Below are 144,179 nucleotides of genomic sequence, written 5' to 3' on the forward strand. Positions count from 1 at the left end.
AAACTTGAAAATGTGGACAGTATGTAAGAGAACTCCATTTAAATATATTCTATTTTATAACAAGTTTACTGTTTTAAGGCATTTTATTCATGTAGAATATGTAGTATGATTTTAATGTAAAACCATCTACAGCATTAGAAAATGATCACAGAATCCTAGCATTGGAAGGGACCACCAGGGTCATCTAGTCCAACCCCTTGCACAATGCAGGAAATTCATAACTACCTCCCCCCACACCCCCAGTGACCCCTACTCCACGCCCAGAAGATGGCAAAACAAACAAAAAAACCTCCAGGATCCCTGGCCGATTTGGCCTGGAAGAAAAAATTTCCCGACCCCAAAGTGGTGATCAGCACTACCCTGGGCATGCAAGAAAGGGCCACGAGGGCCAAACACTGACGCAACCCTTCCTGCCCTCCCTCTCAGGATCTGCCTAAGGTCATAGAATCAGCATTGCTCTCAGATGGCCAGCTAGCCTCTGCTTAAAAACCTCCAGGGTAGGATAGCTTACCAGCTCCCAAGGAAGCCTGTTCCACTGAGGAACCGCTCTAACTGTTAGAAAATTCTTCCTAATGTCAAGATGGAAACTGTTTTGATTTAATTTCAACCTGTTGGTTCTGGGCCGACCTTCTGGGGAACAGAAAACAACTCAGCACTATCCTCTATACGACAGTCCTTCAAGTACTTGAAGATGGTTATAATTCCTGTGTACACTGTAGACATTAAACATATCCTCAAAAATATCTTATTGTTTAAATGTGACTAACTCTGTCCATAAATATGCTGCAATGTGCATTATACACGACTGATGAGTTCAGTGTTTTCAATTTTTAACTACAAAGATGCTGCCAGTCCTATGGGGACTGCAGGGTCCTGTCCAAATTCACTTTCTTTACAGTAAAATCTCAATTTTCAGCTTTTACCTTTCCTAACTCTCAGGTGGCAAAAACACAGATTATGCCTAAAGAGGCATGAATTTCAGCAATTTGCTGCTCTCTTTAATATTAGGAACACGCACTATATTGACCACAAAGGCATTTCTACAGTTCAGTTTCATAAATATGCCACACAGTACAATTTAGATGCTAAACAAGGCTAAAATATTAAACCTTGAGCTGTTTTACTGATTTAACAAGAAAGCATCAAGTTCCATACGAAAGAAAGGCAACTAATAAATGTATTAAATAATACACGAAATTTCTCCAAAAACTCCCCCCCCTCCCGAAGCAGTAAAGGGAAGAATATGGTCGTTCTCCATGGCGTCAAAAGCCCTGGAAATTTTTTTAGAGGAGGAAGCTCTCTGGGTCCAGTTGCCAGGGTGTCGGTGAAGCTCAAGCGAACAGTGTTCAATTGCTGAGGGGCAACTGCTCACACTCTCAAAGTGGCAAACAAACAAGCCTCAGGCTCACAATACAGCAAACGCGCAACATTTGTGTTAACTGAGCCTTATGGGGACGTCATGGAATCCAAGCAGGCCCTCAGGGTCCTCCCCTCTCTGCTTGCGCTCCATGGTGGAGAAGACTCCTCCACAGCTATGAGACCTGGCTGGTTCGTGCTTGGCTTCAGCTTCCTCTCCTCCCTGACTCTGGGTCTGCTGCCCACCAACACCAGCCTCAACTTCGGCGAGGTCACAGCTCTAATGCCACCTCTTCCCATGACGTGGTTTCCTGTTACGAGCTAGCAATTCAGTGCACCCCACTGCACTGTGCCACACTTTTCCTTACAAGGTGTACAGATACAGCCATCGCTGTTCCAGCAGAAAGGCTGGGGGCGCAGTCATTGGACCACTGCGACCTTAACATTTTGTATCCCATACGAATGCCCCCTCTTTTTACACAACTGGAGAGCAGTAGAAATATTTAAAATACATCAAATTATAAGACCTACGTCCAACTGAAGAGCGAATCTGTGATGCCCACCTGAACTGCTTGCTTCTATGGGTTGTGGTTGTGAACCGGCTGCAGAAAAGGCACTGCTGATGTAACCTGAACTTACAGGTATTCTCTGACATTCAAATTTAAAAAAAAAACAGAGATGGAAAGAGATATTGTTAACAACATAACTGTAAAGGCACACTTAAGAAACTAAACGTTGCTTCTGAAATGTAGGCACCTACACAGAATGTGGGCTAGGGTTGCCATCCTCCAGGTACTAGCTGGAGATCTCCTGCTATTACAGCTGATCTCCAGCCGATAGAGATCAGTTCCCCTGGAGAAAATGGCCACTTTGGCAATTGGACTCTATGGCATTGAAGTCCCTCCTCTCTCCAAACCCCGCCATTCTCAGGGTCCACCCCAAAAATCTCCAGTTATTTCCTAACCTGGAGCTGGAAACCCTAATGTGGGCTGCGATCATGCTAAGGGCTGGCTCAGAAAAGACTTGGTTTTCCCACAGAGATCTTTTTTGTCCTGGGAAAATGCAAAAGCGCTTCATGCGTAAGTGCAGCGCAAGTACCAATCTGCAGCTGTGCACATCATAGCATGCACACAGTGAACTTGGCTAGCGGAGGGTGCCCTTGAGGATAGAGTTTTATTCAAAACAGCTTTGGTCATGCATGGCATCTGGAGGAGTTTTTCCCTTCAACTAAAACATGCATTATGGGTTCTGTTCCCAGGATCCCTCTGCAGTAATCTGCACAAGGGGCAGCTATCCAGAGCTCCCACTGGCACAGGCCATTGTGGCAAGTGATTGGCACAAAGCTGGTGCGGGGATTCTTTAACAAACTGCAGCATCAGAAGACAGTAGTATCTTTTGAGTATTTCCCATGACCTGGAAGTTCATATCTATTCCTTAATTTCTGTGCGGTGCCTCAGAAGCAGCTGAGCACACTTTGAGCAACTGAGCAAGCCAAAGGAGTCTTCAGAGCACAAAGACCAGTCCCATACCCTCCTTACGGGTGTGCTATGCTCAGCCCGAGGTCTCATCCTTGGTGACAATGCAACATCTGCGTGTGTGTGGGCGGGGGGTGGGGGGTACAGCTTCCCATTTCACAAGAAAGGAGGGGCTGTTTATGTATTCCTTGAGTGAGGTTACTCGATACACACGCATGATGACTCACTCCTCTGCTGATCAACAGAAATGGCTCACCTTCTCACTTGGAAGCGGAAACTGATCTTGGGTCATATCAGGGGATGAACAACTAGATGTGCTGAGGAATGGACTTGATATTGGGTGCTCCTTGGCAGCAGCTGAAGAAAGAGAGTTACGTTGTGTTAAGGGGGGAGCCTAATATACATCATCTTTTGAATAGATCAGGTATAACTCCTCCTCCTCCTCAATATGTCCTTCTGCTCTACCAAAGGAATCCCAGTGTTTTACACTGCACCGTAAGGTACACATAAAATAACAAACTTACCATCAAAGATATCTCGTATATATTTCACAACATTTTCTCCTGGTTGTATGTCAACCACCGGCCTTTGAGGGGGGGGAAAAAATAATGAAATGAGCCACTTAGAAAATGCTTCCGACCAGTAAATATCAGTTGGAGATCTAGCAATATAGAAAATATAGCAAGTAATACTACCTTAACAAACAATGGATGTGTGTGGGGGTGGGGGGAGGTAGTTGTGAATTTCCTGCATTGTGTAGGGGGTTGGACTAGATGACCCTGGTGGTCCCTTCCAACTCTATGGTTCTATGAATGCAACCGAACACACTACCTGATCCATTATCTCCTCTACAGGCTACACGCCCTACACGGCTTGGGGCCAGGATAGCTGAAGGACCACCTTCTCCCATATGTTCCTGCCCAGGAATCAAGATGGCAAAGAGATGCCCTCCTGACTGCCTCACCAACTAAAGGGGTTCGTTTGCTGGTTGTGTGATTTAGCTTTTATTATTGGCAGTCCTAATTGGGAGGTATTAAACTATGACTATTATGGGTTCTGTAATAGTTGTCTTCATTTTTTAAAATAAAGTTTTATTTATATTATTGGGCTTTCTTATCCCTATAACACCCATCCAAGGACAGGGAGGGGCTGTGGCTCAGTGGCAGAGCCTCTGCTTGGCATGCAGAAGGTCCCAGGTTCAAACTCCAGTGGCATCTCCAGTTAAAGAGCCTAGGCAAGTAGGTGATGTGAAAGACCTCTGCCTGAGACCCTGAAGAGTCATGGAGGCCATAGCTCAGTGGTAGAGCATCTGCTTGGAATGCAGAAGGTCTCAGGTTCAAACCCCGGCATCTCCAGTTAAAGGGAGTAGGCAGGTAGGTAATGTGAAAGACCTCAGCCTAAGACCCTGGAGAGCCACTGCCAGTTTGAGTAGACAATACTGAACTTGATGGACCAAGAGTCTGATTCAGTATAATGCAGCTTCATGTGTGTTCATGTGTGACAGAAGGTTATCGGAGTGACAGAGAAAAGTGATAGAATACAACTGGCTTTGAACTGCATCTCCCAATTAAAGATGCTTTAGTACAGCCTCCAAACTCTAAATCCCATTGCGCACAACAGTATTTCCCATTTCTCCAAGGCCTTGTGCGATAGGCCTCCAATTGCCTACAGAAATCCCCTGACAACCTGATGGAGACCAGAGATTGTTCCCGGGGGGTGGGGAGCGAGGAGCTAGGACCATGAAAGCATGAGTCACACAACAGAGTTCCAACTTAAGGTGCTGCTTATGAGGCGGTTCATCGCCCAGCAGCATCTAGAAACTGAACCCGCTTTGAGAACTTGCCGCAGGCTCAGACGATGATGGCATGGAAGCTGCCAAAGTGCTGACGCATGCATCCAGACCACCCAAAACATCCATCAATCTCAAGGTATCAGAAGATGTGTTGATCTAAGCTGCCCTTGCATAAACTGGCACACTGTGGAGTCACGTGGCCATTAATTAAAACTCTAGCTGTTCCCAAAACTAAAGATAATTGTGGAGAAGCACCAAGCAGGAAACTCTGGTGGCCAGAGATGCTGCAGTTTCATCAGGGACATTATCTCTTGGGGTAAAGAGGAGCCTTGACATCCATAGTAACCTGAATGGACTTCTTTGAAGGTTGCCAATTGACTGTAGTTTCCACAGGGAGCCAACAGTGTTCCACGAATAATGGTGGGCATTCCCGGCTGTTCCAGGCTAGCCTGATCTTGTCAGATCTCAGAAGCTAAGCAGGGTTGGCCCTGGTTAGTAACTGGATGGGGCATCAACAAGGAAACCCATGGTTGCTACACAGAGGAAGGCAATGGCAAAACACCTGTTTGTCTCCTGACTTAAAAATCCTATGGGATTGCCAGAAGTTGGCTGTGCCTTGACAGCACCTTCCACCACCACCATTCATGGCTGAAGGATAAAAGCCTTATAAAATGGTACTATGACGCTGCCAATGACAGAAAATCAATAGGACATGCAGGGTTTTCTGGAAAAACTGAATTTTAAAGTTTCTCAATCAGAATTAAGACTTTATTATTATTATTCTCATTTAGACTCGCCCCTGTACATCTATATCCTGTACATCTAAATTGATCATTAGTTGATTTAATTCCTCCTGGTATTGTTGGCCTCCTGTATGCAGAAGTTGCTCATAATCACCCCACCTTTATTGACCTCTCTGCCAGTCCCCTATAATCTAGCTGGGGATTTGTACCACTGCTCTCAATATAACTGAAGCAAGACCCATCCAGGGAACGTGCCCTCCTTCTTCACACCCTGAAAACCTGGTTATCCTGTGATCCTGATTAATAGCATTTTTTTTTACATCCCATATCAAGGTCTTTTTCGAGAACTGCATAAAGTTCACTGGCAAGCCCCTCAGTATACAGATGCAACTTCATAAGTTCAAAAGCAAGCAAAAAAACAAGAACATCTCTAGCCATGGAATTTTGGGACAGAGGCCCCAAGCATCTCTTTAACTTATCTTAATTTTTTACAATTTAATTACCTTTCTGTATTGAAGTATCTTGGCCGGTAGTTGCAATTTAACTGGCGCTGTTGATAAAGAAACTATTAATATGAGGATGCTTGTGCACATTTCTACTTGAACAGCTCACTTCCTTTCCTTGACACAAAAGATTTTCGCAAGAATTGCATCATGCTTACACTGGGAATTACACTGGAGGTTCTGGCAATAAATGGATTATTTCCAAAGGGAACGTGTCTGGATTGTCAATGTTCATTTTCAAAGTTTTTAGCATCTTGAATGGACACCTCTGAGAATGTGTTGAATCCTCTCCTTTTCAAGAAGAGCCAAGTTTTTCCAAGGACATTATGATACTCAAAAGGGTTCTCACGGAAACCAAATAGGAATTATTTTGATCACTGTCTGGTCAAAAACGGCCCAGCACAGCGATTGCCTTGAGTTCCAAGTGTAAAGGTGAAATGGTCCCAAGGAGGGAACAATGCCTGCTGTAGACAGGAGTGGAGGATCTAATCTGGAGAACCGGGTCGGTTTCCCCACTCCTCCACATGAAGCCAGTTGGGAGACCTTGGGGTAGTCACAATCTCCCAGCCCCACCTACCTCATTGTGGGGAGGGGAAGGTGATTATAAGCCGGTTTGATTCTTTCTTAAGTGGTACAGAAAGTCGTCATATAAAACTCAACTTTTCTTCTTCTTCTAGACAGAGGCTGTCTTGATGTGACTGAGATGTTCTGCCAGGGAACTCCATGTGGGGAAACGACAAACCTTTGTGGCATTGCTAGGGAGATAAAATTTCTGGAAATGTTGAAACCGTGGGAGCATCTTCCCCCTCCCACAGAAAAAAACTAAAATTTGGAGGGGCGTGTTTTGAAATACAGGCAATGCTACTTTCCTAGAAAACCTAATCCTATTTTGCTGCTTTAAGAAGAAGAGTTGGTTTTTATACCCTCCTTTTTCTCTACCTTTTTAAGGAGTCACAAAGTGGCTTACAATTGCCTTCCCTTCCTCTCCCCACAACAGACACCTTGTGAGAGAGTTCGGAGAGAACTGTGACTGGCCCAAGGTCACCCAACAGGCTTCATGTGGAGGAGCAGGGAATCAAACCTGGTTCTCCAGATTAGAGTCCACTGCTCTCAACCACTACACCATGCCAGCTTTATCATTTACAACTTAGTTGGCACACAAAGTTGTATTAACTTGGCATATATTTGAAATTTAAAAGGAGTCATTGTTCAGGGCCAAATTGGCCATATGAACAGTATCATTAAAATAAAAGTAGCTTTCTAGATGGAATTATGCCATCTTGTTTTAAAATATGTGGTATGGATATAAGGTATGTTTTAATATAGATGTTTTAATATAGTTTTTAAATTGATGTTTTATATTGTGTTCTGAGCCGCCCCGAGCCCGACTTGCCAGGAATGAGGGCGGGATATAAATGTAATAAATAAAAGCTGCAAACATATTCAATACTAAGGCCAGAGAATAAGTCAACTCCAGCCCCTTATCTTGGCGCAGTTAGCTCAGTAGCCGGAAAACCTTTCCCCAGAGGCTCAACCCCCTCCAGTGCTCCCAAATTGCCAAAAAAAACCCAAACCGTCATGCTTTTGCATATGATGATTTGGAGTGAGGAAGCCCTGGTCCTAAAAAGCTTTTCACCGAGCCCTGACCTGGATGGCCCAGGCTAGCCTGATCTCGTCAGATCTCAGAAGCTAAGCAGGGTCAGGCCAGGTTAGTATTTGGATGGGAGACCACCAAGGAAGACCAGGGCTGCTGTGCAGAGGAAGGCAATGGCCAACCACCTCTGTTAGTCTCTTGCCTTGAAAACCCCATAAAGGGGTCGCCATAAGTCGGCTGCGACTTGACGGCACTTTACACTCCCACACAATTCGGGTTGGGGGGGGGCGGGGGGAGAGAATCACAGCAATTCCCCAGATTCGCCCTAACATTTCCTGGTTGTGGGGAGGGGGGCGTGAAAAGGCCTCTCTGGGGCCGCCCCCGTGCAGGGAGGGCCGATCTGCGGGGGCCCCTCAGAGGCGGGGGGAGAACTCCGAGGAGTTTCACCGGCGCTGCCCAAAGCGGCAGAGCTCGTGCGGAGGAACAAGCACCACCCACCCCCCCACCAACCCCCCCCCCAACCCCCCCCCCAGGAGGCGGGCTCTCGCCGTCCCCGGCCTTCTCCCCACCTCAGTTAGTTGGGTGGGAGGGGGGGTCTCGAGCTGAGCTCAACCTCCCCCCTCCTGCCCAGACCCCCGCCCCCCTCACGTGGGGTGCCCCCCAGAGAGGAGGAGGCGAAGGGGCTGCTCCGCGGGGCCGCCCCCCGCGCCCAACGCGCCACCCACCTTCCGCTCCATCCCGCCGCAGCCGCCCCTCTTTGAAGCGCCCGCGCGCCGCGCCCCGCCCCCTCGGAGGGCGCTCGTTGGCCGGGCGCGGGGCGATGACGCAGACGCGGCCGCGCGCTCCCATTGGCTCCCCCGCCCGCGCCGCGCCTGGCCGTCCCGCATTGGAGGAGTCCGGGGGAGGGGGGAAGAGTCCTCGGAACCGGAAGCCCCGCCCTTACCCGACGAGGGGGCGGGTCTTTGCCCCCTCCCCCCTTCCCCTCCCCCTCTCTCCCTTCCTTTCTTTTTCCTTCCTTCTCTTGCTCCCTTCTGGGACAGCCGGATAGATTTCCCCCGAATATGGAAGATCCATTTAAGCAGTCTGATTTAATAAGTTTGTAACCACCTCTTTTCCTTTCCGTAAATGTATTGAAAATGTATTAGGACAGCAAGGGATTAGCTTGTTGCTGGGCAGGATAAGAGAGAGAGAGAGAGAGAGAGAGAGTGTGTGTGTGTGTGTGTGGAGTTAGCAGGGGAAGAATTGAAAATGTATTAGGACAGCAAAGGATTAGCTTGTTGCTGGGCAGGATAACTCTGTGTGTGTGTGTGTGTGTGGAGTTAGCAGGGGAAGAATTGAAAATGTATTAGGACAGCAAAGGATTAGCTTGTTGCTGGGCAGGATAAGAGAGAGAGAGAGAGAGAGAGAGTGTGTGTGTGTGTGTGTGGAGTTAGCAGGGGAAGAATTGAAAATGTATTAGGACAGCAAAGGATTAGCTTGTTGCTGGGCAGGATAACTCTGTGTGTGTGGAGTTAGCAGGGGAAGAATGTCTGCCTGGATACTAGCTAGCGGGGTGTGTGTGTGCTAAGTTAGTAGGGTAAATGTCAGGGGAAGGTTACTGTGCACAAGAACAAGAACTGGAACTAAGTGCCTGAGCTCTAGGGGCTCCAGTCTTTGTAAACAACCGGATAGGCGTGGAGTGTCGACCCCTCCTCTCAAGGCATCGGTTCTGGTTAAAAGTGCGCGCCCCAGTATAATCGGGGCCCAGTGATTTTGCTTGCTAGAGGGACTGGGTGACCAGCTGGAATAAACTGGTTTTCTTGATAACGATCTCGGGTCTCTCTCTCTTTCCCCCCCCCCACGAACCCCCGTTGACCACACCATTTCCCCCTTCTTTCTTTCTTTCCTTCCTTCTTTATGTTTTTTTTTCCTTTTTCCTTCCTTTCTGGGCCTTCCATCTGGAGCCTGGAGGGAATGATACGCTTTTACCGGATTTTGGGGTGGGTGGGTAGAGATGACGGGGGGGCCCTCCTGACTCAACGGGTGTGTGTGTGTGTGGGGGGGGGTCACTTTGCTCCTGACTTGGACGGGTTTTGAAGCAGCAGCTCCTTTCGCCTCCCAAGGAAAAGGGCAGCTGTGGAGGTCATATGAACATCAGAAAGGCCCTGCTGGATCAGACCCAGGCTCATCAAGTCCAGCAGTCTGTTCACACAGTGGCCCAACCAGGTGCCTCTAGGAAGCCCACAAGCCAAGACGACTGCAGCAGCAGCATCCTGCCCGTGTTTCACCGCACCCAGGGGTGCAGAGGAACTCCTGCAGCTCAAAATCCTCCTTTCCTCCCAGGGGCATTACTGCCTGGGGGTGGAAAACAAGGACCACTTACCCCCCCCCCCCGGCTCCCTCCTCACTGCCAGCCCAAACATGGCCAGGCCCTCCTGGCATTTCCCTCATGGCCAGCCAGGGATGCCAGCCTCCAAGTGGGATCCCCTGGAATTGCTTCTCATCTCCAGGTGAGGGAGATCAGCTCCCCTGGAGAAAATGGATGCCTTGGACCCTATGGCAGGGGTGTCCAACTCATTTGTTAGGAGGGCCGGATATGACATAAATGTCACTTGGTCAGGCTGGGCCATGTGCACATAAATAAATACAAAAGAAAGAAAAAGGAGGGAGAGGAGGGAAAGAAAGGGAGTTGGAGACAGACACACAGGGAGAAAGAGGGAGAGAAAGGAAAGGAGAGTGACAGAAAAAGAGGAAGAAAAAAGCCTTTACCTCCCACACACGGCCCTGTAGCCCAGTGCAACAGGCCAAAGCCTCCCCCACATGTGCGCGGCCACACGCGGCTGGGCAGAAGCCTTTCTCACTCCCTCCCCGGCCACGCAAGGTCCCCGGGAAGCCCAGAAAAGGCCAGGGGAAAGGGGGACTAGGTGCCTCGGCTCCATGGGCCAGATAAAAGCCCTTGGGGGGCAGATCCGGCCTGCAGACCGCATATTTGACACCCCTGCTCTATGGCATTATGCCCCACTGAGGTCCCTGCCCTCCCCAGCCTCCACCCCCAAATCCCCAGGAGTTTCCCAATCTGGAGCTGGCAACCCTTCCCCCCCCCTATCTCCTGCCAGGGATCAGGGGGGTAAGGTTGCCAACCTCTAGGTACTGTACAAAGAGGCAGCACGTGGCTCAAAATAATAAACATCAATATCAAAAAACAACAATTGTGTTTATCTTACTGTCAAATGTATTGAAAATAGACCACCAAAACAAATGAAAAGTGTGTCAAAAACACACACACAATAGCCTCGCAGGGCTAGCCTCGCAGGGCTTAAGGCAGTGCCAATAGGCTGAAAATGTAGGAAAGCCGAACAGCTAAACAAAAATAAAGCCTCCCGGGCTGAATATAAACCAAAAAAGATATGGTTATAAGCAGTACACAACAATAGTGGTGGTTGTAAGCAATACACAACAATGGTGGTATTACAAACAATAGTAACAAAACAAAAATGCGGTCCAAGGTGGGTCCGTCGCAAAGACGCGTTTCGAATCTTCTTCAGTTTGCCGACCCTGAGGATTTAAAGGGACCATGCCTTTCTTAGGAAACAGACATTTCATGCAATGTTATGAAACAACACTGTTAACAACAATGTTTATCTAAGCAATTTTAAGAAATTGAAGGCTTTAAAGGCTTACCAACCACTTTTAGAGAAGGAATGAGAACTTAGTAGAATAGTTCATCACATGTATAACCTGCAATACAATAAAGCCATTTAAGAATGAAAAATAAATGGGAAGAAGCTATCTTGAAAATTTATAAGAATGGTGGATGTTAAAGAGGGAAGAAAGGTAATACATCTTACCCCATCTGATACTACAAGATGTTAAAGTTTTTTCATAATTTTCAATCCAGCCTCGGCCTTCGCTGCTTGTGGAGTGATAGAGAAAGAACAATTCCTAAAGTATCCACAGCTGAGGCTTGAGATAAGGATGTTAAGACCTAGTTAAAGGGACAGTTGCTTACAAGCAGCAGGATAAGCCAAACTCTGTGTTCAAACCACTAGGGGTCATTGTTTTGAAAAGAAAGATGAAGCGTCTTTCTTGACAGTTAAGAATCTTCCCAATATCCTGGGTATGACAGGATCGAGGCTGATATTGCCAGATGACAAAAAAATTTAGATCCTTGCCAGTATGGCCATGGCTTACAAAATGGCTAACTACAGGGGCCTCCAAAGTTTTCATTCTTATTCTTGTGCGATGTTCTCCAATATGGAGTCTGATTTAGCGTAATGTACAGCCAATGTACATTTTTGGCACTGGACAAGAACAAAGGAGGGCATAGACCACACCAGTGGAAGCACAGTTAGAAAATTGCCTAAGAGTATAGGTGAACTTGCCGTCCATGGCTGTGACTTTTTTAACTGGCATGCTAAAAGGACAAGCTGCACAGCCATGGCATTTGAAATGTCCAACTGTGGAAATATGAGATTTCTTAGGCAACAGATCAGTTTTGATGAGTTGATCTTTTAAGGAGAAAGTCTTTCTCAATCCTAAGAGAGGTGGCAAGGCACAACCAGGTATGTGTTCTATAATACTCCAATGTCGTTGTAGAATCTTCTTAATGTCATATGACAGATGGTTGTAAGTGAATGATGCTGTTACTCTCTGATGTAATTGCTTGGGTTTGGGGTTGAGCAGATCATCGCGATTAGAGATTGCTGCCTTCGAATAAGCAATGGAAAGAACAGAATCGGGATAAGATCTTGAACGAAGGTCCTGTGTAAGACTCTTAGCAGCAGGTATGAAGTCATCAAAAGTAGTAGAATTGCGCATTAAGCGTAAGAACTGACTGTAGGGTAAGTTTTTCCGTAAATGTAGAGGGTGGTGCGATGTGAAATGTAGGCCCCCACCCTTATCAGTGGGCTTTCGGTAGGGTTTAATAGAAATAGTGTTGTGGATAGACCTGGTTGTCAAGATGTCCAAAAAGGGAATCGAAGTTTCATGAAATTGACCAGTGAATCTGAGATGTGGATTCAAGGTATTGATCCAATCAAGAATGAAATGAAATGATTCCTGAGATTTGCATAGTAGATATAAATCATCAACATATCTGTGGTAAAAAACTACATGAGTATGAAAGGGAGAGGTTGGAGGAAAAAGATGTTCTTTTCCAAACTGCACCATATATAGGTTTGCTACTGAAGGGGCACATGCTGCGCCCATTGAAACCCCTTTTACCTGCAGAAAAAACTGACGACCATACCTAAAGAAATTATGCTCAAAAATGATATCAAGTAAAGAAAGCAGAAAGTGAGTAGGTGGAATGGTGGAAGAGCGGGTGGAAAGGCAAGTTTGAATAATTGTGCGAACTTCGTCTAGAGGAATGTTTGTATATAGTGCAGAAACATCCAAGGTGGCAAAGACCTCAGTAGGAGCAATGTCACGTCCTTCCACTTTGTTGATAAAGTCCCTGGTGTCTGCAACATAAGAAGGAGTGTTAGTGGAATAGGAATGCAAAAAGGATTCAAGATACTTTGAAGTGGGTTCCAAAATAGAGCCCACTGCACTGATGACTGGTCTTCCCGGGGGAGCCGTGAGAGATTTGTGAATCTTGGGAAGTGAATGAAAAATAGGCACTCTATATTGAGTGGGAACCAAAAAAATCAGCTGTTCTTTTATCAATGTAATCCAAAGCTAAGGCATCGGACACGGTTGTTTGCAAGAGGGATAGGATATGAGAAGTGGGATCATTTTTTATTTTTTTATAGAAAGACAAATCAGAAAGTTGCTTAAGATTTTCCTGATGGTAAGAAAAGCGATCCAAAATAACCAAACTGCCACCCTTATCAGCTGGCCTGAAGACTATAGAATCATCATTAGAAAGATTGTGAAGAATTTGTTGTTGTGAGACTGTAAAGTTGATATTGGAAAGAGGTCTATTGGCTTTTCTTTTTTCCAATCTATCAATGTCCTTTAATACTAAAGATTGAAAGGTTGGATTATGATGGCTTGGATTCTTGGGAGAAAAGGTTGAACGGGGTTTAAAGGGAGTGTAAGTCAGAGGAGAATTAGAAAAAAATTCCTTAAGTTTGAGAATCCTAAAGAATTTAAAAAGGTCCACACGAGTTTGGAATTTGGAATACTTGGGAGTAGAATCAAAACCTATTCCAAGATTTAAGACTTGAGTTTCTTCCAGTGTGAGGTTGCGACTAGAGAGATTAACAACTATGTTTGCTTCTTTTGGCGGCCCCGTGGATGTGGGGCATGTTGAAAATCCTTCCTACCAGAACGTAGGGAATAAGATGAGCCATAGGACCCAGAAGAAGCATTAGAGGAATCCCTTTCCGAAGCAGATGTATTACCTTTCTTCCCTCTTTAACATCCACCATTCTTATAAATTTTCAAGATAGCGTCTTCCCATTTATTATTCATTCTTAAATGGCTTTATTGTATTGCAGGTTATACATGTGATGAACTATTCTACTAAGTTCTCATTCCTTCTCTAAAAGTGGTTGGTAAGCCTTTAAAGCCTTCAATTTCTTAAAATTGCTTAGATAAACATTGTTGTTAACAGTGTTGTTTCATAACATTGCGTGAAATGTCTGTTTCCTAAGAAAGGCATGGTCCCTTTAAATCCTCAGGGTCGGCAAACTGAAGAAGATTCGAAACGCGTCTTTGCGACGGACCCACCTTGGACCGCATTTTTGTTTTGTTACTATTGTGTTTGTAATACCACCATTGTTGTGTACTGCTTACAACCACCACTATTGTTGTGTACTGCTTATAACCATATCTTTTTTGGTTTATATTCAGCCCGGGAGGCTTTATTTTTGTTTAGCTGTTTGGCTTTCCTATATTTTCAGTCTATTGGCACTGCCTTAAGCCCTGCGAGGCTATTGTGTGTGTTTTTGACACACTTTTCATTTGTTTTGGTGGTCTATTTTCAATACATTTGACAGTAAGATAAACACAATTGTTGTTTTTTGATATTGATGTTTATTATTTTGAGCCACGTGCTGCCTCTTTGTACAGTTACCACTATTTTCAGCATAGGTTCCTTCTTTCTCCAACCTCCAGGTACTAGTTGGAGATCTCCTGCTATTACAACTGATCTCCAGCCAATAGAGATCAGTTCACCTGGAGAAAATGGCCGCTTTGGCCGTTGGACTCTATGGCATTGAAGTCCCGCCCCTCCTCAAACGCCTCCCTCCTCAGGCTCTGCCCCAAAAACCTGCCTGTGGCGAAGAGGGACCTGGCAACCCTAGCCCAGCTCTGCAATGGCGGCGGTGAGAGCAAGAGACACCGCCATGCCTAGTTTGGCAGCCCTTAGTGAAAGGGACCAAAATGTTATTTTATATCAAAATTATTTTCGTTTGCACAGGAATTTCTACTTGCAGATAAAAGGGGCTGTCATGGGCAGCCTGGTGGCACCCAAGATCACTTTTTATATATATATATATATATATATATATATATATATATATATATATATATATATATATATATATATATATGGTGGAATTGGAAACCAATTATTGACCAAAGCCATCTGTCAATCCTTTTTTCCCATCACATTAAATATTATAGTGACATTCAATTTTCTCATCCATTTAGTACCACCAATATTCCTTTTTTAGATGTGATGGTTTACAAATTGAATTCCTGCATGTATGTTAGAGAATACTCAAAACCCACAGACAGAAAATCTAGTTTACATTATAACATCTGCCGTCCTGAACTTCTTAAGGCCAATCTCCCTAAAGGGCAATTTTTACTTTTAAGAGGAGCGCTGACAATAGTCTGGCTAATTCTTTTGCGTGTGTTTTTTATAAAGTTTTCTTTTTAACAAACACAAAAACCACAATATAACAATATACACGGAGCTTACCATTCAAAATTACAACTCAATTATCAATTTCTTTGAATTATATTACTCTTTGTTCTCAACATATTTTTCCATATCTAATAACATACTTATTACTTGTTTTAGACATATATTACCTACATCTTTATTATTCTAATTTAGTTTAATTCTGATCCAGATTTTTAGCTATTTTTTAATTCCATTTTCCTGAAATTGATCTATTATGTATAAAAGGTGTCAGTTTTGCCATATTTGTATACTCTGATAGTTTATTAATTCATCTAAATCTGGGTATTTCTCTACTTTCCATTTTGCCACATATATCACTTTTGCTGCCATCACCATGTACCTCAATAGATTATATGTTCCTGATATGTTGCTTCCCAAACATGCTTTTCAGATCTAACACAAACTTGATTTTTAATATCTTTTGCATTTTATCATGTGTAATTCATTCTCCTATGCTTTTTTGTTTTCCTACACGTCCACCGTGTATGCTAAAATGTTGCATCTGTGTTGTAATATTCCAACATTTCCCACTGAAGTCTTTTTTTGGCTTTTGCCATGTCTTTGGACGTGATGTACCATCTGAAAAACATACCAGTTCTCTCTCAATGTTTGACATTCTGTTAACTTGATTTCTATAGTCCAAAGATTCTCCCACTGATTCATAAGTATATTTCCTCCAAAGTTTTGCATCCATTTTATCATGCAGACTTGCTGTTTCAGTATTGTATTGTAATAAAAATTTATAATTTTCCCTAGTAAATGTCTTAGTTCTCCCATAATTAGTTGTTCAAAAGTCTTTCTTAAATATCCACCTTCTTTTTTATTTGTTCTCTCAATTTAAAAACCACTTGATATAACAACCATGGGATATTCTTTCCTTCTTTAATTCTTTCCCAAGTTTTTATGCTCCCTTGTTTGTCAATCATGTTCTCATAAGTTATATAGTCCGTTTTCAGACAGTGTTACTGTCACAGGAAGCATCAACTGGAGATGCCAATGGTGAAGTTGAGGGACTTACAGCCCATTCCTGAAGGGGAGGCAGATCCTCACAGGAGCCAGTGTGACCTGCATTGAGCAGGGGGTTGGACTAGATGGCCTATATGGCCCCTTCCAAATCTGATTCCATGACTACTCAGCACAGACCCCCTCACACATTTTTACTTCAGTATTTGTGAACTCGGGGTGGTCTCACCACTATTATGTTTTGATGCTGCGTTTAAATCCTCACTCCCCACCCCAAGAATCTTTGCATCAACTATAACCTCATTACTCACCCGTGACAAAGCGTATGAGGAACCTTACAGCTGATGGAGAAGAGTTGGTTTTTATATGCCGACTTTCTCTACCTTTAAGGAGAATCAAACCGGCTTCCCATCACCTTCCCCTCCCCACAGCAGACAACCTGTGAGGTAGGTGAGGCTGAGAGAGCTTGAAGAGAGCTGTGACTAGCCCAAGGTCACCCAGCTGGCTTCATGTCTAGGAGAGGGGAAACCAACCTGGATCACCAGATTAGCGTCCACCACTCATTTGGAGGAGTGGGGAATCAAACCCAGCTCTCCAGATTAGAGTCCACCGCTCTTAACCACTACACCACACTGGCTGTCACAAATTTATGGGTGGTAAGAGTGTTAGAAGTATTTCCCACACATCAGCTTTCTTGGTGTATGCAAAGTTGCAGCTGACACTAACGAATTTACGACTGCCCAAAGATTTGGTTTCACAGGCCAGGCAAAGCCCGCTACTGCAGGAAGACTGAATGACACCTTTGCACCTCAGAATGGCTGAGCTATGCCAAGTTTCTTGTCAGCACAGGCAGAATACCCCCACCACAGAAATGCTGCCAGTATTGCCGCTGGCCTGTGGACACCAAGAATCAGCAGACGGGCTTCCAACTTCAGAGGTCTCAAGCCTGAGTGCAAAGTGACCCACGACTATCAGAAGGCTTGGGAAATAAGCTCCCCCCCCCCCCCAACAACTATGCTCAACTAAGACCAACAATATATGGCTGAGAAGCAACTCCACATAACAGATGCAAGAAGTCACTGCAGAGTTCTCTTTGGTTTTCTAAAAATCTGTACCAATGAAAACCACGGGGACAGATGTCAACTTGCCTGCAACATGAGACAGCCACTTCTCCAGAGGAACCAAGTTTTTCCAGGAAGAAAACTGATATTCTGTATTGCAATAGATGCCATTCTGAACTACTGACAAAGCCATTCCCATTTTCATAGTATGTTTTTGAATTATTGAATACAGAAAGGGGATGGAAGGCAGTTGTCAAAAGTCCTTTGGCTGAAGCAGATCTGACTTCTTCCCTAGCAAAGAGATAAAATTACACAAAGGCAGTAATGCACCTATTCAGTGACCCACACCAAGGATGCTTCTGCCCTGCACCACCAGGGCATACAAACTGCCACAGCCAGGAATGTTTATTGCTTTCTCTTTTCAGCATCGGGAACACCGGACTCTATTTAAAATAAAGAGGCTTCAGCTGTGCCAATTTTAGGTCAAATATAGTATGCTGCAGCAAAAGGGATTTTTTTTTTTGCCTTCAGAAAATATGCACTACAAAAAGGCACCACACACCCAGCACTCCAGTAGAGGGAAGCATCCCTGACCAGAGTTGTGTGCGCTTAGTTTAGATTGTTATGGGTCTGAAAAGCCTTTCAGGGCTGTGCTCTCGAGGAAGAAGAAGAGTTGGTTTTTATGTGCCGACTTTCTCTGCTACTTAAGGAAGACTCAAACCGGCTTACAATCATCTTCCCTTCCCCACAACAGATACCCTGTGAGGTAGGTGGGGCTGAGAGAGCTGTGACTAGCCCAAGGTCGCCCAGCTGGCTTCATGTGTCGGAGTGGAGAAACAAATCCAGTTCACCAGATTAGCCTCTGCTGCTCATGTGGAGGAGAGGGGAGTCAAACCCGGTTCTCCAGATCAGAGTCCACCGCCCCAAACCACTGTTCTTAACCACTACACCACACCGGCTCTCATCTGAAGGTATCTGATCAGTTCCACTGATGACATTTTGGTCGTGGGAGCAGAAATGTTTATTACATTTGTACTCACTCCTCCCCCTCCCCCGATAACCAAGGCAGTCAGCAAGGTGTTTCTCAAAACCGATCCCATTTTTCGCTTTCTGACTACTGAGGTAGTACAACACTTCTCACAGGAATCAGCACCATTGGTGAAAGGCTTAATGTGAGTGAAAAGGGGTTGGCGCACCTATTCTTAAGCTGACCTCCATGGGCCTGTCCTGAGTCTCAAAAGATGCAAAAGTGTTCTCAGAGTGTGGGCCAAACTAGACACCTGCCCCTGTGTGTAGAGCACATCCAGGTTTCATCATGGGACACACACACACAAATACACAGAGGGACCCCTGCATTTGCTCACTCCAAAAGACCCTCTGACTTGACTGCCAGAGGCCTGGATAAAATATCCAGTTTGAAATCTCAGCATGGCTCCCCCTCATTTCACGCTGCTCCAAAGCAGTGGTGACTTTGCATCGGCTGTGCTGCAAATCACAGTTGATCCGGAGCCGAAGGGACCAAAACCCTCCACAAAACCAAGGAAAGCTCATGCTATTTTAACAGAACACCACTGGCATAAACTGCCTCGCTAAGATGCAGAGGAACACAGTGGTAAAAGAAATACGTTTCTCTGAATCTTGATTGCTTCCTCATTTAATGTTCCGCTTGTGCAACACAGGTAACGCCGCAATTCTTGGCTTCCTGAAGAGGTTCTCCAAAGAGAGTGATATTTTCCAACAAGTTGTAAGTCCTTCTTAGGAAGAGACAGGATAAACTATGAATCCCGTTTCCTATACAGCTCCTCACCGCAATTAACTGACTGCCACTGTTTACTTCTGAATTAAGGGTTCAACCAAGTATGTAGTACCACATTTTTAATGGACAGGCACCATATGCCATTCATATGGTCCTGTTACACTATGAAGAGTACATCTACATCAGTTGTCTTCATGGGCAAAATAGTATCTAACGGGGGGGCCCGGCAAGTCTTCTTCACCGTCTGTTTCTGGAGCAAAGGACACAGTGAGGTCCACGTACTTCTTATCCACGGATGGTTTCATAAGTTTTTGCATCCTACAAGACAGGAATAAAAAAATATGAAGAAATAAGCACTGGAAAAGAAGTGTCAGCCTTTCCTGAATCTCTAGATACAAGCTTTAATGTGTATTTGTAAGAGATCCATTACAAACACACAGCAAGGCCACCAACTACAAGAGACTACCTAAGCAGAGTAAAATTTGACAGTTAGTAAAAGAAATAAGTCAACAGAGAAATCAGTTTCTAAACAAACAGATTTAGGATGCTATGGAAACATTACACTGCTGCTGCAGGGAGTCGTTGTGTTGGTCTGCAGTCGAACAACACGCTCCCATCCCCCGCTGCCTTGCTTGGAAAATCCAGATCACATTTTGCACATGCTCACACCCAACTATTCAGTTCTATGGAAGAAAGGCAAGGGGAAGAAGCAAAAGCCTGCCAGGGAAGAGATGCCAAAATGCTGCAAAACCCTGCAGCAAAGTTTCCAAAAATCCCCCCCCCCAGTCTACCATTCTGGGGACAACAGTATTTGATGATCCTTTTAGGTGGTCTACAGCATTTAATGTTCCCTCAAGACCACTTCAACACAGGCCCAAGACAAAAGGGCTAAGTGGAGAAAATCCCAGGGGCTCCGGTCACAGACAACTGGGCAAGCAATAAAGACTGTTCTCCTTACTTAATAACCATACCTAGGCTGGGGGAACTTCTTGGAAAAAACAATTAAAAAGGGGAGGGGCTGTGGCTCAGCGGTAGAGCATCTGCTTGGCATGCAGAAGGTCCCAGGTTCAATTCCCGCCATCTCCAGTTGAAGCGACCAGGCAAGTAGGTGATGGGAAAGACCTCTACCCGAGACCCTGGAGAGCCGCTGCTGGTCTGAGTAGACAATACTGACTTTGGTGGACCGAGGGTCTGATTCAGTATAAGTCAGCTTCGTGTGTTCATGTATGTCCAAGTTCTGTGCTTGGGATTCCTAGGGAGTTTGTCTTGGGTGTTGGGACACGATGGTTTTTGTCTTGGGTGTTGGGACACGATGGTTTTTGTCTTGGGTGTTGGGACACGATGGTTTATCTAGGGGCCAGTGGAGGATTACAGCAGCCTTTCTTGCAGATTTCCAATCCTATATCACTAGGTATTCGAATTACAGACTTAGCTGACATCATAATAAAAAGGCCCACTGCTCTTATAACTTTTACTAAAAAAAAAAAAAAAAACCCTTTCCAAAGATTTAGTTTACCACCACCTATGGGCTTCAGTTTCACACAAAACCTCGAATTCATGAATTTAAAACATGGGTTCAGGACTGCCCCTGGCCACAAAAAAAGGCCTCTGTCATTAACCAAACAACCCTTGCAGTTTTGGGCTACATCCTGCATCCTGTTATTCTATCAGCTGCAGCTGATTCGCCAACTCTCTCACTATCTAGACTCGGCTGACTGGAAGGGCCTTCTCGCGAGCCAGATGTTCTGCCTTCCCCTCAGCACTCCTACAGGGCGGATATAAAAAAATCCCCATCTCAAGAGAGATTATAAGAACATAAGAAAGGCCCTGCTGGATCAGACCAAGGCCCATCAAGTCCAGAAGTCTGTTCATACAGTGGCCAACCAGGTGCCTCCAGGAAGCCACAAACGAGTGCAGCAGCACCATCCTGCCTGTGTTCCACCGCACCCAAAATAATAGGCATGCTCCTCTGATACTAGAGAGAATAGGTATGCAGCATGACTAGTATCCATTCTAACTAATATCCATGAATACCCCTCTCCTCTATGAATATGTCCACTCTCCTCTTAAAGCCCTCCAAGCTGGCAGCCATCACCACATCCTGGGGCAGGGAGTTCCACAATTTAACTATGCGTTGTGTGAAAAAATACTTCCTTTTATCTGTTTTGAATCTCTCACCCTCCAGCTTTAGCAGATGACTCCAGCTTTTAGCAGATTATGCCAGTGTGGGGCATAGGGGACGCAGAAACCATGGAGCGTATTCTCATCCGCTGCCCTTACTGTGAAGAGATTTGTGACAAATTTATTTGGCCTTGGACTAACGGGCTCTCAGATAACTCGGAGTCGAAGAGGGCAAGGAAGCTGCTCTCAGATGAAAATCCAAGAGTTTCCGTTGATACTGCTAAATTTTGTGCCGCCTTGTCCAAAATTAGGCGCAAATTGTTGGGATAACCTGCCTTATTATCTAGGTATATAGTAGTACCCTCTTAGGATTTTCTGTAGCCTCCAGTGTATCTTATACTTGGAATTCCTGGTTCTAATGTTTTAACGTTTTTTGTATATGCCTGGCTACGTGCCGTATCAATAAATGACTGACTGACTCGGCCAATTTGGCCAGGCTGTTCCATGCTTCTGCAACCACTGTATTCTGTTGGCTACTGTTTGAACAGACTGCTGGACTTGATGGGCCTTAGTCTGATCCAGCATGGCTTTTCTTATGTTCTTAACCTCCAGCTGGATTACTGCAATGCACTCTACGTGGAGCTGCCCTTGAAGACCACCCAGAAACTACAACTGGTGCAGAATACAGCAGCCCAACTATTGTCAGGGGCTAACTGCCAACATATGTTGACCATTTTGAAACAGCCACATTAGCTGCCAGTCTGTTTCCAAGTCCAATTCAAGGTGCTGGTCATGTACTTGAAAGTTCTCCACAAACTGGGACGCATGTATTTTAACGACCGTTTCCTTCCATATGTCCTCTGTGTGGCGACCACAGTCACCAGGCAGCCACCTGTTGGTCACCCCACCACTTAGGGTGGCCCGTCTGGCATTGACCAGAGCCCGGGCCTTCTCCATCGTGACTACAGCTCTGTGGAAGAGGCTCCCTGAAGAGGTGAGATGGGCCGCTCCTTGGAGATCTTCAGGAGGCACTGCAAGGCCTGCCTGTTTGCCGGGGCTTTGGAGGGGCTTTGGGTGGCAGGCATCTTCTAAGGAGGGGGGGGAGGTAGATTCGAGATTTGTTATTTCATTTTTGGTTTTACACTGAAATGCTATAACTATTATCTTAAGCCACCTTGAAACATGAAGATAGACGGGATATAAATGTTCAAATAAATAAATAATAAATTTATTAACAAAGACGATGTATACTGTTTTCCGCTTTAAGAATAAACTGCCTTTATGCTCCAGGAGAACAACGGGACTTTTTACCAGATCTTCGGGTTAATACTTACGTCAGCTTCAATCTCTTTACGTGCCCAGGCATTACAGGGACATACAGCATTTTGACCCCCTGAACCACCATGGTTGGCTCAATCCCGTATTTCTCCTGAAACACACAAGTGCAACAACATTTTGTGCTGCCAGGAAGCCACATGGCACAGCCAATTACAGATTGAACAGGACAACAACAAATGTTCTACCCAAACAAATGTATTTAACCTTTTTTGTACAGAAAAGCAGAATGTGATTTTTTTTAAAAATTGAACATTTCCCATTGGTATGTGCTCTTTTAATGCCTTATTTGTCATGAAATCTGAACAACAGGACTGACAGCGACTTGAGAAGTGGTAAACAATCATGCAATCACTACACCAGATAGACTTTGCAGCTGTGAAACAGGCAACCTTGGCACCTTGCTCCATTGTCTATTGGGTTGTCCATAGTTTAGAACTATGTTTGTCTCTCCCTTTCTAAAGGATCTGGTTCACATTCCAGCCCATTGTAAACTGCAGACCCTTTTGGCTGGAAGTGATCATAATATCACCCTAATACAAAAAAAACCCTCTATACTAACTATAACAATAAAAAAATCAGTATAGGCAGCCACACAAATTTCCACTAATACTGATATATACTTTATCAGTGGTAGCCATATAGTTCCAACAACAATACACAATAACCCCAATCAAAGGAGTCTAATTCACCATAAAGTAATCACAATATTCCTCTCCATACAGTCCTTAAATTGAACTTGCTGTTCAGCAGTGTAGTGGTCAGCTGCAGGAAAATCTTGATAAGCTCATGATGGCAGTTTTCAAAAGCACAGACAGCTCACCATGTAGGTAAATGCTACTGTGCAGGCTCTTTTGAATAAGCTGTACGTCTACATGATGAGCTGGTGTGAAATACACTGAAGAAGAGAGGAGCCTGGCCTTTTTTTTTTTTTCCTCTCCCGAAGCGCATGCAGGGATGTTTCAACCCCCGAGCCAGGAGGTGCGGCCCTGCTAGGGGAGGGGCTGTGGCTCAGTGGCAGAGCATCTGCTTGGCATGCAGAAGGTTCCAGGTTCAATCCCCGACATCTCCAGTTAAAGGGACTAGGCAAGTAGGTGATGTGAAAGACCCCTGCCTGAGACCCTGGAGAGCCGCTGCCAGCCAGAGCAGACAATACTGACTCTGATGGACCGAGGGTCTGATTCATTTTGAGGCAGCTTCATACATTCATGTGTTCAAGTTTGCTTATGACCACTACACTGCTGAACAACAAGTTCAATTTAAGGACTGTATGGAGAGGAATATTGTGATTACTTTATGGTGAATTAAGACTCCTTTGATTGGGATTATTGTGTATTATTGTTGGAACTATATGGCTACCATTGATAAAGTGTATATCAGTATTAGTGGAAATTTGTGTGGCCGCCTATACTGATTTTTTTATCATAATACCACCCTAGCAGTTGCCAAGTTCCCCCCCTCCCCCATGCAATCAAATCTAACAGTTAGATAGATCTGAGCAACCTTAGGCCCTAGTTGTCACAGGTGTATTTATTGTTGTTATTGTTGTTACTTTTTGTTGTTGTTGTTGAAACTGTTTGTGTTCAAGACTGTTGTCCTAAGAGCAGAGAATAAATGAGAATGGCAATCGCTACACCACAATGCAACCAGACAATTCGGGAAAACCCTCTTTTCCAGAACAGTTTCTATAGCATATTTAAAACGGACGTCTTACTTTGACGGCATTTATGAAATCCAAGAGTGTGAAATCGTCTTTTCCGTAAATTGTCCATCTGTCCCAGATTGTAAATGATATCCCATTTCTGTCACAAAACACAAATGGAAAGCACAAGATTTGTTGCTGTAATGTATTTTCCAATAATTGTTGATAGCACTAATTAACTTTAGAGGTTTAAAGGGGAGCTGCAGGTGACTTCCCTGTTTTAATCCCTGGGGTATTCTGCATTCCTGGGGGGGCAGGGCCCAAAAAATGATGCCTTGGGTAACTAGCTATCGAGGGACACGCAGTACTGCTTTGGCGCTCACAGGATTATGGTGAGGTTTCTCCTTAATCTGTTAGCAGTTTGGGGTGGGGGGAGACAGAAGAAATTAATATTGTATTTTAAGATGCTGAGGATTAGATTATTATATCTAATTCTGGAGTGCAATTGAAAAATCCACCCAGAGGAGCTACAGACAAATTGGGGGGGATCTACAACCCTGGGGAAAGCCCCAAATTTGCAGAAAAATATGAAATGTAAAATTATACACTGGGATTAGAAAAACCTTTAAAAAAATCACAGAAGCAATGTCTACTTCTTAAAGAAAAGCATGCTGCTGCAATCTCACAAAATTACAACCCATAACCAAGTCTGCTGAGGGTTCCACGTCTCAGTGTGGGGGAGGGCTGGAGAGAGACTGACTAAATGAAGATGATAGAAGGGAGAGATGATAAAGCTGGAGGGTGCGGGAGCAAAAAACCTGACGAGGGGAGCAAGTGAAAGGGGGGCAGAAGCTGCCAGAAAGGAAAACACAAAAGGGTACGTTGGTTTCTGGGAGAGAAGGAAAGGGAAGAGTCTGGAGGCACTGCCAGTGGGTGGCAAAGAGGGAGTGTGAAAGTTAAGACACCCCCACCCCCGTAAATCTTCCTGGGTCCCTCACTTGTAAAAATATATTTTTTAAATGTACTAGATGATAATGGAAAGGGCTGAGGTGCATCTTTCAAGCATGAAATACATGAAAAGATGAGCCAGGCTTTCAAAGAGCTAAACAGAACATTATGTTAACAGAACAATGAGATGTCAATAATATTCATGCTGCTCCTTTCAACATATATGGAGGCTTTGGATTTCCTGATCTGAGAGTAATTATTGAGGTGATCCAAAGGACAGTAACTATCCCATTCTTTCACTTGATTTGTCCTGTTTACCTTATGGTGGTTTTTCTCACTTCCGCAGTTTCTGTAAAGACAATTACTGGAATGGCCAAGTTGAAAAAACAGTTCTTATACGCTTGGAAAGGATAACCACCCACAACTTTGATCAATTCCAAAGCAACCTATGAGAGAAAATGTTGAGATTATTCATTGTGTCAATGAACACTGATATACCCTGTAAGTAACACAGAGCAAAATGAACTGCACATAAGTGGATCAGTACCCTACTTAAGTAGGATTTACTAAGTGTAAACAGAAGTGTCCAGTTACACACACATTCACAATATGTAATGCACTGGTATCCCATTCTTTCTAGAAGCTCATGGAGTTATAAGGGAGCAATCCAGGTATGTGGCCATTATTAAGGCAGCCTTGATTGAATTTTATCAATTGAGATATTAAAAAAAACCTCTTACAGACTCTGAGATTCGCCCATAATACACTTTAACATGACCTCATTTGGGGGGGGGGGTGTCGTCCGTCAACTCTGCTACAGATGACCTATTTCCAACAAGATTTAAAACACGACCGCCTCCGAGCCTAGTGGTGATTTGGGCCTTTTAAGAACAGCAACATTTTCTGCTTAATTGAGGCTGACCCAGAAGTACAAATGCAATAATGCAATAATAAAAGAGCACTCACCAGGCCAGCGACAGCAGCTGTAGAAGTCGCGATGGCGGGGATGATCTTCCCAGCGATCTGCTTTGTTTTCAGCCGGTCTGCTGGTTCGATGTTATACATTCTGGCTCGCAGATTAGACGCAGCTGTTATAAAATCTATGTGCCCGTTACTGTCGTCGTCCTTTTCAAAGGCAAGTTCTTTCATTTGCAGATCACCTGTTCAGACACAAAATCACTATTCAGAATTCTTGGTTATTTAGCTTCATTTTTCCACATATGTTTCATTTAACCAGCAGGAGAGATGTAGGATCCTTACTGCCCGGGTCCTCATTATGATCTACTGGCACAAGGGACTTAAGGCAGGGTAATGCCAATGATGCACTTAATGGCATGCTGGCTTCAGCACTGGCACAAGGACCAGAAGATGGCAGTGCCAAAGGAAAGGATGGATTTAGTCAGTATCCTCTGTGGCCCCAAATCAGGGATCCGCTCCTGGTGATGGTGCCGAACAGGAGCTCCCGTTAACACAGAGCAAAAAACGCCCCCCCCCGCCAGAACTACGAAGCATAGGAGGCTAATGCTCATGCTGCAGCCCGTCACAGCACACCAACAGCAGCAGCAAATCAACCCCAGACAGAAAACCCCCGGCCTCAGATAACAGGTTTGCAGCTGAATGTTATATATGGTTCTGACCTCATATCTGGAGAAGAGTAGTGTGTTAAGTGCCATCAAGTCGCTTCCGACTCATGGCGATCCTATGAATCAATGTCCTCCAAAACGTCCAATCTTTAACAGCCTTATTCAGGTCTTGCAAACTGAGGACTGTGGCTTCCTTTATAGAGCCAACCCATCTCTTGTTGGGTCTTCCTCGTCTCCTGCTGCCCTCAACCTTTCCTAGCATGACTGTCTTTTCCAGTCACTCTTGTCTTCTCATAATGTGACCATAATGTGACCTCAGTTTAGTCATTTTAGCTACTAGGGTCAGTTCAGGCTTGATTTGATCTATAACCCACTGATTTGTTTGGCAGTCCACGGTATCCATAACACTCTCCTCCAACACCACATTTCAAAGGAATCTACTTTCTTCCTATCAGCTTTCTTCATTGTCCAGCTTTCACACCCATACATAGTAATGGGGAATATGATGGCATGAATTAACTTGACATTGGTGGCCAGTGACACATCCTTACCCTTCAGAATCTTTTCTAGCTCCTTCATGGCTGCCCTTCCCAGTCTCAATCTCCTTCTGATTTCTTGGCTGCAGTCTCCCTTTCGGTTGATGATGGAGCCAAGGAATAGAAAGTCTTGAACATTTTCAATTTCCTCATTGTCAACCTTAAAGTTTAGTAATTCTCCTGTAGTCATTACTTTTGTCTTCTTGATGTTCAGCCCTTGTCCTGCTTTGGCACTTTTTCTTTTAACTTTCAGCAGTAGTCATTTCAAGTCTTTGTTATTTTCTGCCAGTAATGTAGTATGGTTGGCATATCTCAAATTGTTAATGTTCCTCCCCCAAATTTCCACTCTGCCTTCATCTAAATCTAATCCAGCTTTCCTAATTATATGTTCTGCATTCAGATCGAAGAGATAGACAAGGATGTATTTTATCTCCCTGACACCTTTTCCAATTGGAAGCATAAGAGTACATTACAATTGGAGAACATAAGAGTACATTATTGGGCACTTTGATGACGGGAGCTATGCTAAATTCGCTAAACAGAAAATCTACCACCTGGGTCCACACCACAGACTACTGTAATGCATTCTACACAGAAGTCCCATCGAAGTCAATTCAGAGACTCCAGTTGGTACCGAATGCTGCAGCTTAGTTATTTCCGGAAGCTGGGCGGAGTGCGCCTGTCGCCCCGCTCTGCAGTCACTCCATTGGCTGCTCAGCAGTTACTGGGTTCAGTTCAAGGTATGGGCTTTAACATACAAAGACATAAGAACATAAGAAACGCCCTGCTGGATCAGACCAAGGTCCATCAAGTCCAGCAGTCTGTTCACACAGTGGCCAACCAGGTGCCTCCGGGAAGCCCACAAACAAGACGACTGCAGCAGCATTGTCCTGCCTGTGTTCCACTGCACCTAATATAATAGGCATGCTCCTCTGGTACTGGAGAGAATACGGTAAGTATGCATCATAACTAGTATTCATTTTAACTAGTAGCCATGAATAGCCCTCTCCTCCATGAACATGTCCACTCCCCTCTTCAACCCTTCCAAGCTGGCAGCCGTCACCACATCCTGGGGCAGGGAGTTCCACCCTTTAACTATGCATTGTGTGAAGAAATACTTCCTTTGATCTGTTTTGAATCTCCCACCCTCCAGCTTCAGCAGATGACCCAGCGTTCTAGTATCATGAGAGAGGAAGAAATGCTTCTCCCTGCCCACTCTCTCCACACCATGCATAATTTTATAGACCTCTATCATGTCACTCCTTAACAGCCTTCTTTCTGAGCTAAACAGCCCTAAGCGTTTTAAGGGACAGGGACTGGGGACTATAATACTACTATACTACTATGAGCTGTCTGTTCTGCACATATGCTCCTACAATGCTAAAATTACATCGTGCCATGTTTAAATGCTTATGCTGTTATCAGGTTTGTTTCAGCTCAGCTTCCATATTTCTCTCATCCAAACCCTACTGCACTGTTTCTTGGATGCCCCGCCCTTCCAACCCACTAATGAGAAGAAACCCTCACAGTAAGTCCTCTCCACTGATGGAGAACAATATGGGGGAGAATTTAGCATGGAGTCCCAGAAGAAGCCAGGACACAGCTGGGATTTTCAAAACACAACATGCGAAGGAAGAGAAACGGACCTCGGAAGAGAAAGAAAGCCCTTCCCCGTTGTTGTTTGCTTCTTCTCCCTCCGGAAGGTGGCACAAAGGGCCCTCATGGGCCACACTACTCTTCTCTTAGCCCTCCTCCTGCCTCCCCTCAAAGTACCTCAACCTCTACTCACTCCTGGCAGCTTGGCTGGCCAAGATGGCGTTCTCCAGCTGAAGGACAGCATTCCTCTCATCCTCACTGCTTACTGGGATAGGATCCGGCTTCCTTAGCGTTTCATCCGTTTGCACCACCTGCAATCATGGGAGGGAAATTAAGGAAGCGCCGCTGCAGGAGCCCTTCTCGGGATGAGTCTTCTTTCCTCCCACACTGCCCTGCATCACCACCCACATGAGCATCCTAGGTGCAACTCAGAAACCAAACAGAGAGAGCAACTGTGCGTTTATCCCAGGCAATTTAATCTGCTTTGCTCTCCAAGACTTGCACATTTAACTTTGGCATCGGGCACCATATGCACTGAAAGTGTACACCTACAATAATTTTGAGAAAAAAGCTTCTAAAGAACACTCTGCCACAGGAGAAGCTAAACGCTGCATTTGTGCCGAACACCTTGCAATGTTGTAAATAAGAGGATCTAAATACTTCATGAATAAGAAGATGAAAAAGAAGAGTTGGTTTTTATATGCTGACTCTCTCTACCACCTAAGGAAGAATCGAACTGGCTCACAATCGCCTTCCCTTCCCCTCCCCACAACAGACACCTTGTGAGGTAGGTGGGGCTGAGAGAGCTGTGACTAGCCCAAGGTCGCCCAGCTGGCTTCATGTGTAGGAGTGGGGAAACAAATCCAGTTCAACAGATTAGCCTCTGCTGCTCATGTGAAGGAGTGGGGAATCAAACCCGGTTCTCCAGATCAGAGTCCTCCGCTCCAAACCACTGCTCTTAACTACTACACCACACTGGCTCTCAATAAGAGCATAAGAGTATGACCACTGGATCAGACTGATAACCCATCTAACAGACCCTCTGCTCACAGTAGCCAACCGGACTGCCTGGAAGGTCTGCAACTGTGAGCACAGAAGCCAGAGTCATTGCCCTCCAGACATTGGCACACAGGGACGGGTTTCCTCTGGGCACAGAGGCTCCCTTCTCTCAGCTGTGGATGGACTTCTCCTCCGTGAACTAGCATGGTCCCCTCTGAAAGCCACTGAAAGTAGCGGCCACCAGTCTGACTGCTGCAACGAGTCCCAGCAGGCATCGGGGTGCTGCTGGCAAAGGTTCAAAACAGCTGGCACCTGCCCAGCGGAGGCAGTGGCTGGCATCAGGCCCCCAAGGGCAAGTGTTAAATCCCTGGGATTCCTCCCATTCATCACCACGATGCTGTACTGCTGGGCAACTAGGAGCTGGGCTTCAGAATCTCTGCCATAAATACATGTGCTCGGGGCAAAGCCACCCCTGGCCACGGAAGGAGAGGAGGAGAGGAGAGGCCCTTCCTCATCGGCTGGACTTACTTTGTTAGAAGGTCGGAACTCTTGAATCTTCACCCCAGAAATTATTTTAAAAATGGTTTCTTCTGACATGTCCTGTGTTGTGGTTACAAACAATGGCACAAGTTATACCAAGTGGAGAAATTAAGTGAGCAAAACTCTCTCTCATTAGGAAGCCAATCAACAGGATGTCAACAAGCAAAATGGCATGGATTCAAATACATTTCATTTTTAAAAGTTAATATCCCATGCTCCTCAGCCAACATGGGGCTCCAGGCAGCTTACCAAACACTGTCTATGGTTTAAAAATAGCATCCAAATAGAACAATAATACCACCTTTATATCAGAACAAGTATACACTCAACAAAATGCCTGGGCAAAGAAATAAATGTTAGTTGAGGGTCAAAAGAATGCTCAGTGCCAGGTTGATAGACAAAGGGAGGGTACTTCGTAATTCGGGGGCCTTTCTCCTGGTGAAGATAGGTTGATCAAAGCCATTTCAGTTCCACAACCAGGCCTGAAGCTGGACTGGATATCCAGTTCCTCTAAGAAAGCCTGGCACTGGCCGGCCGTCACCCCTCCAGCACCTGACCCCCAAAGCAGATTTCTGCCATGGATCAAGAGCTACTGAGCTTTTCCAGATCCAGGCACTGCTTCTTTCAAAGGGTTTTCTCAATGGCCTCCTTAGAGACATCTGGTCCTTCCCCCTTCATTTACTGTCTCTTGGATCTACCCCAACAATTCTCTCTGGCTAGATTTAAGAAGCCAGCAGGACCAAGGGTCACATATGGATGATGGAGACCAAACAGCTCATCCATATCATTAGGTGCCCAGCGACTGAAATTCAGTCCAACAATATTCCAATGAGATTTACAAGTCCTAATACAGGACACTCTTCTCATTTTGAGGAGAGATCTCAATTCTTCCATGAAGAAAGAAGGGACCATGTATCATTAGAACACAGTACACAGCCATTCGCAAGAAACATTTCTATACCATCTCATCCACGGTGCACATTGTATCAGCTTTTGAGAGTCAAAGCTCCCTTCTTCAGATACATAAATAACAGTAATCATTATAAATCCATTATTCCCAATCTGTGTTATCAACTGCTATTACACAGTAAAGACTGGCCATATCACCAACCAATACCTCATGCCTACCTGGATTGATCATCACTTAATTCACCCAAAGGGTAAGCTCTCAACAAACAGAAAACTAAATTAGCATTTATTTTAAGATACTTACTGTCTGCTTTTTGCAAATGGTTTATTAACATTAGTTAATAGGTAGAACAGATACATGTTCAGATAATGTAAGCAACAAATAAGATTGTAACTCCTCTGCAGAAAGGGTTGCAAGGCAGATAAATTCTTCAGCAAAGACTAGTAATGTGGAAGAAGATGGACATTTGACTCAGATCTTAATAAAGAGCTTATCAAGGGATCAGTATTTGGCCCAGAATTGATCTGAACCATCTCTGGATCCGCTGCTGATTCTTGAGAAGACACACAGCCAATGTGCTATGAATAGCAGAGCATACACTTCAACCAGTTAAAGGCTGGATAACTGTCATTTTCCTCTAACACTCATAAATACGTTTCATCCCTTATTAGGTTTCGGAATATTAACAGGAGTCAGGACAAATATGAAATCCCTGTCCTCAGACTGGAGCCTTACCTTTTCTGTAAACGGAATACAGTAAATTGTTGCAAATAGCTTTGCTGTGCTCACTATGAAGCTGAAGTGCCTAGAAGAAAAACAAAATAAGCTAGATCCATATTGTCGAAGGCTTTCACGGTCAGAGTTCATTGGTTCTCATAGGTTATCCGGGCTGTGTAACCGTGGTCTTGGTATTTTCTTTCCTGACATTTCGCCAGCAGCTGTGGCCGGCATCTTCAGAGGAGTAACACTGAGAGACACTGTCCTTCAGTGTTACTCCTCTGAAGATGCCGGCCACAGCTGCTGGCGAAACATCAGGAAAGAAAATACCAAGACCACGGTTACACAGCCCGGATAACCTACGAGAACCAAAGCTAGATCCGTGTTCCTCCACTTCTCTGCATTCATGAACAGTGCAAACTAAGCTAAAAAGGTGAGATAATGTGAATGAAGACGTTTGCCTACAGGTAGAGGGGCTAGAAGGGCAGCAGGGAGGGGGACCAGCCTCTCTCTAAATCTTTTCCTGGCTCAATTCATTGTCCATTTTTAAATGTGGATTTAGATCAGATTAGGAATGGGCTTTCACAATGAAGAAGGAGGGAGGTTTTTATACCCTGCTTTTCTCTACCTTTAAGGAGTCTCAAACTAGCTTACAATCGCCTTCCCTTTCCCTCCCCACAACAGACACCTTGTGAGGTAGGTGAGGCTGAGAGAGTTCAGAGAGAACTGTGACTGGCCCAAGGTCACCCAGCTGGCTTCATGTGGAGGAGGGGGAAACCAAAACCGGATCACCAGATTAGAGTCTGCCACTCTTAACCACTACACCACGATCACCAGTACGATTAATCTGAACACTTGCCACTATGAGATTAAAAGAACAAAGTGACCCAATTCCTAACCATTTTTTGTGTGTGTGCTCCTGGAACAGGCGCACTTTAAAGAAACCTGGACTACGCTTATGAACATCTATTTCAGCATTACAAGGCTGGATGGAACACGAAAGAATCCCACTGCTGGCTGGCAGAAATTCTGTTCCAGAAATAAAGCTCTCAATCTGGATGTGGGAGTCAATGAATATGACACAGAGTTGCACATATTTTCATTTTTGGTTATTTCCCAGTGCTAGTCATATTCATACTAGAAGCTTCTGGCAATCTTTATGAAAAAAAATACTTTTACTGATTTGTGGAGTTAAGCAGCAGTTTAGAAATTTGCTGCAGGTAGCTATGAAAAAATAAATGCCTGGTATAAATTTCATGTGCACTGAATCCCTCCATATTGCATCCTAGGAGACTGCAGTCAACAGAACGACCACACAACATCATGGGATTTTGTGCAGGGGAGCTTGTTCATTCTAAGGGGCACATCGTTTCGAGAAGACAACTGACTTACTCGTCTCCATACACCAATGCTGTAGTAGCTCTCTAAGGCCATAAACCTCTTAGGGTCCTCCCCCACATAATGACGATTTATTTTTATTTTTTAAAGAGACATTTACTCACAAGGTGTCATTGAAATCAAATCGTATTGGAAAAGGCGGCCTCTTCGGTGACTGCCAAAACAGACCTGGCCGTTGGAAAGAAAGCAAATTGAATCTTAACAGCAACCAAGTGATTATACAAGAAGTCCTTTCCATCACAATAAGTTTAAAGCTTTACTGTACTTACTGCCATCTTTTAATCGGGTATCAAGGGGAAATGAGTGAAGTAACTGGAGGGCCTAGACAAGAGAGAAACACTCAGAACACAGTCAGCTAATCACAGGGCAAAACATTCTGCGCTTCTGAGATTATTTTACATTCTTCCCTGCAAGAAGTCATCACGAATTCAGAATCCGAGTTCAAGAAACAAAAGCATGTTTGAGAATACAAGATTTCTGATAGTACTGGTATAATTTCTATAGAAAAAAGGTATTTAACTCCAATGAAGCGCAGTGTATCAAATTCTTTACTCAAAATGCATTAGCCGTGCCAGCTAAGTCCAGCAGAGAGTCTGGAATCCTTCTGGGCGTCAGATACGAAGAATGGCCTTTCCTGAGTCCTTCCAGAGGCACCCAGGCAAGACAGACCACAGTCTGTTCTGGCAAGGCAGCTCTTCAGTTCGTGGACTTCACCTGCACTCAGTTAAAGCATCACTTGCACGACTGTAAACAGACCACATTCCCCTACCCTTCCTTCAGATGCTTCAGCAAGGTTTATGCTCTATAATCTAGCACATGAACACAGATGCAGCGCTAGGCATACTCTGGCACTCGAGCAGTCGCCTTTTGAAGACAACACCTGAATACACACTAAGGATGCTTGGTGAAAACCTCAAATATGTTCCAGCCACACCTTGCTGGTTTCCGCAGCATCAACACTGGCATAACGGTTCAGGAGGAGGAGCTGCAGGGATCATTCAGAGTATCATCTCTTGCCCACGGCTCCCTGTGGTGCTTTGCTATGAAAATATTTCGTGTTTTTATTTCCATGTTGTAATGTGGGGTTTTCTAAGCATGTGAGTGAGGTGTGTTATGACTGGATGGTAGCTGGACCCGAGGGGGCAAGGTTGACTGGGTTGCGGAGAGTTTGTGCAGCGTGTGCGTGGGAAGAGAGCTGAATGGGTGAAGAGAGAGGAGTGTGAGAGAAATCTGTGTTCTTTGTGGAAGTTATTAGCCTAAGTGGCAAGTCAGGAAATTAAGCTACATTGGCAACTGAGAAAATAAGCCTTTGTGGCTTATTTAAGGAACTTCAGAGAAAGGACAAGAACTGTGCCTGTCTGAAACCAGTACGCTTATGAATGTCACAGAAACGGTGAGACTGTTTTACTCCTAAATCAGGGGTGGGGAACCTTTTTCCTGCCAAGGGCCACTTGCATATTTATAACATCATTTCGGGGCCATACCAGGAGTAGATCTCCCGGTGTGTGTGGGGAGATGTTAGGGTTGCCAGGTCTCCAGCCACCACCTGGAGGTTGGCAACCCTAGGAGAGGAAGGGAAGGGAAGGGAAGGGAAGGGAAGGGAAGGGAAGGGGAAGGAAGGAAGGAGGGAAGGAGGGAAGGAGGGAAGGAAGGGGGGAAGGAAGGAAGGGGGAAAGGAAAGAGAAGGAAGGAACTGGGGAAGAAAGGATGAAAGGGAGAATGGAAGGAAGAAAGAAATGGAGGGAGAGAAAGAAAGGAGGGAGAGGGCAGGCCCTTCTCTGACGGACGCACAGCTGCTGAGGGGCCGCCTGGCCCTCCGCGAGCACCCAGACGACGACGCGGCGGGCGAAAACGGCTGGGGAGAGGAGCCTGAGATGGAGGACAATGGCGGCGACCTGGAGCTGGACTTTTGGGAGCCACCTGGGGGGTGGGGGTGAGGAGGAGCTGCTGCTGGAGCCTGGAGTAGGAGGCCCAGCCTCATTGCTGCTGGCCTCCCCGCCACCTGTCAGCTGTTGGGCGGCCAGAGGGAGAGGGGGAAGAGGAAGAAGCCAGCCGCGTGCTAATGCAATGAAGACTTGATGACGATATAAAAGATGGAAAGGCCAGATAGAAATCCTTAAATAAATAGAGTGGAAGTGAAATCTTCCTGTGACATCACATATGTTAGTTGGCATGACTTGCCATATTGCGAACAAGAGCCCCAGTCCTACAAGATGCCCACTGCGACAAAAGCCGTCTGCCAACGGATCAGGCGAGGGGACACAGGAGAGTACCCTTTCGTTTCTCAGATACATGCACAAGATTTCCATTTGCCCCTATTTCATTTCATGTGTAGGCCAATTTCACAAGGGTAACCATAAAAAGAAAATAAAGATAGGATAATACAAAACAGACATCAACGGTCAAATAACCAGGCAAGGAACTCTAGGCAGAAAGTGAAACTGGACTATCAAAGGACAACTGAGACAGGAAAAAAAAAATCTGAATTTTCTTTTCCTCTTACCTTTCTCCATTTTTGTAGTAAGGACAAATTTTACACACACACACACCCAAATCTACTGCTCTGGGTTCCCCAGCCCTTTTCCTCAGTAAAGGATCCGCAGGAGGTGCAGCAGGGGGTGAGATGAACGCTGCCCCCTTCCCCGCCCAGTACCCACGTACACTCTTCAACCATGGTATTAGCTGGCATTCAAACATTTATATGCTAATACAAGACAAAGGATACAGAACAGTTTCACCTAAATGTTTAAGAAGTTTTAGTTTCATAACCAGTTCCTCTGTTAGAGCAGTTCCTCAGTGGAACAGGCTTCCTCGGGAGGTGGTAAGCTCTCCTTCTCTGGGGTTTTTTAAGAAGAGGCTAGATGGCCATCTGTCAGCAATGCTGATTCTATGAACTTAGGCAGTTCATGAGAGGGAGGGCATCTTGGCTATCTTCTGGGCATGGAGTATGGGTCACTGGGGGTGTGTGGGGGAGGTAATTGAGAGTTTCCTGCATTGTGCAGGGGGTTGGACTAGATGACCATGGTGGTCCCTTCCAACTCTATGATTCTATGAACCAGACTAGAAACAAAAATATGGTTTTCTTTTTTGCTCAGAGAACTGGGAAGAGCTGTGTGTGTGTATGCTGCTAAATATAAAACCACTCTTTGAAAAAAATTATCAGCTGAAGATCTATTTAAGTCCGGCTGATCTCACATACTCACCTTATGATTAAAATACTTCTCAAATTTTAATCTTGCTAATTGAACACACTGCTGCCAGTTTCTTGGTCTTCTGCTGAGGCATTTGATCACTTGAAAAGACCCTTCCAAACTCTCTCCAGACTTTATTCTCTAAAATGAAAAAGGAAGTTAAAATGGTAAATTACTGTTGATTTGCCTGTTGTGATTTTCATGGGATTCTAGAGATGGAGAAGCAAGGTTTGGCCACTGGCACTGATCTCAAAAGTTGCAGTGTTTCTAATGACTGTGTGTGTTGTGTTCAATCAAAGGTTTCCAGGCCGTGTTTTCCTAAACAGTGAGAGGAAGATCAGAAAACCTCTAGAGCTAATTCACAGTGACATCTGTGAACCTTTACCAATGCACACTATAGGTCATTTTAATATTTTTGACTTTTATCAATGATTATTGAAGTTATTCAGTAACCTACCTGTTTAGTCAAAAAATATCAGGTGCTGGATAAGCTGAAGGAATACACTGTGATGATGAACAACATGTTTGGGAGAAAGCCCCAGATCCCGTGAACAGACAATGGACCAGAGTACACAGCTATAGCTACCCAGCATTACCTGAGGGACCAGGGCATTTAGCACCAAACAACTGTTGCCTACACACACACACACACACACCGCAAAACGGAGTGGCAGAAAGGAAGAACAGAACTCTTCTCAATGCGGTAAGGTTCATGCTGCATGACGCACACCTCCCCAACCACTTCTGGGGAGAAGCTGTGATGGAAACGATCACAGATGCCTGCGAGGAAATGATCACAGATACACTAACCAAGCAATTTCCACGAATTTGGTTCCAGTATCTGTGAGAAAAGATTACCCTTGTGCCCCAGCACACGCTCTACTGAGAGGAAGTGTTGGAAGGAATGGACGGTGCCATGTCGCTTAATGCTAGCACAGGCTTTGGAGCTAAAGGAAAGGGCAGTAGAGAGTCAGTAAAGGGCTAGATAGGATGCTCCCTGACCTTTCCTTTGTCCACTCCTACTGCTGTCCCTGGGTTACCCAGAATGCTACTCTTAGGGGTTTCCCTTCCTTCTGGTCACTCTCCTTCAGCCAGCGTGGTATAGTGGTTAAGAGCAGTGGTTTGGAGTGATGGACTCTGATCTGGATGATACGATGTTGATCATTACCATCAACTACATTTCAGATTTACCAGACATAATAACAAACACTCACATGGAAGCTTCATACAAAATACTCATCAGTTACCTGTAACACCTCTTCTGCGGATTGATACGTTTGCCAGAACTTGTTAAACAGCGAAGGCTTGTGTGAAAAAGCACTTTCAAACTAAAAGAAAAAGAAAAGCTATGAGAAAGACTTCTGCTTCCCCATCCCGCCCTCTCCCCCATCTGCATCAGGGACGCATTTTACTAGAAAAGTACCATGGCGATGAACACGAGCTAGGCAGGCACGAACACCACAGCCCCTTTTTTCCATGGGGTTTGCAAAGGAAACCTTCTCGCTTGGCTGTGCCCACCACCAACTGACCTTGTCTCTTGCCCACTGGATCGTGTGTTCAGTGGCTGCTGGGAAAGACTTCAGAGTACAAAACGGGATCTCTTCTTCTGGTGGGTCTCGCTACGTGGAGGAGGAGGAGGAAGAGGAAGACTAATCATATCCACTGTCCTTGTATCACGGCTTCTCACTTTTCGCCTTATTTTTTTTCATCAGATTAATTTTCTGAGTCTGTTCCTCTATTTAGCAGCTACTTAGTACAACCTATTGGTAGAGCGCTATTTTTTTCTTACAGAAAAATATTTATTTTCATAAGGTTACCGCCAATGAGATAGGATTTAAGTCAACATTTATAAGAACATACAAATCATTTTGTTACAAGAGTCACTAATGTTTATGAAACTTCTGATATGGCAAAAGCAAGCTGTCATAACAACCTAAATCAAAATGTCTCTCTGCTGGTGAGTTTTTAATAAAAGAATCCTCTGCATGGCATAGGAAAAGACATCAGCTCCAATTTCTGCTTCCAAACAAAAACCTGAATAATGAAATGAAGCACTAAAAATCTTTTTCTATTTCAAGAGTAGGGCACCTGCCAAATATCCTCCACAATTTATTTCTGGTTAGATCAAACCAATAGTATTAATTCAACAGAAAGCTGAAACATAACGTTGTGAGCGTTTACACACGTAATCACTGTGGCTAGGATACAAAAACCCTGCGGCTCATTCTGCATGTCCGGAGGGCTCCCGGCTTGTCTTTCTAGAACAAAAGCCCCCCCCCCCACAACCTGCCTGAAGGCAAGCCCCTGTGGAAACTGAAGGGGCTTTGGAAAGCAGTTTGTGATCTGGCAGGGGGCAATCCTTCATTCAAAGGTAAACAAACAAAAAAGTTGGGGGGGGGAATCCCACTGGGGATTCTTTGAAGCCCAGCCAAGGCAAAATCACAAAATCATAGAGTTGGAAGGGGCCAGACAGACCATCCAGTCCAACCCCCCTACCCAATGCAGGATCAGCCTAGAGCATCCCTGACAAGTGTTTGTCCAGCCTCTGCTTAAAGACTGCTAGTGAGGGGGAGCTCACCACCTCCCAAGGGAGCCGATTCCACTGTTGAACAATTCTTACTGTAAAAAATTTTGTCCTAATATCCAGCCGGTCCCTTTCTGGTAATTTAAACCCATTATTGCGAGTCCTATCCTCTGCTGCCAACAAGAACAGCTCCCTGCCCTCCTCTAAGTGACAGCCTTTCAAATACTTCAAGAGATCAATCATGTCCCCCCTCAACCTCCTCTTCTCCAGACTAAACATTCCCAGCTCCCTCAGTCTTTCCTCATAGGGCTTCGTCTCCAGGCTTTGTCTCATCCTCCTTGTTCTCCTCTGTACCCACTCTGTTCTGCCCACATTCTTTATGAAGTGGGGCCTCCAGAACTGCCCATAATACTCCAGGCATGGCCTAACCAATGCAGTGTACAGCAGGACTATGAGATTTGGATGTTATACTTCTGTTGATGCACTCCAGGATCACATTAGCCTTTTTTGTCACTGCATCACACTGGCTGCTCATATTTAACTTCCGGTCCACCCATATCCCAAGACCTTGTTCACACACACTGCTACCCAGAAGAATCTACAAAGGGTAGCTACAAAATGACCAAGGAACAGAACTGGTTTAACAGTCACTGAAGTGGAACCTTCTGTAGTCCACAAGGTGATTAAGGAAGAGCTCGGGATTAGCTCTCCACGTTACGTTACTTTCACAGCTCAAGCACTTACATGACTGTTGTAGGATTCCGTCAACTGAGGCACAATGATTTCGGTATGCCCTTTAGTCCCCATGGTTCCCGAATCTAAGAGAGGACACAGGTTTGCTAGGCAGCGACTACATGAAGAAAGTAAGAACAATGTTATGAGCACCAACTGAAGAAGCCGCAGCGAATACTCGACAGGCTCCAAGAGAGGTGAGGGGACAGACAAGCCACGATGTGGCCTCCTGTTGAGTGTAACCACCTTAAAACAGAGAACCCCCCTAACATTAAACCAAAATGCCCTCGTATATCCACAATGAGAGAAGAGAAAAAGGTAAACTTTTCCTAGAACATATAGGCACCATTATGGAAGCAACTACAGCATTCCTCCCCCTCCAACAGCAGCAGAAGAAGAGTTGGTTTTTATATGCTGACTTTCTCTACCACTTAAGGGAGAATCTACCTGACTTACAATCACCTTCTCTCCCCCTCCCCACAACAAACACCCTGTGAGGTAGGTGAGGCTGAGAGAGCTGTGACTAGCCCAAGGTCACCCAGCTGGCTTCATGTGTAGGAGTGGGGAAACAAATCCAGTTCACCAGATTAGCCTCCACCACTCATGTGGAGGACTGGGGAATCAAACCTGGTTCTCCAGATCAGAGTCCACCACGCCAAATCACTGCTCTTAAGGCCCTGCTGGATCAAACCAAGGTCCATAAAATCCAGCAGACTGTTCACATAGTGGTCAATCAGATGCCTCTAGGAAGCCCACAAACAAGATGACTGCAGCAGCATTATCCTGCCTGTGTTCCATGGATCCTGGAGAGAATAGGTATGCATCATGACTAGTATCCATTTTTACTAGTAGCCATGAATACCCCTCTGCTCCATATGTCCACTCCCCTCTTAAAGCCTTCCAAGTTGGCAGGCATCACCACATCTTCCCATAAAATATATTGTTATAATCCCTACAAGAACCCTTTAAAATGGATCTGAATTACTCTCCCTAGAAGCTAAAATGACTAAACAGGCTATTGTACTTTGGTCACATTATGAGAAGACAAGAGCCACTGGAAAAGACCATAACACTTGGAAACGTTGAAGGCAGCAGGAAAAGAGGAAGACCCAACATGAGATGGACTGACTCAGTCAAGGGCTCCTCCTCTTGGAACAGTAAGGTGGCATACCCAAAACCCCACTGGCCCCCTCCCACTTTCCAACCCTAGAATGAAAAGAGCTATTTATTTTTGGGCCTGGCCACCTGTCCTACAACCAGGGCCAGAACCTGTCCCAAAGCATACTGAGCTTTTGCCAGCTCCAAACCACCACATCAGGATAGCTATGAGGCACCGATTTGGAACATCATGGTGCCTCATTCTTTTATCGGTCGTTCTAGCGTTGGGTATTACTAAATATCTGATATTAATTTGACTGCTTGAGTTGCTAACTCTTCCGCCAAGATAGTTATACTGTATTATTCTGTCAGATAGGGCTTATGACAGCTCCGTTCCCAAACAAGATGGTTTCCCCGCGAACAAGATGGAGTTCTCCGTGCACTCCTTCCCCCCACCCCCGTTTTGCACACGAGCTTCGGCCAGGGATTTACAATTGTATTGGGACCTGCCCGTGTAAATCTCCGATCTGATATCGGGTCCCGCGCACAAAGCCGAGAGCTCGGCCATCTCCTCCACTGATTGCTCACAATTGTTTCTGTTCAGTTTTACTTAAGTCATTACCGGTAACCCTATTGTATCAGCCCTATATATGTATCCATACTCCCCCAGTCATGTATTCCAGCCTTGCTCGTCTCCTTACTGAAATAACTGACTTTTGAAATAAATCCTTGAATAGCTGCTCTGTCTGGATTTGAGTTCTATTGCCTGAAACGCCGTGCATTTGCTGAAGCCTGACATATTCCTAATAAAAGGTATTACATGGATTTTTTTTTCTGCATCCCCTTGCCTGGCTCCCAGTTTGTATCCCATATTTTGTAGCGATCCAGCATTATACCTTTACTGGGCCAGGAAAGGAGCAAAACAACAGAAAATGAGCAAACAAAACTCAACATAAACATAGTTCTCAGAGCCTTCTTCTGATTATGCTCTTACCTGTCAACGTATCTTCTTGCTTCCACATTGTCTAGTGCAGTAACCACTACATCTTGTTTGGTGTAAAAGTCATCATTGTATATATTCTCAGTAGCAGGGCACACTTTGTTAAGATGTGGCTCTATCTTCATCTGACCATTAATGCGCACTGTTGCTGCTGCTGCAGTACAACTTTTGGGCTTCTACGGAAGTTAAAACATTTGCATTTTCGTTAGTTAATGCTGGAAAGAGGAGAATATGGCATACCAGAAAACTAACTCAGAGCAGCTGAGACAAGAAAACCCATTCACAAATATCAATTCTTCAGGGAACCAGGATATGAACTTTACCATACACCTTATGCATTGTGTAGGGGGTTGGACTAGATGGCCTGTATGGACCCTTCCAACTCTATGATGCTACATTGCCAATAATGCAAACACTTACTAAAATTAAACATTTATTGAAAGCTCAGAACTCAGTCATATGAACACAAGCATATGCCGTCTTGTGCCATCAGACCACCAATCCAATCCAGCTCATTACTGCCCAGTCTCTGACTGGCAACAGCCCTCCAAGGTCTCAAGCAGAAGCCTTTTCCAGCTCTGCTACCCAAGCTGCTTTCCACCGGTGACAGCAGGGACTTAACTTGGGACTACCTGAATGCAAGCCATGTGCTCTACCACTAAGCTATGGACATAATTTGTTTATTTAAAACACTTATATCCCACCCCATCCCTCCAAAAAGGGACCCAACATGACTGGATGTAGGACTGAAGCCAAGTGTACCTTGAAAAAAACAAAAACAAAAAGCATATCTACCCAAGTTTATCATATGGAGAAATTTCTCATATATACTAAAATAGCTCTAAGAGTTCATTTCACTAACTTTTTTAAAATCTAAATACATCAAATTGTTTATGCTCTCATACATAATCCAAATTATTATGACCTACCTCTATGTGATGTCGCCGAAAGAGAAACTGCCTATTTAGGTTGGATTTTTCTATTAAGTCCGGGTCTGTAACTGTAACCTAAAGTCAGACAAATAGACAAATATTGTAAGTCTAAAAATAATTCAACCTGTCAAATTTTTAAAGTCAGACTAAGCTCCAATGGAGTCCACAGCATGCCCACGCATGGCTCTTACATGTAACAGTGGATATTCCTAGAGTATATTTCATCCATCTTCTCTAAACAACACTAGTCATCTTATCCAAAATACAGCACAAAATGATACGCCATAATTAAACCGGTGCCCCATGCAGAAGTCCCTTTTGGAAATGCAATCCTTTCCAACCAAAACTATGCAATTACATATATTCAGACTTATTTTACCCATAACAATTTGACCAGCTGACCTGTGTGGGTATCAAACTTGTTAAAGTATTTTGACAGCAACTAAAAACCTGAAATTTATTACATACATATATCAATAAATCCTGAAGTCTTCAAAAATTAGAAACTGTAGAGTTCTCAACTATTTTTTAAAAATAATATCCTGAAGTTCTCAAGACGTGACACACAATAAAATCCAAAATACAGAAAACCCACTCAATCAAAATCAAAATGGAACATTAAAAAACAACAGAAGCTTTAAATAAAATATTATGATGAGTGAACAGATTAAGAAACCAATAAAACAGTGTGGCATCAAACAACCACCAGTAATAATACTTGGCTATGCCCTACCACTTCGCTCAGCTAATCACACATCCTTCCTCTTTTTTCTTCAGGAGAAAAGCTCCCCATTTAGCTAAGTGGACTGGTGGAACACAACCCAATATCTTCCAAGCAGAAAGTCACAAGAAAACTCTCCTTCAACACCACATTTCAAAGGAATCACCTTTCTTCCTAAATATGCCTTCATCTGGCGCTGAAAGTCTAATGCAGACAGATAAGAACATTCCATAACCAGGGTGCAACAACCAAAAAGGGTTTTCCCAATCAAAACTGCTCACCTCACTGCCCTTAATGAAGGGAAACAGAACAGAGACGAAGGCCTTAATTAAAGGCATGTATGGGCAGATGTAGGCAGCTGGACTTGAAAAGTCATAACTAGCAGTTTGATCTAGGCTCAAGAGCCATCAGGCAGTAGTTGTCGTAAGACTTGAATTGCCAATGAGCAATCTGGCTGCTATGCTTCTCACTGACAGTGATCCCCAAAGTGGTGCCCATGGGTGGCACAGAACCCACCAATGTGCCCACTTCCTTCTTCCCCAAAGTATCTACTCCCCAAACCCAAGAGCCAATCCTGGCTGCCCTCCATCTCACTGGAACAGGAAGGGCCTCAGAAGACCCCAGCAGGAGTCTTGGGAAGGGGCTGTGGCTCAGTGGTAGAGCATCTGCTTGGCATGCAGACACCCCCAGGTTCACCCCCTGGCCTCTCTAGTTAAAGGAACTAGGCAAGCTGGAGAGCTGCTGCCAGTCTGAGTAGACAAGACTGACTTTGATGGACCTTGATGGTCTGATTCAGTATAAGGTAGCTTCATGTGTTCATGTGAGGACTCACCTTTATGTCTATCGGGAGCGCCCATTCAGAAACAGTTACTCCACCATAAGAGGATGCTTAGCTTGGATCCTTCCTGTGATGCGCCATGATGCAGATTTTGTGGGAATCTGTACCTCACTGCTTGCTGCCTTTTTTCAAAATCCAGAATTGCCCACAAGCTGCACAGAGTTGGGGAACCCATGAACTAAAGCTTTGGGGCTGTTTTCAAACACAGCCCTGCACAGAGCACATTTCAATTATTTTTTCTTGACCTTTGGGTACTTAATTCTCCTCCCCCCCCTCCATATGACCTGGTACCAGTCTAAGCAGAACTAGAGGCAGAATGCTGCCCCCCCACCCAAAAAAAATACCCAGCCCCTTTAGCTGGCTCAGGATACCACAGCCCACGATGTACAGCCCACCACGTGCAGTACTAGCAGAGGACCTTCCTCTCCCAACACAACCCCATGCAGCTGCGCCAGTGGTCTGAACAGGGCCTTTCACCGGCCCTCTCTTACCGGCCCATTAAATCTGCTGTCGTTCCATCCTTTTCAACAGTGGCCCTGACATTTTGGAACAGTCTTCCTGAATGCAGAAGGTACTCTCACCTTTTTGGAAACAGTGTAAGGCAGAACTGTTTAAATGGGCATTTGTTTAGCACAGGAGTCCCCAACTGTTTGGAGCCTGCGGGCACCTTTGGAATTCTGACACGGGGCAGTGGGCACAATCGCAAAATGGCAGCTGCAGGAGGCGGAGCCAATCACAAAATTTCAGGGAGCGAAATTATGCACAGCTCTCAAAGCAAGTTTTCAACATTTTTGGCAGAAGCTCTGTTTAAAAGTATGCCTTTTAATCAGAAGCTCTGCTGGAAAAAAAGCCCCACGGAGCCTCACCCACTTTCTAAATACACTTGGCAGGTGCCAGGAAAGGTGTTGGCAGCACTACGGCACCCACAAGAAGAAGAAGGACCACGTTGGGGACCCCTGGTTTAGCAAGTCTGCTGTAGATTTTCTGACAATACCTGGTGTTTTATTCATTTTCCAGTGAGTCTAAGTGTGCTCATTAGTTTCTAGCTATCAGCAGCAGCAGTCTTAAGTCCTCCATGGGGAAAAGGCACACTAAAAATGGCTTCAGTTGATACCAGTTTTGCCAGATTTTACAGAAAAATTAGCAGTGTGGCGTTCCCCATTCAAGCTCCACTTGACACAAGACACATCAGATCTGCCTTTGCTAAGGTCCCAGCAGAACAAACATGCAAAGGAACACAACATCAATGTGGAACATAAAAACATACCATCCCACGTTCCCAGCCAGTGCCGACACCAAGGAGTGCAAAATTTTTTAACATTTCACAGCCTATTGCGCCACAACCAACCTACAAAATTAAAGTGAAATTGCAGATTTTATTATAACATCCACCCCTTACACAGCTAAACTTGTAATCATATATTTTTGTCTGACAAAACTAGGCAGAATGCACACATTTCTCGTAAAAGGTTGCACAGGTGGGTTTCCAATGAAATGCCATAACAATATATCGTTTCCATTGGATAAAAATGTTAGACTACCTAGTGAGGTATGAAAGATAAAAAGACAGAAGGCATACTAAACGGGAAACGGCAGCTACCTCCAGCATCTGAGGCTAACAAGTGCTGCACTAAATACATTAATAATTGTTTAGAATATTCACATAACTTTTTTCCCCATCAAGTTGCAGCCAACATAATATGACCCAGTAGGGTTTTCGAGGCAAGAGATATTCAGAGGTGGTTTGACACTGCCTGCCTCTAAGTAGCGCCCTAGACTCCCTTGGGGGTCTCCCATCCAAGTACTAACCAGGACCTACCCTGCTTAGCTTCCGAGCTCTGTCAGGCTAGCCTGGTCTATCTAGGTCAGGGCAATACACCCTTTATGAATCTTTAACTGGACAAATGGACTCTATGCTCTAAACCTTCATGAAGGAGTCAGTTTGAATAAATATTTCCCTTCATGAAGGGGTAGGGAGCCAGAATGGTGTAGTGGTTAAGAGTGGTGGTTTGGAGCGGTGGACTCTGATCTGGAGAACTGGGTTTGATTCTCTACTCCTCCACATGAGTGGCAGACACTAATCTGGTGAACTGGATTTGTTTCCCCACTCCTACACATGAAGCCAGCTGGGCGACCTTGGGCTGGTCACACTCTCTCAGCCCCACCTACCTCACAGGGTGTCTGTCGTGGGGAAGGGAAGGGAAGGTGATTGTAAGCCGGTTTGATTCTTCCTTAAGTGGTAGAGAAGGTCGGCATATAAAAACCAACTCTTCTTCTTCTAGGTTTTCAATACATCAATGCACAATGTAGCAATTTCCCAAAGCTGTTTTTTGTTTTGTTTTTTTAACCAAGGGCAGCTATACCTTAGTCCCCTAAACTTACCAAGCTATCGCTAAGTACATCTCCTACAAGCCAATACTTACTAAGAATACATTCAGATTGTGAAGCTTGTGTCTCAAGGTCTCCCCAATACAGGCCCTCAAGGCGTCGTATCTGTCTCCTCTGAGGCAACCACATTCAAGGTAGAAGAAGAAAAGACAACGGTCCAAAGAGAGAGGGAGAGGGAAAGGTTGTAGAATTATTTAATACCTTGTGCAAGCATTATTGCAGCATACAGGAAATAATAAATCGCGATGGGTAGCCATGTTAGTCTATCAGTAGCAGTACCTGTGATAAAGTTTATTGTCTGTGGCCAAAGGCCATCACAATCCACCCTACGAAACATTAAAACAGAAGCAGTAGAAAAGAGCAAGAGTCCAGTAGCACCTTAAAGACGAACAAAATTTCTGGCAGGGTAGGAGCTCGCGAAAGCTCCTACAAACAAAATTTCTGGCAGGGTAGGAGCTCACGAAAGCTCATACCCTGCCAGAAATTTTGTTAGTCTTTAAGGTGCTACTGGACTCTTGCTCTTTTCTACAGGAAATGATAAGGTTAACAAACTACAGGTTGGAACACTGTTGTCAACGACAGACTAACTGCTCACAATGTGCTGAGCAACCGTTTTTGGTTAATCAAGGGCAAGCACAGGCTACATTTCAGAATCAATTTGGGTCAGCACTGTGGTTAGCTGTAGCGGCTGAGAAAATCAGAGCTAAGTACACACAGTCTATTACTGTTTCTTGTGAAGATGATAACCGAACAGAAGTTCACTGTAACAAACCTGACACATATTTAGAAGCTCTGCTGCACTTCAGGCCCACAAAGGTCATGGCTGTAATTAGCTATTTCTTGTCATGGGCTTGGTCCCCCCCACAGAAAGGCACGCAGCTGCACTGACCCAGCGTGTTGAACCAATGAATGTAGCAGAACTGGACAGCACTCAGTAAGGTGGCTATTGGTATGATGCCCCAGTTGTCTTTGTGCACATGCATGAGCATACATACAAACACATCATACCTCTGACAAAGGGCACTCTAATCCACAATAGTTTATGCTATTATGCGAAAGCCAGCATGGTGTAGTGATAGTGGTTTGGAGTGGTGGACTGTGAACAGGACACCAGGTTTGATTCCCCACTCCTCCACGAGTGGCGTGGGCTAATCTGGTGAACTGGGTTGGTTTCCCCACTCCTACACTTGAAGCCAACTGGGTGACCTTGGGCTAGTCACAGCTCTCTTAGAGCTCTCTCAGCCCACCTGCCTCACTGGGTGTCTGTTGTGGGGAGGGGGAGGGAAGGCGATTGTAAGCTGGTTTGATTCTTCCTTAAGTGGTAGAGAAAGTTGGCATATGAAAACCACCTCTTCTTCTTCTATGCCACAATAAATACATTGCAGTGTTTTTTAAGCGCAACGAGACTCCTTAATAATAAGTGTTGATGATCGCTAATGTTAAAAATCACATCACATGCCTGCTGCTAGCTTAGAGATAGAGGGGGTGTAAGTTTGGGGGCTTCTCTGTGGCATCAGGTTGGGCATGGCAGGAAACAGGACGCTGGGTGGGATGGACCACTGGTCCTGATCCAGCAGGGAGACTCGTATCTCCTTATGTTCCAAGCAGCCATACCATTTTTGAAACTTTACCTTGGAAGGAATTCTTCACGACTGGCCTTTTCTAGAGATGAGACCAATTCTAAGGCGTCGAGATACAGCTGAAAGAGGGGGGAAATCCATCAGAGACAATGTCTTTAAAGCCTCCAAGTATACTCGAAAGTAGTCAGGTTGGGGGGAGGGGTTGAGAAAACACTTTTCTCTTCTTAGAACTGATCTGTACTTTACAAGGATGAGGCAGTGATATAGGGCAGTAGAACCCTAAACTGAAGCACTTCAGAAGTGTTTTTTGTCCTTTTTTAAATAAAGTGTTCCTCCCACACAGACACTCAAAGTTCCTTGCATGTAGGAAACTGGCATCTGGGGGGAAAGCTATGCGAAATTTCCCCCTCTAATGCGAGACTTCACTACACTGCAACATCAGTGGTTCTACCACCTCTTTCTGTGCAGTGTCTAGGCTGTTTCTTGCTTGCTATAAAAATCGCAGGCATCCAAGAGACAAAACAGGCTGCTCTATAAGATGCCATTCTATCAGATGGGCACTGATTCTCAGAATTGACTATGTCTCACCAGAAGATGCTTCCCCCCACCCCCGCCAAAACTGTCCTCTCAGGCTTCAATACAGCACATTTCAGCCCCTAGATCAGAAACCCTTAAGAGAAGAATTCTCATCTGCAGTGAGCTAGAATAATAATGTCCAAAGACACGAAATGGAAAACTTTTCAGCCCTTTTCTTTTTCCAAGGAAAACTTTCCAGTGCTAAAGATTTACTGTTTCATAAAATTTACAGCCATCAATGGATGCCGCTGCCAACACAATATTAGGCCAGCCTGACAGTTGCAAAGTCGTACTTAATGTTTCCAACTGTCCCTAGAAGCTGGGTGACAGTAGAATCAGGTTTTGTTGCTTTGCATGTGGGGTGGGGGAAAGGAGGGAAATAAAACTACAAAATAATATAATAATCTAAATTTTAAAGAAATCAAGTTATGAATTAATCTGGCTGGCCATGCAGGTAAAATCAAAACCAAAGGTAAAATCCTTTTTTAATACGTCTCCTCTCAAACTGTGGAAAGGATACTGGAATTCCCAATATGCTGGGAACGAACAAGTAACGCAGGTGATGCTCTGAAGCAGGGGTCCATAGCAGGACACCCACGAGAAGCATGCCACCCCCCAATACCTTCCTTGGTGCCCGAGTGTTTTTAGAAAGTGGGGAGGTCCAGGTGGGACCCCTGGAGATCTGACTGGGTGTGCAGATTCAGAAACACACACTGCTTCAGCGGCAGCTGCCACCACAGCACAAGGCTCTTCCCTGCGTGAGTGAAAACAAGCTGTTTGCGCAAAAAACATGCAAAAAGCAGGATGTTTTGCTTCTGCCTGAAATGTTGCAGTTTCTATTAGACATTTTGGAGCTGGCTCCACCTCTCGTGGCAGCCATTTTGTGGCCGTGCCACCACCCTGTCAGAATTCCAGAGGTGGCCCACAGGCTCAAAACAGTTGGGGGTCTCTGCTGTGCAAAGCGGAATTTCCCCCCAGGGCCCTCCGTGGAAGAGAACTGCATTCTGCTGCCCACACAGCACTCCTCTCTCTTCTCACGGATGTAACCGCCTCCGAAACAAAGAACACTGACCCACTGCTGCAGCGGAGAAAACTTTCCTGTCACAGCTTTCAAGACTTCCTGACTGGCAATACCACCAAGGGCCGCGGTGAGAGGTGCCAAAGATCCCCGGGCTGTTTTTGATAGCCATTTCACAACGTCTTCATTAACTTGAGGCTGCAATTGAGAACAAAAATGAACTTTCTTCAGTTATTCATATTCTTCACATATGTACTTTTCTCATTAAAGTGGTATCTAAGCAATAGCAGACATGAGCAGGCATATCAGAATAGCGATACATTCTCCAAATAAATTCAGCTCTCAGTGTCTACCTTTTGCCTTTGCAGCTCCAAATTGGCAGATAAGCATTCTTCAGGCATCCTTCTAGAGGGACGTCACACAAATAAACTAGTCCAGCCTCACCTTGAAGATTTTAAGTATTATTCCAGCAGGGGCTTTCATGAGTCACAGCTCAGGGCTGCTGGACTCCTGTTCATTCTTGAGGGAGCTACTCGGCAGTCGTTATTACAGTCCTGCATATTATATGAGTTAATTACCCTCCTTTCTTTCTCTTTCTCTCTGACACTCACAAGATAAAAGCAATGTCATAAGTTAGCAGCGTTGCCTACTAGGGTCCAAGGTACACGAAGGACCTTCTCTTCCCATACTACCCAGCTCACCAGTTAAGATCTGCCTCTGAAGCCCTGCTCTCTGAGTCCCCACCTTCAGGGGCAAAGTGGGTGGAGACTAAGACAGGGCATTTTCTGTGGTGGCACCTCGCCTCTCAAACCATCTCCCCTTGAGGCTTGCCTTGCATCTGCTTTACTTTATTTAGGTGCCAAGCTAAAACACACTTTTTATCCAGGCTTTTACTTAGGAGTTTTATTTTACCAACCTTTTTAAATGGTCTGCTTCTGTTTTATGAATAGTTTTATGCTGTTTACATCCAATGGCTTGTTTTTAATATTGTGACATTTTAATTGTAAGCTACCTCAAGCAGGGCTCTGAAGAGGCAGCATAGGGTTATATTAAATAAATAAATACATACATACATACTATATACCGTGGACTGCCAAAAAACAAATAAGCGGACTCTAGATCAAATCAAGCCTGAACTGACCCTAGAAGCTAAAATGAAAATGACTAAACTGAGGCTATCATACTTCGGTCACATTATGAGAAGACAAGAGTCACTGGAAAAGACAATCCTGCTAAGAAACGTTGAAGGCAGCAGGAAAAGAGGAAGACCCAACAAGAGATGGATTGACTCCACCAAGGAAGCCACGGCCCTCAGACCTGAGCAAGGCTGTTAACGATAGTACGTTTTGGAGGACGTTGATTCATAGGGTCGCCATGAGTTGGAAGCAACTTGATGGCACTTAACACACACAAATACACGTTAAATAAACAATACAGGGAAAGGTGGGAAGGGGGTAAGCCCATGTGGCTGTGGTTCAGTTAGGACTGGGGAGTCACAGGTTCAAATCTCACTCTCCCTTAAAGCTTGGGCCAGTTACTCCCTCCACTTGACCTATATTGACAGGGTTGTTGCTAGGAGAAAAGGGGGAACCATGTACCACACCTGGAATCTCTTTGCAGAAAGGGTGGGATAAAAACGGAAGAGGAAGATTCTTTTATGACGCTCATACTATAGATTCAACAGCCAGCTACTCACTTTGCTTTCCAGTTTTTCCCTTAAGGATGTTGCTATCTTCAGCATCTCCTCAGAATCCTGAAGGCACCTAGAGCCCCACACAAAGAGAACTGAACTGTAATGCCTGGGTTAAAGAAATATAAGCATGCCTCACAGTCAAGGCATGAAGCACCAGCTTCCACGAGGCGCAAAGAAAGAAAGCCAAGGTTAAGTGGAACAGCTATCCCAGGATCATCACCGGGAGGGCTTAGTTGAAAACTGCCTCTTTCCCTAGCCCACTGCAATGGTGTTGCAGGCAAAGAAAATGAAGCTGTATGGACAGTATGCCAAGTTAAAAAAGTATATATTCATATTGTAGGCTGCCTTGAGTTCCGCAAGGGAGAAAGGCGGCTAATCAATGTTCTCAACAAAAAAATAAAAATAATGGACTACATGATCCCTCCCCCAATCCCTTGCAACAGGTGATCCTGCTATAAACCGAAACGCGGTCGGAAGAGGCCCCAGTTGAGGCCCAAAAGGCTGCGCAGCAGCTGAGCCTCGGCCACCTCTGCTCTCTTTCCTCTCTGGGACCAGGCCATAAGGCAGGCAGACCGCCAGAAGATGGATGTGGACATTAGTAATCTATTTATTCTTTTTTAAAAAGAAGAAACAATACTTAGCTGAATGTCTTGGGAAGGGAGTTGATGGGAAGGGAGAAGGGGGCATTTCTTTTTGTTGATCAGAAACCCATGCCTCTGGAGAGAACGAACCACCAGTTCAGTATTCTGGTGATCCCCTCCAAAAAAAGGCCGGTAACTAGATCTCCAGACTGCTCAATATCTGATGTACCCAGATGCCACCAGGATCTTGATGAAGACAATGGTTGCCAAAGTTGGGCCAAAGGACAGGACCCAGGATTAGCACTGACTGGGCCAGCCATTGCACCTTAGGAAGGTGCAGTGACCAGGATATTGATACGTGCACGAACAAGGCCTCAATCCTGCTCAATCAGGCAGCAAAACTTCCAGTGAGTTTAAAAGTCCAACAGAACTTTTAAGAAGCCTAATAGCATGCAGAATTGCAGGTCAGCTCAGCTAATTAAATTGCTTGATGGGCCAATTATTTATATTTATGTTAATATTTATATCCAGCCCTGCTCTGTCTAGCAGGGCTCAGAGCAGCTCACAACAACATATGATACAATAATTAACTGTTAAACCTACAATAAATATATATTACATATAAACCATGAAAAGATAGCACATTAAAATAAGCATCCCAAATTAAAATAAATAATGACCCTACAGAGAACCGGGGGTACAATGACTAGCGGCAGCCCAGGTGTTAACTTGGAGGGCTGCTAGGTGGAGGGACTGGGGCAGGGGGTCCCATGATCCAGGCCTGCATATGATGTTAGCCACACAGGCCATTTAACTGTTGCCGTCCTCAACCATAGGCCCGGTGGAACATCTGTCCTGCAGGCCCAAAAAAACTGAACCAGATCATTAATGGCCTGGGTCTCCTTCGACAGAGAGTTCCACCAGGCTGGGGCCACAGCCGAAAAGGTTCTGGCCCTAGATAAGGACAACTGGAAGGCCACAGACCACCAGCAAGTTGGCCGCAGATGAGCAAAGGGCTCTGTGGGAAGTATATTGGAGAAGGTGGTTCCTTGTGGTGTTGATAAAAATGTCTTTACTTCTAACAGTTTTCACTGTCATTGAATGGAACTCTATTCTCCTTCCTAGTGGAGGCAGCATCCCATGTGGCTTTTGCACAGCCTGTTCTGGTGGCCACTTCCCTTTTTGCCAGCAGAAAAGCCAGCTGAATCCAGCCCCTTAAACAGCAAAACGTGCAGAGTTCTGGACGGGACATCTTACCCAATGTTTGGCATGCGAGCAAAACTCTCCTGGAATTGATCCAAGGCCAGCATGGCAACGTGAATCTGCAGAGGGGACTGAAGAGGCAAGAGTCAGTGACAGGCAGGAAAAGAAATCTCACGGCTTCAGAGAGGGCCGATGAGGACATTCCAGAAGCAATTCCAGGCAGTGAACACAAGATTTATGTATTTGTTTTTTTGTTAAATTTATAACCCACCCTCCCCAGCCAAGGCCAGGCTTGGGGTGGGTAGCAACATTAAAACAACGTAACAATAAAATACATTAAAACCATAAAATATCACTCTAAAATTATTTCTAAAATCATTAACACAAGGCACCGTATAATATGGCGCCTGCTAGAGCTGAGTGCCAACACCAGGTGAGACCTTCAAACTGGGTCGGCTACCGCCCCCCCCCATAATTAAGTAAATAGTTGTAAATAAGGTGGGGGAGGGAGTAGGGAGGCCAGCATTGATATTACCTGCGGCTGTCTTCAATCATAGACCTGGTGAAATAGCTCTGTATAATAGGCCCTGCAGAACGCTTTCAGGTCCTGCAGGGCCCTGATGCCACTAGCAGATATTCCCCCGAGAAAACCCTGGCTCTCGTCGAGGACAGCCGCACACTTCTAGGACTGGGGACCACCAACAGATTTTGATGAGCGCAAAGCATTTCGGGGGGGGGAGGTGTACCAGGAGACGTGGTCCCAAAGATACGAGGGTCTCAGACCATGTAAGGCTTTAAAGGTCAAAACCAGCACCTTGAACCTGATCCGATACTCCAGCTGGAGTCAGTGCAGTTGTCGGAGCACTGGATGTACATAGTCACGGGGCGAGGCCCCAGTCAGGAGCCTCACCACCACATTTTGTATCAGCTGGAGCTTTTTGGTCAGTCTCAAGGGCAACCCTACGTAGAGCGAGTTACAGTAATCCAGCCTAGAGGTGATGGTCACATGGATAACCGTGGCTAGATCCGAGCGGGAGAGGTAAGGCACCAGCTGCCGGGCCCGGCGGAGATGGAAAAATGCCATCTGGACCGCAGCTGTGACCTGGGCCTCCACAGAAAAGGAGGCATCAAGTCAGCATATAAAAACCAACTCTTCTTCTTATAACAGTTATGCATGCTACGATTCTACTTAAAACAAAGGGGGGGAAATCACCTCAGGTTTGCTGAAATCTGCCACAAGGCATGTTGGATTAATCAACTGCTTCCCCAGTCGTTCCTGTAAAAGAAAAATAGCTTTATTTGCATATAATTTTCTTTTAAAAGAGCGCTAACAGTGAAACCCCATCAGAATTACACCAATCAAATCCCACGAAGATCCGCTGATTTAGATGGAAGTTCTGATTCTACACACTCCAAATATTGCAGTCAACTGCCAGGGCAATCATCCGTCTTACCCTCCTGTGTGTGTGTTAAGTGCCATCAAGTCGCTTCCGACTCATAGTGACCCTATGAATGAAAGTCCTCCAAAATGTCCTATCTTTGACAGCCTTGCTCAGATCTTGCAAATTGAAGGCTGTGGCTTCCTTTATTGAGTCAATCCATCTCTTGTTGGGTCTTCCTCTTTTCCTGCTGCCCTCAACTTTTCCTAGCATGACTGTCTTTTCCAGTGACTCTTGTCGTCTCATGACGTGACTAAAATACGATAGCCTCAGTTTAGTCATTTTAGCTTCTAGGGTCAGTTACCCTCCTAGAGCCAGGTATTTTGCGGCTTCGATGAAATGGGGCTAGGACACCTTTTTACATATCAAGTCCAAACTGGTCTAGCCTGCAGACTTCACTGGAAACTAGAACTGTAAATGGATGCAAACATTAGTAACTGTAATCGTGAAGAAGGACACTTACGAAATGAAATGTTTTAGGCGTCTTTACTTGGACAGCTATGCCGCCGTGTAAGTAAGGTTCCATATCTGTAGTGTTTCCAATACTAAAAGAATAAGGTGATACCACTGAAAAACATAAACAAAGAGGAAATTTAAAATATCTGAAATGATGTAGCTAAATAAGCAAAATTATGGACAGACCAGATATGCACTTTTATTTTATACAATGTCTATTGCCCTATCAAAAATTGTTTTCTTCTTCACTTGAATGCTTTAAATATGTGAATATGCAATTTACTGGTCAAAGACCGTAACAATAATAAAAGTACAGTATACAATGTCTACAATTCTAGTTGACTTAGAAACATAGAGCTGGAAGCAACCTCAAGGGTCATCTAGTCTAACCCCCTACACAATGCAGAAAACTCTTTTATTGTTATTACGATCATTGACCAGAGAATACATATTCACATTTATTAAACATTCAAGTGAAGATGAAAGCAATTTTCGATAGGACAACACCAAAAGACTAATTCAAAAGACTAAAACAGTGCAGAAAACTCGCAACTACCTTCCCCCTACCCCCACTCCCCCAGGGACCCCTGCTCCATGCCCAGAAGAAGGCAAAAACCCTCCAGGATCCCTGGCCAATCTGGCCTGGAGGAAAATCCCTTCCTGGCCCCAAAGATCGGCATTACCCTGGGCTTGGAAGAAAGGGCCACAAGAACTGAGCACTGACTCATCCCTTCCTGCCCTCCCTCTCATGATCTGCCTAAGGTCACAGAATCAGCACTGCTGACAGATGGCCATCTAGCCTCTGCTTAAAAACCTCCAGGGAAGGAGGGCCCACCACCTCCCGAGGAAGCCTGTTCCACTGAGGAACTGCTCTAACTGTTAGAAAATTCTTCCTAGCATCTAGACAGAAACTCTTTTGATTTAAATTCAACCGGTTGGTTTTCGTCCGACCTTGTAAAGGCCTGGTGACCTTTTAAAGAATCAACAGGAATAGAGTCTCATTAGAGGGATGAGCATATTCTAGGCTTTAAAAGAAAAACCAAATTACCTGTAACGGTTGTTCTTCAAGTGGTTATCTGGCATTTGCACTGATGAGCATTGCACGTGGGCAGAGCAGCAGTTTAGAAACTTCTAGAGCTGGGGTGCCCAACATGGTCCCTGTGGGCATCATGGTGCCCGCTGACACCTTTCCTGGTGCCCACCAAGAGCTTCTAGAAAGTGGGCGGGGCAATGTGGGGCTTCTGCCCAGCAAGGCTTCTAATTGGCCAGTGGATATTTGATTGGCTGTGCAAATTTTTGGCAGCAGCTGCCGGCCCAGCACACTGTGTGACTGAAGGTCAACGGTGGCAGCCATTTTGTGGCTGGCTCCGCCTCTTGTGGTGGCCATTTTGTGGCTGCGCCCAAAACCTAAGGTGCCCTTAGGGTCAAAAAGGTTGGGGACTTGTTCTAGAGGAAGCTTCTTCACACAAAGACTTTCCGCTCAGAAACGCACGCTCAGTCTGCACTTGCTCCAAGGGGCAGCAGCCATGACCCCCTCTTAGTTCCCCACAAAGTGCAAGAGGAGCCCACAGCACACTGAAAGTACCAGTTGCAAGGATGTCAGGCAGGTTGTGTGAATGACAATGTCCACTTGAAGAACAACTATTACCGGTAAAGAACCTGTTTGTACTTCTTCTTTGTCTCTGCGCAGCAAACTGATGGGTATGGATTAGCAAGCTGAACTACCGGGAAGCAGGTACAAGTGCTTCAGTTGAAGGGAGGGAAGAAAAGAGGACTCTGTCTTCGCATGAACATCTAGGGTGTAACTGCTTGACAAATGTGGATGGCTGAACCATCCCTGACACCTTTCTAGCAAAGGAATGCCAAGGAGGTGCGGTGCTCTTTCCACCTCAGAAGTAGGAGCTGGAAAAAAATGGAGTGGTCCAGGTCCTGATTTAGATGGAACTGGGACATCACTTTCAGAAAGAAACAGAGACCTGGTCTGAAAATCATCTTTTCTTTCTGGAAATGCAGAAATGTGGGTCAGATCTGAGCACTGCCAGCTCAGTTGCCCTTCTAGCCGAGAAAAACACCACGAGGAAAGCCAAATGATAGTCCCAAGCAACCATTAGTTCACAAAGCTTGCCCCTTAGTTGCGTTAGGACAAGGTGAAGATCCCAACAGGAATTGGAAATTGGATTGGATATAGCTTTACACAGCCCCAGAAGAACTGTCTCAGCATAGGTGGAGAGAACAGTGAATGTCCTTGGCTGAGGGCCTGGGAAGCAGAGATTACTGCGAGATGAACCCCGAGAGAGGTGTCTGCTCATCCTAGAGACCGATGATGGAGAAGGTATTCCAGAATGGCAAGCAGTGGGCAGGTAGATGGATCCCATCCACACAAGAAACAAAGGTGGTGAATGGCTTTCCTTCAGAGGGCCATCTGGGGGAAGGATTCCACGCATTGAGTAGGATCTCCCTCGGCATCTCAGAGTAACTGATCAGCTGAGTCATCCAGGCCAGAAAGTAGAAACGGACCAGGTGGGGCACAGCGCCCCATTGCTGGGGCAGTAGAACCTTCATCAAGCACAGCAGGTGGGGCCAGTGTGGTGTTATCAGGATGCAGCTTGTGCAATGTCTTCCCCATGACTGGTAACAAGGGATGGGAGGGAACAGGCACCAGGATGTCCAAAGGAAGGCCCTGGCCCGCTCTGGAGCAAAAGAGTCCGCATTTCTTGCCGTGGGTGCTGGTGAAGAGATCTATGTGAGAATCACTCCCATTGCTGGAAGACAGGACGTAGCCCTCCACATCACAAAGCCAGGGCCAGAAGTTTCCAAGCTGCTGCTCTGCATAGGCGTGAAGCCCAGTGCGACACACAGAGACCATGAAGCAGCAAGGCTCAGATCTGTGACCCAAGTTATCCACATTCTTTAGTATGACAGGCTGAATCCTGCAACCTGTATACTGCATGCAAACAATGCCCACTGCGTGCTTCACAGCTTTATTCCGGGGAGGGTCTTTTGCAAGGCACTTTAACTCTGTCCTGAGACCTTGGAGAAAATCCTGCTTAACCCGCCCTCTGGCTTCAGTACTTGTACAAAAAACTCCCCCACAAACTTACAAGGCCATTTGTACACCAGAAGAACTAGAAAGCTGCTTTTGTAAATGGAAGTTTAGACTGGTGCTTTGCTGAATATGAAAATTCAGCAGGAACATCCTTGTCTATAACCCACAACTGTTGCACTTCCCATCTGATGTTAGTCAATTCCCCTCATTACACAGTCTTATTAGTATATTCCAACTGAACTATTTTCAAGTCTTCAGAAACAGTGATGGGGCAATACAATAAGCCTTGCAAAACACAAGCGGATGACATGAAAGGAAAATGCATCTCTTAATTTGTAAAGCAGTTATTCTACACAAGCACACAAAAAAACCTTACACGAAACATGGCTTACCAGTTATCTGATGCATAGATCCATTTAAACACGACATGCCATTAATTTCTCGAAAAGTTACATACTGTCCAGTTTCAAGTTTATGCGGATTATTATCCAAGCAAGTGACGATACCAGGATTGGACTGAAATTGTAATCCAGCAAAAATTAGGAAGGGTGGAAGGAGAATTATACAATACTAATCATTCCCACACAACAGCAACACTAATTTTCAAGCCAATGCAAAAGTAGATGCCATAAATTCCATCTATCCACACATCATTCCAGCTTTCCCAGAGATTAGACAACACAAGGCATACAGTGCAACCCAGTCAAATTTGACAGGCTATCACAGAATATCAGTTCTGTTTGTAACGATTTCTCTGAACACTCTGAACTTCTCTGAAAAGTGCAGCGAAAGGACATTTCCTGTCAAGAACTGGCATGTTTGTCTCAGTGGGGAAAACAGCCACTCTGTGGGGCAGGTTTACATTGGTAAAACATCCTGGGGGAAAGGCTTCAACCCACTCCTGGTCCCAGTCCAAACTGGTGTCTCACATATTGACTACTTAAAGTGGGGTGGGGGGAGAGAGAACCACATTTGGGAGCTCAAACACAAACCTCCCAACTTCTCATCTGGTTTGACTCTAAAGTGAGACCACATATGGAAACATAGAGGCCCATCAAATGTAAAACTAAAATCATCAAGTCTTTTTCTTCACCTGTGTTATGTTTGAAATGAATATTTCTTTTGGTTCCTCTCCTGTGGTGTCCAGGACTTCAAATTCTTCTCCGAAGTCACAAAACAGGCGTGCCCATATGCCATAGACGTCAGCACTTATGAACTGTCAAAAAGGCAAAAAATAGCAATGATCAAGATCTCACAAGATCTTTATATAGAGACATGTTTCCAGTTGAAGTCAAAAGGGGAAAAAATGTTCCAGCAACATCCTTTCCGGGCCCACTACAGTGTGGCTATGAGCTGCAATCCAGAGCTGCACAGTTGTGCTCCCTCGGGCAAAGGGGACAGGCGGCAAATTCATAGTTCTAAACAGCGAACAGCTAGTTCAAAATGCAAAGACAGTCACGTCCCACCGTTTGTATCGCCTCCTAAAATGTTTCCATGCCAAAAGTTTCTAATATTTTAAGGCCATAAACAATCAAGTGAGCATCAGAAACTTTGCCATCAAAAAGTACTTGCTGATTTCGTTAATTTTAGTGCACATTCCTTTTAACTGAAATGAAAGCTTGTATTTAAACTAATAAAACCAGAGCACTGTGATTAACAAACAAACATGGATCTTTTCAGGGGGCCCTCAGTTAGACTACTCGTACTCATGGAGAACCACGTCTCTCCCCGCCACTATCAAACCTCAGCCAGCTTTCGTGCACCCGGAGGGAGGGGAAGGGCTTCCGCTTTCCTCCTGGCCTTCCCGCTCTTTCCTCTGCATGAGGCACAGCAGGTCAGGTGAGAGAGTGAGACGTAAGAACATAAGAAAAGCCCTGCTGGATCAGATCCAGGCCCAGCAAATCCAGCAGTCTGTTCACAGAGTGGCCAACCAGGTGCCTCCAGGAAGCCCACAAGCAAGACGGCTGCAGCAGCATTGCCTTGCCTGTGTTCCACAGCACCTAATGTAATAGGCATGCTCCTTTAATACTAGAGAGAAGGGGTATGCATCATGACTAGTATCCATTTTGATTAGTAGCCATGGAGAGCCCTCTCCTCCCTAAACATGTCCACTCCCCTCTTCAAGCCTTCCAAGTTGGCAGCCATCACCACATCCTGGAACAGGGAGTTCCACCATTTAACTCTGTGTTGTGTGAAGAAATACTTCCTTTTACCAGTTTTGAATCTCTCACCCTACAGCTTCTGCAGATGACCCCGCGTTCCCTGTTCAGAGCAGAGTCTGTTTCCCTCTTGGCCTTCCCACTCTTTCCTCAGCATGAGGCACAGCAGGTCAGGCAAGAGAGTGAGGTGGTCGTGGAGAAAGGGGAGTAACCCCACCACCCACCACCCAACTGTGGCCCACTTGCTTTTTTCCCCGGGGGCTGCCGTGGTGGGGTGACAGTGGTGGTTTTACTCCCTGTGGCCAGCTCGACCCCCTCGCAATAGACACCTGGGTGCTGGGAGGAGAGGGCAGAGGCCGCAGTGAATGGTGGCGAGGAGGAGCCCATGACTCCCGTCTGCGGCACAAGACCTGCCGCTCAGAGAGGCTTGTGGCTTACCTGTCCTCCAGTCCCCCTCTGCTGCTGATGGCTGTTTCAAGGTGCGAGTCACCTGGCTACAACCCCTGCTGGGCCATGGCCTTGGCCCCCTTGGAACATGGGCCGGATGCCACACGGGGGAACACTGCCAGAAGAGCCACAGGTGGAATCTCAAAGAGTTCCTGAGCCACTGAGAGAGTATTAGTTTGCTAGTTGGCCACCTCAAAGACTTGTGAGGGGAGGACTCATTTCCCCCATATCACCTTCCCCACACTATTTCTTCTTTTTTTCCTCCTGGCAACCCCTAGATCCTCACCTTTCTCTGCTTCCTTCTTTCCCACCCATATACTAACCTAACTTTCATTTGCCCCCCCTCATCTTCAGCTATATTTATTATTTATTTACTTCATTTAAGAAGAAGAGTTGGTTTTTATATGCCAACTTCCTCTTCCACTTAAGGGAGAATCAAACTAGCTTACAATCACCTTCCCCACAATAGTTACCCTGTGAGGTAGGTGGGGCTGAGAGAGCTGTGACTAGCCCAAGGTCACCCAGCTGGCTTCATGTGGAGAAGTGGGGAAACAAATCCAGCTCACCAGATTAGCCTCCACCGCTCATGTGGAGGTGTGGGGAATCAAACCCAGTTCTCCACATCAGAGTCCATCCCACCTTTCTCCATAATGGGGACCCAAAGCAGCTTACATAATTTCCTTCTCCATTTTATCCTTAGAAAAAAAATATGTAAGCAAGGGCAGATTGGGACTGAAAACCCCTGAAAGGGGGTCCTTCACCAACCCACCCTGGACTCTTTGTCCCAAAGGAGAAGGGAGAGAGGAAGAGACCACCTATCTGACCCTGACCCACCCTCCCAAAGTGGAGAGGAAGAGAGGGAGGGGGAAAGAAGCAGACGGTCTAATGAATTGGCTGGGTGCTGCTTTCCTCACCTTGCATCTAAACTTAGAAATGGAGGAGCAGATGTGGCACTCCAAGATATCCAGTTGGGAAAACAGAGGAGGAACTGGAGTTAAAATAGAACCCATCAACAGGAGTATAAACAAAGAGAAGCTTGTATCAGCTGGATTTCTCCTCGCCACACAGTCAGCCTTAACCAGAAACAATACAAAATTCTGCAACCGCTAATGACCAGAAGTAACCCTGAGATTAGCATTCCTATTGTAAGCAACAGCAGCAGCTTGCATCTGCCTCCAGCACTAACAGACCACAGTATTAAAGATTACTGGTAAATCTATGTACTGGGTTCAGCTTTATAACAGCATATCTTTTCAGTAGTGTATCGCTATCACACATAGTTATTAACAGTGGACAAAATCAATCACGTATCATTGAAGCAATATGTAATATAACCTTCAAAATATCGCCATCTCAAATTTATTTTTCTAATCTGAAATCTCATTTCCATGGACTTCAGAAAACTTAAGGTTGCAAACAATTAAAGTGTGTTGCTTGTTCACACTATAGAGTAATTACAATTTTAGATTTGAAAACACGTTTTGAATAGAACATCATACACATTGAAAGGAACATTTCATGATGTTTTAAAATCTTTGCCAAATTTTCCTATTGGAAAATTGTTTTAAAAGCCATTGGGAAGAAAATGGAAAAATGGATTCCCTCCCCTCATTTTTCTGAGTGATCTTCCCCCCCCTTCCAGGCTTTTTATCTGTAGATTTGGGGTGTGGGGGGGGGAGGCATTAAAAGGCACAATATGGATTATGAAAAATTCTCAGAGACAAGCATGGGGAGAAATATCCAATAATTGCATTTCTTGAATTTAGTATTACCTTAATAGGTGGATGCTGTGCATGGCAAAAGTCATTAATCTTCTTCTGCAGAGACAGCTTCATCTCGGTTACTATGACACACTTTCAAAAGAAAAGTTCCCAAAATAAGTTCTAGGTTACCAAAGATTTACCCACACCTAACAAACAACAATTTACACTGCCCTGTGGTTCAAGTCTCACAACACAAGCAGATCGTTTCATAAAGTTTGCAGTGTGTATTAGCCAAACATTTCTGTTCCCTTTATTGAGTATGAAATAAGTTTGAAAAGTATTACTGACTCCAATTCAGTAGGCAATGCTTCTCCCATTTCCTTACATATAATCACCCTCCTTCAGTTCTCACGTGCCGGGGAAGACCTCCTTTGGGGTCAAAGTAAGCCTCCGGTACACTTGCCATTAAATAGACAAGCAGGCAGAAGCCTAGCTCCATATTTAAAAGATCATCTGGAACACTAGGGACGAATTGTGAGACTACACCACTGGTCGGCAAACAGCAGCTCCCGAGCTGCATGCGGCTCTTTGGCTCATTGAGTGCGGCTGCCCGCCTCCCCACCCCCCCATCCGTTGGCTGATGCGGCTCCTCCGCATCCCCGCGCCCAGCCAGGCTCCCGCCGGGCTCCAGCGCGCCCCAGGTGGGAGGAGCCAGCAGGCGAGCGGGAGGCGGCGCCCCCCTCCACCAGCCTCCCTCCTCTCTCTCTCTCTCTCTCTCCCCGGCGGGGAGGGATCAGAGGCGACAGGGAGAGGCGGTGGCCGGCCGCCCAGGCTGCTGCTGCAAGGGGGGGGAGGCAGGCTCCGACTCACGCTGGGCCGTCTCAAGGCTGGCGGGGCTCCGCCTGCCCAGCTGTTAGGCGGGGTGCGCTGGGCTGTTTCCCTGCCCCGCCTCCTGCTTCCCCGGCTGCCCGCGCCTCTTTCCCGGCCGACTGTTCCGCTGGGAGCCTGCTCCCCTCGTTGTCTGCGAGGGGTGGAAGAGTCGGCGTAGTCGTCGGCTTGTCGTCCCGCGTCGGACGTTAAGTCTGCCAACTCGGGACAAAATCCTCATCCCTGACTGAGTGTGGGTGGTCGTTTGGCTGACGGGGGGGGGGGGAGATAGCGGAGCCGGCTTCTTGGGAGGGGCCGGGGGTTGGCGCAGACAGGCGAGACCTTCACCCTGCCAGTGAATGGGAGGTTTTGCCTTGGATTTGCCACTCTGATGCACATTTTCCCCATCCAGATTCTCAAAACTCTGCATGGGGGGTTATTGGCCATTTATGAATGGGAGGTTTTGCCTTGGATTTGCCACTCAGATGCACAACTCAATAATAAGCCCCCTTGCAGAGTTTTGAGAATGCAGATGGGGAAAATGTACAGTTTTTGTCAGTAGTTGTCATGATTTAATGTTATGGATACCTTACTTACTTTTTCCCCTCCTCAGAGGCCATGTCTACCCACTGGCTTTCTTGGAGGTAGACCTGGACTCAGAGGAGGGGGAAAAGTCCCCCTTCAGAGGCCAGGTCTACCAATTGGCTTCTATGGGCCTCCGGAGGCCAGGTCTACTGCCAAGAAAGCCAATGGGTAGACTTGGCCTCCTAATGGGACTCAGCTGGAGGCCAGGTCTACCAATAGGCTTTTATGGCGGTAGACCAGGCCTCCAGACGAAGACTCCGGGCGGGGAGGGGGAAATGGCAGAGACTTACAATTTAATTTTTATCAATAAATAAGATCACTATTAAGTATGATATCAAGTTTTATTCAGTGTACCTATAGTTTAATTAAGACGTAAAACTTTAATTAAAGTTTATTAAGTTAATAAACAGTGTACCTACCTATATAGTTTAAGTTTAAGAAATTTGGCTCTCAAAGGAAATGTCAATCGTTGTACTGTTGATATTTGGCTCTTTTGACTAATGAGTTTGCTGACCCCTGTACTAGATGGATGATACCCCACTATCTAGATTTGCTTTCAATCTATTTCTCAGTCCTGCTTTATTTGCCCAAACTGGCCCTTGGCGTCAATGACCAGGTCAACGAGGACAAACAAACTGAAATTTTACACAGATCTGCTGATTTGGAAGCCTTCTGATCCAGACATCAGTGTACAGCCTATGTTGGACTCAAGTTCACAGTCTGAGGAAAGATGCTCTTGGTAGATCCCTTCTTGCGCCTGGATGCTCAAGTGCAGACTGTGGCCATGACTGCATTTTATCAGCTTAGACTCCGTCTCCAGCTGCACCGCTTCGAGAGATGAAAGCTTTCATCCTCTTTAATGTATGCCTTTAGTGACATGCAGATTAGACTATAATAATGAACAGTATAATGGGAATTTGGAAACTACAATTTGTGTAGAACGTGGATTCCAGAATGTTGGTTGGGACATATAACAACTTCAGTGGCTCCTAGTGGGTTTCCAGGTCCATTTTAAAGTGCTCGCTTTAACTTTTAAGTTCAGATCTGAAGATCTGTACGCCCCCATATACACTGACTCCTCTATTAAAATGTTCCTGGGAGGCCCCATTCAATGTGACCTTAGCTGTCTGAAATACGGTGACTGGTTAACCAGGACTGAACATTCTCTACAACAGCACAACACTCGTGGAACTCTGGTCCTTTAGAAAATCCACCAAGCACCTTCCCAGCCAGATTTTAAGCACCGGTCCAGGGTGGATCCCTTTTAAAGAGTTTTTAGGATGATGAAGAAAAAGAGTTGGTTTATATATCCCGCTTTTCTCTACCGTAAGGAGTCTCAAAGTGTCTTACAATCACCTTCCCTCACCCCCAACAGGCACCTTATGAGGTAGGTGGGGCTCAGAGAGTTCCAAGAGAATGGGGACTAGCCCAAGGTCACCTTCAGGTGGAGGAGTGGGGAATCGAACCCAGTTCTCCACATTAGAGTCCTGCCGCTCTTAACCACTACACCACGCTTGCTCTCAAGTCAGGGATCCCGACTTAGCCTAAGGGCAAAATTCAAAGCAATGGTGGTGGCGGAAAAGTGCTATCAAGTCGCAGCTGACCAGGGCAAGAGGCGTTCAGAGGTGGTTTGCCCTTGCCTGCCTCTGCATAGTGACCCTGGGCTTCCTTGGAGGTCTCCCATCCAAGTACTAACCAGGGCTGATACTGCTTAGGTTCCAAGATCTGATGACATCAGGATAGCCCAGGCCATGCAGGTCACAGCAAAAAAAAATTCAAAGTAGGTAGGAACAAATGGGAGAAAGTGCTATCTGAGGCAGGAAAGACTGTGGCCAAAAACAGAGCGAAAACTATAGCTGCATATGCCTGTACACACATTATCTGTACAGTCGGGTGGCAGGTCACCACCAGCAGCATCCTCACAACCAGTTGCCGAATTCCCTCACGACTCTGGAATTCTCCAGACATGGTGGAAGAGCACAAGAGAGAGAGGGATCCTTCGCTTCAGGCTAGCCCTGCCCAAAAGTACATACCTCAAGGTATCTGAAAGCGGACACAAATCCCTCTCGCTGCAGCAAAGTATGCTACCAAGCGAGCAACCCCACTCCTCCTCCAGGCCCTCAGAAAGTTCACAATCGCTCACTCAATTTGCACTGGGATTTGAAAGCCCTCAGGAGAGATGTTCCTGCAGCTTCCAACTGTCCGCAGAACCTGAACCACAATGAGAGGCTGCTCGCACCCCGAGTCCACTATACCTTCCACAAAAGTAATGGTGGACCGCCAAGTTCAGCAAAACACGTGGCCCCTCCTCAACAGACGCGCCACCACAGATTCCACAAAGGCTCCCAATGTACCTGGTACTGTCTGAGGAAAGACAGATCCGTCATTTCATTTAGTGGGACCGTCGATGACATCACCTGGACGTACGGGTTCAGCTCTGCAACGTGAGGAAGCACCGCCTCCGCTCTGAAATACAGTTCCCAGTCGGATTATCATTCCGCCCAATACGTAAGTTCAACCGTGCAAACAAATGCAAAAAACTTCATATTTCACCTGCTGGCTTAAGATAATCAAAGATAAGTGGGGGGGGGAGGGAATCTGCATCCTCCCGGATTACATAAGCATCCCTTCCTGGAGAGGATTAAACATCTGATGTGCTAAGCATAACTAGCATGAATTGGCAGGGTTGTCCGCCAGATCCTTTTGCTTGGAGCCCAGGACCCGGTCTTTGAAAGCTCTGCAAGCTTAAGCCCACATCATCCCCTCCCAGACCCACTCACTCGTCAGCCGAGTCCAAGGTGAATGGAGCCTTGTTTACTCACTGAGTAGTTGCCTTCCGCTCTGAGGAAGAAGGGCATCTTGCGGCTCGGGGTTATTCACGCCCACTGCTCAGAGAGGCAGGACTAAACTAACTTCCTGTCTCCTAGGGCGGGAATAGCCCCAGCTTCCAGTTTTCCACTAGCTAGGTACTTGAGACAGGAAAAAAATAGATATACACTCATAACGTGAGAAAGAACCTCATATAACATGTAAACAACCCGAAGGTGAACCTTCCAAGAAATATATGTAACAGTATGAACATAGTAGTCAGAAGATAGTAAGAGAAAAACCTTGTATTTCGTTTTTTATACTAAACTTGCTGAGAACTGGATTAGAATTAGATTAATATCCCACTATATGTATCACCCTGGTACTTTTGTTTTCTTATTTGGGTGGGCCAAGATGCCCTTCTTCCTTAGAGCAGAAGGAACCTACTCGGTTAGTAAACAAGGCTCTATTCCCGCTCTGAGGGTAAGGGCATCTTGCAGCTCGGGATGTCCAAGAGCTATGATATGGGTGGGAATTTTTAAACTGTAGTAACGTGCTGCAAGACCCTTCTACCAAAAGACGCGTCGGCAGCGGAGAGGGTGTTAATTTGGTAATGCCTCACGAAGGTTGAGATCGTGGACCAGATGGCCGCTTTGCATATTTCATCTACGGAGGCTTGGTTATTGTAAGCTGCCGTGGTTGCGGCACTTCTAACGGAATGGGCAGTTATGCCCGCCAGGATTGGTAATTTTGAAGCTTTGTAAGCTTCGGTGATACACTGTTTGACTGATCGACTTATGGACAGTCTGGACATCTTGAGTCCCTGATTGAGGGCTGAAATTGACACGAACAGGGCCTCCGACTTTCTGATTGGTTCAGTACGATTGATGTAGGTACCGATAGCCCTACGCACATCGAGGGAATGCCACTCTTTTTGCTTTGGGGTAATTGGATTGGCGGAGAAGGATGGAAGATGAATCTCTTTCTTACGATGAAAAGGTGAGTTCACCTTAGGGATAAAGACGGGGTCCGGGCATAGCACCACCTTTTCCTTATGGAAAATACACAAATCTTTTCGGACGGACCATGCCCCAATCTCAGATATCCTCCTGGGCTATGTGATGGCAGCGAGGAAAATAACTTTCATGGTTAAGAAACGAAGAGACACCTCGCGTAGGGGCTCAAAAGGTGGTCTGGTTAAAGCTGACAATACTACGTTAAGTCTCCAGGTTGGGAACCTATGTACAGGCGGTGGATTTGACTGTGTGACTCCCTTGAGGAAGGCCTTAACTTGTGGGTGCCCCGATAATGAGAATCCATCTAGTGAAGAGATCACTGTGGATATAGCCGCCACCTGTTTTCACAAGGTGGTTGGTCTAAGTTTTTGTTTGGCCCCATCCTGGAGGAATGCTAGGAGATTCGGAAGGTCAATAGCTAGCGGATTCAGGGTTTTTCTGCGGCACCAATGGGCGAAGGCCTTCCAGGTGTAATAATAGATTCTCCTAGTGGATGGTTTTCTGGCCTCGAGAATGGTAGATATTACCTCCTCGCTCAGGCCAAGCGACTTTAATTGCTGCCTCTCAATGCCCATGCAGTTAAACTGAACCAACTGGGATTGGGATGATGGATCGGTCCCTGCTGCAGCATATCCGGAAGAATTGGAAGGCGCCAGCGTCTCTGAGTTGACATGGCTGTGAGGGCCGTGTACGAGGGTCTCCTCAGCCAGTCCGGAGCGATCAAGATAACATCCACTCCTTCCGATCGTATCTTCCTGAGTACCCTCAGTAGTACTGGGAGGGGAGGAAAAGAAAATAGCTTCCCTGGGGGCCAGGGAGAGAGAACAACATTGGTCTGTTCTGCCATCGGATGGAAGAACCTGGAGAAGAAACAGGGCAGTTTGTGGTTCTGGTAAGAAGCAAACAGGTCTACCAGGAAGGAGCCGAACCTTTTCTCCAACATTTGGAAGGATTGACTGCTCAAGGCCCACTTTCCCTCGTCTATGGTGTAACGGCTGAGCCAGGCTGCCTGTATGTTCTGAACGCCCTGTACGTGTTCTGCTCTTAGGGCCAGTAGGTGACTTTCTGTCCAGGTGAAAATCTTTCGTGCTTCTTGGTGAAGTATTGATGATCTGGACCCACCCTGTTTGTTTAGGTGGGCCTTTGCAGCCACATTGTCTGTTCTGATAAGTACATGCTTGTTTGACAGGGGCTTCTGGAATCTTACCGTATATACTCGGGTATAAGCCGACCCGAGTATAAGCCGACCCCCCAAATTTGAGGCCAGAAAAGGGAATTTCTTATTGACCCGCGTATAAGCCGAGGGTCAATAAGAAATTCCCTTTACCGGCAATGCTGCGCTCTAAAATGGCGGCCGCCATTTTAGAGCGCAGGGCCCCTGCCCCAGGTCGCCCTCCCGCCGGCCTCCCAGGCCCTCCCGCCCCACCCCACCCCACCCCCAGTGCCATCCAAGGGGGGGAGGGGGAAGAGCCCCTGAACCCCCTACTTACCGGGAGACGCGGCGAATCGGCGGCATGGCCTTCCTGGGCCGGCAGGAGGCCTTTCCAGGCCCCTGCCGGCCGGAGGAAGGCGCTTGGGCGCGTGGGTGGCGGCGGCGCAGCCGGCAGGGGCCTCCTGCCGGCCCAGGAAGGTCCCTGCCAGCAGAAGAAAGGCGCCCAGGCGCCTGGGCGGCGGCGGAGCAGCCGCCAGAGACCTCCTGCCGGCCCCTCCAGGACCCTGCCGGCAGGAGAAAGGCTCCCTGCCGCCTGTGCGGCGGCAGAGCGGCCGGCAGGGACCTTCTGCCGGCCCAGGAAGGTCCCTGCCAGCAGAAGAAAGCTCCCTGCCGCCTGGGCGGCGGCAGAGCAGCCGGCAGGAACCTCCTGCCGGCCCCTCCAGGCCCCTGCCGGCAGGAGAAAGGCTCCCGGGCGAGGCTGCGAGCGGTAAGTTCCTCCCTCCCTCCTCCCCTCTCCTACCGTATTGACCCGTGTATAAGCCGAGTTCGGCTTTTTCAGCCCTTTTTTTGGGCTGAAAAACTCGGCTTATACACGAGTATATACGGTAATAGTGTCAGATAAACTGCCCTGAGTTCCAACAGGTTGATGTGGTGTCCCGTTTCCCTTGGGGACCACAATCCCTGATTGATGGAGTTGTCCATCGTGGCTCCCCAGCCTTCCAGACAGGCATCCGTATAGACTTGTATGGGGTCTGGTAAAATGAAGATTAGTCCCTTTTGAAGATTGGCTGCTTGCGTCCACCATGTCATGCCATCTATTGGCACCAGTTTGTTGTTTTTTGAGGCAATGTGTTTTTGATATGGCCGTAGTAGCCACTGCAGTAGCCTGGCATGAAACTGTGCCCATGGCACTGCTGGGATGTAGGCTATCATGTGGCCCTGCAAGTGTGCAAGTGACCTGAGGCGGGCTTGTTGGGCCTTGGCAACGGATTTTGCCATGGTGGCTATCTTCTGAACTTTTTCTTCTGGAAGAAATAGCGTGTCTATGGGGGTGTCTATGATGACCCCTAAGTGAACTAGATGACAGGAAGGGTTGAATTGGCTTTTTCCCTTGTTTATAAGGTAGCCGTGCACTTCCAGAAGCTGTGTGACCCTGGTTGTATGTGCTATGGATGTTTGTGTGGAAGGGGCACATATGAGCAGGTCGTCTAGATAAGGGTGCAGTTGAATCCGTTGTCTGCGTAGTACAGCCACTAGGGTTATTAGTACCTTTGAGAAGACCCTGGGGGCTGACCCTAGACCAAAGGGGAGGGCCCTGAATTGTAGGTGAAGGTCCATACACGCAAACCTTAGGAACCTTCGATGTGTATGATGTATAGGGATATGTAGGTATGCCTCCTGCAGATCTATGGAGGTCATGTATGTGTAATGCCTCTACAATGGATGTCAGGGTCTCCATCCTGAAGTGCCTGGATCACACATGCCTGTTTAAATACTTCAGGTCCAGGATGGCCCTCCAGTCCCCGTTCTTTTTGGGAACTGTGAAAAATATTGAATACACTCCCTTGTGTTGTTCCATTGGGGGTACTTCTTCTATGGCACCTATCTGCAGAAGGTGAGATATGGCCCTTAGGGTTCTGCGATGTTTGAATTTGACCACGTGGTGGGAGAGGGTACAAAGCAGCCCCTTGGATATGATTTTAGTTCTGTCAGGTAACCCTCTTCTACTATTTGCAGCACCCAGGCATCTGGCTGGGTAATTTTCCATTGTGGGAGGAATGCAGTCTTCCCCCCACTGGTGTCTCCTTGGCGTCACTGCTTTCCTGACTTGGGGAATTTGTCCCTTTTGTTTCCCCTGATACTGCTGTTGCTGGAAGGGACGAGAAAACCTTCCTGTGCGACGAAAGGACTGACAGTTGCCTCCCCAGGAGGACCGCCATTTATCTTGCCTATAACTCAACAATGTGTGGCTAGATCTAAATGGTTGCTGGAATGTTTTATACTCTTTCTTGTATGGTTTTGGCATACGAATCTTCTCTTTGAGTCAGTGAGAAATTTATCCAGCCGGTCTCCGAAGAGCTTACCCGGCTGAAGTGGGTGAGCCAGAAGGAAGGATTTAGATTTAAAACCACCTTGCCAGGCCCTAAGCCAGAGTCCCCTGCGGATTGCTGTGTTAGCAGCTACTGATCTGGCTGAGGAGAAGAGTGTGTCCAAGGAGGCATCTGCTAGAAATGAGGACGCCTTTAGTACTCTATCTACACCCTCTGTGATCTTGCTATCAGCCCCTACCAGGAGCTTGGATAGTTTCTTTGCCCAGGCAATGGACGCTCTGGCTATAATTGCTGCTGTAGTAGTAGCCTGTAGGGATAGGGTGGATGATTCATGAATTTTTCTAGACAGAAATTCCATCTTCCGATCTAATTGGTCTCTAATAGACGCCACTCCATCCTCAGAGAAAATCTCTGTGGACTGAAGTGCTGCTATTGGTGCATCCACGACAAGCAGCTGGAACAGTTCCATAGCAGGTGATGACATGTCATAGAGCTTCCTAACTGCTAAAGGAAATTGTCTATTTATTGTGGGTTTATCCCACTCTGAGCTGGTTAATCTTTTGAAATAGTCGGGAAAAGGGACCTTTTTGTTCTTTTCCCCCACTCTAGGGAAATAACCTTTTGCTCCTTTAGGCCAGGGTTGAGGTTTGGCTTCCTCTATTGTTTCAGCCTCCTCTGTGAGTTCCAAGGCTATGAGTGCTTTAGAGAGTAAAGATTGGTAATCATCTGTGGAGAATAGTCTAGGCCAGGGGTCGGCAAACTCATTAGTCAAAAGAGCCAAATATCAACAGTACAACGATTGAGATTTCTTTTGAGAGCCAAATTTCTTAAACTTAAACTATATAGGTAGGTACACTGTTTATTAACTTAATAAACTTTAATTAAAGTTTTAAGTCTTAATTAAACTGTAGGTACACTGGGTGGAGATGCTAGGGTTGCCAGGTCTCCAGCCACCACCTGGAGGTTGGCAACCCTAGTAGAGGAAGGGAGGTGGGAGGGATGGAGAAAGTAAGGAACTGGGAAAGGAAAGAGAAGGAAGGAACTGGGAAAGGAAGGAAGGAAGGAAGGAACTGGGGAAGGAAGGAAGGAACTGGGGAAGGAAGGAAGGAACTGGGGAAGGAAGGAAGGAAGGAAGGAAGGAAGGAAGGAAGGAAGGAAGGAAGGAAGGAAGGAAGGAAGGAAGGAAGGAAGGACGAACTGACAATGCGCAACAGGAGGGAGGCCAGGCCTTCGTCCCCCTGCCGTGGAAAGAGCCGCACTCAAGGGCTCAAAGAGCCGCATGCGGCTCGGGAGCCGCACTTTTGCGACCCATGGTCTAGGCTGACTCTCCTCATCTAGCATACATTCCTCTGCATCAGAAACACATTCCCCCTCTTCCCTGAGGCTTGCCTCGGAAGACTAAGTAGATTCTTTTCCCCCTTGGTTTTCCTGTGAGTAGGGGTAAACAGCCTTTCTGGCTGTCTTAGTTGGCCATGAACGGTGTCCTTCTAAGTGGCTACAGCAGTTGCTGTGATGAATAGGGGAACTGCCCAAAGTAGAGGGAGGACTGAGGATGGTTTGGGCTGGTTGACTCTGGGTGACCCAAGGTTGTATCATTGCCGCCACATCATCTATAGTCGCAGCTCTTCCCCCCCCCCCGCAGGGGGAATTACATTACCCTCCGACGCTTTCAGTTTGTGGGAGGTCCCCGCTTGTGGCTTCCTCTGCGGGCTGCTGTCGCTAGGCACGTCCGCGGCTGCAGCGCCAGCCTTTAGGGGCCGTGACTTTTTCCTGCTCTTTCTGTTGCGGCCGCCATGATGTCTCTTTTGAGTGGCTTTCTTGGAGGCAGGCAGAGTCTCGCCGTGCTCCATGGCCAAATGGCGCGCCTCCCGCCTCTCCGAATGTCCGCCAGAGTGGCAATCGGCAGGCTCTTTCACTTTTAAAACCTGATCGTTGCTCTGGTCGCGGGGCTGTTCCAGCGCGACCAAGTGTTGCTGGGCCCGCAAGGCGCCATCGTGATCTGCCTCTGAAAGGTAGTCGTCCTCCTCTCGGGCACCAGAGGCGGCGGCGGTAGCCATAACCTCCAGAATTCTCAGCAAGTAGCAGAAATAACGGAGGAGATCAAAGGCGGAAAAGACCCACAGGCAGAGCAAAGAAGGGGGGAAATTTTGGATTTGCATCTCTTGACAGTAACGCACACCACTATAATGCAAAGGGGAAACTCAGGACTTTCAATAGCGTGTTGCTATGGAGGGTTCAAAAAATTAAAAAATCAAAGTCTGAATTCCCTTGGAGATGCCCAAGCACTGGACATGCTAGAAGCAGCTAGTTTAATCCGTCTTTTATCATTTGTTTTTGCTAACATGAACTATAATAGCAGTGAGGTGTTAATTACAACTATTTTCTGCTGTAATATTTCACTACATGAACGTGTAGAATATGGGGGGGGGGAAGGGAAACCACAAAATTGCAGTAGAATGGTGTTCGTTATTCTTGCAATAAATACAAAAGCAGGCGCATTCTCTGCTCCTATGTGATGGCACAAAAATTGCACAAACCTGTTTCTGTGATTTAAAACATCGTCTTCACGAACAAAGAAATTTGTTCCTAAATCCCATGCCCTGCATTGCTGGGTATCGTGGACAGCAAGAGCCTGCAGAAAGTATCAGGAAAACAAGATTAAAATTTGAAGTAGCAATTGTATAAAATTACAAGCATGTACAGTACAGGCTTTATAGCTTATACTGGTGCCACTGCATTTATCTGTTTTATTTTAACACTGTTAAAATATTTTATCCTGTTTTTTGCCTTCAAATACTCATAAGAGTACAAGGAATTTAAAAAATACTATATACCAAGTAATATGAACAGATCAGCCCCAACCCCTTCCTTATTTAATTGCTGTCAAAGCCCATCTTGCATCTCTTCTGAAAACCCATAAGGGTGAGTGATCTCTGAACAGGGCCAAACAAATGGTTAATGAGCCAGCATGGTGTAGTGGTTAAGAGCAGTGGTTTGGAGCTGTGGACCCTCATCTGGAGAACCACGTTTGATTCCCCACTCCTCCACATGAGCGGCGGAGGCTAATCTGGTGAACTGGATTTGTTGCCTCACTCCTACACATGAAGCCTGACCTTGGGCTAGTCACAGCTCTCTTAGAGCTTCCTCAGCCCCACCTACCTCACAGGGTGTCTGTTGTGGGGAGGGGAAGGGAAGGTGATTGTAAGCCAGTTTGATTCTTCCTTAAGTGGTAGAGGAAGTCGGCTTATAAAAACGTTTCTTCTTCTCATTAGCAGATATTATCCTATTGTTATCACATGCTCAAAGTAGACAAAAAAGTTGATGGCAGCTGTGTGGGTCCAAAAGTAAAATTCAAAACCAAGAACACAATACACATAATGCCTTTTATTAGGACCAATCCAAACGACACAAAGGTTTGTTCAAGCTTTCGAGCTCACCAGAACTCTTTCAGCCTGGATGTTACAAAAATTGAAAAAAGGGGGGTGGGGAGAGATGTCTCAAGCATGCCAGCTTAACACTGGGCAGGAATGCAGATGGGTTGTGTGCCATGGCTCAGTGGTATAGCATCTGCTTGGCATGCAGAAGGTCCCAGGTTCGATCCCCGGCATCTCCAGTTAAAGGGACTAGGCAGATAGGTGATGTGAAAGACCTCTCTGCCTGACACCCTGGACAGCCACTGCCTGTCTAAGTAGACAATTCTGACCTTGATGGACCAAGTGTCCATTTCAGTATAAGGTAGCTTCACATCATGTCTCTCTGCAAAATGGTGTTGGCATCAGGTAGCATCCTGGCTTTCTTGGAGCAAGAAGGAGCAAAAGGTTTCCCTCTGATGAAAAACAGCAACCAAGAATTGGTCTTACAGATCCCTCACACCAGACAAGATGCACCAGCTGCCCACGTGTACGGGTATTCAGATCATGGCTGGCAACCACAACTTTCTTCCTTCACCTTTTTTTAAAAAATTGCTAATATCCAGCCTGATTAAGAGTTCTGGTGAACTCAAAGCATGCACACTGTTCTGTGTGATTTGAGTCAGTCCTGATAAGTATTACATGAATTGCACTACACACTTTAACGACACAATGACAGCAGTTCAGAGTGCTGTCGAGGGGGCTGGGGGGACAAAATTCCAGGATCCCTGGTCACCCTGAGGGAGGACAGGCATGGAGCTGCCCAAGTCACACCACAACCAGCGTGGTGTAATGGTTAAGAGTGGTGGTTTGGAGTGGTGGACTCTGATCTGGAGAACCAGGTTTGATTCCCCACTCCTCCACATGAGCTGCGGAGGCTAATCTGGTGAACTAGATTTGTTTCCCCAGTCCTACACATGAAGCCAGCTGGGTGACCTTGGGCAAGTCACTCTCTCTCAGCCCCACCTACCTCACTGGGTGTCTATTGTGGGGAGGGGAAGGGAAGGTGATTGTAAGCCAGTTTGATTCTTCCTTAAGTGGTAGAGAAAGTCGGCATATAAAAACCAACTCTTCTTCCTTCTTTATCTGCCGTCATCTGCCACTGCCTTTGTGGTGGGCCTGGGAAATACAAGGGGGAGCAAGCAGATCTTTGTCTGGGGGACCCCGGTGACTCTTCATGGTCCTGGCTGCACAGACCTATGTAAGTACTCTGTCTGGAATGCTGGTGGATACCAGAGGCAGATATTGTAATCAGGAAACCAGTCCGAGGTCAGGCACCATGATGTTCAAGTCCAATTCCTAGGTGTCCGTACTGGAGGGGCAATCTAAATCCAAGGCCAAGTTCAGTTCCGAGGTCAGGGTAACAGAAGTCCAGAGAAGTCCAAAGAACCACAGAGGCACGAGGTGGCTGCAAATGGACGAGGTTGCTCCCACATGGAGCTGATCTCATTGCCTGCCTAAATAGGCCCTTATCTTAATTGCTCATTAGACCGTTCAGGCATTTCCGGCCTCATCACTGTTAGTGAGTGCTCTATGCTGGGCCCGTAACCTTGCACTTTTTTGACAGCTTGTATCTCCACCCTGATCTTTCGCCATCTCTTGTTGCAGTGATCTTTGTGACCCTCCAGGTGATGCTAACTGTGGCTGTACCCCAGACACTGCCGGATCCCCTGAGCGGGCAGGCTGCAGACCCAGTGAGATTTCGCTCCTTTTCCTGATTTCTATCTGCTGTGGCTGCTCCTCCGTTCTCACCTTGCTGCCTTCCTCTAGTTCCTCTTCATCTGAGGAAGTGTCAGCAGGCTGACCCACGATGTACTTTCTGTTATTTAAGGGAAGATTACTGCCTGATTTAGAACAATTTCTCTTAGAATGAAACCTTTCCCCTTACCTTTATTCCTGCAAGAACTATGTTCTTAGCTGAAAAGAAAAATAAACAATTTGAAATTTTGATAAAGTTTTATTTATTTAAAACTTTCATTTCATTTATTGTTACAGCCATTGGTCAGCATATTTATTTAAAACATTTTTAAGTCAAACTGCTACCCAACTTGGGGTCCAAAAGGCAGCAAACAACCAAATACATTAATACAAGTTTTTAAATACATATAATATATACCAGTGGAACCCAGTTAAACAAAACACATCAACACATAGACGCATGAACAGGAAGTAGGCCCCATGAGAGAATGCCAAACAAGGCAGAAAAACTGGCAGTCCTTAAGGTTTGCGGCCTGCCCCCAAGCTGCACATGGCTTTCAAGGCCAACAATTGGGACCAGAAGCAAATTAGGAGCAAGTGTGGGTGGGAAAGGACTGATACGGTCCCTACGACCCACTCCAATCAAGAAGCGGCCACAGCATTCCACACCAGTTAGAGCTTCCAGACACTCTTCATGGGTGGGTGGGTGGGGAACGAGGCAGTGGCACCAGCAGCACTTGGGCCGTGGCTCCCCAATCAGCGGGGCACAGAGGGGAGGGATGCTGGAGCGGATTTCCCCCTCGTATTTGGCTGCTCTACTGCTTGTCTACTTACTGGTTTTGTAGCACAAATAAATTATCAGAAGATGTGGGCATTAAAATACACAACCTTGAAGGCTGAAAATTAGTCTGGCTTTTAAATGTTTTGGGTGGCTCATAAAGCTGAAGAAAATTTGCCAAGGCCTGGTCTTGGGCACAGACAGTACAATCCTAGGCAGAGTTACCCCACTCTAAATCCATCGCTTTCCATGGGCTTAAACCCAAGTAACTCTGCATAGGGCTGCACTGAGGTTCTCCCAGGGAATCATGCTTAAGCAACAAGGACTGGAAGTCTTCCTCCACGGAACCTCCCTGTCTGCAGTGGTGGGAAGGCCTTCTCAGCAGCAGCCCCTCAGCTGGGGAACTCCACTGTCACCATGGCAGTGGCAAAAGCTGTTACGAGGCTAGGCTGTGAAGTTGTTGTTTTCAGATTTGAAGTGTTTCTATTGTGTTTGTTTGTAACTTGGAAGCTGCTTTCACTATTGGGGCTTTGATTTTTATTATGGTTAACTGGTTTTATAGATTTCAAGACGGCTGCCCTCCGTACTCCATGTTGCAACCCACCCGAGGGAAGCTGTTCTTGGACGGCCAGGCAAGATGCAAATGGTTGTAATAAATAAACAGATATGCTTTGCACACAGAAAATTTATGATTATGCAGACTTTTTTTACCACGCTCCCCATAAAGTATGCATTAAAAAGAAAATGTAAGAAGGGTTTCTGCAACTTACCGATCTCCACTCCAAGTCCACCCATTCCGCTCAAGAACACGTGGGACCGGGCCATCTTCTGCATAGCTGTATCTCCAAGAACGTACCTCTGTCGGCTACGGGCAAATAAGAAAAGAACAGTCACAAAACGAATACAAAAACAGTTCAGTGGCATAACCTAATCACTTCTTTTTGACCAAGATGATCACATGGAAAAAACCAATCTGACATCATGAAACTACTTTTGAGACAGAAGCCTGCAAGGTGTACAGATTCAGCACTGAACTGAACAAATTCCCTCCAGGTACAATCTCACGGCAAAGCTGCAGCTGTGGTATATGGTAACACATATTCCACAGCATTAGCCTTCTGCTTCTAGCCTCTCATTGGCAGCTGTGCTAAGCATAAAAGGCTGCAAACCTGTGCAAAGACTGCTTCAATCCTCTTGACTCCAGTGGGGGTTTCAGCAGCCTGTTTGCAGGACTGCAGTCAGATTAGCCTATGGACTTCAACTAGCTCATCTAATGTCTGTATCTCTTCATGTATATACCTTCAATGGCAGGCCTGTGGAATGGATGATAATGTGGTTTTCCTAACCACAAGGCACTGACTCGCCAGTTCTTCCCTTTCCTAGAGCCCCCAGAAATTAATGGGACTCCGGCCAGCCTGGTATCCTCCTCCAGTTTTCATAAGCACCTGGCTGAATCATACCAAAGGTCAACCTAGTCCAGCATTCTGTTTCTGACAGTGGTCAGAAGGATTTCTGGGCCGCTGACACCTGCCGCTTGTCCCCCGACCGGTTACACAGCCTGTGATCAAAGAGGTTTCATCTAAAGGATATCGGTCAATAGCCCTTGACAGAGCTGTCCTGTTTAACTGAGCTAGTAATTTGTAAACCACTACCTATGATCCAGACTAGACAGGACATGCAATAAGGCACACCCTATCTTTCCTTCTACGGGTAGAAAAATAGGAGGTGGTAGGTATGCTGGGGGAAAGGGTTAATATTTCCTCATTTACACCCCACCTTTCTCTCCCTGATGGGTTATAATGTTCTCCTCCATTTTATCCTCACAACAACCACCCTGTGAGGTAGGTTAGGCTAACAGAGGGTGACTGGACCAAAGTCACCCAGCAGGTTTCCTTGGCAGAGTTTCCTTGGCAGATCATACTCTAACCACTACACCACACTGGCTCATGAGCAGCCCCTCCTCCTTGCTCTTCCCCTGTTCAAACTCTCAGCTTCCCACAACTGGTTTGGATTAAAAATAAAGCCTCCCCTCAAAAAGCCACGACAGACATGACTGCGTATAGCATTGCACAGGTAGCGCTCTTTCACACAAGGTCGGGCTTTAGGCCCTGGCAGGAAATGCGGGTGGCTGAGGAAGAAGTCCAGGAGAGGCTGAGTTACAGCCACCCTGTGAAGGTTCAGCTGTTGGATTATCAGTCTCAAAGGCATCCCGAGACTGCCAAGATTCCTCATACAAAGTCTGAGGCCAAGGGCTCACCTGTTGCTCTGAAAACAGACGACGACATTGCCATTTTCCAAAATGAGATTATTTTTGGGTCCTCCATTTTTTTTTACATAAAACAATAAGCAATAATATGCAAATTACAAAGAACATCTTCCAGAATGTCCGTGGCAAACAGCCATTCTTCAGTTTCCAATTCCGTATTTTATGTCCTCCATATATTAGCCGATAAGGACCCAGTGCAGACATGGCATTCCTGATTTTTTAACCATGGCAGGTGACTCTTTCCTTCCCCTTACTCTCAATGCATGAACCCTCCCCCTTCCCTATCCCAGAACCAACCATAGTGCAGTACTGCCTTTGTAGCCAAGTCCATTGACATTTTTATCCTGCCCTCATCCAGGGAGTTCAGGGCGGAGTGTGCTATTCCCCCCATCCCATTTCTATCCTCAGAGCAATCCTATGAAGCAGGTTAAGGTGGACAGCACGTAACTGGCCCAAGATCATCCACCAAGCTACACGGCCGAGTGGAATTGGAACCCACGCCTCCCAGATTGTAATCTAACACTCTAATCTCTAGACCGCACTGGCTCACAACTAATCTGTTGAAGTTTCATTCTGCAAGTCTGGGATTCTGCACCAACATTACCAGTCCCCGCGGCTCGTCAGAAACACAATGTGCAAAATGGCTTTAACCTCTAGTTGCAAACTTTCCTTTCAAGCCAACCATACTTAATACGAACATTGGTACAGGTGTCAAGATGTACCATTGTTGGCTCTGTTTAACTGAACAGAACAGCAACAGGAAGGTGAAACTGGTATTATTTATTTTATTTAAAACATTCCTATCCTGCTTTTTGCCCAAAGGGACCCAAAGCAGCTCAACCCCCTCACCCCCCTCCATTCCTGCTAACCACCTTCAAATGCCCTCCTGAACAAATCAATCTTCCATAGTTTCCTGATAGGCCTGAGAGCAAAAGTTATCACAATATCCTCAGAAGAGCATTCCAAAGGGCAGGGGTGCTGTTAAGTGGCAAGAGAAAACAGCGGCAATCACATACCTTGGATTGCATTTGGAAAGATTTCAGGGTGAACACAACGGAGACCTCCTCTGGGGAGACATCACAATAAGTGATGGGGGGGGGCACTGCCTAAAACAGGAAGCCACCTTCCCCTTGGATCAGGATCATGCGTCCCGTTCAAGGGAACCCCTTCAGTGAGAATATCCATGGGGGGTGTCTTGCTCTTTGCCCCTCTCCCTCAAAAACATGCTGCAACATCACAGCAACTTAGCCAGCGTTGGGGCGTGTGCACACGTGGAACAGTGAGGCTTCGAGACTACATGCCAGGAGTTCATGCCCAGCTCTCCCGGCTCCTCCCTCCCCTCAGCACTACATGCCAGGAGTTCATGCCCAGCTCTCCCGGCTTCTCCCTCCCCTCAGCACCCATGACTGCATGGGGGAGGGGGGCCCTGTGCAAGCAAACCATGGTTAGGAGACAAGAGACATTGTGTCTGCACAGGACTGGGAAGGCAAGATTTCTAAGGAAGAAAACGAACCATTGATGATAGCCAAAAAGAAAAAGGGATTCCTTCAGCAAAGCTCTGGCTTGTGCGGCCACAATCATGCAAGCAGGCCTTCCTTTCTGGACTGGATGGCTGATGAATTTGCCACTCAGTCCCCCCCAATGAAGGCTATTTCGATGGCATGGAAGAGACAGATGACTCTCATTCTCCAAGCCTGACCACCACCTCCTTCCTTAAAAAGGGCATGCGCAGCAGGAACCACGCGTATTCCATATGAGCTCTGAAGAAACTCCTGCTTCAATGAAAAGCAAGTCAAAATCCACCCTGAGTACTATTAGGAAAACACAGCCAACATAGATCAACTTCTCACGAGCTTTACCTGTACAGAGCATCATCGATTTCCATAGAATCTGCTGCCATAATGATATATTTGCCAAGACTGGAAGACAATCACAAAACAAACAGGTCCATTAGTCAACAGAATAACATCAGCAAGCTCAATCTTTTATCAACTTAAAAAAGACAGGCGTAGAAAAGCATGGCATATGGCTATGGACAGAATGCCAGCGGATGGTGTATCAATAGTTGTAAATCTGAAACACTGGGTAATTGATGGTTAAGGAAATCAAGGCTTGTCACACAAGCATAATTGTGCATCAACACAAACAGCAGAATCTAGAATAAGCCAAATTTGGCATGCCATAATTATTTACTTTTAAAGTTTTCAGCTCCTTACATAGAAGAAAAACAAACAGAAAATGCCAACAATTCACGTGCCTCTTTTGGTAATGACAAGCGCAGCTGAATTCAGTGAAACCTTATGCTTTACTCGCAGAGCACTAATCACAGAATAATGAAACATGATGCTATAAACAAACTAAAAACAGAGAAAGAACTGTTGTAAGTTTATTGGATGTACATTTCAAGAATCTATATAAACAAAGACACCTAAAACTGAACAGATTTGGATATTCTGAAAGATTATGTATAAATCAGTAATGAAAGTAATCAGCTGAATTACCCAGGATATACTCATTCATTCGATGTAGTATGTACAAACCCATACAGAATTTGTACACTGTATTCCCAATATGCCCATAATTGAAATTTTCAGTACACCCAGAGTCGATCCAGTTGTATGTTCGCTCCTTGCTTTTTCTCCTCTTCACTTCAGGCTTCTCTCTGTTTTGTGCAGGATTCAGGCCCTCTTCATGAGAAAACTGAATACCAGATCTGGCTCTGGAGTAAATATTCCATTTGTTTGTTATTTTCAGATGCCGTGGATAGAATTAAAGTGGGTTACCAGTTTTCCCCAGAACTGTGTTAAATACACATTCACTGCTGGTTACGTGCATCTCAAATATGCTAAACCTTCCATTGTCCCATTGATCTGTCACATTGCAGAAGCTTTTCCAGGGCTTACTAATTCACAAATTCAATCCGCTAAACATCCCAGTGGCTTTTTTTTTAATTTCTGAAAGTGCAGGGGGGGGGGAGAGAAAGGCAAACTGCTCGGCTGCAACTGAATTCAGCCCATGAAGCTGCCTGGTAGGGAGTCCCGCTACGGGTCCATCTCCAGCCCAGCCCTGCCCAGAGTCCCCCCACCCCCCGCAGCTTGGGCAGAGGCCTGGTGACATACCAGGGATTTATCCTGGGACCTCTGGCTGCAAGGCACCCACTCAGCCCGGGTCCAGCCAGCGTGTCTCTCCTCGGTAGGGAGAGAAGGAAGGCTCTGAGGTCACGCTAATGAATTCTGCAGCCAACAGCAGCAGTGCGAGAAGCTCACTCCGTGTTTTGACGTCAAAACTTAGTGCATCATGATGAACTTGCAGGACTTGGAGGATGGGAAGGGGGGAAATGGGCGGATAGCAGGCAAAACCAAACTGCATGGACTCCTAGCTCCATTATATTTCTTTAAAATATTAGGACATATTCTAAATTCTAATATTACTCGGCTACGTCTTCCTTCTCTGCAGCACCATCAGAGTCCCAGGCACAGCCCAGGAACCACAAGACCCCTGCCCAGAAGGAAGGTTTACCACCCATTAGACAAACTGGGCAGGTTTGGAGAGACGTCAAGAATTTATAAGTGAGGATGGATTATGGCGAAGCATCAGAACTCCATCTCAGGCAAATTATATGAAGTAATTGCAACACACCGGTCGCTTGTTGTTCATTTCTCGCATGGCTGGAAAAAACCATTCCCATTTTTAGAAGCTAGTCATGCAGGGGGCTAAAAAAACCCTATTTCAAATCCTTCAGCACCAGCAGCAATTTCCTAGGGCCACTTCACAAGCTGATGCTAAATAAGATCTTGTTTCACACAGGAGCTCTGCATTTGCTAAACCAATACTCTTCGAAAGTGCATCCCTTTCTAAAACTGTTTTGACACTGGCACCAGCATCCCAGTGCGCTCCCATGCAGAATCATTCCAGCTTAAGCCTATCGAAAACGATGGTTTTAGACAGAAGTAACTGTGCATATAGTTGCACTGTGTTTGGACACAAGTTAGAAATTAAGAGTGCACACCACAGACCAATAAGTGCACACTGGAGAGCCAGAGCAGCATAGTAGTTAAGTGTGGTGGACTCTACTCTGGAGAACTGGGTTTGATTCCCCGCTCCTCCACATGAGCGGCGGAGGCTAATCTGGTGAACCGGGTTGGTTTCCCCACTCCTACACATGATGCCAGCTAGGTGACCTTGGATGTGTGATGGAATGTAGCATTCATCCTGTAGGTTATGCAGCCCAGCTATGGGATGTCTACATATTTTGGACATGCAAGGTTTAAATGCATCTTATTTATAGAATTTTTCAGATTTCTGGGAAGATTTATTCGTTTTTTCTTCAGCCTTGTACAGGCTAGCCAAAATGAAGAACTGTATGGTTTATTGTTAGAATGAGTTATGAAAGGTTGGTCTTCTAACAAGCAAGCTCTCAATACAAAGAACAATGCCCCACAGTTGATTCAATGCCCACAAAAAATCCCACTGTGAAAACAGTGTCTGTCAGAGCATGCTCTGAACAGCATATCATATCTTTACAGAAGGTTTACTAAAGTCATGTGTTAACTGCCCTATGTAATAGCATTTATACAAACTAGCCACATCCTATAACTCCTGGATCTCTCAGATTTGAAATTGTGAAATCTGCTTCTCCCCGCCCCCTTTTTTTTTTTTTTTGCTGTAGCTTTGGGTAAGAAGCTTTTCTTAAAGTCAACTAGATAGAACAGGAATGACATGTATGTTTATACAGGATTGATTTTTATGAGGTATGCCAGTGTTCTGCTCTGACCTGGTCAGTCCAGGCTAGCCCAACCTCGTCAGATCTCAAAAGCTAAGCAGGGCTAGTCCTAGTTAGTATGTAGATGGGCGACCACCAAGGAACTCCAGTGTTGCTACACAGAGGCAGGCAATGGCGAACCATCTCTGAACGTCTCTTGCCTTAAAAAACCGCTGCAAGTCAGAACAAGAAAAGTCCTGCTGGATCAGACCCAGGCCCATCAAGTCCAGCAGTCTTTTCACACATCAGCCCAACCAGGTGCCTCTAGGAAGCCCACACGCAAGACGACTGCGGCAGCATTGTCCTGCCTGTGTTCCACAGCACCTAATATAATAGGCATGCTCCTCTGATCCTGGAGAGGATAGGTATGCATCATGACTAATATCCATTTTGACTAGTAGCCATGAATACCCCTCTCCTCCATGAACATGTCCACTCCCCTCTTAAAGCCTTCCAAGTTGGCAGCCATCACCACATCCTGGGGCAGGGAGTTCCACAACTCATCTCGTCAGCTGTGACTTCATGGCCAATATTTTGTTTCCATTCAACAATGTTTTATTTAGTCAGATCTAGTGTTAGCAGATTATTTCTAATAAGGCTTTATTTAATACACTATTTATTGCCAAGGAAAAACAGGACTTCACTTTGAACCCGGAACAAATAAACCATCCTCAGTCCCTCTGTTAGAGACCGAAGGGTGTGCCCTGCAAAGGGCCAATGTTTTACAGGAGCATTAAGTTACCAAGCAGTACTGTAACATGGTGGTTAATGCACTGCTTTAGCTGCACCAAAGCGGTTTCAGTCGCCACCTGGACTGTTTGAGACCAGGCCCCCTCACAGAGCAACTGTCTCACAGAAAACCTACAACATGGCCCAAGGCAGTCTTTGAAAAGCCAAGCCAGCTTATTCTACCCGTGATCTTCTGCAACGGGGCTCTTTGCTTCAGACAGGCCTGTCTGGCTTGGCTCTACCTCCATGAACTGTACCTACGAAACAACACGTAGGGCATTTAACTGGTGGTGTGGTCATAAGCACAACCTGCACCACTCCAGTGGTATCAGAGAGGTAAAGTGCCTTTTTTGCAGTGTGTTCTGGGTCAACGTTTTGGCCAAATGGGCAGGTCTTACCTTCCACCTAAGTCTCAAGGAATCAAACCCTCACGTCATCTCTTCCACACACAACACACTTCCCACATGCAGCTTCTGGCCACCGGCCTCTTTCAGTTCATCGATATCCTTCATGAGTGCCTGCTTCATGTACGCTGAGTAACGTACGTTCAACCTATTTTCAATGCACATTAGCAATCAGTTGCAAGTGGGTTTTGCTGTTTCACATGGAAAAAAACCAGTTGCAAAGTGCCGTGGAAGTGGCTTGAAAGTGCATTATGGGGCATGTGTGAAAGAGCCCCCTGCTGTGACTAAAGCACCCTTCGGGCTCACGTGCGCAGGACTGAGGAGACCCCTCCTTCCTTCCAGAAGTGACTCAATCTCTGAAATTAGTTGCCTCCTGCCTTCAGGGGAAACACCCAAGGGAGGGGGAAAACGACCTCTACTTAATGGTGGTTTGAGTCCTGGGCGACCCTGGGCCGGTCACACCCTCGCAGCTTGGTCTACCTCACAGGGCTGGGGACAAAAAAACAAGGGAGCCACCACTAAGGACTCTGCAAAGGCCATGCAAGGGGCTTTCTTTACCACAGCCACCAGGCGGGCATCAGGGAGCTGGAAAGGGCCTCCCCACCCCCCCACCGACACACGCGGCCCCACCCAGCTGCAGGATTTCTTCTCCAGCTGCAGGATTTCTTCTTCACCCTAGGGTTGCCAACCTCCAGGTAGCAGCTGGAGATCTCCTGCTTATTCCAAGTGATCCCCAGGCGACGGAGATCAGTTCCCCTGGAGAAAATGGCCGCTTTGTCCATTGGACTCTATGGCATGGAAGCCCCTCCCCAAACCCCGCCCCCCCAGGCTCCACCCCAAAAACCTCCCGCCGGTAACGAAGAGGGGCCTGGCAACCCCAGTGAACCCCCCACCCACCCCCCAGGCCCAGGCGGCCCCAGCACGGCGGGCAGGGCTTCCCCCCCACCGCCGGCCAAGAACCAGCTCAGGGACTCGCCCCGAGACGCGCCGGGGGCCCTCGCCCTGGCGGAGGAGGAGGGGAGGAGGCCGGGGCGCTGCGTCAAAACGCCCGCCGCACGGAGCCCCCCGGCCTTGCGGGGAGGGGGCTGGGAGGAGGCCCCCCCGGCGCCCCCCGGCGCCCTGCACCCGCTCAGAGGCACGCTCGCCCCGCCTCACCGCTCCTGCAGCGGCTCCGTCCGTCTGCCCGGCCGCCTCCGCCGCCGCTTCCTGCTCCTGCTGCCGGGAGACCTCTGGCCTCGGAAGCGCTTGTCGCCCCCCCACTTCCGGCCTCCGCCCCCCCACTTCCGGCCGCCGCCTTCCTCTTCCTCCCGCCGCAGCGGAGGCGGCCCCACGTGTCGGGGGGGGGGCGGGGGCGGCGCGGGGCCTCGGCTGCCGTCCTGGGGACGCGTGGAGGAGGAGGAGGAGGAGGAGGAAGAAGAGCGGGTTTTTAAGGCCGACTTAGGGGTGGCCGCACTTTGTACTCCCAGCGATATGTGAAGAGTTTGGAAACGTTATAAAAAACACCGCTTTAAAAGGGTTTTTGGACGGTCGGGAGACGCCTCCGCAGCTCAAGGGGCCAAGCAAAGCGCGAACAGTATTTTTTATAACGTTTTCAAACTCTTAATACATCGGTGGGAGTAGATTTAAAATGGTTTCGGTTTCAAGATTTAAAATGGTTTCGGTTCCCGCACTTTGTATTCCCAGCAATGTATTAAGAGTTTGAAAACGTTGTAAAAAACAACGCTTTAAAAGGGTTTTTGGACGGTCGGAAGACGCCTTCGCAGCTCAAGGGGCCAAAAAGTGCGAACAGTATTTTTTACAACGTTTTCAAACTCTTAATACATCGGTGGGATAAGCCTCAAGATTTAAAATGGTTTCGGTTCCCGCACTTTGTATTCCCGGAAATGTATTAAGAGTTTGAAAACGTTGTAAAAAACAACGCTTTAAAAGGGTTTTTGGACGGTCGGAAGACGCCTTCGCAGCTCAAGGGGCCAAAAAGTGCGAACAGTATTTTTTACAACGTTTTCAAACTCTTAATACATCGGTGGGATAAGCCTCAAGATTTAAAATGGTTTCGGTTTCAAGATTTAAAATGGTTTCGGTTTCAAGATTTAAAATGGTTTCGGTTCCCGCACTTTGTATTCCCAGCAATGTATTAAGAGTTTGAAAACGTTGTAAAAAACAACGCTTTAAAAGGGTTTTTGGACGGTCGGAAGACGCCTTCGCAGCTCAAGGGGCCAAAAAGTGCGAACAGTATTTTTTACAACGTTTTCAAACTCTTAATACATCGGTGGGATAAGCCTCAAGATTTAAAATGGTTTCGGTTCCCGCACTTTGCATTCCCGGCAATGTATTAAGAGTTTGAAAACGTTGTAAAAAACATCGCTTTGAAAGGGTTTTCGGATACCACGGCTTATAAAAGGCGGGAAGACGCCTTCGCAGCTCAAGGGGCCAAACAAAGCGCGAACAGTATTTTTTAAAACAGTTTCAAACAAGATCTTAATACATCGCTGGGAATACAAAGTGCGGTTTTACGATTGATTTTATGAAGATTGTGAAAGAGTTGTAAATAAAATATGGTAATAAAGAGAAACCAAATATAGTGGATGATATAAAGTTAAGAGATACCTCTCCAGAAGTCATAATGGGGGGGTGGGCACACATCACATGGGAGGGAAAGGGACTTCTTTATTTTTAATTGTATAATTTTAATTTCTTTCTGTAATCTTTTGTTGTTAAAAAATGTTTTCTTTTTCTGTCAATAAAAATTCTGGGGGGGGGGAAAGGAAGACATCTTCACATCTCAAGGGGCCAAACAAAGTGCGAACAGTATTTTTTTACAACGTTTTCAAACTCCTAATACATCGCTGGGAATACAAAGTGCGGGAACCCCCTTTCTCTGCCACGTGAGGCAGGATCAAACCGGCTTGCGACCGCCTTCCCCTCCCCACCGCAGGCACTCTGTGAGGTCGGTGGGGCGCAGCCTGCGGTGGGGAGGGGAAGGCGGTCGCAAGCCGGTTTGACTCTGCCTTACCTGCCAGAGAAAGTCGGCCTACAACCCCCCCACCCCTTCTCCGACTGGCCCAAGGTCGCCCGGCTGGCTTTGTGTGGAGGAGGAGTAGGGGAAGAAGGAAGAAGAGTTGGTTTTTATATGCCGACTTTCTCTCCCACTTAAGGCAGAGTCAAACTGGCTTACAATCACCTTCCCCTCCCCGCAACAGACACCCTGGGAGGTAGGTGGGGCTGGGAGGATGGGGCTAGCCCAAGGTCACCCAGCTGGCTTCGTGTGCAGGAGTGGGGAATCCAACCCGGTTCTCCAGATCAGAGTCCTCCACTCCAAACCACCGCTCTTAACCACTACACCACGCTGGTTTTTATATACAGCTTTTCTCTACCTTTAAGGAGTCTCAGAGTGGCTTACAATCAATCGCCTTCCCTTCCCTACAACACACTCTGTGAGGTAGGTGGGGCTGAGAGAGCTCTAAGAGAACTGTCACTGGCCCAAAGTTACCCAGCTGGCTTCATGTGGAGCAGGGAATCGAGCCCAGTTTGCCAGATTAGCCTCCACCGCTTATGGGGAGAAGTGGGGAATCAAACCCGGTTCTCCAGATCAGAGTCCACCGCTCCAAACCACTGCTCTTAACCACTACGCTGAAGGGCACCCCCCCCCCAAACCCTGGCAGGCAGGGAGCCATAGCCTGGGCCCAGCCGCTCTTCTGGACCTTGCCAATGCCTGAAGATGTCAGGGCTGAGCCTGGGGGCGGGGGTTGACGAGGCCAGGGACCCCCACCCTAGAGTCTCCCGCCCCCCGAGGCAGCCCTTCCCTCCAGGGGAGAACTGGTCGACAGTGTGCGGAAATCAGCCACGCCAGGAGATCTCCTGGCCCCACCTTGAAGTTGGTAACCAGGGTTGCAAACCCTGAGCGCCAGCGTGGTGTAGTGGTTAAGAGCGGTGGTTAGGAGTGGTGGACTCTGAGATGGAGAACCAGGTTTCATTCCCTACTCCACTTGAGCAGCGGACTCTAATCTGGTGAACCAGGTTGGTTTCCCCATTCCTACACATGAAGCCAGCTGGGTGACTTTGGGCTAGTCACAGCTCTCTCAGCCCCACATGCTGGAGATTAGTTGCAAGGCCAGGAGATCAGTTGCAAGGCCAGGAGATCAGTTGCAAGGAACTGGAGATCAGTTGCAAGGCCAGGAGATCAGTTGCAAGGAACTGGAGATCAGTTGCAAGGCCAGGAGCTCTCCAGGTTCTACGCTACTTGAAGGTGTGTCTTCAGCGTTGTCTCCCCACCTCCAGGGTTGCTGAGATCTCTGCTCCCAGGGCTGCAGTGTAAGAAGAGGACAAGCTGTGCCCAGAATGGGGACGGGGTTGCAATCCTAAGCACACTTACCTGGGAGTAAGCCCCACTGACCACACCTGGACTGATTTAGGATTGCACAGGAGCTGCTCCCAGAAAATGGCAACACTCAGAGCGTGGATACCTGTGCCCTTGAAATAGGTGGTCCATTCTTTCTAAAGATTCGCTTCCTCTGTCCTCCAGCCTAAAACTATGGCTGCCAACACAGAAAAATTGTCCCTTTGACTGAGAATGAGAAGTTGTAGCTTTTCATGGCTTGGAGACAAATAACATCCCATTAAAGCCTGTGTTCAAGGGACAGGGTGTTTTTCTCCAGGCTTGTTGGCAACCCTGCTTACAGTACCAAATAGCGAAACGGGAGCATGAGGAAGTAAATCTGTTGTCCAGACCTTAACAGGGAGACAGCGGGGAAAACATGGCTGCATTTCCCAGTGACGTGTTTACCACGTGGTAACCTGTGCAGTCCTAGGTGGGTTCTGTGCACCTGCAGACCTGCCGCAGAGAGGCCTCTGAAGCGCCAAAGAAGCAGCGAGCGCTCCTTTTCCCTCCGCCACTAAAAGGAGAGGGAGGCATGCCTTTCCCGGGCCCTGCGAGGAAGGGTTGGAGGAGCTGGGCATCTCTGCATCGGAGCAGAGAGGGGTTGAAGGAGCTGGGCATCTCTGCATCGGAGCAGAGAGGGGTTGAAGGAGCTGGGCATCGGAGCAGAGAGGGGTTGAAGGAGCTGGGCATCTCTGCATCGGAGCAGAGAGGGGTTGAAGGAGCTGGGCATCTCTGCATCGGAGCAGAGAGGGGTTGAAGGAGCTGGGCATCTCTGCATCGGAGCAGAGAGGGGTTGAAGGAGCTGGGCATCTCTGCATCGGAGCAGAGAGGGGTTGAAGGAGCTGGGCATCTCTGCATCGGAGCAGAGGGGTTGAAGGAGCTGGGCATCTCTGCATCGGAGCAGAGAGGGGTTGAAGGAGCTGGGCATCTCTGCATCGGAGCAGAGAGGGGTTGAAGGAGCTGGGCATCTCTGCATCGGAGCAGAGAGGAGTTGAAGCAGCTGGGCATCTCTGCATCCGATACCTAAGGGGATGCCATGCGGAGGACATGTTTTCAATCCTGTTGGATGGTAGGTCTCGGACTAATGGGTATAAACTACAGCAAAGGGGGTTTCGACTAAATCTGAGAAAGAACTTCCTGACAGCGAGGTGTGTTTGAAACCGGAACAGTCTCCCTCAGGAGGTGGTGGATTCTTCGCCATTGGAGGTTTTTGAGTATCGTGATAGCATACGGGCCTGCCTAAATCTCCAGGACTGGACCTGGCAACCCGGTATGCAAGCGCACAGACTGCTTTCTAGCCGCACGCCTGCCTCAAACGCTACTGGGCAGTCGCGGCGCGACTCATTTGAAACTGACACAGCTGCTCTTGCCAGCCCGGGCAACCAGCTACTAGGAACCAGATGCAAAGGGCTGTCTCTTGTGAACCTGAGAGGAGCCATGTTCCTGTACATCTCTGTTTTAGAAGCAGCCATTTCGCAGAGAGCTGACAGCCACGTACCCAATGCGAGCTGCTCCCCCCCTCCCAACTTCCTCCGTTGCTCAATGAGTCGTTAGCAGTAATCCTGATAGCCAGATGAGTCATCCCTCCTGTCCAGCTGCAGAGACCCCAGGACATTTGCACAGATCGCACCTATTGTTCCGGAATGTAAATCCCATCAGCAGAAAGATTCTTGACCATCTCGGGTTGTGAAAGCCATTGGAATTATAATAGATTTCCAAATTCTCACTACCCTGCCCCGGTAGACACAGCTTAATCCTTTTGTCCACCTTTTTGCCACCTGGGAACCTGGGAGGGGTCAAACCCCTCTGCCCGCCCCCAGAAAACAGTATAATTAGGATACCCCTGGCCCATTCAACACACCTTAGGTCTTTCCTGGCACCTTTGCCGTTACTCTGTTGGTTTGGTCTGCGCAGCCTTACCACGCTCCCTCCCGCCTTGCTGGTCAAGTCCACGGGAACCCCCACCCCCATCTCGGTCTTCCTTTTCAATCTGTTTATAGTCTGCGTGAGTTGGACAACACCTCATCTAGATAAGGTAAATATATTGGGTCTACGATATCCTGCCAAATTGGCAAATTTCCCTGTACTACTGCCTTTAATTTACTAGCTTCGTGTATGCTTGTGATGCACCATTTGAATGCCTGAATACATAAACACTGTTTAATTTGGAACTCCTAGCCTCTGTCTTTATTCAAACGTCTCATTAAACGGATTCTGGTATAGTTGAGTGCGATACCGCTCTAAAAATACATAGTTGCCGATTGCTCAGCTAATTTCCCCATATAAAGGAGCAATTCGGCTAACAATCGACTGGATGTTTCCTTGTTTCGGTTATTATAGTTGTCGTTCCTGCATTGGCAAGCAGTTGGACGAGATGACACTGGTGGTCCCTTCCAACAATGAGATTAAATTGAATGCAATTTAAATTAAATTCATTGAAGCCACCACTGGAGAGAGGTATCCTTGCCCGGACTTGTAGAAAAGAGCTCCTGGCGAGGCAGGAGAGAGGGATGCGTGACTGCCTGGGGGGGTCTACTTGAGGAACAGCAGTGACAAGTAAGTGCAGCCCTGTTTTCATCATCGTGGTACCTGTGCTGTCCTACCCAGAAGAATTGTGGAGGACCCCCCCCCCCCCGCTCCAGGTGGGGCCTGGAGATTTCCTGGAATTGCAGGTATCCTCCAGATTAGAGAGTTCAGTTCCCCTGGAGAAAATGGCTGCCTTGGAGGGTGGACTCTATGGCTTTCTACCCTGCTGAGGTCCCTGCCTTCCTCAGGCCCCAGCCCCAAACCTCCAAGTATTTTCCAACCCGGATTTGGCAACCTTGCATGGGAAGGAGGAGTTGAAGGGGCCGGTGCTCAAGTCAGATGAGTGTTGAGCAGCCACAGTACTTTGACCATTTGGGTGCCCACCTGACTGGGACCATTTGACCAGTTACATCAGCTGGAGAAGAAGGACTTCCTGGGCCCGTCTCCTCCCGGACTCTCCAGCCCGCCAGCCCTGCCTCTCAAGCCCTGCTCTCGGGGAGGAGAGGCAGGTTGGCCACTAGAGACAGGTCCTTTTCTGTGGTGGCACCTTGCCTTTGTAACACCCTCCCCCTGGAACCTCACCTGGGGCCTGCTTTAGTTTCTTCTAGGCACTGGGCCAAAACAGGGTTTTTTTTTTTTACCTAGGCTTTTAATAGGGGTTTTATTTTGCCAGGTCTGCTTCTGTTTTATGAAGTTTTTTATGCTGTTATTTCCAATGCCTGGTTTTAATAGGTTGTTTCTAAATTGTGATGTTTTCATTGTCAGCCGCTTCAAACAGGACTTTGAGGATGCGGCGTTGAGATATCTTAAATAAATAGATAAGCGTTAGCTTTCTGGCAGTCTCCTTTGTGCCTTGAGTCCCGTGAGCTTGCTCCATTTGCATGCCTGTGCTGGGATCAATATCCCAGGCTTCGATGAAAAACCAACACGGACCTACTGGTAGGGTCTCTCTCGTCTAACACAAACATTGAAACTTGCAAAACGTTTCCATGCTTTTGTTGGGGGGGGGGGGCGCGCACTCAGGGGACACTTTGTCTCCACACATTTGTTTGTGTATTTATTTATTTATATCCTGCCTTTTCCCTCAATAGGGACCCAATGCAGCTTACGTCATTCTCCTTTCCTCCATTTTATCCTCACAACAACCCTGTGAGGTAGTTTAGGCTAAGAGAGTGCGACCGGCCCCAGGTCACTCAGCGAACTTCATGGCGCGAGTGAGAATTTAAGAACCAGAACTGGATTTTGCCACACAACACACCCTTTAAGTAAAGTCTGCGTCATCAAGTGGTAAGTATGTTCGCGTTATGGGACACAAACACTTGTAAATGCGGGTCAGACAGTTCTGGCCCTCACAACATTTAAAAACGAATGTCTTCTCAGTAAAAGTACAGGAGTTGTAACCCCACCTCCATGCGAAATTTGGTAGGGTTACTGAGTAGCCAAAGAAAACTGCTTTGCAATGCCAGCGTGGTATAGTGGTTAAGAGCAGTGGTTTGGAGTGGTGATCTGCAGAATCAGGTTTGATTCCCCACTCCTCCACATGAGCAGCGGAGGCTAATCTGGTGAACATGATTTTGCTTCCCCTCTCCTCCACATAAAGCCAGCTGGGTGACCTTGGGCTAGTCACAGCTCTCTTAGAGCTCTCTCAGCACACCTATCTCACAGGGTGTCTGTTGTGGGGAGGGGAAGGGGAGGTGGTTGTAAGCAAGTTTGATTCTTCCTTAAGTGGTAGAGAAAGTCGGGATATAAAAAACAACTCTTCTACCTCTTTGTCAGGAGTTGCCAGGTGAGTATTGACTTGCTTAAAATATTTCTGTGCTACACTTGATCTCAGCCAAAGCCCGAGAACCAGTCTCTCTTTTCAATCTTGGTGCTGTGTTGTTTTCATGTACCATTTTCCAGCAGATCATCTATTCATGTAGAATTCAGGAATCATTACATTGCCTGAAGATAGTTTCAGAGGCTAGCCGCGTTGGTCTTCATTCATTCATTGCATTCATTCATTAGATTTCTATACCACCCTTCCAAGCCTCAGGACAGTTTACAATACAATAAATATCACAACAATATAAATTAAAACCAGCACTTAATCCAGCATGACAATATTCAGCGCTAAGAGACCGAGGCATCGAATTGGCCAGCAGAGCATAGATCTCCCCCGGCAGAGCATTCCACCAGGAAGGAGCTGCAACTGAAAACGCTCTAGACCTGGTAGGATTCACAAGGGCTTCATGGGGTCCTGGCACTCCGATAATTAGCTTAATGAAGAGCCGAGCCCGTGGGGGAATGTACGGAAGGAGGCAGGTCCTCCTCTGTATTGGGCCTGGGCTGTGAAGGGCTTTAAAGGGAATAACCAACACCTTGAATCTCACCCGGAACTCAATTGGCAACCAGTGGAGCTGTCTCAATAAGGGCAGGAAGTGGGTGCCCCGTGGGGATCCCGTGAGGAATCGCACAGCCATATGTTGCACGGTCTTTAGTTTCCGTAATGATTTAAAGGTAAGCCCCACGTAGAGCAAATTACAGTGGTCCAGTCTTGAGGTGGCCGTGGAATGGATTACTGTAGCAAGGTCAGATTGGGAGAGGTATGGGGATAATGGACAGGCACAGTGAAGATGAAAAAAAGCCAATTATACCATCACTGATACCTGTCTGTCCAAAAACAGACAGGAGTCTAGCCATACTCCCAAACTCTTTACGGAGTCCAGCGGTGTAAGCAGAACACCGTCCAAAATCGGGAGCAAAGGTCTCCAGCAAGACCTAGGTTGACTGAGCCAAGTAACCTTCATCTCAGATGGATTAAACTTCAGCCAGCAATCCTTCAGGCAACAAACCACGGCCTCAAGTCAACGGGCTAGGCCCACTAGCACTGCCTCTGGCTGCTTATCAAGTAGGAGGAAGAGCTGGGTGTCATCTGCATATGGATGGCATCCCACGCCAAACCCCCTGACGAGCTTCTTAAGAGGGTGCATTTATATGTTAAATAGCATTGGAGAGAGATGAGTGCCCTTCAGTACGCCACAATCAAGTGGATGAGGCGCAACACTCTCCACCAGTGACTACCCTCTAAGAGCATCCCTGGTGAAAGGAAGTAAACTAGTCCAGGGCAATACCCCTCACACCCCGGAAGCGGGCAGGCATGGGCCAGGACCGAATGGTCAACTGTATCAAATGCTGCTGCTGAGTCTAATAAAATCAGCTGCGTAACCACCACCTTTATCTAATTGATAGGGGAGAACGTCAACCAGAGCTACCAGCGCCATCTCGGTACCAAAACCGGATCTATAGCCTGACTATAGGCTGTTCCTGCCTGCCCCTTCAAAGCAGGCTGATCCACACCAGTGCATTACTTCACTGGGCAGGAAGCTGACCTTCTGGCTCCCTTTCCGTGCATGGTTGGTCAGTGGTTTGATCTCAGAATCCATTCGTCATGACTGTCAGCCTTTCTGCTTTCCCAAGGAGGAGTGTGGGGAAGAAAAGGTGGACTTTCTCAGGGTAAATGTTATGGCGTCCAAAACCCTGCTGAACTAGTGGACTGTCTTTTTCAAGCCTCTGTTATTTTCCCCCTGTTCAGAATTAGTTCTATGCAACAGAATGAATCTAGGATGGTTTTTATCCCATTTCACTTAGGACAGTCTTCAAACCCAGAAGAAGGGGACAGCTGTTTTCTGTTAGCAAGAGGGGAGAGCCAGGAGAGGATTCACACAAATATGTCTCACAATTAAATCTTGCTGCTGCAGAATGAAGATTGAATTCTCTGTGCAGAGGAAAAATGTTGTCTTTTGGTCTTTTTTGGGGTCTGAGAAGCTGAAGAAGAAGGGTTATGGAAGAAGGTAACTTCTTCAGTAACTCAGTGGTTGAGCACTATATTCAAGGAGAAAGGGCGGAGTTTCCAAGTAGTATGATAAATATAATTAAGTTTAAAACTTCTCAATGTAATTGAAATTGTAATGATTGTGAGAGGAAAGTGCCTTGATTTTTCCTTTCCATTTTACTAAAGGTAAAGGTGCAAAGCACTGGGTGATTACTAGGCAGAGTACGGGGTGGTTTGCCATTGCCTTCCCCAGTCGTCTACACTGGGTACTCATTTTACCAACCTCGGAAAGATGGAAGGCTGTTTTATTACAGATACTGAAAAGGGGTGCATGTATTTTAGGTACAAAGTTCTGCTTTGAATGTCCAACGGATTCTTTATTTGACAATGCAGAACACTGAAACTCCTTCTGGAAGCGGCTGATGGCTCCCTTATTATGTTCCCTATTGGAGATGTGCGTGTAAACATACTACAAGCACTGTTCCCAGAATCTGATGCAAAACCAATAAAGTTTTGGGAAGATGCTTTAAGTGATAACGGGGCCGCAATACTCCTATTTTTTTTTGTTGCACTGGACAAACATGATTGCCCCTCCGGAATTGTCATCAGTGTTAAAGCGTAATCCTGTGGATTAAAAGAATGTGAGCTGGAATGTTGGAAAGACCCACCTTTCCACCGTGAGGCCATCAACTTTCACCAAAAGTAAAAATCCCAATTCACATTTCTTGAAGTTACTAGGATCTCATATTTCTTAAATTTGCTAAGATAAACATTTTTGTAAATATTACTTAACATAAAAAATTTGACTTATTAATATCACAATTAAAAATATGAATTATTTGGCTAGCTATAATTTTTTTTAAAAAACCTAAATACTAAAAAAAATGTTTTGCCACAAACTGAAATTTGTTTGAAAATAATATTCCCTTCCCCCAAGTTCAGTAAGGAAGTAAAAGTTTGGCTTCTGAAACCCATCTGGTGCTGACAACGTATCTGACCTGGTCTAGACAGAACTGAAAGGGGCAGAGAGAAAAGCAAGCCTGAGGTAAGGTCCACAAAGCTTTGACTTGGGTAGCTTTGGAGGTTTGAAGGGACCGTCAGTAATAAATTATGCAGATGTGGAACTAGAAAGTCCCTCATATACATCTGTAATCCTCTTTTTGGTGACATATTCAAGACACAAGGAAGAACTGCTGTTTGATCCCATTGCATGAAGGAGCAGTGGGGGGGAGGGGAATCCCCTAGGGGTTAAAGCCGGGAAAGGATCACTAGGGCCATTTATGCATGGGTACTCTCACTCACGTTTGCCCCCAATCTGTCTTGGTTGTTCCTTGGAGTTATGCATGAGTTTTCCCTCCATTAGAGGTGACCTCGCTGCCAGCCCTCGCAAATCCCAGGATTTCCCATCCCTCTATTCACCTGATTCTTCCCTGAGCTCAGCCTGGGTGAAATCCCCATGCATTAGGCAAAGCACAGGACACACAAGCTTGGTTTTTCTCACAGCCAATTACAAAGCAGCGTGTAAAGAGGCGGGGATTCAAGTGCTTCCTGCTTCCTCAGAGCTCTTTCTGAGCAGAAGAAAGGCTTTATAAAACCAAGGCTTGGATTTCTCCTCCCCCCCTTTCAGATTGCTCCTTTTTTGTTTTTTGTTCTTAAAATGCTTTTTTATGCAGCAATTGGAGGGGGGGGGTTCTCTCACAGTAAGCTCTACAAAGTAAGCCAATTACAAAGCAGCATTTAAAAGGGTGGGGACTTGATTTGTTGGAGACTGCTGGTGCATCAATTCCCAACAGGAAAGTGTGGATCCAGCGAGCAATGAACCTCATATAAAACCCCCCTGCATAAATGATATCTAAGGTATCTTTTCCATCCTCTACCAGGGCTGCTCTACTGCAGCCACTAGGGGCACAGGAGGGGCCCGAGCACAGCAAATAGTAGCTGTTCTCCCTTACTGCTCTGGGTGCCTTTTTTCTGCAAAATTTGCTTCAGAGAGGCAAACACTTGCATATCCTGCTTAAACCTGTCAACCAAGGTAGCACTGGAGCGAGGCAAGACCAGCCAGCACAGCTCCTGGCTGCTACAGTCGTTACCAGGATGCAGCCTCCTAGCAAGGCTGTTGTTTCCAGCTGTCTGTCTCCCTGTCCCTTCCACCCAGCTTCATAGTTTTGTCTGAGCAGCCAGATCTTCCCTGTTAGTGTGCTTTCCTCTTTTCATAATTTCTGTTCCTCTTTTCCACACTTTTGTCCTCTTTCATTTTGCTCTCTTCCTTTCATGATATGCCTTCATTTCCCTCTCTCCCCACTTAAAATTCCCACCCCTTATGTGTCAATCTTGGTCCCAACTCCCTCTCATCCTTAGAACAGTGGTGGCGAACCTATGGCACGCGTGCCAGAGGGGGCACTCAGAGCCCTCTCTGTGGGCACGCGCGCCATCACCCCAGCACAGAGTTCGCCTGAGTTCGTTACTAGAAAGCCAGAGGGACGCGGGGCCTGGCTGCTCCCCTCCCCTTCTCCACGTGCGCCTGAGGGCATTTCTCACATCACCCGCCCCTCTGCCCAGCAGCCCAAGGGGAGCGCTTCCTCCCTCCCCATCACATGTGGCAGGGCGGCTCACATGCGGCGTGAGGGTGCAGCTCGGACGGCAGACTGTTGAGTCTGTGGCGAAGGTGATTCCCGTGGTGGGATTGGAGAGGAGCATAGCTCACAGTGTGGCATAGCTGGAGGGGAGCAGAGCGCTCGGGCCACAGTGTTGGCACTTTGCGATAAATAACTGGGTTTTGGGTTGCACTTTGGGCACTCGGTCTCTAAAAGGTTCTCCATCACTGGCTTAGAACGTAACTAACAGCAGTATAGAAGCAAACCCTTGTCAATATTATTAACAGAAGTGGCAGGGAGTTAAAATTTCCCCATGATTTATCAAACTAGCAAAAAGATGATCTTCCCTCCTCCTTTACATGCATGGTAATGGAATGTTAATCAATTTTAAGTGGTTACACTTGTGAAACAGAAGTTAGAACTCACCCCCCCCCCATTATTAGCTTTAATTACATTTTAAACACTGTTCAGGCAGGACTGTGGATGGTTGTTGTATTGGTGGGACATCTAATATCCCATTTTCAAATGCTGCTTCACTACTGTAGACAGTAAGCGTCGTGTTATATGACAAATGACACAATCTTTTTAGAAGATATGTCAGCACAATCAGTACCAGTGATCCCAGGACTTATCCAGCACCACTACTGTTTGCTCTGGCTTTTGTGCTAGGAATAAGGATAAACTCAAATAGATTTCTAATAGGTCTTTTATCCTTAGGAATTTTACTTTGGGTTCAATGCTCCCTTGACACACACATGGAGCGGTTGGTTCTGATCGGGAGACTGGGTTTGATTCCCCGCTCCTCCACATGAACGGCGGAGACTAATCTGGTGAACTGGATTTGTTTTCTCACTGCTACATATTAAGCCAGCTTGGTGACCTTGGGCTAGTCACAGCTCTCTGAGAGCTCTCTCAGTCCCACCTGCCTCACAGGGTGTCTGTTGTGGGGAGGGGAAGGGAAGGTGATTGTAAGCTGGTTTGAGTCTTCCTTAAGTGGTAGAGAAAGTCTGCATATAAAAACCAACTCTTCTTCTGATGTGAATTGTCAAAATCTTATGGGAGATCATGGGAGCCAGGATTGCTGGGTATTCCTCCCCTCCTTTCTTCAACAGCTCCCTGCCAGGAGCTGCCTTTCAGCCTCTCTTTGGTTGGTGTCTTCCTGCACATTTCATGAAGGTTTCACTCTCTCTTTTGTGTTTGGCTTCGAGGGAAGGGGTTGGATGGGAGGGACAGACATGTGGGAGGGAGAAGCCAGACAGTGGGGAGAGAAACCCAAAGTTAGGACTATGCATGGAAATGGTGAGGATTTACCTCGCTCTTGCCTCAAAGCAGAAATTAAGTCCGTTATAAAACAGCATCCTAGAACTGCCAAGAAAGAACAAGGCGTCAGCTAAGTGACTTCTAAAGGTTGGTAAAATCATGACTAATGCAAAGGAAGCAGTCCAGCAGGGATAGCGAGCTAAATACCCCTGCATAAATAGCCCTTGTCTAGTTGCACCCTTAGTGTTTTGGCAAAACCTTATAGAAGTCCTGCAAAAATTCACCACCGATTGAAAGTGTCCACATATCTTGCTATAATATACTTTTGATGCAGCCTTGCCAGGGGTGCTGCAAGAGAAGCCAGCGCTAATATGGAAAGCAAATCTGAATCCAGCAGCGATGCTACTTGATGAACTTACAGCGTGATCTAAGAGCACTTTCCTGGGTATAAGCCCCATTGAATCGACCAGAGTAGGATTCTGAGTAGACTTAGCCTTGTCCAAAGGCCTTGCAGTCAGGGAGCGCTCCCTTGAGCCTTCCTTGAGGCAGCCACAAGGAACCCAGTGTGGCTGCAGCTCCAGAGGGAAGCAAACGCTTTGCTGCAAGCTGCCCATCTTAGTCAGGAGTACGCTTGAGAAACTGCGGCTTGGTGATTAAAGGCGTTCCGTATCTGGAGTATCAACCACTAAACACAACAGGCCTCTTTGAAAAGGACAGGATGGGATAGAATGCAGCCGCAACACTCCACGCTCTAAAAGGCAGGGTCACTCTTTTGCCCTAGGACAGGAATGTCTCATTATGGCAAAATAAATACATCGATGGGCATCTGCTCTCCATTTTGGAATCTGCATCCTTCACTTTCTTCTTAACATATCAGAGCCTTGCTGATGACTTTGGAAATCAGGCAAATGCTTTCATATACAAACTGGTAATACAGCGGCACAAGTATGACCTGCATACTGCCCGTGTGGTTCAAAGAGGTGCAACTTTTGCATTAGAGCCCTGTGTGGGCAGCAATCCAGTCTCGATAGTAAGTCACCCGAGTGTAGACTCCCGGTTTATTGCGTTTGCCACATTCATCCCCCCAGCTCACGATGCCGACAAGGTACCACATGCCTCTTGTATCAGGAGTAACCAACGGGCCGCCAGAATCACCCTAGAGAAGAAAAAAAGCGTTTTCAGTGTGAAGAAATTTAAAAAAAAGAGCAACAGAAGATTGCCATTCTGTTGGAGCTTCTGATGCAGCACCATCGAGCTGAAATCTGTGGAATTTGAAAAGTAATTCGGTCTTAGGGCTTGCAGGTGTGCCTTCCTCCCTGCCCCCAATTTCAAAATAGCCTAGTCAACCCAGGAAGGTTTACTGGAGTCCTTAATTTAGAAAGGGGGACACTTGCCTCTGAAAGGAGTCATCAATGCTTGGCCAGTTTGTGGATATTCTACTTCTGGGCCATAACAATAAGCCCGTGGGCTGATGGCCCAAGAGGTGGAGGTACTGATTGGCCAAAGGGATACGTTCATTAGACAATATATAAGGCCAGGTGCAGCCAGGTTAGATTTTCTGAGTCATAGAATCATAGAGTTGGAAGGGACCCCCAGGGTCATCTAATCCAACCCCCTGCACAATGCAGGAAATTCACAACTACCTCCCCCATACACCCCCAGTGACCTCTTACTCCATGCCCAGAAGATGGCCAAGATGCCCTCCCTCTCATGATCTGCTTAAGGTCATAGAATCAGCATTGCTGACAGATGGCCATCTAGCCTCTGCTTAAAAACCTCCAGAGAAGGAGAGCTGACCAGCTCCTGAGGAAGCCTGCTCCACTGAGGAACCGCTCTAACAACAGCAGGTAGCGAGATTGAACTGAAGGCAGAGAAGGAAAGCAGAAGAAGAGTTGTCTGAACAGAAGAACCGGACAGGGATTCGAGGGAGAGGCAGTGGGGGCTTCCAGGAACAGTGCCTGGGTGTCCTAGATCCAGAGTCTCGACTCGTTTCAGAAGGAGTGGCAGCTGCTTCAGTATCAGGAGCAGCCAGGGATGAGCTTGACCAGAAGGAAGGTTTCAAAGAGAAGTTAGCTGGAACTCTGCTACCTTATGTAGAGGCTAGATTTGAGAGAAATTGGCTAATTATGGGAGTGAACTGAAACAGGGATTCCTACCACCCAGAACTACACTTACTTTAAAGGAATTACCAAGAAGGTGTAAATACACTATAAATATCCAGTTAAGTAACTGTATTATTTTTATAGATTTAGTACATCTTCTCTAATAACTACTTATATTTGGGTTCCTAGGGTCTCTGCGTCTGTTCGTCATTTCTAACTAATATCAAACTATTGGAGTAAAAGGCAGTATATTTCACATTTGGCCATAAATAAAGGCAGCTGTATCTAAGGGATAGGTATAAAAGAGGTTTTATATATAAAAAATGTCACTTGGGTGGGAAGGCCACCTATTCCCAAGTATTTTGTAGGGAGTGATGGTACGCTTTTAAAAAGTCCTTCACAGACCCCATCTAGTGAAACAGATAGGGTTGCCAATCTCCAGATACTAGCTGGAAATCTCCTGCTTATTACAACTGATCCCCAGCCGATAGAGATCAGCTCACCTGGAGAAAATGGCCGCTTTGGCAATTGGACTCTATGGCACTGAAGTCCCTCCACAAACCACGCCCTCCTCAGGCTCTGCCCCAAAAACCTCCCGCCGGTGGCGAAGAGGGACCTGGCAACCTCTCCTGGTATATTCCCCGGAGGACTCTTCGTTCAGCTAATAACAATCTTTTGGTGGTCCCCAGCCCAAGGAGTGTCCGGCTGACCAGGGCCAGGGCTTTCTCTGCTCTGGCCCCTGCCTGGTGGAATAGCCTTGCTAGCGAGACCAGGGCCCTGTGGGACATCAAAGAGTTCTGCAGGGCCTGTAAAACAGAGCTATTCTGCCAGGCTTATGGTTGAGGCCAGCTACGGTTCCTATATATAAAGACTGGCCTTCCTAACCTTCCCATTGTGGTTAACACCTTTTATTCCATCTGGGGCCTTCCATCTGCTCACCTAGCTGGGTTGTTGTATTGTGACTCGTATGTTAGAGGCGCCTAGGTAAATTAGTATAATGATTATGATTTTATAGGGCTATTTTAAAACATTTTAATGCTTTTATTGATTAATATGACTTTTATATTCTGTAAGCCGCTCTGAGCCTGGCTTTGGCCGGGAAGAGCAGGGTAACAAATGGAAATAATAAATACATAAATAAACCCTAGAAACAGACTATAACCCTAGATAAGGAGCAGTTAATTTTTCAGCATCTACCTGGTAGCATAGCTGTTTCACTATGTGGGGCCATGCTTATAAAAGCAAGTAGCCATGGAATTTTACAGATATTCCTTGCCTTGTTCCTTGTAAGAAAGGAATGTATGCTTAAGTGAGATAGGGCTAGAAGACTCCTATCTAGAAAAAATGGGAGCAAATAATGTATATGCCTACGATCCCAAAGAGAGTCAGAAGGAGTCAGGGGGGGAAAGAGGAGAGAAAGAAGGGCGGGAAGTAGGGTTGCCAGCTCCAGGTTGGGAAATACCTGGAGATTTTGGGGACGGAGCCTGAGGAGGTTTGGGGAGGGGAGGGACTTCAATGCCATAGAGTCCAATTGCCAAAGCAATCATTTTCACCGAGGGAACTGATTTCTATCACCTGGAGATCAGTTGTAATAGCGGAAGATCTCCAGCCACCACCTGGAGGTTAACAACCCTAGTGGGAAGCAATGTTTTTAGGCACAAGAATTCCACTGCAGAGGGGATATGAGCCTGAAGTGTTCCAGTCCTAAAAGTGTCGTGGGATGGAAGTGCATGCTTAGGACTCCTATACCCCAGCTGTAAAGACCTCAGCTTAAGAAGGGGGCTTAGCCAAGAGAGCAAGAGAATGAGGAAGGCCTCAAGCACCCAGGATGCTTCATTGTTCCAGAGTAAACCCCAAATGCGCTAGTACAAAACTGCCCCCACAGAAATATTGTTCCTGCTGAGACAGGAGCCAGACTTCCTTCAGGTGACGTCAGGCCTACCTGGCAGGAATCGACTCCTCCTTCCAGGTAGCCAGCACACAGCATTCCAGGTGTTATAGCCCCATTGTACACTTCTTTTCTGTTGCATGTGTCTGAGTCTATGAGCGCCACTGTTGCTTGTTGCAGAACATTAGGGGTTTCACCTAAAAAAACAAACTTTATTAGTATCTGCAAAGCATTTGCCACACCCAAAGCAAGGCACAGGAGGCACTTTGATCACATGCAAGTTAAGATCAAACACAGTTCAGATTTTGTTAATGATTCTGCCAGGTCAGCAAACTGTACGAATAATGCAGTGATCTCTTGGTGGAGACTCCAACCAAGTATTTTACTAGGCAGACCATGTTTAGAGGGTGGCTTGTATTGCCTTCCCCAACTTCCTAACAGACTAATGCTAACTAAAGGATAAACTGTGCAGGCGCCTGAAGAGGCAAAGAACAGACAAGACAGAAGTGTTTGCATACAGGTAGGTACATGGATTTTCAGCATAGACCTCTGAATAGTCACCATAGTCATAGTCCTATCGTCCTTTATTGGCATAAAATCACTACATACGGTAGCGTGTAAAAATATAAATATTTGAGATATAACCTGGATTTCCTTGGTGGTCTCCTATCCAAGTACTCACCAGGGCCGACCTTGTTTAGCTTCCATGATCTGACAAGGCTGGGCTACCTGGTCAGGGCACTGTCTTATCACTGATGAAAGGTATAAAATACTGCCATCTTCTAAATGTAATTGCTTACCATCGTTACTAAGCGCTCCCCATCCTGTAACAACGGCATCTATATTATACGGGAAAACCTCGGTTGCATCCGGAAGGCAAACGTGGTGAACAGCTCTTGTAAACTCCACGCGTTCAGACAATTTTACAACAGCAATGTCATGCTCATAGTCTGGATAGCGGTACTTCTGGTGGACTGTAATGTTCTTCACAAATCGTACCATTAGAGGAGGGTGTAAATAGGTTCCAAAGGTGACCGTCCACTTCTGTGGCTCTCTTGCCCTGAAAGGGAAAGCCTTTGGGTGAAGTTGTTGTTGGCTTGAGGCCTGAATGCAAATGCTATTTAGTTGTATAGTATCTTTCGCTTTTATCCTATTTGATGATTAATTTTTTGCCATCATTCGCTGTCGTAAGTGCTACTTGTGAAACAGAAAGGAGGCGTGTAAGCAGAGTAAAGTGATACCATCACATCATGTGATGTGGACACTATACTTCTGTTGATACAGCCCAAAATTGCATTTGCCTTTTTAGCTACCGCATCACACTGCTGACTTATGCTCAGTGTATGGTCTGCTAAGACCCCAAGATCCTTTTCGCACATACTATTGCCAAGACAGGTCTCCCCATCCTATAATCATGTATTTGATTTTTCCTACCCAAATGCAAAACTTTACATTTATGTCCATTGAAATTCATCTCTGAGAGTTATATGTAGTTTGAGTCTAAATGTTGATTTCTGTAGAGCGCCCTTTTTGTTCTACATAACTCGGGATATTTGTCGCACAGAAACCTCGTCTACATTTCTTTGATTTCCCACCGAACGGCATCAGAGGGTCTCACAGGCTCAACTTCAGCCAGTGCTTGGCAAGCAGCTCAGCGCCCCGCACGCAAGACCCATTTGGGAACTTACTCTTTGAAGCAATGCGCTGCAGAGACCAGCCATGTGTTGCTGATCAGAGTAGCCCCACAGCGATGGATGTTGTTGTGCTGCAGACTTGCCTGCCACGGCCACTCGCCCGGCCCCAGACTGTTGACGCCACCGGCTACTCTTGACATTGTCATCGCTGACTGGTTATATCGTAGCCCGCAGACTGTTTGCATCAAGGAGAAAGTTTTGGGGGTGTATTAAATATGCCTCTTAACTTCTCTAAGAACATACAGAAAATATATCACTGGATCATTTAGAAACAGACCAACTGAAGAAGGATTTTGCCCTTCGCTACAAAGCCAGGGATAGTTTTGACCCCATAATTCAGACTCCCAGATCCAGCACAATAACAAAATATTGTTGGCATTCAGCAGTTCTCCACCTTGCTTGAATATGACTAGCACTAAATTTTCTCTTTGCCTTCTTGCTCAAATCTGCTAATTTGGCAGCCATGCAGCAATCGGATCTCAACAAGTCCAAGCCAGTGAATCCTGGGCTTCTTCCAGAATCTCCCTCAAAGACATCCCAGTGATTGGCTGGAGAGGGTCAGGAGGTCTTTGACCTCATGTCTTTAAAGTATAGTCTATGCTGTTAGGCCACATCCTTACCTGATCCTGGTTCCCCTTTCCCCATCTGTGAAGGGTTGCCAGCCTCCAGGCACTAGCTGGAGATCTCCTGCTATTACAAGTGAGGAGGGTGGGGTTTGGGGAGGGGAGGGACTTCAATGCCATAGAGTCCAATGGCCAAAGTGGCCATTTTCTCCAGGGGAACTGATCCCTGTCGCCTAGGACTGCCAACCTACAGATACTAGCTGGAGATCTCCTGTATTACAACTGATATCCAGCCGATAAAGATCAGTTCCCCTGGAGAAAATGGCCACTTTGGCAATTGGACTCTATGGCACTGAAGTCCTTCCCCTTCCCAAACTCCTCCCTCTTCAAGCTCCACCCCAAAAACCTTCCACTGGTGGCAAAGAGGGACCTGGCAACCCTTCCTTTGTGCCACCTGCCTTGCTTATGCTACAGCCAGCACAGTGTCGTGGTTAAGAGCGGCAGACTCTGATCTGGTGAACTGGGTTCAATTCTCCACTCCTCCCCATGAATCCTGCTGCGTGACCTTGAGCCAGTCACAGTTCTCTCTGAACTCTCTCAGCCCCACCTGTCTCACAAGGTTTCTGTTGTGGGGGGGGGAGGGAAGGTGATTGTAAGCCACTTTGAGACTCCTTACAGTAGAGAAAAGCGAGATATAAAAACCAACTCCTCTACATCTACATGAAGCGGTTCTGCCTGCTATGAACTGAACTTGCTAAAGCTATGAGAAGTTAAGACCTATCCTGCTAAGGCTTTGTATATGTATCTAGACAGCTAGTTTTCTCATATTCTGTGTACCTGGAACAGTAGCTGGAACTATACTGCTTTTAAAACCTTTAAAAAAAAATTCTTCAATAAAGCTTTATTTTTGCTTTAAGGTATGTTGCTGTGAGTTTAGCCAGGCAAAACCCAGGATAAACTTGCCTACATTATCCCAGAGGGGCTTGTTCCAGAGACGGGAACAACTTTCTCAGACCAAGGTGGGTGAGCCTTGACACTTTCTGGGAGATCTTGGGCCAGTCATGGATTCTCAGCCTAACCTACCTCACAGATTCTTGTGAGGACAGAGCAGAGGAGAGGAGAACAATGTAGGCCAGGCTGGGTCCCCCGTTGGAGAGAAAGGCAGGATGTACGGTAGATGAAGCCATGCCAAGGTATAACCTTATCCTACGGATAAATGCTTCATGCACATGATTGTTGGCCCCTACTGTCCAGTGCTCTATGCTCACATTAGAATCATGAGGAAACTCCAACATTGTGGGCTCAATGGAAGCCCATTTAAACTCACGCGTATTGGCCCATAAAACCTGACCATTGTGAGAAGTTTGGAAACTTCTTTAAGGAGATTTATTAAAATAAATGACACTCTCAAGCATGAGACCTTCAAACTTACAATCTCTGAAGATGCTTTCAGCTGTTTGCCTCTTCATATCTAGAAGAAAGAAATGGAACGGGTTAGACACCCACTGCAAGGACTTTTTCCACCACCAGAATTCGTGATGATGCCCAAGTTCACAAACCTCGGCTGCTCACAGGACCGTAAACCCTCAGACCGTAAACCCTGAGTCTCCTTCTCTTGCCTGGATTGCAATCCATTCTGTTTCTGTGAATGCCCCTGCCCCCACTGAACCAGGATGGATGGTTTTCAAATAATACGTGGATATAGTTGGTGGGCGTGTTTTTCTTTAAGAGTTTCCCTGCCTACGAATTTCTCCATGGGTTAAGTGGCTTCTCCTCAAGGAACCCTGGGAACTGCAGTTCTGCAAGTGAATTAGTGATGTTGACCTGAAAACTCTTACCACCTTATTCCCAAAATTCCTTGCAAATGACACAAGGATGGACAAAATGGTTTAAAATGATTTTACATGCATAGAACAGACACGGTTTCCACGAAGCCCGTCTAATAAGGCTTGGAATTTGATGTTCGTTCAGAAATCTCTACCGCCAAATGAATTTGGATAAATCCATATCACAATTGCCTACATTGCATGGTTTTAAACCTTACATTATCTTCCCAGTTGTGAGGTATAATTCGGCTTTTTTACAGTGTTTTTTAAAAATCCTGCTGAAGTTGCCCCTTTGTTGTTTTTACGTTACTTTGTTGCTTTACTTTTAATTTATTATTAGTTTTGGTGGTTTCAGTGTGCTTTAACATTTACTTTGTTGTAATTCGTTTTGGGCATGCTACATGAAGCAACAGCAAACTAATAATCAAACAAACGAACCAACCAACGATATTTCGTGGGTGGACTGAGAGCACCAGAAGTGGCCAAAGGTCTGATTTAGGCGGTGTGTATGCACTGGTATCAGATGTCCACAAGGGGGAGCTCTGCACCAAAGTAAATTGTGAACAGTCCTCAGCGGAAACACCTTAACAAGGGTCAGCATCCTAATGTAATAAGCACAAACCACCCCCCACCCCCACCCCCATCAAAGGATATGCCTGCATCTTTGAATGTGTCACTGACTATAGGACTATACGGCTTCTTTCTTCAGTCTGTTATGAAACCAATCTCCTGCGCTCCTTCCATTTTATTTTCCCCACACATCTTTATGTCCTTCTACTTTGGACTGTTATTAATGTCTTTTTAACAGTTTGGTTCTCTCTCTAGTTTTCCCCCCCTCTTTTTGTGATTTTTTTACTCATTTTTCCCTATAGACTACTGCTTTTTTCATTCACTACCATAGACCGCATGAAGCAACAGCAAACTAATAATCAAACGAACCAACGATATTTCGTGGGTGGACTGAGAGTACCAGAAGGCGGTGTGTATGCACTGGTGTCACTGTATGCACTGTGTGTATGCACTGGTATCACTGTATGCACTGATGTCACTGGAATGCACTGGTGTCACTGGAAAAGACAGTCATGCTAGGAAAAGTTGAGGGCAGCAGGAAAAGAGGAAGACCCAACAAGAGATGGATGGACTCAATCAAGGAAGCCACAGCCTTCAATTTGCAGGATCTGAGCTGTCAAAGATAGGACATTTTGGAGATCTTTCATTCATAGGGTCGCCATGAGTCGGAAGCGACTTGACGGCACACACAAGCATAGACTGCATCCTAAATTAGATTATTTTAGAGCTATATGTTCCCTGCAAAAACAGTCACTCAAGTGTTGAGTTTCCTGTTGCAAAGCTAGGGTTGCCAATCTCCAGGTGGTGCCTGGAGTTCGCCCAGAACTCCAGGCTACAAGGACCAATTCCCCTGGCAGCTTCACAGCACAGACTCTGTGGCATACCATAGATTAGGGGTCCCCAACATGGTGCCTGTGGCCACCACGGTCAGGGTTGCCAGGTCCCCCCAGGCAACCAGCAGGAGCTTTCTGGGGCTGGGGCAATGCAACTTGGAAGTGACATGGACATTCTAGCAACCTCCTCCAAAAAGTTTGGGGGAGAGTGTGCTAGAGTGTCTGCATCACTTCCAGGTAAACCCGGAAGTGATGGGGACTCTCTAGCAATCTCCTCTAAAAACCCTATGGAAACCATAGAGTTTGGGGGAGTGCTAGAGCAACTCCCCTACAGCTGGCCCTCTTCCGCCGGCTGAGACCAGCTGAGGGTCAGCGGGCAGCCTGGTCGTTTGGCGGGCAATTGGCAAGCCTAACCGTGGTGCCCAACAACACCTTTTTTTTTGGTCCCCTTCCTCCACAGGCACTACCTTGAAATCTCCAGGAATTTTCCAGGCTGGAGTTGGCAACCCTACTACAGTTCTAAGTGGATAACGACATGTTTTGAAACTAACTGTCTCTTCCATCTGTCACCAACTGTTTCCCAACTGCCGGTTCCACGTGCGCACACTTTAGCGCGCGCGCACACCTTTCGTCATTGTCAGGGCTTTTCATGCTTTCCAAAGTCCTCATCTTTTGTTCATTAAAAAACTAGTATTTCCCCCAAGTAGGCAGAAACTGCTATCTAGGCTTTAGGTGGGCCTGGTTTCCCTGCTGGCATGATCTTATCAGGGCCTGGCTACCGTGCGGTAAGGCGGAACGGTAATTGTGTGTGTGGATGGAAAGAGTCTTCTAACGAATCTTGGAAATGCTTATTAAATTTGCAGACGATACTAAATTGGGAGGGGCAGCAAATAAGGTAGAAGACAGAACCAGAATACAAGATGATCTTGACAGCTAAAACCAATAGAAGGCATTTCAACAGAGATGAATGTAAAGTTCTGCATTTAGGTAGAAGAAAATCAAATGTATGATTATTTATTTATTTATTATTTCCATTTGTTACCCCGCTCTTCCCGGCCAAAGCCAGGCTCAGAGCGGCTTATAGGATTATAGGATGGGGGAGACTTGTCTCAGCAGTAGTGTGTGCGAAACGTTTCTTGGGGTCTTAGTAGACCAAACACTGAACATGATACAGCAGTGTGATGCGGTAGCTAAAAGGGCAAATGCGATCTTGGGCTGCATCAACAGAAGTATAGTGTCCAGATCACGCGAAGTGATGGTATCGCTTTACTCTGCTCTGGTTAGACCTCACCTAGAGTACTGTGTTCAGTTTTGGGCAGCGCAATTTAAGAAGGATGTAGACAAGCTGGAACATGTCCAGAAGAGGGCAACAAAGATGGTGATGGGTCTGGAGACCAAGTCCTTTGAGGAAAGGTTGAAGGAGCTGGGTATGTTTCGCCTGTACAGGAGAAGACTGAGAGGGGATATGATAACCATCTTTAAGTATTTGAGGGGGTGTCATATAGAGGATGGTGTGGAGTTGTTTCTGTTGCCCCAGAAGGTCGGACCAGAACCAGTGGGTTGATATTAAATCAAAAGAGTTTCCATCTAGACATTAGGAAGAATTTTCTAACCGTGAGAGCGGTTCCTCAGTGGAACAGGCTTCCTTGGGAGGCGGTAAGCTCTCCTTCCCTGGAGGTTTTTAAGCAGAGGCTAGAAGGCCATCTGACAGCAAGGCTGATTCTGTGAACTTAGGCAGATCATGAGAGGGAGGGCAGTAAGGTTTGCATCCGTGTTTGGCTCTCGTGACCCTTTCTTGCATCCCCAGAGTGGTGCCGATTGCCACTTTGGGGTTAGGAAGCAATTTTTTCCTCCAGGCCAGATAGGCCAGGGATCCTGGAGGGTTGGTTTTTTTTTTTTCAAGTGGTCCCCCCATGTCCCGACCCCACCCTGAACTCCTGCTGCTTGGCAGTCCATGTCCAGCAAACCCTACAAATGAAGTAAATAAACAGACGGACAAGGCCAGATTGGTACCCAAGGAGTCACCTACTACACAACAAGCCCACGAGACAAAGCCTCATGCAGCCCCTTGTCTCCTCCAGCCTCCAGCTAAAAGCTCTTCAGCAGATCATCAGTTATCCACAGCTCATCCTGGCCAATGGAGGATGCTTCTCCCTCTCAGGCCTTGGGTAGTAGGTCTTCCTTGCTTACAGGAACCTCCGAATCTAAAACAGCTCCTCATCATTAACTATGGGCTACCCAACAGGAATCCAAGCCCAGGAACCAGGCCTCAGTGCTAGTTCTGTTCTTATCCCAAGACAGGCAACAATAATACGTGCCCGAATAAATCAGCTTTATCATCGGGGGCTCATTTCCCTGCTATCCTCTAACACTGTTCTTCAGCAAAGGAACTTCAAAGGGAGATTCCTGGGTGAAATTGCTGACAATTTATCAGGATATTCACTGAGGCTGAAGGTTTCTCAGCCATTGTAGGTGTTAAATGAACTTAGAAAAACTGATATTATACAACCACCAATTATTGACACGGTGAGTTGTCACAGTATTTTCGTTTTACAGTGGTGGCTGTACCTCTTATAACTTCACTGTTTATAGTTTTTCTTCTGTGCCCCTCTGTATGTATAATACAACCTGCCAATTAAGGATACATTATGCATTCCTGAAGGGGGTCCACAAATCTCATGCCACAATAAATCAGTTAATTTTAAGATGCCCTTTTTGGTTTTGTAAGAAAGTTGAGTCCTCTTGAATGAGGTCTTGTTCTACAGTCATGATTAACCATCTGTTTTGCTGTTTGGCATGAAAAGGCTGCCGCCCCCCCCCCCCTGGGTTTTGTAAGGGATTCAGGAAGAAGTGGGGGGGGGGATTGGAAGCCGATTCCCAGCTGATCAAGGGGACAGGCTGGGAGTCCGCTTCTGATCTACCACTAGGAAAACATTGCAAAATTAACAACAGAGGAACTGCAAACCTGTCCAGCGGCTGCCAGAGTTTTTCAGCCAAGGCAAACAGATGTGGGGAACAGCTCCCATGTGACCATGACAATTGAAAACAGTGTTTGGCTGTCCAACTGTTTGCTGCAAAATGAGCAGTGCCTCTATTCCTGGGATGCATTGTAGGCCTCTGAACCTTTGCTGATCTTCCCCTTGAATGCACCCTTTGCATTATTCCCAGATGTTGGGGACCCCCTCTCTGAGTATTGGTTTCTCTGCTTCGATACTCAACTAGAAGGCCCCGATTCCCCCTCTGCTCTACCTCTTTGGCCTCTTGCTTCGCCCTTCTGTGGTGATACAGTTTGCACTGTGGGTGTAGTTGTTTGGGCTATTTGCATCTTATCACAGGCATTCTAGTAATTAGCAATGTTGTGTGCCTGATATTATAGAGTCCTTGAGTGTGGTAATTATTCCCTTTAATAAGGCTATCTCTGATTTCACCATACTCAAGATGTCAATACTTCTTCCAGACTTGCGTAAGGAACCTCATCAGTTTGTCAAATATTCTTTGATTGGCACTTGTGTTGGTCATTGCCCGGATGGGGTGCATTCTTTTACAGTGAGTGTCCGACCTGAGCCAGCAGCTCCTGGGAGTGAGAGGTGACAGAAGAAAGGACTTCTTACTTTTGCTTAGGCTACCCTATGAGAAGCTGGAAAAGGGGGGCCCATTCACGTGGCCATTTAGGGGAGGGGCTGTGGCTCAGTGGCAGAGCATCTGCTTGGCATGCAGAAGGTCCCAGGTTCAAACCCCAGTGGCATCTCCAGTGAAAGGGACTAGGCAGATAGGTGATGTGAAAGACCTCTGCCTGAGACCCTGGAGAGCCGCTGCAAGTCTGAGTAGACAATACTGACTTTGATGGACCAAGAGTCTGATTCAGTAGAAGGTAGCTTCATGTGTTCATGTGCCATGTGTCTAGGACACACACCTTCTCAAACACAAGCAGGAAAATAAGCGAATGAAAAATCCATGGGGGAAAAGCAACTGCTGCTGCTGACAGGTGGTAAGCAAGAACCACCAGGTCCTACATCACCACCAGTGGCATCACACTCACTAGAAGAAAGAGAGCCAGGCTGGTGAGCGAGGGGCCTGAAGTGGCCCGGCAATGGGTGGAGAGAATCCAGCTCACATGAACACATGGAGCTGCCTCCTACTGAAGCCGACCATCGGTATGGCCTACTCAGACTGGCAGTGGCTGTCTAGGGTCTTGGGGGGTGGGGGGGTCTTTCACATCACCTACCACCTACCACCTGATGCTTTTAACTGGGGATCCTGGGGATTGAACCTGGGACCTTCTGCATGCCAAGCAGATGCTGTACCAGTCACAACTCACTTTTTGTAATAAACTAAGACCATACCTTGCTGTGCTTGATTCACAAACAGGACATGGATAAACAAATGCAGCTGCCCCCGAACATCTCATCCCAATCTGCCCTTCATAATGACAGATGCTCCTGTCGTGTTCAGCCCTGTTATTAGTGAGGCAACTTTTTGAGTGAATGCTATTGTAATGCCAGCAGTATTGTACTACACCCCTGAAGATGGAATTTAAAGCCGTGTCCGTGTTCTCTTTTGCATTGCTACAGCATCACCCTGCCCACCCCCCACCCCCGCCTCCTCTCCTCGAGGGCCACAGGAGCAGCCCGGCTCTTCCTCCGTGGCAGCTGCGTTTCCTGGGCAAACCAGCCCTGGGCTCCTTTAAAGCCTCATGAAAGGCGACATGGTTTTTCTCCCTCTCCCATAATACTAGAACGCGGGGTCATCTGCTAAAGCTGGAGGGTGAGAGATTCAAAACAGATAAAAGGAAGTACTTCTTCACACAATGCATAGTTAAATGGTGGAACTCCCTGCCCCAGGATGTGGTGGTGGCTGCCAACTAGGAAGGCTTTAAGAGGAAAGTGGACATGTTCATGGAGGAGAGGGGTATTCATGGCTACTAGTCAAAATGAGTACTAGCCATGATGCAGACCTATTCTCTCCAGGATCAGAGAAGCATGCCTGTTACATTAGGTGCTGTGGAACAGAGGCAGGATGGTGCTGCTGCAGTCGTCTTGTTTGGTGGCTTCCTGGAGGCACCTGGTTGGCCACTGTGTGAACAGACTGCTGGACTTGATGGGCCTGGGTCTGATCCAGCAGGGGCTTTTCTTATGTTCTTAGTGAATGACAGAGGTGGTTGGGTGCCTGGCCCCGCCTTCCCTTTCTGCACCTCTGCTTCCTCTGCTTCCTCAGAGGGCCTCTCCTCTGACCTCTGCTCTGGGCTGAGAGGGGCCGGGGCCCATGGCTGAGTGGCTTTCCACAAGCTATTCAAAGCAAAATAATTCAGGAGGGGTTTCTGCACAGGTCATGGGGTTGCACTGTGCAAAGTGGCTCACAAACATACTTGGAGACTATGGCCTATCCTGCTGGATATAGCTTACTGTAAGGAGGATCCGATTATGTGATTTTGGCACTTCTTAATGTTTCTTGTTAATACTTATGGCATGTTTCAGTATTGTCTTTTAGATTTCTGGCTGGTTTTAGACTTCTACAATCTTAATGCATTGATTATTGAATGTCCCACTTGGTTGATTCTGCTGACTCACTATGTGTAATCCACCTTGAGTCCCTGTGAGAAAGGTGGACTATAAATCACATAAATAAAACAAACAAACAACTAAATACATAACTTTTCTTACCTTTAATGTGTGTTAAAATAGCTTAACAGAGGATTTCCCAATGTGGTGCCCACGGGAACCAGAGGCCCACCCCTGGCAAACCCTGTGAGATGTGTGTGTGTGTGGGGGGGGGAATCCGGACCATCAGCATCATTCCAATGCAGTGACAATTATTCCCCCCCCCCCCGCCCCATTTTGCTGAGCAGGCTCTTGGAGCTGCTGCACAGGGCAAGCTTTCTAAAGACTGAGGAATGTCTGTAATACTCAAGAGATGCGGACGTCCTCCCCTTATTGTTGTCCAATTAGCTGTTCACTGGCTGCAAAACCACTTTTAGAAAAAGTCAAGAAATAAATCTCAGTCTGCTTCTTGCGTAAGGGTTGGAGCCTGGGCCCAGCTGGAACCTCCCCAGATGTACAGCATCACATAGAGGGCTAGACGGGGAGATCGTTTAATTGACATTCTCAGTCATTAGTTATATCAGCATCTTAGTGTTACCTAAGCAGCAACAAGGAGTGTGATTCAGAACAAAATATAGCTGCCTGATAAGGGCCATTGCTCCACTGAGATCAATCCACAGTTCTCATCTGCTCAAAGCCTTTACAAAGCTGGCAGGGTCAAGGAGGCAAATCTGTCCAACACAACATGCAAACTACAATGCAAACTGGTCAAGCCCTGGCCGGGGACAAATCCCAATTGTTGGTAAAGACTCAAAAGACTTGCCTTGCAGGGAGGAAGAGGAGAGGTCGATGCGTCCAGAGGCAGGGTATAACCTCACCCTCTGGTTCAGAACCCTGCTGATCAGCTGCCGAAGCACCAGGTCGTTATCAGCAGAAGAAAAGAGGAACATCAGCACAACTTGCACGACCACTCCTCCTGTGTTTGGGCTGAAAGACAACCAAACCACACATTCAACATGAACTGGTTAGCTTGTGCCGGCGCACCCAGATTTTCTGCCACTTGATTTATCAGTGGAAGTACAAAAAGGGAAGCAGGAGCATGATCATACCATGGGGCCAATACACCTAAAGGACCATCTATCCCGGAGTATTCCCATTTGGGTTGCCAACATCCAGGTGGGCCTGGAGATCTTGTGGAATGAATAACATTCAAATCACAAGATGTCATAGTCCTGCTGTATCCTGCATTGTTCAGGCCGCACCTGGAATTCTGTGTGCAGTTCTGGAGGCCTCACTTCAACAAGGTTGTGGACAGAATGGAGCAGGTGCAGAGCAGGTGCAAAGAATGGAGAAGGAGGATCAGGGGCCTGGAGACCCAGCCCTATGAGGAAAGGCTGAAGGAGTTGGGAATGTTTAGTCTGGCGAAGAGGAGGTTGAGGGGTGATACGATTGCTCTCTTTAAACATCCGAAGGGCTGTCACTTAGAGAAGGGCAGGAAGCGTTTCCTGGCAGCAGAGGATAGGACTCACAATAAATTACAGGTGGAAAGGTACTGGCTGGACATTGTGGGGGGGAATTCACAAGCAAGCATAGTTCATCAGTGGAATCAGCTGCCTAGGGAGGTGGAACCAACCTGGGAACCAACCTGAAAAGCCAACTGGTTGGCTGCGGAGGTCCAGCTGAGGTTCTTTTCTAACCTTCCTAGCTGTGTTGGAGAGAACCAGTGGTCGAAAGAGTTGTCATTTGATCAAGCCGCAGGGGAAGGAAAGAATGCATGCATGGAGCTTGGCCACAGGGGTTGCAGGCGTACATAACTGGAAAACACGGCTTCATCTGTACATCCAGTAGTTTCTCAATTAATTTACTGGACAGAAAGGGGAAATACTGGACTGTCCAGTTCAGAACCAGACACCTGGCAACCCTATCCTGCGCTGGCAAGCCCTCCAGCACCTTACTTAAAGGCTGGTCTGCAAATGTGCAAGAGGGGAAGGGTTAGGCTTCCCTTGGCCGCCTCCCTTCCCCCACACAGTGTCTGGAGCTTTTCGTGCCCACTGGCGCTCAGAGATTTTATGTTCAAGGTACTGGAGCCACACTGGCCCAGTAGAGCTCTGGCATTTCCTGTGGGCTGTCCTCTTCTTGTGAGCCTCAAAAGGGATGTGGCTTTCTGTATGTCCACCCCGGCCCTTCTCTTCCTTTTGTCTGATATGACCACTTTTCAGCTGGCAGTCTGCTGGCCTGGAGGTCCTGGCCCTCCTCCTCAGGTCCAGGAAGTGTAGGCCAGGAACATCGGCACCCAACAGCCTTCCAGGATGCCCTTGAGCTCCACTGAGTACAGAGGCGGCTCAGGCAACTCCGTAAAATCTAGATAAAGGATATAGAAGCTTACCTTCTATGAAATACTACTAAAGCTTATCATAGCCATACAGAACAGCCTCAGTTTGGTTACTTGAACACTTAAGGAACTCTATCATTTCTATAAAGAAAAGGACAACTAGTTTACAGATACATCCCCAAAGGGAATATATTATTTGCCCAGGGTATTCCTCAAGAACAAGTCAAGTCAGACTAACTGTACCTCCTCTTTTGAGAAAGTTACTACCTTGTTGGATCAAGAGAATGCTGTTGACATAGTTTATTTAGACTTCAGCAAGTCTTTTGATAAGGTTCTACATGAGATTCTTGTTGACAAGTTGGTAAAATGTGGTTTGGATCCTATTACTGTAAGGTGGATCTGTAACTGGTTCACAGGTTGCACCCAAAGAAGAGAGGAGAGGAGTGACAAGTGGAGTGCCTCAGGAATCGGTCCTGGGCCCTGTGTTGTTCAACATCTTTATAAATGACTTGGATGAAGGAGTAGAGGGGATGCTCATTACATTTGCAGATGATACTAAATTGGGAGAGTTAGCAAATACAGTAGAGGATAATCAAGCTACAGGATGATCTTGGCAGGCTGGAAAACTAGGCTACAACTAACGAAATGAATTGCAACAGAGATAAATGTAAATTTCTGCATTTAATTAGAAAAAAATTAATGTACAATTATAGAATGAGGGAGACTTGTCTTGGCAGCAATACATGCAAAAAGGATCTAGGGAGTAGACCATACAATGAACATGAGTCAGTAGTGTGATGCAGTAGCAAAAAAGGCAAATGTGATTTTGGGCTATATCAACAAAAGTATAGTGTCCAGATCACATGAAGTGATAGTATCCTTTTACTCTGCTCTGGTTAGACCTCACTTGGAGTATTGTGTTCAGTATTGGGCACAATCATTTCAGAAAGATGTTGACAAACTGGAACATGTCCAGAGGAGGGCAACGAAGATGGTGAGGAGTCTGGAGACCAAGTCCTATGTGGAAAGGTTGAAGGAGCTGGGTAAGTTTAGCCTGGAAAGGAGTCGACTGAAAGGCAATATGACAGTCATTTTCAAGTATTTGAGGGGCTGTCATATAGAGGATGGTGTGGAGTTGTTTCTGTTGCCCCAGAAGGTCGGACCAGAACCAACGGGTTGAAATTAAATGAAAAGAGTTTCCGTCTAGACATTAGGAATAATTTTCTAACCGTTAGAGCGGTTCCTCAGTGGAACAGGCTTCCTCGGGAGGTGGTGAGCTCTCCTTCCCTGGAGATTTTTAAGCAGAGGCTAGATGGCCATCTGACAGCAAGGCTGATCATGAGAGGGAGGGCACCTGGGGTTATTCAGGTTAGGGCTGAGTTTTAATAGCAGTTGCATAGGGAGGTTAGGTTTGTCTTCGTTGACTTAAAGAGTGGGACACGTGGCAATCAAACCCAACCACCCCATCTTCCTAAAGTCAATTGACACCCCATCATGTCACCCTAAGGTGATTTAATCAGAATGCCAAGCAGACCATTCCTTTCTTTATCTGCACCCATCCCAGAAATCAATCAGTATTCAAGAGAATATCCCAGGCATTCTCTTGGATCCTTACAACTCATCAAGCCTCTCCTATCTTATTGTTGGAACCCCAGAAAAGCAATAAATTCTTTGTCTCTGGCTTTCCTGCCAGTTTACCTCATACCCCCTCAGGACCCATTGGGGAGTATTCATATTGGTCCTTTGGCCATTCCTAATGTGTGTGGTGGATCTGTACATTACAACCCCACTTGTGGGGGGGGCTCTTTTCATTACTCCCAGAAAAGCTGGTCGTTTTCCCTCTTTGGCGCTGCTTTCCCTGGACATCCCTTTAAGACTAGTAAATATCACCCATCTCTGAAACCATATCCAACTTCCATTCTTTTTCTCTTGGCTCTTGTATGATTTGTGTGTGTGTGTCCATTGCATGAAAATATATTCCTTATTATTTTATTCTTTAATAAAACCCATTTAATTGTGCAACTGCCTGCTCATTTGAGAGTTTTCCCCAGGACTATCCTGGTATACACCGGTTATCGATCCCACTTACCCCCTCTCGCTGCTTGTCTCCTCAGCTAATTCCCCCAACTAAAGTGGAGTGCAACCCCCTTTTCAGGACAGGCTGACTCAGTCTGCAAGCTGTATACTGGCTGATTAGGGTGGCAACCAGCAGGAGGTGGAGGCGCAGGGGAAAAGGGGGTGCCATCAGATTCCCTGACCCTGGCAGGAACTTGGCAGTCTATGTCCAACTGATTTTTTTTTTAATATTTTGTAACCCATCTTGAGTCTCCGCAAGAAAGGCAGACTATGAATGAAGTAAATAAATAAATAAAATGCAGTGCAAGATAAGCAGATACAACAGGATGCTACAAAAGTACTGCTGAACTAACTGACATATGTAAGGGGCAGGAGATGCAAGACATTAGCACCTCTAATGAATGAGGAATCCCAGGTCCTTCTTAAGACTGGGGGGGGGGAGGGTAAACAAGCTTGAGTATATTAATGAATTCTAATTCAGCAATTTCATGTTAGATTCTCTTCCCTGCCCACTGCATTTCTGTTGTGAATATCAGAGCATCATGCTGATGGATGCACACTTCTGTGCATCTGATGAACTGAGCTTGGACTCATAAAAGCCTTTGCTGGAATATATTTTGTTACTCTTATTCTAAATTACAACATCATATAATTCAAATAAAGGTTCTGTTTATACCTGTTTATATGCAATGCAAAATTTCATCTCTAACATTCTCATATGACCCTATTCCAATATGAAGAACTGTCTTGAACTGATTGTTTCCTTTCCCACACATGTCGATATTCAGTAATTTTTGTCCATGTCCAGACCATACCTTATGAACTCAGATGTCTGTACTAGGTAATCTGTTTTATTTCTAGAACTGCACTAATAATATTCTTGCTGCTGTAGATACTTAAGATATTTGGTTCAACCGTCAGTAATCGTGAATAGGTTTTTTTAAAATTCAGATATGCTTATTTCTTGCTGTCTGCACTCTGCAGAGCGAAGTTTACAGTCAGTTATCACTTTACCATCTTCCCAGTAGCATTCAAAATAGGCTAGTGGCATAAGGCCAGCTCACACACCACATACTCGTAATTCCTTGACTGCAATCTTAGGTAATGAGTTGCATGTACGGATGAGCCCTCACAGATCAATCATTTTGGAAAGAACTTTCATGCTACCTAACATCAATGCAGCGCTACCATGCTTAGTAGAGACAGTTCTCACTTTCTGCTTTGAGCATTTAAGTGCTGAACAATCAAGTGGGGAGGAACCAAGAGATGCACATGAATGCAACAGCCAGTCTGCCACAAGGGTAAAAGGTACAGGTAGTCCCCCTGTGCAAGCGACGGGTCATTACTGACTCATGGGGTGACGTCACATCATGACATTTACTAAAACCAACTTCCGTCGGGATTGAACTCAGGTCGTGAGCAGAGCTTTGACTGCAGTACAGCAGCTAACCACTCTGCGCCATGGGGCTCTTTGTGCCACAAGGGACACACCTGAGGAGCTTAAAAGGCCGCTCCAAATATCTGTTCCCAAAGGTTGTTTTTGAATCTGAACCATCAGCCAGCAAATTATCAGCTAAAATAAATATTACCCCTCCATCTACATATGTAATTATCTTGCTGCCTTTATGATGGGTGTTATCATCCCAGGTGCTCCCTCTCCCCTGCCCCACCCTTTCTTCTTGTGCTGCACCGCACAGATTAAGTCAGCTCTTGCATGCATCCCTCCCTAGACACCACAAAGCATCCTGTCCCCTTTTAATGAGCCTCTGCCTCAAGGCTGGCTAGGAGTGAGCCAGGGCCAAGTAGGTGATGCGCCCTTCCCTTCCACTAAAGTGTTTCTTAAGGTTTTGTTACCGAGTACAGTTAAGATGCTTTCTGCAGGAAGCAATGCACACTAGGTAAAGTAATTTAGGGGAAAAGGAAAATGAAAACTCCAGAAGACAGCAGTAGCTGGACAAACACTTGTCAGGGATGCTCCAGGCTGATTCTGCAATAAGCAGGGGGTTGGACTAGATAGCCTGTATGACCCCTTCCAGCTCTATGATTCTATAAAAAGAAGACTACATTCTTTATTCCCGATATGTTTCAAGAGTAACCCTGTCTCAAGCAATAAGAGTCTACAAAACTAACATCCATTTGAAGGGAGGAGAAAAAATGGCGGCTAACCCAGCTTGTTAATACGGCGTCTTGTAAGTTTTCAGTTATAATTGTTTCTTTTAGAGTATTTACATGGTTATTTGAAGCTGTTATCTGATAGCTGCTGCTATTGAAAACAATACGTAGTTTACTGGCCTTTAGAAAACAGTGACCTTGAGATTCTGAGAGATGAGCCATGAGCTCGAAAGAAGCTAGCAATGGAGAGCTGTTAATTAATGCCACTGTAGGCGGTTTGTGACTCCAAAACTACTGTGAATTATTGTGAGCCCTGCTGCCAAGATTTTGGGAAGTTGCATATTGTAGATACAGCATTTTACAATGGTTAAAAAACATGGCCATACTTCCCAAAAATCAAATATTTATCCACCTCAAAAACAAGCAAAAATCAGAGAATTTACAGCTCCCCAGTGGTTAAAGGAACAATCTCCAAGAGTCGTTAGAAAGTAACAGATTTGCCAGCCTTGTTTCTGATGTCCCTGCTCCCTCAAGTTCTTCAATTGAGAACAACTTTTTGTTACGAGATTGACATTCCTTTGGGAAAAGTAACTGATAAAAGAAAAGTGTTTAATAACATTTATTTATTTATTTTAGTATTGGGACCAGGTTGCCTATCTATAACCATGGTTTTCTTGGTCAGGGACTATGGTAGGTTTATCAATACATTATAAATATACTGAATGGTCCTGGGAATAATAGTTCTTATCCAGGATTTGATCCTGAATGAAAAGGCCAGTGGTCAGTATGCCACTGGCTTTAAATGCCAGATAATAGACATCTCAGTTTTTTCAAGTGCGCCAGCCAATGCTCTTCATAGTCTCTGTACCAAATCTGATATAGTCCATTTGCTGCAAGATCTTCACAGTAAATAACACATAAGTTTTAATTTTTATTTATGTGTTACTGTTTCCCAAATTTTATTGTTGTCAACTCTAGTGTGGTATTATTTGTTTATATTTTATATTTTTTAAATAAAATTTAAAAAAAATATACTTGGCCAGAAAAAACTAACATCTGTTCAAAAATGAGGATCGAAAACAAAGACAACAGACTTAAACTGGCTTTGGCAATCCGATTCTTCTCTTGGATACACACCTTGGTGGGCGGGGTTTGTGTGTGTCAGCAAAGCTGAGAGCAAAACTGCAAGGGCTCTAGTCTGTGCCAAGAGTCTAAACTAGCAGAGTCACTCAAGGCGAAATGGTCAAAGCTGAGACACCAGACTAACTTTCACACTTGCTGAATAATGCACTTTAAACTCAGTTCAACAATTGTTTGCAATTGGATTTTGCCATTTCACACATTACAATCCAGTTGCAAAGTGCATTGGAAGTGGATTGAAGATACATTATTCAGTGTGTGTGAAAGTGCTGATGCATCCACCCCCTTCAAGAATCAACGGCCACATCAGCTGGAGAGAACGGACGCCAGTGGTGATGGGGCCAGAGCAATCTTTGAAGGGTAGCTACTGGGCAGCAGCAGTTGGAGAAGGTGACACTGGAGAGGTTAAAGACTGTGAAAAGAATAAAGCAGAAAGAAAACACCAAACAACCAGAGACAAAATGTAATCTGAATAACATTCCTGAAAAGTTTAAAGACCATGAAAAGAATAGATTTGCATTAGTAAGTTCAACTGAACATGAACCAGAAGAAGTATGGACTGAAACCAGAGACGTTATCAAGGAAGTATTGCACAAAGACTATTCCTGTAGCCAAAAGAAAGGAAAACCACAACGGATGACTAATGAAAAAATATACACAATAAGCAGACATAGAATTAGAATTCCAAATGCAGCTTTTCAGCGACTTGCACACAGAAACAAAGTGAACTATGAATGACCAGTACAAAGAAATAGAACTACAAGGAAGGGCAAACAAGTGATCTGTTCCACAAGATCCAGGAAATTAAAGGGAAATTTGAACCACGGCTAGGCATACTGAAAGAGCAACATGGAAATACATTATCTGATTGGGGAAAAAATAAAAAAAATATGGGAATGATACACTAAAGAACTGTACAGAAGACTTGAAAAGACGACAGATTCCTTTAAAGAAGAATCATTTGATGAAGAACCTGCAACTTTTGAAAGAGAAGTGAAAGCTGCACTCAGAACAACTGGGAGAAACAAATCACCAGGAATAGATGGCATATCAATAGAGCACAAAACCCAGTCACATTTTAAGAACAGCAACCTTGGTTAAGCTGATTTGGGCCCGCAGCCTCCTTCTGTTATGTCCGGCGTAATAGAGCCCTCTTTCAAGACTTCTAAGCCAGCTACTGTCAAACCATTTTATGTCTGCAGGTGATTCTGCATTAATGTCAGGGCATTGTGCTTCTTCCAGATTAAAGGCAATGCCTCTGGGATTGTGTCATGCCAGGTGACATGAAAATTACCAACAAAGATGGTGGTTAATGACTTATGTCAGGTGCTGCCTTGTTGTCCCCTGGACTATGATTGTGAAAAGAAGAAAGTTAGAAAGCAAAACATCCAGTGTGTGCATGACAGGAAAGGAGAGGGATACTGTTAATGCAAGGAATTATTGATTTTGGACACTGAACCACACGTTAAAACACTGCATCCAGATTCATAACATGGGATAGAATAAATACTGGTATATGCTCCACCCCATGTTCAATTCCTTGAACATGCACTTCACACAGGGACAAACCGCTGTGTGTGTCACTGAGAGCCCCCTGGAGGAGACTCAGCCAATCAAAACTCCCTGGAGAATGAACATAGGGATGATCGATCATATAGGGATGATCAATCTGCCCAGCTGGAAAGAGTCCTGAAACAATGTAGGTATAGTGATATAGAAATGCTTATTATTGTTATCAGTCTGGCTTGCCCAACATTACAGGCTAGTTTAATAATTTTATATTTCCTGTCTTGTTTTACTGTGGAAGCCAGGAGGTCTGCTTATGAACAGATCCACAAAAGGCTTATGAACAAGATCACTAAGGGATGCACAATCCAGTTTGTGCAGCAACTCAAATGAAGTGGTTTTGTTTTCCTGGCAAAGTGTTTTCAAAGGTTTCTAAGGTGATCAGCTGAACACACAACACAGTAAATGCCCATTTCACAAATGGTTGTTGGTATCCACCCACTGCCAGTGTTACAACAGGGTTTTGCCGAGTCATTTGACGGTAGTTTTACATACCTCACTTTGACAAGCTGTGAGCCTCTGTACTTATGTGTTAAAATGGAATTGTGAAATGTCTCATACATCTGTTGGAAGAAAAGAAAGCACTTTTAGCAAGAAAAGTTGGGGTCAGTCAAGGAACACTTACTCTTATAAAAGCTGCAACAAGGTTTGCGTCATATCACGTAGCTCATCAATGTCCTTCAGAAAACCTAAGAACTCAGTTCACCTGCAATAGGATTCTACCCACCCACCTCTGCCTCACCTGCTACAAGCAGAGGCAGGGCTGGCTCCAGTTTTGCTTGAGCAATAGCATATAACTGGGGCCCCTTTCCCCTTTGGTACAGCCCCTTTTGCCTCTAGCCACACCCCTTCCATTTGACCCCCACCTTTGGGACCACCTTTTCTTCTTCACCCACTCCCTTTTCCATTTCCGTTTGCTTACTCTGAGATCATACACAATTTTGCTTTCTTAGTTATTTTTATTACTTTGTAAAAAACCAGAGAGAAGAAAATGCGTCTTCTATTATTTTATTTGGGGCTCTATTCAATAAAATTGGAATTGTTTGTGTAAAAGCCATATCAAAATTGTTCTGGAGGAGCCTCGGACTAAGGGCGAAAACGCATGGTTGTTTTAGCCTCCTTTATTCCGTTTCAGCCAGGATCGAACACATGCGTTTCGCCGAACATTCAATCCTAGCTGAATCCTGGCTGAAACAGGGAATAAAGGAGGCTAAAGCGACAGTGCGTTTTCGCCCTAAGAGACTGCAGAAAGGTTTCTCCGCTGTCAACACAGAGAGTGACGAGGCCAGTCCATATTCTTCCAAAATGCTTAAACAGATGAACAATCCCAACATCCTGAAGATTTTCTGGAACTGCCCGACAGAGAGAAGGGAATTTTATCACTCAACACAGCATCAAAGGACCAAAGAAGCCATAAACATGTTTAAAATTGAGAAATGCATCACTTGGTGTGTGTTTTTAAAAGCAAGAATTGCATCCTTGATGCTGCTAAAATCCTCCAACAATATTACAATCCAGGTCTTTAATTGTTGGTTTTAAACATTTTTTTTAATTGTTTATTATCTTGTTTTAACTGGTAATTGGCCTTGAGGGCCCTCATTAGGTACAAAGATATCTGTTTTGCCTTTGTGTACCTGTTTGGTACATAAGAGGTGCACCATGGGGAAACACCTTTATTGCATTAATTAGAGTGGTAATTGCAGCAAAAACGAATTTGACAGTATCTGCTCCAACATGTAGCACCCCAAGATGGCTGAGATGTCAGGGTCAGTTTTGGCAAATGCTGTAAGACCACTTCCCAGCATTTTGTTGCTCCAGAAAAGAACAAAAACAAATAAATGTGATGGGATATCACCCCCCAAAATCATTTGCTTCACCAGAACTGTCTGCAGCATGCATCAACGCAAGATTCTGGACGGGGAAAGCAAGATACAAAGAAAGTCTGAGGATTTTTTCCCTAGAACAATGGCTTGCTCTTCTTTGGCACTATTATCATAGCATCGTCCACAAACATTGTGTGTGTAAAGTGCCAATTTATGGCAAACCCAGCAGGAGCCTCTTAAGGCAAGTGGGAAGCAGAAGTGGACTTGTGGGGCATCCCCCAGCAAGGCTTCTGTCTGACCATTGGAGATTCAATTGGCTGTTCAGATTTTTAAAAACGTTGCTTTGGCAGCAGCTGCTATAGCAGCATGAGGATCTTCAGTCTGTGACTGAAGGCAAGCTATAGCGGCCATTTTTTGGCTGACTCCACCTCCTGCAGCCATCATTTTGTGGCTGAGTCCACCACGCTGTGTCAGAAGTCCAGAGGTGTCCTGCAGGCTCAAAAGGGTTGGGGACCCCTGCCCTATGAATTAATGACCTCCAAAATGTCCTGTAATTGACAGTCTTGCCAACTGAAGGCTGTGGCATTCTTTACTGAATCAATCCATTTCATCCTGGGCCTCTTTTCACTCTGCCTTCAACATTTCCTAGCATTATTGTCTTTTTCAGCAAGTCTTGTCTTCTTATGATATGACCAAAGTATGGTAGCCTCAGTTGTCATTTTATCTTCTAGCAAAAATTCAGGCTTGATTTAATCTAGAACCCACTTATTTGTATCTTGGGCGGTCCGCTTATTTGTATCTTTAGCATAAAAGTTTTCTTCAACATCACATTTCAAATTAATCAGGTTTTTTTGTCAACTTTCTCCATTGTCCAGCTTTCACATCCATACATGGTAATGGAGAATACCATAGTATGGAGTATCTTGATCTTGGTCTCCCCTGACACTTCCTTACACTTAAGGATCTTTTCTAGCTCCTTCATGGCTGCCCTTCCAAGTTTCAGTCTTTTTTTTATTTCTCAGTTGCAGTTTCTATTTTCACTGAAGACTGACACAAGGAACAGAAAATCTTGAACAATTTCAATTTCTTCATTCTCAAACATAAAGCTGAGTGACTCCTCCACAGTCTTTATTAATTTGTTTGTTTGTTTCGATTTCTAGCCTGCCCTCATTCCCCAGCCAAGCCGGGTTCAGGGTGGGTATCAACAGAATAATAAAAATAAAACCATAATACATCTATGATTAAACCAATTAAAATCATACAATAATTGTTAATTAATATGACAAGATGGCATCTGTTCAACTATGATCGCCGCTGAAAGGCCCGATAGAGCAGAAGGTGCCCCACCTATTTAATAGAAGAATAGATTAATTGAAAGTGGGGGAGATAGGGAGGCCAGCACAGATTTGTCTTCTTGATGTCCACCTGTAATTCTGCTTTGGCACTTTCTCCTTTAATCTTCATCAGTAGTCACATCAAGTCTTCACTATTTTTTGCCAGCAATGTGGTGTCATCTGCATATCTTAAATTGTTAATGTTCCTTCCACTAATTTTCACTCCACCATCATCTAAATCTAAGCCAGCTTTCCTTATGATATATTCTGCATATAAACAGATGAGGAAAAAATACAACATTGTCTGACACCTTTGCCAACTGGAAACCATTCTGTTTCCTCATATTCCGAGAAATGTTTTTGAACAAATCGATTATTCTTTCATCTCTTCAGTGTATTATTCTTCAGTGTATTGTTTCCATCTTTTCTTCATGTTTTTTTTATCAGATAATGTATTTATATGTTGATCTTTCAGCATGGTTTGAATTTCCCTTTGATTTCTTGGATCTTGTGGAACAGATCTCTTGCTCTTCCTTTTTCATCATTCTTTTCTATTTCTTTGCACTGGTTAGTATTATAGTTCTCTTGGTCTCGGAATACAAGTCACTGAAAAGCTGCATTTAGATGTCTGATTCTATTTCTGTCTTCTTTACTTACTTACTTCTTTTTTTTAATCCTGCTCTTCTCAGATGAGGCAAGCTCACAGATGTGAGATTTTAGAGAAGTGCAATTTGTATTGGGAAATACTTGGAGTTACTGAACAATACTATATTTGGATGAGTTAGAGTTTCTAAATTTTGAATTCCAAACTCAAAGGGTCCTGAATCTGATTCTGAATCTGGATTTTGGTGCTAGTGCACATCCTTTGTATTCAGTCCTCTGCATCTGAGCTTGGAGCTCTGTTCACATGGACCACAAAGTTAACACATGTTGCCCTGAGCACATCTGGTAACAGTAATAGTGTACTTCATAGGGTTCCACAAGACTACACATGAACACATGAAGCTGCCTTATACTGAAACAGACCCTTGGTCCATCAAAGTCAGTATTGTCTACTCAGACTGGCAGCGGCTCTCCAGGGTTTCAGGCAGAGGTCTTTCACATCACCTACTTTCCTGGTTCCTTTAATTGGAGATTCCAGGGATTGAACCTTGGACCTTCTTCATGCCAAGCAGATGCTCTGCCATTGAGCCACAATTCAAGCCCCACACCAGAGAGTAAGTTTCTGATGTAGAACGTTTTGATGCTGTCATTGTTTCCTGTATGACAACCAGAGCAGTGAGTGGCTGAGATCTTCAACATATAAGATGGAGAGATGACTCATGTGTGGCAGAGGTCAGCCCCCGGTGAGACAACCTAAGAGGCATCTGAAATGCATATCACATCACATACCACAGGAGTTCATCAGATGGTTGCCATCTCAATTTGTGCAGTGACTCTATCCATGTAGGCAGACACAGACAGATGGGGGAGGTATACATTCTTGGCAGTCCAAATGTACATCTAATGTGGTTCTCAGACTCGAGGCTAGGTAGAGACAAAAATATGGCTGATCCCCATCAACTATTGGTTGAGAACTCACTTAAACCATAATGGACTACTACCTCGATAACCTGTAGCGATCCCATACCCAAAATGGTCATCCGGAATAACAAATAAACTATATACAGTCGGGTTAGATCTGGAACAGCTTCTGGAGATGGGGCTGAGGAAAGCAAAATCACTGGTCCAACAGCGGCTCTTGGATATTGAAAGACAAACTGAGCTGCCTTTACTACCAAAGCTTTATAGTGCACTAAATTAATGGTCAAGAAAATCTGCAGCCCCTTATTTATAGAACACTACTCACGCTAAATATAGATGGGCTTTTCCAGAGCCTGCTTTGACGCCCTACCTTCTGCCTTTTTAGATGGAAGGTTTCAACATCTGCCTATGGAGCAACGGTGTTGCCCCTGTTAGGCCAATGCAGTCGAATCAATCACCCATATAGTGCTGCTCTGTGAATTCTATGATGAAATCAGAACAAATACTATTTCCCCTCTGCTTTCTCATTTTAAGCATCTGAACTTTTTTCTGGGGTGTACGAAGTTAGCCCTGGTCAAACTATTGTTTGAGGATAGGGAGGCTGCTATATCCCATGCAAAGGCAAAATTCTGCTTCTTAGCCATTAGGAAGAGAAACACACTCACAAGTAAGGAGGTGGACTAATGGTCTTATATACACAGTATTGTAGCTGAGGTTCGCATAATTCACTTATGACAGCTGTATAGTTATCCTTAAGGAAAAAAGGCTAGGTACTGTAGGAATTTGCAAAACAAAGAAACAGTACCCAAATATGGCAATGTACACAAATTGTGTTAATATATAAACAAAAGTGCTATACAAATAGGCACAATGGTGAAAACATGAAAAGACAGACTAACAAACAACAAACACCTACAGGCAAGGGAAATATGTCATCAGGGACACTAACAAGTGTAGCCTTGGTTCCTCAATCCTAACAGCTGGTACAAACTCTCAGTACAGCAATGCAAAATAAAATAAGCATCAACAGAAATATCATGTAAATACATGAAAGAATGTATATACAAATTCCTCTGGCACAATAGCAACAAGGCAAGAAAGGTTTTTTTGCACGTGGGATTCAAGGCACGGAATTCAACAGAACGCATTTTGACACGTTTCGCCGTGGGCTTCTTCAGCCATATAGTAATGGAAAATCATAAATAACACTCCAAAGTAGGCAAATGTCATAGGACCTCAGAAGGTTCAGATCTGAATATAGCAGCCAGTGATTGAGTTTTCTGGAAGAACATGAATCAGAAAAGTTTCAGGAAAATGTCAATGCCCTAAATAGAACATGGTCTGACTTAGCACATTGATTGTGACATATATTTACGTCATCATCAACCTTTATTTCTCATTGACAAAGTCATTTACATTGTACAAGGGAAACAATTTTACAAAAACAGCCTGATCCCATTTAAGCTTAGCTGAGAATAGAACCATTTTGTCACGACAATTTTACAGCCATTACATGTGTTAGATTATTTCACAATCTGATAAATTTTCTCGGTATCAGTATCGAGATCAGATAAGAGAAACGGCATAATCCAAGGTTCTAAGGGGATGATCATATTTGGCTAGAATGAACATATTTACAGCACAACGGAGAGGCTGCACCGGCAGGGGGGGAGGTGCGGTCCTGTGGCGCTCAGCTGCCGGTGGGACTGGCCTTGCCGCCAGCGTAAGTGTGTAAGTGCGTGTAATCACATGCTTACACACACTTACGCTGGCGGTGGGGTCACGCCACCTCCTAAAGACTTTCAGCCCCATTCTCAGGAATGGGCTGTTACTCTGCTTTGGCTGCCAGAAAGAATGTTTACATGCTATTCTTCTCTTTTTCTAAACTGGTAAGTATGAGCTGATTAAATTGATCACTGTGATCTGACTTTGTTTTAAAATCCCATACACATACACACTTTCCCTCCTCCCTTCAGCTGGGAAGGATCACCTCCCCCAAGTTCCCAGTGCCTGACAGAACCTTCAAGGGGCTACCTCTGAATAACTGGGTCCTATTGGCAACCAGCTATTTTGAACCTTTGGCCTAACAAAGACACAGGTGCAATTTGCAACAATACTGTGGGACACCATGGAAGCATTGTGATGGTGATGACATCACAAGTCACAAAGAAAGAAAAAACAGGGAAGGAATGTAAAACAGACAACAAGGAATAAAAAAATAGACTAGCATCACCAAAGAAATGCAACAGACAACAGAAATATGATATAAATACACTTTCTCTGACTTTGGCAAGCAATCATATACATTCCATTGTTCTTTATCTGTACTATGTCACAAAAAACCCCATTTGAAACACCATAATTTGAACAGGTGCCCCCCAAAATGTTTTTGTATCCCTTCTTGGCCACGTAATGCCACATGAAAGGAGTAATCAGAACAGGGAGGAGGGGAAGCATCTGGTTTTTCAGAATGAAAGAGACTGGATGACACACCTGGCAGATATGACAGATGTCATCATGCTTTCACGCTTATGAAAGATACTGAGAATTACAAAACCTTGCCAACAAACTTTTTATTCAGATCAAGCCCATACTTGATGCCTCTGCTTTTCTTTTGAATAATTATCCCATACCTGCATGTAAATTAGTTTTTGTTTCCTCCTACTTCTTTTGTTTTCTTGCAGTAACGGCAAGTAATTTAACATTACAAAGAGATGAGTCAAGATGAGAAGATTTCCCCCTCTTTGCTTCCAAGGTCAGAGCTACATCTTCTGCATGACACAGGGACATTGCCCAAAATGGCGCCCCCGTGACATGTTCTCCTCCTTTAATATTCAACATGTCCCATAAAGTGATATTATCGCATTGTTAGTTGCCGTGCCCCATCACAACACTGGCTTCTGCTGATGAGAATGCAGCAGCAGTTCAGAGTGACTTCACAACATGGGACAAGCAGGAAGAATTCAACAAGGGAATACCATTTGCAGTAGAGTTGCTATGTGGTTCATAAGTTGCAGTTTTAGCTTCTGTGCTGTTCAAATTGCTTTGTGTGCACACATTTGGGCTAGCCTCACACATTGTTAAAATTGTACCATTATGCCAGGATTTATATGAAAGAGGCAAATGAAAGACAATGTGCACTTTGTAATAAATGCATTGGGATTTGTGTGGGGGGGAGGAGAAGAAAGCAGCATTCATATTTTTGGATGCTGAGAAAGCATTGGACAACATTTCTTGGATGTTTCTATTTTTAAAAAGTACTGAAATACTTAAACTGTGGCGAGAGATTTCTAAAGTGGATACAGAGCATATATACAAAACAAAAAGCAAAGATTCTGACCAATGGAAAATTGACTGATGGGTTTCAGATTGACAAAGGCACTAGACACGGATGTCCACGGCCACCATTATTATTCAAGCTAGTCTTGGAAGTGTTCGCAAATAAAATAGGGAGGGATCCCAGAATTAAAGGCTCAAGTATGAAAAGAGAAGAATTTAAAATGAAGAGTTATGCTGACTACTTTAAACCCTCAGGAATCCATTAGACATCTGTGACGGATAAGGGGGTTTATCTGCAGCAAGAGCTGACAGGAGCCAGAGAGCTGACACTCTGAGCTCTGAGAGACAGAAAAGCATTCAGAGCTGGGTGAGGAGACTGAGCGGAAGCCAGACTGTACGCTGTGAACCTGAGGGGTTCTGTTAAAACCGAAGCTATTGAAACACATACAACTCTGTGGTAGTGACAGGAGTGAGAGTTGGGTTAGAGACAGGGCCCATTCTCAGGTCACGAAGGGGAATCAGTCTCTGAGGTAGAGCTATCCTGGTAGCAGGGAGGTGTGGAGGATTACAGCCACTGGTGTGGGGTAGTTGGAGAGAGAACTGGAAGAGGGATTTTGGATATTTCCCCAAACCTCTGTGAGTTCTCTGAGGAGGGAAAGGGACTCAGACCTCCTTCGCTCCTGTGAGCTGGGCTGGGGACACAGAGTCTGAGAGTCTGAATCCGAGTAACCGTTCTGAGGGACCAGAACTAAGCTTGAGACTAAGAACTGAAGGAATTTGAGTGAAGAAAACATCTAACCTACCTCTTTGAAGTAATCTTATGTAGATAAATCTGACTTTGAGTTTTCCCTCTAATTCTGCCTTTTCCTTGAAAACCAATCTCTGTGAGTTCTGTTCAATAAACTTCCCTGTTTTGTCTGTTTAAGTTAAAAAGCCTCTTGTGTCATATTTCTCTCTGAGGTAAATACTGGTGTGGGACTGGAGGAGAAGGAAAATAATCTCCTCACAAATATACTCAGGCCAACGCTTTCCCCTCAGCATATACGGCCGGGCTGAGAGAGTGGGATTCTGAAATGGTTGAGAGGGGGGTGCGTCATAACATCTAATGGAACTAGATGAAAATCTGGACAGTATTCTGGATTCAATAGTAATAAACATAAGACAAAAATAATCTTAAAATACCTTTCAAGGCAAGAAAAAGATGTGTCCAGAGTAACTACAGATTGCACGGTGGCAGAAGAAGCAATAAAATATTTGGAATAAAAATATCAGGACAGATAAGACTCTATTTAAAGATAATTATAAAACAACGTGGGGGAAACTGAAAAGGATTTATCACGGTGGTGAAAATTAAAAATCTCATGGCTTGGAAGAATCTCCACAATAAAAATGAATGTCTTGCCAAAGCTTAACTTTCTATTCCAAATGTCGCCAATTCACCTGGAAGAGAAGACCATGAGAAGTTGGCAACAACTAAACAAATTTGTGTGGATCGGCAAGAAACCAAGAATTACATTTAAAATATTATAGGATGAAAAAGGAAGAGGTGGACTGGCTTTACCAAATTTAAAATTATATTATCAGACGGCTGGATTAGTATGGATATCAGCCTGGATCAAAAATCCAGAATCAAGACTAATGAGGCTGGAGAAATCGGCTATGAAAGGACGACATTATCACCTATGGATGAAAAAAATACTGAGGGTTTCAGCACGACAGGACACAGGACATGTAACCAATGACAGCCTATTGAGAATATGGGTGATAAATAAAAAGAGACTTAGCCTTTCACTATCACCATTAATGTCTCAAATAGAGGCATACTATGAAAGAGCAGAAAGAAAACTTAATGATTACATAACATACTAGGACATGATCAGTGCCCAAGAAGAAATGAAAACGTGGCAGACAATTAAAGAGGAGAACAAAAACATAAAATGGCTCACATATTGTCAACTAGCCTCAAGATTCCCCCCTCTGGATGCACACCTTAATGTGGTGAGGGGGTTTGTGTGTGTCACAGAAGCTGAGAGCAATACCGTGAGGGGTCTAGACTCTATCAAGAGACTAAACTCATAGCAGAGTCACTCAAGACGGAATGGTCATAGCTGAGACACCAGATGAAGATGCACCCACCCCCTTAAGGGATCAATGGCCACATCCGCAGAAGAGAACAGGCAGTTCCAGTGGGGATGGGGGCAGAGGAATCCCTGAAGGTTAGCTACTGGGCAGCAGCAGTAGTGGAAGGTGACACTGGCGGAGGATCTTTCGTAGACAACGGCAGTGCCACTACGGCTAACCCTGGTTAGTACTGCGCAGAAGAAGGCACTGGCAAACCACTTCTGACCAACCTTTACCTTGAAAGCCCTATGATGAGACAATCCAAAATGAAAAAAGATATAGTGCTGGAAGATGGGACCCCCAGGTCAGATGGCACTCAAAGCCACAGCCCTCAATTTGCAAGATCTGAGCAAGGCTGTCAAAGATAGGACATTTTGGAGGACTTTCATTCATAGGGTCGCCAGGAGTCGGAAGCGACTTGACGGCACTTAACACACACACACACACACACACAGCCTCAAGATTAAGAAAAGACTGTTTGTCAATGGGGGAAAGGAGAGAAATGACAGAAGCTGAAAGCATTATTATGAAACACAAAGGTCATCTCCAATGAAGAATCTATAAATTATAACTTAAATATGATATTGAGTCTGAGCAAGTCAAGCCTTGGGTGGTGAAATGGATTCAGAATTTTGGAGAGGAGATTTCAGTGCAACAGTGGGAAATGTTATGGACAAAAGTTGTGCTGATGTTTATGAATTTCAATGCCTTCTCTGTGCAATTCATGAACATCAGCACAACTTTAACAGAAAAGAAGAAAGTTTAAGAATGAATAAGGCTTGGCTTCCTGTCCTGAAAACCTCCAGACTAACTCAAGACTACAGTCCACAATAGCCATGCAGATTAGCTTTGGATTTCACACATTAACAGATCACTTCAGGATACAATGGTTCCATATTAATATACCACACCCTCATTAGCACATTATCTTGATACTTACAGGACAATGATTAGCACATTACCTTTGATACTTTTTGCAGGACAATGATTCAGCTCAAACCCAACCCCTTTTTGACTATATATTACTCTTCCTACACACTTGACACTGAGAGACACTGTCCTTCAGTGTTACTCCTCTGAAGATGCCTGCCACAGCTGCTGGCAAAACGTCAGGAAAGAAAATGCCAAGACCACGGTCACACAGCCCAGATAACGTACAAGAACCAATGAACTCTGACCGTGAAAGCCTTCTACAATACAGAAGTTAACTACCGGTAAAGACTTAAGACAACGCATACAGGAAATAAACGCATGCGTTAACTGGCTGATCTTCCCGGGCTCCCAGCATTGTCTTGTGGGACCCGGTATCAGATCAGCGATTACTCGGGCGGGTCTCCATTGAGGTGCAGATCTTGGGCAGGAGACTGGGTGCAAACAGGGAGGAATGGAGTGCACAAAAAACTCCATTTTGTCCATGGGGGGAACCATCTTGTTTCTTATCCGGGGCCAGCAGAGAGCCTATCTGACATCTCTCCTCCCCAAAGACCCCCTCCCCGGGTTCCCAGGTTTTTCGGGACAACTCCTGTGGAATTCAGCGATCAGGAATCACGTGCACCGCGGAACCCATTCATCATGGCTAGAGTTCAGGTGCTTCCAGTGTACAAGGTATTCCAGCTGACCCCTCCGTAGTCTGGAATCCAGGACCTTAGAAATTTCAAAATGCTGTTCCCCCTGAACCATGATAGGGGTTGCAGCCGGAGGTTCAGGATGCCACTCGGGGGTGGGAAAAAACGGTTTTAAAAGACTGATGTGGAATACCGGGTGTACCCCCTGCAAAGTTTTAAGGAGGTCTAGTTCAGCGGTGACCTCATTAATGACACGGGATATGGAAAACGGACCCACATATTTCTGGCACAATTTCTTACATGAGCGCAACGACTTCAAATTCTTTGTGGAGAGGTAGACCTTCTCCCCGACCTTAAGTTGCCATTGGGGCGCTTTGTGCTTGTCTGCCTGCGCCTTGTACCTTTCCTTAGCCTGGTCCAATTGCTTCACTAACCAGGGCCAAGTATTTCTCACAGTGTTAGACCAAGCCAAAACTTCTGGGGGGTCCCCTCCCGGCGGGAGAGGGACCGCACCCAAAGGGTCGAATTCCATCCCATAGACGGCTTTGAACGGGCTCAAACCAGTGGCGGAGTGTACAGAATTATTATAGGAATATTCTGCTAATGATAGTAGGTCAACCCAATTATCCTGATGGTAGTTGGTAAAACAACGCAAATAACACTCAATCACAGCATTGACCCTTTCTGTCTGTCCATCCGTCTGTGGGTGATAAGCGGATGATAAACCTTGGTCTACTCCCACCAGTCCTAAAAATGCTTTCCAAAATTTGGAAATAAATACCGAGCCCCTATCACTCACGATATTCCGGGGAAAGCCATGTAGGCGGAAGACCTGTTGTACAAACAAACGGGCCAATTTGTGGGCGGAGGGCATTCCTTTGCATGGAATGAGGTGAACTTGTTTAGAGAACAGATCAGTGATCACCCACAGTACAGACTTCCCCTGGCTCGGAGGGAGGCTAGTGACGGAATCCATGCCGATCACTCGCCAGGGTGCCTCCGGAGTCTCTAGGGGTTTTAACAATCCGGGAGACTTTTCCATCAGGCATTTATTAGTGGCACACGCTGGGCAGGACCTTATAAAACCATCAATGTCCTGGCACATCTCCGGCCACCAGAAACGATGTCTTACTAGATGGAAAGTTTTTACAAAGCCGAAATCCCCTCCCCCCGCCCTGGAGCTGTGGCTCCACTCTAGTACCTCTCAGCGCAGTTCCTGGGGGACATAGGTTTTTCCCTCCGGGGTACCGTTCTCCCCCTCCCCCAGGGGCTTATCCCCTCACTCCTCCTGAAGAGCTTCCTCCCACCTAGCGTGGATGGCCATGGGAAGATCCCCTGGGATCGCCAGGTAGCGGGAGGTAGAGACCGCCTCCCCTTGTGGGAGGTCCAGGGCAGTAGTTGGAGCCGCCACACAGGCTTGGGCTCGGGTCAGAACTCCTGCGCTTGCCCCCTCCGGGTCCAAGCCAAGGTGTTCCAGGGTAAAAAGGGACCCTACCGACCGCTCGACTCTACAGTCGTATTGCAGCATGCGGGAGAGGCCATCCGCCAGACTATTTTCCCTCTTGGGGACATGCTTAATTGTGAAGTGGAACTTTGAGAAGAAGTCCGCCCACCTAAGCTGTTTGGCAGAAAGTTTCCTCTGCCCCAAGATGGCTTCCAGGTTACGGTGGTCCATCCAGACTTCGAACGGTTCTACGGCCCCCTCCATGAAATGGCGCCATATCATGAGGGCGTATTTAATCGCCATGGCCTCTTTCTCACCAATTGGCCAGTTCAGCTTGGGCCCGGAGAATTTTTTAGAAAAGTAAGCGCAGGGCCGGAGTATCCCCTGAGCATCCCTTTGAAGGAGTGCTCCCCCCATGGCCTTATCTGAGGCATCTACCTGGAGGGTGAATGGGCGAGAACAGTCAGGGTGGGCCAGAACGGGTACTGAGGTGAAGCGGCTTTTCAGTAAATCAAACGCCGCCTGACAGTGGTCGTCCCACGCCACCTGATAGTTTGCAGCAGTAGCCGCCTGTCCCTTCCCCTTAGTTTTAAGGAGGTCCGTGATGGGAAGGGCTATCTTGGCAAAGTTGGGAACGAAATTACGGTAAAAGTTCGCGAAGCCCAGAAATTGTTGGACATGCTTGCGAGTCCTGGGGGGTTCCCAATCCTGGACAGCCTGAACCTTCTCAGGGTCCATGATCAACCCGTTGGGGGACACGATATACCCAAGGAAGGACAGCTGGTCCTGATTGAACGCACACTTGGACAACTTTGCATACAAGTGGTGTGCTCGCAATCGGCGCAGTACCTCCCTCACCAACTCCCGGTGTTCTTCCGGGTCTCTGGAATAAATTAGGATATCATCAAGATAAATTATTACCCCCTTAAACAATAAATCATGCAATATTTCATTGATCAGTTGCATGAAGCACGACGGAGCTCCAGACAACCCGAATGGCATCACCATAAATTCAAACAGTCCATAACAACATGAGAAGGCAGTTTTCGCCTCATCCCCCTCCTTTATCCGGACCCGGTAATAGGCTTCGGCCAGGTCTAGTTTCGAGAACACCCTGCCTTCTTGGAGTTGACTGAGAAGGTCAGGGATGAGGGGAATGGGGTTAGCGTTTGTTTCAGTAACAGCGTTAAGCCCTCTATAGTCCACACACAACCGGAGGTCCGAAGTTCCCTTCTTCTTCACAAAGAAGCAGGGTGACGAAAATACGGCCTTGGAAGATCATATGAACCCCTGGGCCAAGTTCTTATCAAGGAACTCCCACAATACAGTCTTTTCTTGGGGGCTCATGGGGTAGACCCGGGCTTTGGAGGGTTTAATGTCCTTGGTCAACTCGATGGCACAGTTCATAGTGCGGTGAGGGGGTAGTAAATCACAGTCCTTCCCCTCAAAAACATCTGCGAAATCGCTATACTCCAGGGGTAGTGATGTGGGTTCTGCCGCCGCGGCACTCTCCCCCCTCCCTCGGGGATGTCTTACCTGCAGTGTCATTCGCATTGGGGGGAATCAAACAACTCCTGGTGCTGCATCCAGTTGATGCTCGGATTGTGTCCTGCCAGCCAGTTACTCTCAAGGACCACCGGGTAAGCGATCCTAGGGGCTATCGTAAGGCTGATCTGTTCCAGTGATCTCCCACCCCCAACAACACCGGGCAGGAATGCAAATGGACGGGACCCCCTTGCAGATCACTCCCATCCATTTGATGGAAACTCAGGGGCTGGTCTAACTCTAGAGCCCCCACCTGCAAGCGGTTAAACACCTCCTGGTCTATCAAAGTTTGGGAGCATCCAGAGTCCAGTATTGCTACTACCGCAACGGGATCCCCTCCCCGGGGATTCTGTAACACAACGGGTACTAGGAGAGTGTTTCCCTGGTCACTCACCCAGGTCGGAACCGGATTGGTCTCTTTTAGGGTAGCCTTCCATGCAGGTTCGTTCACAGAAAACCGTCTTCATTTTTTGCCGGCGATGAGTCCCTGGAACAGCAGCGATGGTTGCAAGGAGCAGGTGCCAGGTCGGCGCGCGGAGCAGTCATCCCGCGCTGGATGGTCGGCCCCTCCGCTTTCCTCTGGTCCGGGATCTGGGTCGCTCTGCCAGCAGCCAGTTCCGTAGATCGATTGGGACATTTCGCCGTGAAGTGTCCCACTTTTCCACAGCGCAAGCAGGCTCTGTCCTTGAAGCGGCGCGCTCTTTCTTCCGAGAACCTACCCCGGTTCCCTTCATCGCGGTGGGACTCAGTTGCGGTGCCCCTCTTAAAAGGACCACGGGGGTTCTTTCATGGGACGATCCTTAGAAAACTGGAGCGTCATCTTTCGGGTCTCTACCTGCGTCGCCAGGCGGATCCATTCTTCGATTGTCTCCGGGTCGCCCAGGGTCAAACAGCCGTCCAACACTTCCCAACGCAGTCCCTCGCAGAAGTGTTGGACCTTGGTGGCTTCTCTCCACTCTCGTATTTTGCAAGAGAGGGATTGAAACTCTTGGGCATACTCCATTACAGAGCAGACCCCCTGTTTTAACCTGCGCATGGCGATCTTGGCCCTCTCTCCCCGGTGAGGGTCTTCAAAACAGCATTGCAAGGCTGCCAAAAATGCACTCAGTGAGCGCAGGATCCCGGGTTCGGATTCAGTCGCTGTTACCGCCCACTCTACTGCCTCCTTCTCCAGCAGGCCGATGGCGTACCATACCCAGGCTTCTTCTGAAGGAAAAGTTTATCCCTGGTCTTTCATGAAACCGGACAGCTGGAGCAAGAAGTGGGGCAGCTGAGCGCAGGACCCGTCAAAAGAGACCTTCAGGTCCCGGGTCACAGACCGCTTGGGTGGAACAGGTAGGGGTGTCTCTGAGCCGACGGGCGATTGAAGTCCTCTCACCGGCCCCAGCAGCGCCGTCATGTCCCTCTGCAGACTTCTCAGTTGCGCCTGAAGATCCTGGTTTTGAAGGGTCAGGGCACGGTTCTGCTCCCGCAGCAGGGCTTCCTTCTCTCTGGGGTAGGGGGCAGGGGTGTCTGGAGCGTGGATGGTTGAGGAGCCATCCCACCGGTCCACCATCCTCCATCCTTGGCTTGGCTCTTCTCCCTCTTTGTAAACGTCGATCAGTGGTCTCCAATGCAGACGGTTGAGGCCGGGGTCCGTTGCTGGCCGCCGGACGACCCTCCTGAAGGTGCCGTCAGTCTCCTCCATACCCCTTAATTCAGCGTGCATTGGTAGGGAGGTCCATGCCGGCTCTCTGGTAGACACAAGCGGGCGCCGACTTGGGGCTGCTTCCTCCCGGCTTTCCCCATGGAAAGGGGTCGTTACCTGCCGATCTCCCTGGCAGAGCAGCTCGTACGTCCGGCATGGTTTGTCGGATCGAGTAGACATCTTCTTCAGGCACAAATGAATAAAAAGATGGATTCTAGCCTACTGTCAGGCCTCAACAATTAAACTTTGTAGTGTCTTTCTTTTCATAATATTTGCATTTGATGTCCAAGATTTGGGTAGCTCCTTATAGGAAACCCACAGATAAGGGGGCATTGTTGCATTATAACTCTCACCATCCCCCTTTTATGAAGAACAACTTACCTTATGGTCAGTTTTTGAGGTTGAAAAGGAATGCGACATGAACGGAAGACTATATTAAAGCAGCATCAGAACTGGAGGGCACCCTTTTGAGTAGAGGTTATCCATCTCATATTATTAATACTGCACGTATTTGAGCTGATACAATTGATAGGTCCACTCTTTTTATTTCCAAGAGACAAGATAAACACAACTTGACAGCTTCTTTACAGTATACACATTTGGCAAACAAGATAAAACGTGTAATTCACAAACATTAGCACATAGTACAGAGTATTGCAGGATGCACAATACCACCTTTAATTGGTTTTAAAAGAACTGGCTCTTTAAGAGACGTGCTAATACATACAAATCTACAGATAGCACCTCCCACCACAGGGGCCGTCGGACATCACCGCTGTGGATCATGCGCAGTTTGCCATTTTCCCCTTCCAGTAAAGAGTTTTACAAGGGAAGACACTGGCTTTACGTATGTTCTGCGCCAATTTACTAATTTTCCTCTTCAAATGTTATCTATTTAATTATCTGTACATGCAAATTAATTTATATTGGAACGACCACAAGCCCTTAAAATTAAGAATCGGCGAGCACAGATCTAGAATTAAAGATCAAGTTTTAGAGGCGCCCCTAGTGGAGCATTGGATGAAGAGCAAGCATACAGATAGCAATTTTCAGTTCTGTGCGATTTAGCAGGCAACACCTAAGAAGTATCAGAGATCAAATATAGAACGAATATTGAGTCAGCAAGAAGCACGCTTTGTGCAACTCTTTGATTGTATATCCCCGAAAGGGTTAAATATGGCTAATGACTTTACCTTCTTCTTGTAAATCATTACCTGCACCTGGGATTGGTCCTAACAAGCATTGTAGTTAGCATTTAAGTGTAATGTCTATATGGAACTAATTGACTGGAAACAAGAAAGATTCTTGTCGGGTCCACACCACACAAGTTATTGTGTATGAAAATTTGTTCATGATTGTAAGTATATAAGAAATTTTTATATATATGTACAAAATAATTATTGCATTAATGTTAAGAATGTTATTTATAGCCTTACTTGAATAATTTATCAACAGAACAACGTTCTGAAACAGCAAATAAATGCTGAAGATACAGACGTTCTGAGAGAGGATCCAGACGTCACAAATATTGTCCTTCAGGGTAGCTGAAGAAATATTGAAACAGGCACAATTACCGGAATCCTGTTCTACCCAACTGGAATTAAGGACAATCTTGGACATCAAATGCAAATATTATGAAAAGAAAGACACTACAAAGTTTAATTGTTGATTTCTGTTGGTCTTTATTGTTTCTTTAAGTAAGAAATTTTTGCTGTATATTTAGTTCTTTTGGTTGAGAAGGCACTATGAAGCAATAGTGCAACCTTATAAGAAATATAACAATAAAAAAGGTAAAAGTGAATTATTAGCCTGCATCTGTGTTTTTGAATACCACCAATTTACAGTTGAATTTACTATTTTTGAATACTGTCAGGCCTCAGCAACATGTTGCATTTCTTGCAAAGGAACTTCACTCCAGACGTTGCAGCGAGTTAAAAGTTTATTTCAGAAAGACAGCGAGTTCAGCAGGTCATAGAGACTTAAGGCTAGAATACAGACATGGGGAAATATCGGTACATATATAGGATAAATATAATAGGGTTGATTAGGTTTTAGAAACAAAGAAACAATACAGAAGTTAACTACCGGTAAAGACTTAAGACAACACATACAGGAAATAAACGCGTGCGTTAACTGGCTGATCTTCCCGGGCTCCCGGCATTGTCTTGCGGGACCCAGTATCAGATCAGCGATTACTCGGGCGGGTCTCCATTGAGGTGCAGCTCTTGGGCAGGAGACCGGGTGCAAACGGGGAGGAATGGAGTGCACAAAAAACTCCATTTTGTCCGTGGGGGGGGGGGGAAACCATCTTGTTTCTTATCCGGGGACGGCAGAGAGCCTATCTGACAGAAGCTTTTCTCCCTCTCTCATAATACTAGAAGGTGGGGTCATCTGCTGAAGCTGGAGAGATTCTAAACAGATAGAAAGAAGTATTTCTTCACACAACACATACAAAATTGTGGAACTCCCTGCCCCAGGATATGGGGATGGCTGCCAACTTGGAAGGCTTGAAGAGGGGAGTAGACATGTTCATGGAGGAGAGGGCTATTCATGGCTACTAGTCAAAATGGATACTAGTCATGAGGCATACCTATTCTCTCCAGGATCCAAGGAGCAGGCCTATTATATTAGGTCCAGTAGAACACGGGCAGGATGGGTCTGCTGCAGCCGTCTTGCTTGTGGGCTTCCTAGAGGCACCTGTTTGGCCACTGTGTGAACAGACTGCTGGACTTGATGGACCTTGGTCTGATCCGGCATGGTCTTTCTTATGTTCTTATGCCTTGGCATACATAGGCAACATTCAATGACTGTGTTCTTCTGATCAAGGCATGTTGACTGTCTATTCATGTAGGCAGGGGAGTCAGCCTCTTTCCTAGGGTTGCCCCTTCCCCATGGAATCCCCTCCTAGTATGTCTGAAGCTGGGTGACATGTTACTGTTCTGGAAGTTGTGAAAGGCTGGACTTTGAAAACGGCTCTTTTTTTCTACGGGGGGTGGGGGGTTTACCCTCAAGTCACAGCTTATTTATGGTGATCCCATAAATGAATTCTTCTCATCTGTCTTCACTGTTGAAGATTTAGGGCAGATTCCTTCTCCTGAACAGAGGTTTTGGGGAGGGGAGAAGAAGGAACTGAGGCAAATAGTGGTAACAAGGCAGGAAGTCCTAGAATGTCTAGACAAACTGCAATCTAACAAGTCACAAGGACCATACAGTATTCATCCTAGAGTTCTTCAAGAACTCAAATGGGAAATTGCTGAACTCCTAACAATGGTATGTAACATGCCCCTTAGATCAGCCTCTGTACCAGAGGACTGGGGAATGGCCAATGTAACACCCATTTATAAAAAAAGGTTCGGGGGGGGGGGAATCAGGAAATTACAGGCCAGTTAGCTTAACATCATTTTATTCATTATAATTTATTGCAGTCCTTGACAATCCAAAAATCTACTCCAAGAGTTGTAGGCCATTATGGATGTGGCGGGTGTCAAGCCTGTCCATTTGCCTTGCCCG

At 46.0% G+C, this 144,179-nt stretch overlaps 2 protein-coding genes across 2 annotated transcripts; both read right to left on the reverse strand.

The window, feature by feature from the left end:
* Window positions 1–19,262: 19,262 nt before the first annotated feature.
* On the reverse strand, window positions 19,263–81,565 carry UBA6 (ubiquitin like modifier activating enzyme 6). The gene is made up of 32 exons (XM_056857197.1): window positions 81,501–81,565; window positions 78,146–78,240; window positions 76,788–76,816; window positions 74,027–74,121; window positions 66,537–66,648; window positions 62,800–62,880; window positions 59,515–59,637; window positions 58,814–58,937; window positions 55,383–55,486; window positions 54,694–54,756; window positions 53,535–53,611; window positions 51,700–51,766; window positions 50,058–50,201; window positions 48,461–48,528; window positions 46,865–46,943; window positions 45,709–45,789; window positions 42,880–42,957; window positions 41,945–42,126; window positions 39,865–39,970; window positions 38,126–38,215; window positions 37,844–37,924; window positions 36,609–36,737; window positions 33,675–33,726; window positions 33,510–33,573; window positions 32,026–32,095; window positions 30,369–30,440; window positions 29,035–29,152; window positions 26,093–26,286; window positions 25,445–25,572; window positions 24,251–24,338; window positions 22,536–22,630; window positions 19,263–19,398 (listed from the first exon to the last, which is right to left on the reverse strand). Exons 1-32 carry the CDS (start codon window positions 81,539–81,541, stop codon window positions 19,263–19,265), a joined length of 3,066 nt encoding a protein of 1,021 aa, XP_056713175.1. The 5' UTR covers window positions 81,542–81,565.
* A 19,537-nt stretch (window positions 81,566–101,102) lies between these two features.
* LOC130484760 (transmembrane protease serine 11A-like) lies at window positions 101,103–138,844 on the reverse strand. The gene is made up of 7 exons (XM_056857845.1): window positions 138,764–138,844; window positions 137,607–137,875; window positions 115,945–116,108; window positions 105,787–105,967; window positions 104,899–105,158; window positions 104,153–104,295; window positions 101,103–101,264 (listed from the first exon to the last, which is right to left on the reverse strand). Exons 1-7 carry the CDS (start codon window positions 138,842–138,844, stop codon window positions 101,103–101,105), a joined length of 1,260 nt encoding a protein of 419 aa, XP_056713823.1.
* Between the last annotated feature and the right edge of the window lie 5,335 nt (window positions 138,845–144,179).

The sequence above is a fragment of the Euleptes europaea genome, chromosome 11 (genome assembly GCF_029931775.1).
Source record: "Euleptes europaea isolate rEulEur1 chromosome 11, rEulEur1.hap1, whole genome shotgun sequence".
NCBI classification, from domain to species: domain Eukaryota; kingdom Metazoa; phylum Chordata; class Lepidosauria; order Squamata; family Sphaerodactylidae; genus Euleptes; species Euleptes europaea.

What these genes read in the sequence shown, in the direction of transcription:
- UBA6 (XM_056857197.1), bottom strand. Translation starts at nt 81,541, where the DNA reads ATGGCAGCAGATTCTATGGAAATCGATGATGCTCTGTACAG. An exon ending in ACAATCTGAATGTATTCTTA is followed by an intron (nt 45,790 to 46,864) that starts GTAAGTATTGGC and finishes TTAATTTTGTAG; the next exon opens with GTTGGTTGTGGCGCAATAGG. An exon ending in CGGAATCCTACAACAGTCAT is followed by an intron (nt 38,216 to 39,864) that starts GTAAGTGCTTGA and finishes TCCTCCACGTAG; the next exon opens with CGAGACCCACCAGAAGAAGA.
- LOC130484760 (XM_056857845.1), bottom strand. Translation starts at nt 138,844, where the DNA reads ATGAACTGTGCCATCGAGTTGACCAAGGACATTAAACCCTCCAAAGCC. An exon ending in TGAGCCCCCAAGAAAAGACT is followed by an intron (nt 137,876 to 138,763) that starts GTATTGTGGGAG and finishes TTCACCCTCCAG; the next exon opens with GTAGATGCCTCAGATAAGGC. An exon ending in CTTTCTGCCAAACAGCTTAG is followed by an intron (nt 116,109 to 137,606) that starts GTGGGCGGACTT and finishes GTTGTCTTTCAG; the next exon opens with CCCAAACACAGGAGGAGTGG.